General features: G+C 50.9%; 2 protein-coding genes across 8 annotated transcripts in view; one reads left to right on the top strand and one right to left on the bottom strand.

Moving 5' to 3' along the window:
• LOC119091727 (protein kinase C and casein kinase substrate in neurons protein 2) overlaps positions 1-15,330 on the top strand; it is a 15,535-nt gene extending 205 nt beyond the window's left edge. For 2 of the 4 annotated variants that reach the window (XM_037214570.1, XM_037214571.1), the window contains exons 2-12: positions 3,719-3,945; positions 4,221-4,369; positions 5,317-5,343; positions 9,624-9,707; positions 10,036-10,140; positions 10,534-10,760; positions 11,248-11,368; positions 11,757-11,864; positions 12,816-12,940; positions 13,394-13,539; positions 13,918-15,330. In XM_037214570.1, the coding sequence (XP_037070465.1) occupies positions 3,732-3,945; positions 4,221-4,369; positions 5,317-5,343; positions 9,624-9,707; positions 10,036-10,140; positions 10,534-10,760; positions 11,248-11,368; positions 11,757-11,864; positions 12,816-12,940; positions 13,394-13,539; positions 13,918-14,024 (1,413 nt within the window). In that variant the 5' untranslated portion in view covers positions 3,719-3,731 and the 3' untranslated portion in view covers positions 14,025-15,330. The remainder of the gene's footprint in view (positions 1-3,718; positions 3,946-4,220; positions 4,370-5,316; positions 5,344-9,623; positions 9,708-10,035; positions 10,141-10,533; positions 10,761-11,247; positions 11,369-11,756; positions 11,865-12,815; positions 12,941-13,393; positions 13,540-13,917) is intronic. The other 2 variants (XM_037214574.1, XM_037214572.1) reach the window with 2 other exon arrangements.
• A 10,558-nt stretch (positions 15,331-25,888) lies between these two features.
• LOC119091343 (cAMP-dependent protein kinase catalytic subunit 1) lies at positions 25,889-118,961 on the bottom strand. Of its 4 annotated transcripts, none has more exons than XM_037214084.1 (12): positions 118,798-118,961; positions 66,597-66,651; positions 48,621-48,839; positions 44,871-44,932; positions 44,380-44,508; positions 38,164-38,262; positions 35,638-35,720; positions 34,160-34,286; positions 30,169-30,264; positions 29,954-30,076; positions 28,059-28,223; positions 25,889-27,059 (listed from the first exon to the last, which is right to left on the bottom strand). In XM_037214084.1, exons 2-12 carry the CDS (start codon positions 66,640-66,642, stop codon positions 26,934-26,936), a joined length of 1,275 nt encoding a protein of 424 aa, XP_037069979.1. In that variant the 5' UTR covers positions 66,643-66,651; positions 118,798-118,961; the 3' UTR covers positions 25,889-26,933. The 4 variants fall into 4 exon arrangements, with proteins under 4 accessions (XP_037069979.1, XP_037069976.1, XP_037069977.1 ...); XM_037214081.1 differs by lacking the exon at positions 118,798-118,961 and adding an exon at positions 81,123-81,252; XM_037214082.1 differs by lacking the exons at positions 35,638-35,720; positions 118,798-118,961 and adding exons at positions 36,028-36,110; positions 81,123-81,252.
• Positions 118,962-127,560: the final 8,599 nt, after the last annotated feature.

Consider the following 127,560-nt stretch of genomic DNA (forward strand, 5'->3'; position numbering starts at 1 on the left):
GGAAGAACATCCCAAAAAGTGGGAGGGTCAAACCAATACTGTACAAGGTTGGCTATATTCCTCACATTGCCATCTAGGAGTTTGTCAAACACACAACAAAATGGCAAGATTCATAACCAACTGCTCTGCTCATTTCCTACACCTGTGTGAATTTACAAGCACTAATCTTATGGATATGACAAGGCCATGTAGACACAAACCACTTACAAACATACAACTCTCTTAAATGCATGATTCACCAGTCTGAGGCATTCTAAGGCATTACCTCTACATACATATAAAAGAACACCTGAAATGTCCTTTCATTCAAGTTTCAAGGAAACAAGAAACCTTTTTACAATGAAGACCTGTCATGAGAGTGAGGTAGATGGATAAGTACCCTCCCAAAGGCTGTTTGCTCAGCATAGCAGTTGTTTTTTGCATCATTGCCTAATTACCATATTGTTAAGTGTATTTTATTGAATTTGGACTGCCTGACTTTCAAAACTATCTTCATATAACTAGCAAGTTTACCTCCCCTGCCATGCTAGTTGCCTGATATCTGGTATGGTAGTACTGTCTGCTGACAAATTTAATGGTCAGGGTGTATTTTCCTACCTAATGTTACAAAAGAGTATTGTACATCAATCATTGTTTTTAAGGCAGAACATATCATAATTAATCTAAAACAGGTCATCTGTACTCTTACCTTGGAACTTAACTAATTACAATATCGAACATCTGACTGCCACAAACACATAAATATAGTTCTCAAAATGTATGATTAAGGTGGCAACAAACTAGTAAGGCAGCTCGCATGGCTTGGGCCAAAATTGTAGATAACTGATGGGAGAGTTGTCAGCTATCATCTTGCATATACATGTAAAAAGACAATAGGGCCAAGTTTTTGGAAATCCATACCCTTGAAGAAAATCACTGTTTAGCAAAGCTGTCAGCCTCCTAGGGGAGTTAAATAAGCAGAGGTGTCTCATTGTTCACATCATAATTTTATAACTTTGTATTGCTTGAATATTTACTGCCCAGGCACTTGTCAAGCCAGACAGCTTTGATTGGTAAAATTCATCAGATGCTGTTTATTTATGACCTTCACAGCAGAAGTCACAGTATTGCAAAAGGTATATGGTTAAGTAAATATTTCTCACATTAGGTGGCACCTATGTGCCCACATACATTTTGTGGCTTGTTATTTTAGGCCACAGAGTGTACTTACGACTGGTTCCAGAAAAGATGACATCCATCCCTACTCAGCTGATTACGGGTGCTTCTATGGCTGAGAAGGTTGTTGGGATCGCTAGCATATTGAAGCTGACTTGTTCATCTACATTTTGCAGTTAGTGTTAAACATATATTTGCTCCAGCTGCCAAGAGCTGAGACAATACTTAAAAGTAGCCCTAAATGGCCAGGTCAGTGGTTTGCCTGCATGTGAGCATGACCAGATGCACATGCACAGTGACATGATGTCCAGGTCTTGACCCAGATTTTGACCAGTGCTGTGTGATGTCTTTGCAAGCAGAAAGTTTTGTACTCCCCCATGATGGTATTGGCAGGCAGCATCCTGCTTGAGTTGCCATGCTGCACTGAAATGAAGCCAGTTTTGAACAGCTTGTCTTAACATGCTAACAGATTTATGCCGCACAACTTGGCTTATTTAAGACATTTTCCAAACTTTGATACTGGGACTAGAGCTCATGCCAAGCAGCACTTGTGCAAGACCAAACCCCCACTATTGGATCGTGTTATTCCACGTCAGTGGCTGAATTGGAGGGCAAAAATTTAATGTGCCAAAATGCCCTGGCACAGTCTTGCACGACCTGTTGCTAAGCTTCTGAGGAACCACGCGTCTGACTGGGCTGAGCTAGGCCACTCTGTTCGACATTTTTTTCATATTTCCAGTAAAACTTATTCTGCCTGCTGCCCTGTGTTTGCTAGGCAGGAGGCAGAATAAGTTTTAGGCGGGTCAAGACAACTGGCTGGCCATGGCTGTCTTGACCTGGTGCCTGGTCGGGGGTCTTCCCCTCCCTGGCCTGACACAGGGTTTGAGACCCCTCATCCAACAGAAGATGGCAAGTTAACTTCTCCCCTAGGATCTCCAACTTCCAGATGGCTTATGAGAATAACAAAGATACCACTTTGAAGTTATCACCAAATCATGGAGAATGCACTATACATTTTTTGCCTTAGGTCAAATGTGAGGTCGCCAGAAACCATGAAAGGTCAAAAACAGTCATTCTGACAGATGTAGCTAAAACCCACTTTAACGCGTCTTGTCGAGAGCACGGAAATAAGCATAAATACTTTGATGAGTTCATTGTGTACCATTGTTGTTTCCCACATAGGTCAGGTCAGATAAGGTCACAGTTCAAAATCGATCCAGCAGTAACGCGGAAGAACAATACTTCTATGTGTGGTGCGCTAGTGACTAAGTTTATCTCGTTGGGTGTGGCGTTGGGACAAAACATTCCAGACACAATAATGTTATTTTGTGGTAATGTAGAGGTCATCTGAGGTCAACTTAAGTTAAGTTTATAAATAATCCAAGTGAAAGAATTAAGTGCCAACCAGATCTTTGTGAACATAACAATGCTATTTTGTGGTCAGAAATACTGTATTAAGCATCTGCAGGTGCCCAAGATTGCATAGCTGTTGTCTACATTATACACAGTCGCTTGGATGCTTAGCAATGTATTTGTGACGAGTGGAGTACAGGAATGTTGTTACATAACAAACACCATAATGAGGTGGTTATGCCTGTCACACTCATTCATCTAGCCTCTCCGATACTGGCAACATAGCTCACTGACCTTTTGATGACCTCATATGACCCTGCATGACCTATTGTGACCTCAAAATATGTAATGACTATATCAACACGTTTGAAAATGGAATATTCAAATTCTGCTGCCAAAATTACTTAAAAACTGCGAATTTTGAGCTCAGCATGTGTTCTGCAGAAGGTACCCATAGAGATAGATCATAACCTGGTCCAAGGACATGCGCTCTGTGGTCATTTGTTGGTTTTCCATGTGAATTAATGCGCTTTTCCAAACTGCACAAGACAAAACGACACAAACATGCAACGCCAAAACTACACAAGAAAACATGCAAACTTGTATTATTTACAAAAATAGCAGCAATTGAAGTGACTTAAGTTCAATGACCTCGCATTTTCCGAAACAAAATTCTGACAGATGTGAACTGTAGGTACTTTTAAGCTCAATCACTTAACCAAGTTTGAACCAAGGCAAATCACCCTCAAAAAATTATATGTGGCAATTTTTTAGAGTTTGACCTCTTTACCTGACCTAGGTCGCTGATCTTGGTAGATCCAAACTGCAAATTGGCACAAATTATACCAAATTAATAGATGAACAGGTACCAAAAATTGCATGCCTCGCCGAGCGCTCGTTTTTGACCTGTGATCGAAAAACCGTAGGGGAAGTCAACTCCCCCGGCGGGGCGCAGGTTAAGACTTAAGCTTCATAAAAAGAAAACATGTTCTGGTGCGGTGTGGCTCACTGTCCAAACAGGGACAGCCTATCTACGGTGGTGGTCGTATCAGCAGTCACTGAAGGGGCTTGAAGACTATTTTTTAGCTCGGTGGCCAGGCCGGCCGGCCCGGCCGCCAGGAGGCAGGCCATTTGACGCTCGGCCGGCACCGAGCCCGGCCGGCCCAACGGCCAAGTAGCAGGTGTCGTGACGGCCCGTCTGTGCGCCCAGGGCTTCAACAACCATGTCGCTGCACAGCGATGACAACGCCCTGGTGCCGGGCTCCGACTCGTTCTGGGAGCCGGGCAACTACAAACGCACCACCAAGCGCACTGAGGACGGCTACAAACTGTGCGACGACATGATGAAGCTGGTGCTGGAACGGGGCGAGATCGAGAAGGCCTACGCCAAGAGCCTGCGCGCCTGGAGCAAAAAGTGGAATGAACTCATCGAAAAAGGTGACAGCTTGTTGATCTCAGCCGTGATCTGGTGTGCCCCATGATGGAGGCTGAGTCGGGGGAGGAAGTAGTGAATACTGAGCCAGGCGTTTTTGTGTGGAGGTGGTATGACCTTTGCTGACGCCGTCTTTCGTCGTTGGGAACCAGTAAAAGCAGTCATGTGGTGGTGTCGACAATGTACCAACGTATATCAGGTTTTTGTTTTCTGCTATGGAAGTGACCGAGTGTCATTCGTATTCCACACCCTACCCTAACCCTTGCGTTTGCCACGGCAGGTCCTGAGTATGGTACGGCTGAAGCCGCTTGGAAGGCAGCACTGGTCGAGGCAGATCGTAGATGTGACTTGCACCTCAAGGTCAGGGACAACCTGATGAATGAGGTCCATGTCAAGGTCAAGCAGTGGCAGAAGGAAAACTTCCACAAGGTGAGTACACTACGAACGTGCATTGTCGGTCAAAGTCTTAAGTCATAGTTCCATATGGATTTGTATGATTGTATACTGTGATATTCGCTTGTATCATATACTATTACAGTCATTTATTTTGGAGATTCATCCATGCAGTGGCGTCTATGAATCCAGTCAAGCTACATGCTTCCGCTGGGCTTATGCTTTGTCTTCATCGTATTTGTCTGTGTATGTGTGTGTGAGGCGTGGGGGGACGTATCCAGCCTGCGCGTCCAGACCTCAATGTGCGTGTTTTGCGCTGCATCTCACTCGCAGACCACCACACGACCCCTTTAGACCTTCCTGGTCACGGAGCCGGCCGTCGGGGTGCCGCTATGCGTTTAACGCACGCTGCGCTTACCGGGGCGCAGGATGGGAGGGGCATGCTCCGCGGCGTGGGGCTAGTAAAACAAGCCTCCTCGTTGGTAGTAAACAGAAACTATTTTAAGGCATTCATTTAGGGCTGTTCAGACGTTAGCGTGCGTGCTGTTTTTGACCTTGCATGGGTTCAAGTAAAAAGTGCCGCAGACTTGGAAGCGATTCCTTGTTCCAAAATGTGTAGAACAGAGAACAGCCGCACCGTCGGTTTTGCTAAGACCATACCAGCTGAGTCTTGGTGACTAACTTACCGATACCAGACCACATGGAGCAAGATAAGAACAACACACTGGTTGTATGTGGGTTTAGTACCGTTGCGCAGGCCAGCGGATAAACAAGCTGGGCGTCTAACGGGAGTACGTCACCGAACGGCTCAGCAAAGCATGGCGTTCTGAGGGGGGTTTGACCGCAAAGCGGACGACCGTTCATGCGCTTAGCGGAGCAGTCAAGCGACAACAAGCTGGCCGATGGCATGGGACTGCCACTGGTCCCTTCCGTTCCCCACACCCACGATGCTGCCGTGTACTCACGCTGCGCCGCTTTTCAAGCTGCGTCCATCCTTGATGTTGGTTCCCGTACGTACTAACGCCGGCGTGACGTCTGCCTGCTCGTCAACGCCAGCCTGATGCACGTATTGTCGTGCCGCATGTGATTCGGGTGTGCCAGCCGCTCCGGTGGCTCATATGTGCCTGATGGCGAGACCTCAGCGCGCCGTGCCGGCGTTGGCTCGTAGCGTGGCGAGGACGACGACAGATTCTGCACATGTGCTGCACGCATTTCACGCTTCTGATGTGCACCCACACCCTTTACCTGGTCGTGCCACGTGGCTGTCGCCGCGCTGTTGTGGCGGTGCGTTCACGAGCCCCTTCGACGGGCCAACGCTCCTGCAGCGAATGCGAGGGGGGGGGGGGGGCACTCACCGCCCCTTTGACTGGCGTGGGATCGCAGTTAGGGGTCGGATCGTTATCACGCCAGAGGCGATGGATTCGCCGAGCGCTATGTGACCGGATGCCACGACGGTAGCTTGCTTTGGTGTGCGTACCTAGATAGAGGATGCGCTTTACGATCATGGTAATGGCTCTTGGAAACGTTTTGTCGTGTCGCGACTAGAATGAGCGCTCAACTACTATCCGGCTGTCATTTGTGATGATATTCATTAATTGCACGCCTTGGTTCCTTCCGTGATTTTAAGCGATCTCTAAGTTTTGCGGCCTTCGGCCTGACAGACAGACCTACCAGCTGATCAGCATCTCAATAGTTGATGACAGAGGCCAGCCGTTTGCCGTAAAACCATTCGCTTGTCTCCGTTGTCGCCCCATGTGAAAAGCCCTGGGCGAGCCGGTCTGGTCGCCACTCCTCTGCCGATCGTGTGTCTCTGCGGTGCCGCTGTGCTGTCTGTGGTGCCGCTGTGCTGTCTGTAGTGCCGCTGTTCTGTCTGTAGTGTTGCTGTGCTGTCTGATGCCGCTGCGCCATTGGCGGTGTGGGTGCGGCTCCCCGCTGACTGTCACTTACGCAGGTCCGCTCCTCCGCCAGTCTCGCGACTCAGTTGCGCCGCTCCGCCGCCGATGGCGCCTGACTGTCTGTTAGGTCGCCCGCTGTCGGTCCCGTACGTGGGCACTGGGCTGGGGATCTCCAGACGCCGTCCGCGTCTTTTTGTCCGGCCACCGGCCTTACCACGCTGCTGGCTCGGGTGGACCTCGGCCGTGCTGGGCCCGGCGGGCGGGCCGCCATGCCGCGGACAGGGCGGATAGTGGACACTGCGGGGCTGCCGTGACGTGGGATCTCCAGACGCCGTCCGCGTCTTTTGTTTTTGTTCGGCCACCGGCCTTACCACGCTGCTGGCTCGGGTGGACCTCAGCCGTGCTGGACCCGGCGGGCGGGCCGCCACGCCACGGTCAGGGTGGATAGTGGACACTGCGGGGCTGCCGTGACGTGTACCCAGAGGGTCGGTGCCGTGCCGCCGGGTTCCACCATGTGCTCGGGCGCCGCGGCGTGACCGCGATGGCGCCCAAGCCGGCCACGTGAGCCGTGTTCGTTTGGCCCGCACGCACGTGGACGAGCTCCGCACCATCTCGATCTGTCCGACTCGGACTTGCCTGATCTGTCTGGGGCACTGCGTCAAAATCCCCGGAGCCAAAGGTGCCGTAGAGACCAACCAGCCTTCGCTAAAGTTTCAAAAGAGACCGAAATCAACGGAAAATTCAGTCGAGTCGTGAATGGGTGATTCACATGACGAAAATAGTTCAAAACTTAAGCCCAAAAGTTGTCTTTTAAAAGTATCATTTGCCATCCAGAACCTTGCGCTTTGACGCGCTGAGGGGCGTTTAGGTCTACATCCGCCGGTCAGCGATTAGAGCCACCAACCGTAAGCTTGATACGCAGTGCCTGACCGCACCATCGTCACCACTGCCGCCGTGCCGATCCGTTCGTACTGCCTACGCGAATCACCGCTGGCTGGCGATAGCGACCGGTGCATCGCCTCCATGTTCGCTGCGCTGGCAGTGAACATTGATGCCAGACGGGTTATTAACTTTGCTTCAAAGCTGTCTGCTCTCCGCACTCTTCGGAGACGCTAGGCACTGCGCTGTCGCGGAGAACTTTGCTCGGCTGGACCGCCGTTATCGCGTGGACTAAAAGCGATGCCCGTATCAGTTGTGTATTTGTGGAATGAGCCGTGCCCACGCCTCGGAGTCGGTTGGCGTCACTTGCGCTGAGTTGTTTTCCTTTTGACGTAGGCGTTCGTCTTGCGAGCAAATAAGGCTCTGGCTCAATAATCAAAGGACCATGGGAATAGGGTCAGTGGTGATGCATTCGCTTACAATGTGCATGGTGTTAAGCGTGACCAACAATCTTACGTTTGATAATGGAAACTACTGATTTCAGTAGCAAAAATACCAGTTTCAAAGCGTTGTGCTGCACTTTTTCATTGCACTTGTAATGTCTTGAATCAGACGTTGATAAGTGATCGCTCTCCACATTGTCTTTTCTTTTTTGTCGCGTTGCATTGTGGCCAAGCAATGGAACTTGAAAGTCATGTCGGGTTATGGACTGCTTTTGCTATATATACCCTGGTACGCCATTCGTGGACGGCGGGGACGTAGTTTAAGCAAGTCTAGCCCGTCCGAGGTGTCGATTACCGAGTCATAATCACAAGCCGTGCAATGTGACGGAACCACGTGCACTGACAAGGGTTGATTGTGTTACGACCTGCCGGCAAGTCGTTGCATGCGGCGGTGGCCGTGTCTGTCGGTCGTTGGAGGCGCCGCTGCAGCGGGCGGGCCGCCCCGTCAGACCTGTGCCCGGCGGCCCGTTCCAGGCGGGTGCGGCGGCGGTTTCGGCATCCGTGCGGCCCTGCCGGCCCGCCGCGGAGCTCCCCGGTGCACACGTGACTCAGCGGCGCTCCCCTCCCCGGCCCCTGCCCCGTCGTCCGCCCTGAGTCAGCCGGCCCAAGGCGGCTCGTCTTTCACGGCTGATGCCTGCGCTCGCCGCGCCGGGGCGGGCCGGCCCGGCGCGCGGCCTCGGACGGCCTCGCCGCGTCTCGGCCGCCGCAGACTGATCGCTGATCACTGGCCGGGCCGAGCCGGCTGGCGAGGCGCCGACCGGCCGGGCCAGATCAGCGTGCGTCGCGCCCGTCCGGGAGAACAGCCGGCCCCTGTTGAGCGCTGGAGTGATCCTAGTGTTATTGTTTGGCACCGGCTGGTTGGCCGCGGCCGCGCTCCAGGCCTCCTCCGGCTCTCGATCTCTCGCATTCACGCCCGCACTCGCACCCGCTTTCACACGCGCACTCACTCGCACTCACACTCAGTGACTATCACTCCCGCCGCGCCCCTACTCCCTGCCTTCCCCCTCCCTCAAACCTGGTGATGCATTTCTCACGTGCCCTTTCCTCCTCGTCTTTCATGTTTCTTCCAATGTCTCGTCTTCTTCTTGTCTTGCTCGCGTTCCCGGTCCACACAGACTAATCGATATGTGTCGTCGAATAAGCCAGTTACTGTACCCTGAGTCTGGATTGGTCCTCTGTGGTGTGCCCCCGGGCGTCGCGTTCCTAGCGTCAACTGTTGATGCGTACTTGGAAATCTCTGATGCACGCTGAGAGACCTGAATGCCTCGTTTTCTAACATCACTCCATGGCCTAACCAGGAATGCATGCTCGTTGTGGAAGTCGTGAGAATCAAGCCCGGGAGATATTTGCTTTACGGAAGTCAGTCTACCTAATTTTCATATATTTTTATAATCGCTCCGCACGTGTTTTCCACATTCCCCTGGAAAGTTTGGCATCTTAAATGACTGACCCGAAAAACATATAATGCGCGGTCCGGAGGCGAGGATATAGTTTCGCAGCAAACCCTGTGAAACAAGCAGAAACCGCTTCGCTCAAATACCGCGCACGAGCGATGTTGTTTCGCACAAATTACAATTGTTTTGCGGAATTGTTGTCTTATTTTTTTCTGTTCCCTTGTGCATCACAGATCTTTTATCATTTTGTACAAACTTGAACCGCCATCTGAGGCATGCCACAAACTAGTTCTTTGGTTACGTTTAGTACTACTTACTTCGGTACCTGAGCGCATTCTTGAATATTTGGGCGATAATTTCACAGTCCACCAAACCGCAGTCCCATTTCATACATGCTACCATTTTGCACCTTATTTAGTACCAAATACATCACGAACGCGTCTGGAAATATTCCACCGTGTCACGGGACGGTGTCATCTGTTAAGTTCTTAGCGCTGCGTGCGTGATAAGCAATGAAACCAAACCATCGTATGCATTTGTTTTGTGGCGTGGTAGGTGGCTGCCTCGCGCGGGCCTTGGTGATTCGCGCTCACGAGAATTCCTGTGTTGTGTCCGGCAGTCTATGATGCACTTTAAGGAGAAGAAGGATCTCGACGATGCTTTCCGGAAAGCCCAGAAGCCGTGGGCCAAACTACTGGACAAGGTACGTTGTGTTTGGCATCGCTTGGAGTAAGATACTTTTTGGTCCGACCACAGGGTCCCAGCCCAGCTATTGCTTTCTTCACCTCGGCCTGTTGAATGCAATCGCCGCTTTGTAATGTGGAATTTGCGTGTTTGGCCGTCAAATATGACTGATATTAGACCGCGCTTAACTTCACCTCGAAAAAGCGTCGTATGAGTGGCGCCGGTGGCCGCCCATCGTGGTCGCCTCACGCACAGCACCGCTGTTTGTTTGCAACGCACTCCCGTGTGTCGAAAGACACCGAGCTGCTGAACCTGTAAGCATTGCACGTATGCCCTGGTCGTTGTAGGTGAACAAGGCGAAGGCGGACTACCACTCGGCCTGCAAGGCGGAGCGGACGGCACAGAACCAGGAGCGCAACGCCTCCTCCGACGCCAGCCTGTCGGCCGACGCGGTGCGTGGAGAGGCTGCCTCTTGAGGGGCCGCGGTGCGGCTCCGGCGTCTGGCGGCGCACGGACGCGAGCGCCATCAGCCTCTGCGCTCGCTCTGTCATTGCATGCAGACTCCGGTCCAGGCGGAGACCCGTGTGATCTCACGCTCGATGGTGTGATTTGATTTGCGCGCGATGTTCGGCTCTGTCACTGTTTGCCGCGAAGTGGGGAGCCGGCCGAGTAATGAGCGCCACCATCGGGCTGCTCTTGGTGATCCTCGGCTGCCCGCGTCACCGCGTGTGCGCGCATGTCGTGCCGGCCGCTGGTGGCAGCTTGTTGCAGTCCGCGTGCTCGTTGGCTCCGTGCGTAAGCCAGGAGCCGGCATTAACCATTGTCCCTTGGTGCGTCCTGGTCAGGTGAAAAAGCAGGCGGACCGGCTGCAGAAGGCCAAGGAGGAGGTGGCCAAGACCAAGGACCGCTACGAGATAGCGCTGCGTGACATCTCCGAGCAGAACAGCAAGTACATCGAGGACATGACGTACGTCTTCAACAAGTGTCAGGACCGCGAGGCGGAGCGGCTCGTCTTCTTCAAGGACACCATGTTCAGCGTGCACAAGTGTCTCGACATCGCCAACGACGCCACGTGAGTGGGCCGGCTGCCAGATGACAGCAGAGGGTAACCGCGATCTGAGGTGCCACGTGGTTGCGGTCGTGGTCGCGCCACCCTGGTGACGGCCACACTCCATCTGTGGTGGTTGTGAGCACGCGGTTTGCAGCTTTCGTTGTCGGGGCGATTGCGATATTGAGCCAGGTGGAATGACTCAATGTTTCGTTAGTCGTACCTCCTGTACTGCAAACTATGGACGGTGTACCATTCGACACCAGGTTTAAGCGGGAGATCTGTGATGATATCTTTAGATCCCTCTGTATTGTGACAGCCCACGTCGCCAACCACAAGTTCGCGAGCCCGTTAACTCGAATGAATATCATTAAACCTTCAACTGAAGAGACTGATCAATAGCACGCGAAATGCCTGGCAAAGTTAGTGCAGGTTGGCCTCAGGACAGCCGTGAACGCTCTCGTCTGTGGAACGGCTGGCCGACGCATGCGCACACCGCCACCTGCCGCAGCCTGCCGCAGATCTACCGCGAGTTCGAGCACACCGTCGCCAACGCCGACAAGGAGAAGGACCTGCGCTGGTGGAGCAACAACCACGGCGTCAACATGCCGATGAACTGGCCGGCTTTCGAGGTGGGCGGCTCGGCGCGCGCCGAGCGAGCGCTCCCGGCCGCCGCCGCCGCCGCCGCCGGCCACCCCGCTGGCGTTCGCTCGATTGCTGTCGACTGCGCTTGTTAGGTTTACGGCCGTTTGTTTGCCTGTTTGCGGCAGTTTGTACGCTTGTTTGCGGCGCGCCAGCGCCTGACCAGCCAGCATGCGGTCGAGTTGTGCTTGCGCGTGCCGTGCAGTAGACCGTGCCGTCTGGTGGGGCTGTGAGAGCGCATGCGGCTCGTGCCCGTGTGGGCCGTGTTTTCCGTGGTGGCGTGAATGGGGAGCGGACGGGACCCGGCGGGAGCTGCTCGGCGGGAGCGAGGATGTGGGCTGGCAGTCCGCCCGTAGGGTGACGGCGCGGGTGTTGCAGGAGTACGCGGAGGAATTCCGCGATATCAGCGGCCGCAGCAGGAAGCCCCAGACGGGCGACGGCAGCATCACGCTCATCAACCAGCGGCCCGTCAGCGACGACCTACCTGTACGCGCTGTGCACCTCTCACCGCCGCAGTACAGGCCACACGCCGCAGACGTCGGCCCCCGTCAAGTAGCGACCTGCTTCTAGCAGTGACCCGTCATTGCACAACAACCACGGCACCGCTCAATGGTCCTGACCCCAAACCAGCGCGCTGAACCCTGGACCACAAACCAGGTTGAACCGAACACCACAGGGAGCATTAGCACGACAGGGCGACCATGCACCCTGCCGTGACCGAGAACCGAAACTTACGTCACGACACAGTAAAACGGAGAGGGACTGTGTGCGATCGTTTTCCGACCCGGCGCGCCCGGTCTGTCCGGTGTGAAACGCTGATCGACTAATCGGTTATTGCGAGCTGATGAACACGTGCAGCTCAAAGCACAGTCTGTCCGGTCTCGCGATCGACTTCAGCGCTGGATCGCGTCGCAAAAGTAAAAAGCATCGCCCTTTACGCGGAACACATTTTTGTCACCAAACTGGTGCATGCGGGTAAGTGCCGTCCTCATATGTGCATGCTTGTCCCGTTGCAATGTTTGGAAGCAGCTTGGCTGCACTTTTGATCGGCCGGCTATGATTGCTTTCCTTTTGCACCGCGCTAGGCTACCATGGACGTGGCAGCCCCGACCAGGTAAGTTTGCGCTAGTCCAGCGGGCGGGGGAGGGGGGGGGGGGGGCTGCGTTCTGTTCAAGCAGCATTCAGAGCGGCGCGCGGTGTTGTCGAGGCCTAGCGCACCCTCCAATGGTCGGTTCGGTGAGCAGTGCTACTGTCCGTACCACGCCACCGAGCCTGCGGCCAGTAGCAGGGTACTTCTTATCTCCCGTGTGGGCATGACGAGGGCGGGTCGAATGCCCCTCCCCCTCCCCGAGGCGTTACGTGGGTCGTGGCGGGTGAACTCTGACACGTCTGTGATGCGGGGCGGACCTGTGAGACCGCTGCCGGCTGTCGTGGCAGGAATACAACGCGGCGGCCAAGGGCAACGCGAAGAAGCGTGCGGCGGCGCAGCCCGGAGGCGCAGCTTCCGCGGACGGTCGCCAGGCGGCGGATGACGTCACGTCCCGCCGGACCTCGCAGCACAGGTCAGCGGAGATGGCGGCTCATGTAACGTGTCTTGCTCAATTCAGCTTGGCATAGTTCGCATATCATGCAGCGTGACGGTCCTAGCTCGTCTTGGAACCAAAGAAGTCGACCAACGTAGCATGCTTTGTTTTACTCGTCCATGGACTGTGAAGTGTGCACCTCAGCTGTTTGGTGCCTCATCTCCAGGCTCATATTTGCAGAGAACCGATAGCCTCAAGGGTTTGGTGGTGTGGGAAGGGTGAGTGGGGGGGGGGGGGGGGGGGGGGAGGAGACAGGGGATCTGCTCGGTGACGGATGGTCGTCAGCCACGAGCCTCTCAGCTGCCCCGTGCTCCGCCCGTGGTGACACGACCGCCAGGGCGCGGGAATGCTGTGACCGTACCCGTGCCGCCTCGGCAGCGGCCGGCGCCGTGCTGGCCCGTGTGACTGTGTTTTGACCCCCCCCCCCCGCAGTAACGGCCACGGGTACGAGGACGGCGGTCCGGAGGAGTGGGACGAGTACGCCACCGAGCTGGTGGACCATGGCGAGCCGGGCGTGCCCGTGCGCGCCATCTACGACTACGACGGCGTCGAGGCCGACGAGCTGAGCTTCAAGGCCGGTACGGCACGGCCCGGCGGCGGCGCCGCGAGCCCACTCCGGCCCGTGCACTCTAGTGGGATGCAGAAGAATCTAGCGGGGATGGACCGTCTATGATGCTTTTGATTGATTGTGATTTGGCTAAGCTCCGAGTGCATGTTGAGCGTTTGTCCGCACCGTGGCTTGAACGCGAACTTTTGCGTGTCGATTGATGATTGCCAGTCTAAAACAGTGAAATCATTGGATTTGTCTTCTTCGCCGCCCCAATGGCTCAGTCCGAGTTACGGTTCAACCGACGATTATCGTTAAATGTATCGTTTGCGTTCACTTCCAAACCCTCCGTCATGTTTTGTGTCGAGCGTCCCCATGCTCCTGACCCGCCCGCTTGTCGGCGCCGCAGGCGACACGCTGGACAAGCTGGAAGACGAGGACGAGCAGGGCTGGTGCAAGGGACGCAAGGACGGCCGCGTCGGCCTCTACCCGGCTAACTACGTGCAGCCCGTCTAGGGGCTACGCGCTGTCGGGCCGCCGGCCGTCTGGAGCCGTCCCTGGCGTCCGTCAGCTGGACGCCGGCCGAACCAGGCGGCGGAGGTGGGAGCGCTGGGGCGCTACCGCGCTCTTCGGTGATCTGCTGCCGACCGGTGCGCGCGCGGCGCGGCCGGCGGCAGGAGCGGGCGGAACGTGGCCCAGACTCGCGGCGGCCCCCTTGATGTCGGTCTTCCTGACGGTGACTGCGGCGCTGGCAGGCCAGGACGGCTGGACAACCCCATGCGGGCGGGTGCGAGGCTGGGTGCGGGCCTCGCACTGGACGGGCTCGGAGCGGGAGTCGCTGTCGACTGACGCCACGCCTCTCTGGACAGCCGACCGCACCTGGCCGGCGCGGCCAACTGCTCATCTATGCAAATGTACAGCGAAGCCGCCAGGCGCCTCGCAGGACAGTGTCGTTACGTGCAAGCTGCGTGAACCGTGTTTACTAGGTCGTATCCAAAGCGTGGACTGGCGCCGGAGCGCCTCGCTGGCGCCGCGTCACGCCGGGGCGACCTGGCGTGACGTCTGGGCGGATCCGGCACTGGCGCCGGGCCAGGTAGCTTATCGTGTCGTGGCTGCAGAGGGATCCGGCTCCCTGTTATCGCAAGTAACTGCGCAAACGCTGCGGTTTGAGGCGCGGAGGCACAGCTTGTTTGTATGGACGGGAAATGGTTGAGGACGCTCGTGCCGCGCGTTTGCTTCGACTTCCAGCGGAATGATGTGATTGGAACAGACGCGTCAAACTAACGTTACGGAATGAGGTGACGCCTGAACGTGCATTTCAGTTGCCCGGATGGCATCTTGCCTAACCAGTGTCATATCTGTGATCTGCCCTGTTCGCTCACTTGTAATTGGCTTTGGACGTGCGCCCGTACGCCGTTGCCCAGTCATCCCGTTGTTGTGGATGCGGGCTGGGCGTCAGCCGTCGCAGACTGGTTTCGTTGCGGGCCGGCCCGTGTGTCCCGCTCGTGCGTTGCGTGTCCTTTTCAGTGTCCACACGCGGCCGAGCTCGACGCGCGCGGGTGATACTCTGCTTCATCACCGGAGCTGTGCGGGGTGGAGGCCAGAATGCTCGTGGCCACTCAGTGTCAAATGATTGGTGCGAAGTGGACTCCGGACTGGAAAACCGGGAGGGCTTTGCCGCCCGAGATGTGTGGGCTTTTGATGGAGACACACAGCTTACTTGCCGGCTCTATCCAATCTGTGCGTTTTCTGCTGGTTATTCGTCGTGACCACGGGTGAGTGAGGCGGTGAAAGAGCATAATACAATGCGCATAGATCTGCAGTCTGAATTCTGCCGACTATGATTGGAACAGGCCACAACTGGAAAGGCCCTCGCATTGGAATCGTTTCGTGCATCGGTGGGTGCGAGCTGCCGTCGGTGCGATGGTGGGCAGCTGCCCACAATCATCCATCATCAACTAAAATTATCTGGGCGAGCTGAGAGTCGGTCTATTTCGGCCGGCGTTTGCGGCGGAAGGTGCCGAGCGAAAGCGCCCGCCCCGCGCCACTCGATCGATGACAGCCTGCTTGGAATCCTCGGATCTTGACGGTGCGCGAGCCAGTCTTCGCCAACCCGGTGCGAGGTTTGCCGAACGAAAACAGCAGCCTCAAGACTCAACCAGTACTAGATCGACATCGATAAGCGCTGCGCCGCCGATCGGTGTCAACAATCGAGGCCATCACTGAGGACCGACCGAGCTGCCCTCCAGGCACAGCGATCGAGCATAACAGCCAGCTAGGTTCAAACAGCTGGCAAACACACGAGGCTTACCCCGCGAGACGCGACGCAACCCTACGGCAGGTCCGGTCATGCTGGCGTCTCCCGGACTCGCGGCGCGCTCGCACGCGAGCCCTCCGCCACAGGAAGCTCGTCCAAACGCGAGCGCACCAAGCGCACAGGTGGCAGCGCCGTCGCGCGACAGTCGCACGTGGTGCAGCCGACGAAGTCGAACGAACCGAGCTTGGCGCTGCAGCCGTCAGCCGGGCAGGTGAGACGACCGCGCGTCCAGCCGCCCTGCTCCAGCTGGCCGCGCAGCCAGCCCGGCAGCTGCTGCTCGGCCAGCCCGCGCAGCTCCTGCGCACCGCGGCAGCAGGAGGGCGCCACCAGTGCGCCCGTCTCGGCAGAGGTGAACAGCACGCGCCGACATGCCCGGCATCGGAACAGCACCTCGCGCTCCATAGCCACTGTCAACCAGCGTGGAAATGTAATACTATATGTTCTGTTTGAGACATGTTCAGCTTTATAGACTACATGCAGTGCAACTCCTTGGTGAAACAATTACAATGACCTTGAAAGCCAAGCCTGTTGCTAGACTGCATGACTTGAATGCTGACATGTCCAAACACCAACAGATAGCTTATAAATTATGGCTTCATTTAGAATAGCTTAATCAAAATTTGCAGAGATTTTGTAAACTCACAAAGCCATCCAAAGACAAATAAAAAACATTCTGAGACAGACAATGAGACAAAACAGCACACTGACACAAGGCAAGACAGATAAGAAAAAGACATTTAGCTGTTCAAGGACAACAAGGCTATGCACTACTTTTAGGAAATAGGATGATTAATATCATTCAGTGCAGCTCGAAGAAATGCATTTATGACATAGATTTAAAGAAATAGACAAAATATATGCTCACAAGCTGTCACTTTATTTTCAACCATATGGGCAGCCCTAACTTCATGAAACCCAAAATGCTTAGAATGAAGCAGGGAATCACTTCAATAATTTACCTCAAGATGATTACACCTTTAGCTGGGCACAAAATGAGCCTAGCCATCAGTGCATCCCTAGCCCCAATCTACTACTCACATAAGACAGCACTGTAAGCCTTATCCCTTGTAGAAGAAGGAAAAAGGACAACAAAGGCATTCATATTTTCACTGCATGCCTGTTTCCAAAACAAATTTCAGTAGCAAATTTTGAACTGCCTGCACTTGCCAGCCCCACACAATTATTGTTTTTTTCTAACAGCAAACCATAGTTTTTACAAATCACCATCATTCCTAAGATTAAATGATGAGCAATTACCAGCTACTGAAATCACTTGCAGGTACAAATGATGTAATGTGTGATGCCTGTTTGCTTGAAGTTGTCCATCCACACTTTTTCAATCCTTAGTTGAATATGTCCAGGGTCCAGCTGGCAACTGCTCCTTGTGTAATCCCCTTAATGTTGGTGACTTATTACTGGGGGGCTCACTGCTAAACAACGAAAATTGTGTGCAATTAACAGGCAATATCACATGTACTGCAGTGATTGGTTTTGATAAAGGTAGGTCGCCTAAATATCAATACATCTATCTCCCCTTTTTCCTAGTTATTCTACAAATAATATTGCTAAGGAACTGTATCCTGTATGTGTATCATATGCCTCGCAAATGCACTTAACAGCTTACCCAATCTACTTCCGAATTACTATGGGGTATCCACCTGCACCAAGCCCATAGAACAGGACCTACACTAACCTTATCTTTTTGCCTGTGGACAACACGCGGCCTAACACTTCATACCAATGTTGTTGTTGTTGTTGTTGGTTAAGGGCGCATAGCCTCTTGGGCTCAGGCGTCCATCGTTGAAGTGTTGTCTTGCAAGTTTGGTAGCACAGGTGGTAACTAAGCGCGACAGAGGATAGAAGGAATGTGTCGCGCTGGTCAGGAATTTTCGTGCAGGATAGTGGTGTAGCAAGGAGGTGCAGTAAACGGTGTTAGTTTCTAGAAAACTCGGTGTTAAATGTTCAGATACATAAACTGATTAGTGAACTAAAACAAGAGAACAAAAAGTCCGGTTTTTTTTTTGCCAGGCTCTTTTTTATCATTTTCTTTTAACCGCAGCTTCCCCACATGATAGACGTTGCAGGTTAGTCATCAGTCAGTCGGCAGTCACAACATTGTCGTTTAACAAAGCATTTACCAGATGGAAATTTCACATATCTGCCATGCCGTGTACTCTAACGCATGCACGCACATTCATCTGTCTTCACCATGCTCGTTCAAACCTCATTCATGTTATCTCCTCTGCTTACGCACACACCCACGTATCACACATATACACATATTTGCTACACATAATTCCTATACCACTTCCTTGCTTATCACATTTCTCAAGCATCCAGTCAGACATCGTACGCAGATATGCACGCAAGCTTAAATTATACATAGAATAAACAACTCATTTCAAACAATTACAATATAGTATAAACAGCATGGCAGCAATCAATGACAGCAAAGCAAAAATTGCACTTGTCCCGCACGCAAAGGCAGCACTTCACAATTGTTTCAGTAGGTCGCAGTGTCGCAAATATTTCATCACTCCATCAATGATGTCCGGGAATTGATTTCCTACCAGCGACCTCACACAAAATTGTGTTCCGGACCGTTGACATAGTGTTACCAATGATCGTCTTTCGTGAAAATATACGGGACATTCAAGAAGAATGTGATACACTGTTAATGGACACTGACATCGTTCACATTCAGGTTGGAGGTTTCTATCTATCATGTATGCGTGGGTATAGCGAGTATGCCCAAGTCTCAGCCGGCACAGCACTATCTCTTCGCGTCGGACTGCTCGCTTACAGGAGACCCAGTCTCCTACCTCTTCTTTGATGCGTTTTAAATTAGTCCTAGGGTTGTAATCTGTCCAATATTTGTTGAATAATTCACGAATACTTCGACGCACTTTAGGAAAATAATCTTTAGGACCCATTTGAAAATTACACACGTCATTCAATCTTATAGCCATCTTTGCTTGTGCATCCGCTGTCTCGTTTCCACGTATATTACTATGGCTTGGGATCCAGAGGACAATGATTATACTGCCCATTTCAATAAGCTGACTGACCGTCTCTAGTAAATGGATCACGATCGGGTTTTCAGAAGTCGGATTTCCCAGGGCTGTTATAATGGACAAGGAGTCTGTGCATATAACACATTTGAGGATGCGATTTGTATGTGTATAATTCAGAGCCTGTAATACTGCGAATCCTTCAGCTATAAATATCGAACAAAGTTCAGGAAGTTTAAATTTTTGACGTCTTTCACCGTGGACAAAAGCACATCCAACTCCGTCTGCACTTTTTGCTCCATCGGTAAATATGAACTCGTATTCTGTATACCTGCTTCTCAAATCATTAAACTCACATTGAATTTGCACTTCATCTAGCGTTCTCTTGCTCCTGTTAGTCAACTTTATCAACGTACATTTACGTAATCTCCATGGCGGAACGACGCTGCGTTTTAAGGTCACCTCTTCTGGGAAATCGAATCCTGTTTCATGGCACATATCAAGTATTCTCTCATATAGCGGGAAACCAGAAATCCTTTTCATATATCCAGTCTCTACCTCATGTAACGCAGCCTCATTGGCCATAAGTTTTCTGCATGGATGATCCTCTCGACTTAGTATCTTCAGGGAATAACGGAGAGACAAGTCGCATCTCCTCAGTCTCAAGGGAAGTATGTCTGCTTCAACCATCAATGGTAAAATGGGCGAAGTTCTAAAGGCTCCAGTAGCAATTCTAATGCATTCATTTTGAATAACATCAATCATTTCCACTGCCTTGTTACGGGGACCATCAAAAACTTGGCATGCGTACTCTAATATCGGTCTTATCATGGCTTTGTATATTCTCAATAGTGTAGAACGATCTGCGCCACAGCCTTTTCCAGATAAACATTTTAATATTGATATCCTTTTGACAGCTTTTGTTTTAATGTACTGCATCATCGTGTTTAAGTTCAGCCTAGAGTCCAGCATCACTCCCAAAAACTTGACGGTGTCGGTGTATGTTAACGGCTGGTTATATATATGTAAGTTAGGTATGTTCGTCATCTCTCTTGCCTTCATATACCTTCGAAATACAATTGCGTTGCATTTGTGAGGTGAGAAAAGGAAACCCCACCGATCAGCCCATGCACTCACATGGTTCAACGCCCCCTGCATTTTATTAACTAGATGAAAAATTCTCCTTCCCTGCACCCATAGAGAGCAATCGTCAGCGTACAGCGCTCGGGACACTTCACTCGGGACATTTCCACACACGTCATCAATCATGATGTTAAACAATATCGGGGATATAACTCCTCCTTGGACTAAGCCGTTTTCCTGTTCGAACGTATCCGATAATGTTCCATTGCGCACCTGGAAGGTTCTGTTATCAAGGTACGATCTAACGAAATACATAAGGCGTCCTCTAAAACCCATATTAAACATTTTTGTGAGCAAAGCAACTTTAGACGTGAGATTATATGCATTTTTAAGGTCCAAAAAACAGCCAAGGTATATTTGTTGTAGAAAAAACCTTTTCTAATCTCGGACTCCAGCCTGACTACATGGTCTGTGGTACTTCTTCCATTCCTAAATGCACACTGATATTTAGACAACATATTGTTCCGCTCAAGAAACCAGGATAACCGTCTGGCGACCATTCGTTCCATTATTTTGCTAAAACATGAAGTTAGCTGAATTGGTCTATATGACTCAGGGTTTTCCCTAGGTTTGCCTGGTTTCAAAATAGGAACAATAATCGAGTGTCTCCATTCATCAGGGATATCACCTCCACACCATATGCAGTTCATCATTTCCAAAATTGAATGCAATTGTTCATCAGGTAGGTGTCTAAAAAACGCGTAATGTATCTCATCCGGTCCAATGGATGTATTGCCGCATTTAGCAATAGACATTTGTAGCTCAGTCATCGTGAATACATCATTATAAACCTCCTCATTGTCAGAAATAAATGACGGCATTTGATCCATCATCTGCCATTCCAGCTCTCTAAAAGTGGCTCGGTAGTTCCGAGAGGACGACATGTCAGAAAACAACCGTCCGAAGATATTTCCAACTTCAGTTGGGTCGTCAATTATGTTACCAGCCACCTTCAGAACAGGTAAGGGTCTCGCAAATCGCTCCTTTCTGGTAAATTTCCTAATGATGTCCCATAAGTGTTGTATCGGCGTATTCACATTGAACATATGCAATAGTTTTTCCCACGAATCTTTCTTTGCCGTACGAATTATCCTTCTGGCTTTCGCCTTCGCCTCCTTATAAGCCAATAAATGCAGATGTGTGTGCGAACGTCGGAATCGATTGAGCGCCCGTTTCCTTGCCCGAATTGCCTCCTTGCACTCGTCAGTCCACCAGGGGCAGCTATATTTGGTGTTTCTGATTTTCCGAGGAATACTTTCTTTTGCTGCTCCCAGCATAACCTTCGTAATGTTTTGGTAGTTTTGCATACCGTCCCTTTCACTGAATCGCAAACAACATCTGTCAGTAAATTCAGACCAGTTCGCCTTGTTAATATTCCAACCAGTAAATTCGTCACGTCGTGGTGGAATATCTCCATACCTATCATATGTAATATAAACTGGGAGATGATCACTGGAGTGTAAGTCAGTGTCCGTTTGCCAATGCATGAATTGTCCCACACTGCTTGACGTCACAGTCAGGTCGATATGTGACCATAATCCTGTGTACTCGTCCATTCTGGTTGGGGAACCATCGTTCATCACTTTTAAGGCATGTTGCCGTATTATCATTTCCCACACCTTTCCACGAGAATCGCACCGGTCTGCACCCCATAAGAAATGCCGACTATTGGCGTCCGTGTTTATGATATACGGCTGCGGTAGCTGTGTAACCAAGTCGTTCAGTTCAAGGTACGTCAAATTCTCGTTTGGTGGTAAGTATAAAGAACAAACACAAATACGAGAATGCCCCATTGTCACCGAACATGCCACCGCCTGAAAATTAGTATTTAGTGTGACCTGAAAATGAGGTAGGTCGTTGCTGACGTAGATTGATGCTCCGCCTCGTCTAATATGTGCGTCAGAATAAGCGTTATAAAGAGTATATCCGGGAATTCTGAAATCATATTGGTCAGTAGGGAGGAAGTGTGTCTCTTGGAGACATACGGCACTATGTGGTCTTGCCAGCAGCAGTGGTTTTATCTCCGCCCACTTTGAAATCACACCTCTACAGTTCCACTGCATAATGCTGAAAGTCATTTTATTGTTGCCTTAGACTGCAGACTCCGTCCAGTCAAGCACACACGCCGACAACAGTTCGACATTTATTGAACTTTTAAACTTGAACATCAGAAAATCACGCGAGTAGCCTGTACCGCGTACCATATCCCCACACACAAACATACAACCAATGCGCAGCCCGAACGCCGAAATCCAACAAAGGACCGCCACCAAAAACATGAAAAAATCAGATAAATAAATTAATAAATATGCCAAACATCGGTATGTACTACTTGTCCTGTAACTGCGAACAAAACATCTCAGTACATACACATTTCCCTTTCCCTTATTCCCCTCCCCAGCCAGCCCCAACCCCGCGGTCGGAACCAGGCGCGCTCCGGCCGGTCGAGTGGAAATAGCGCCTGTACCATTGCCCCCGGCAAGGATCACCCCGCACCCTCCGAAGGGTGACCTCCACGAGACAAACAACCTCAGCTCGTCCACCCCCTGACCCGAATTAGGTATCGCACCTGGATGTTTAACCTTACCTCCGAGAACCAAGTGGGCTGGGACTAGCCCAACCGGGCGACCTCTGCTCAAACCGAAAACGCAGCTGCCTCCGGAAAACACCATGAACTCGTTATTTAAGTCTCCCTCAACTTTGCAAACCATTTCGCATAACAATCCCGGCATTAAGGGTCCTAAAATAACTATGAAAACAAACACCACCGACCTCTGCATGCCCTCCGCACGAGAACAGTTACGTGGAGAACGTCTGAATTTGCTGGCCTATTCATTCAAATATTCAACATACCTGTCAACCAATCACCAACAAACTATTCAGCTATTAACAAAGAAGAAAGAAACGTGGTTCACTCCATTTCAATACTAGTTAGTCTTCCTTCCATGACCTCCTTTGGCTGGAGTTTCTCTTCGGCCTCTCCGTAGATCTCCCTGCTCGGCTAATCATTGGTGATGGGGTAGTGTCATTAGGTACCTCAGATATGTTACATTGTTGTTTGTCCTTTTTCTTTGCCCTACATGCTCTCTGCCAACCCTCCATCTCCTCATTATGCTCCACAGTCATATGATTCATCTCCCTGTCCACTCTTTCACTTTCTACATCATCTCTCTGCATCACTTGAACCTCTCCATCATTCCTCCTCTCATAGGTTTCCTGCTCATCTTTTTGAGTGTCCTTCTGTCCCTCTGCTATAACATCCACCTCAACTTCCTCATCCTGTCTACCTACAGGTCTGGTACTGTCATCCCTCCCCCTGGTATTCCCCTGGGCACCTTGTTTCATCAGCAGTTGCTGAAGCAGAGCAATCATCTCACCCACCTTTTCTTCCAGTTTTCCTACTTTTTCCCTGAGGTCATCATGCTGCTTGTTAGTGGGAGCCACACTTGGGTGCCGGACAGTTGCAGCATATGACTTCAGGACAGGGGGGTCATGCTCTTTTTCATATTGCCTTCTAGCCTGAGGGTATGAGAGTTCTTGTTCAGTTTTAATCTTACATATCTCCTTTTCTTTTTTCCATATTTCACACTCTCTGGCCATACATGAGTGTCCTGACTGTTTGCAGTTCACACACCAGCGCTCACATTCCCCTTCATGCTTTCCTTTCCCACAACGAAGGCATAGAGGATCACCAGGGCATCTTGTTTCAGTGTGGCCAAATCTGCCACAACCAAAACATATCAGTGGGTTGGGGATATATTGGTGGACATGGTATGTGATGTAATCTAGCTCCATTTTGGCTGGGCATGAGGACCTGTCAAATGTCAAAAGTATGGTTGGGGTATTCTCCGTCTTTCCATCCACCCTCTTGGTGAATCTCCGAGCACCCACTACCCCAAATTCACCCAGCCATCCCACAATCTCGGTCTCGGACAAATCTACAAGGTCATATGCAATGATGGTTCCCCTGGATGTGTTCATTCTTTGTTCCCGAACAACCTCACACTCCTCATTCCCAAACTTTTTGTTTTTCATGAACTTTTCAGTCTGTCCATGATTTTTGGTTTTTATCAGAAGGCTGCCTGCAGCCAGAAGATTCGCCTTTTCAACCTTCTCAGAGCCTCCCAGAACTCCTCTCACGCACATCTGGATCCATGGCCAACCTTTGGACTTGAATGATTTCCCTGAGTTGAGTGTTATTTTCAGGTATGAGCCTGAGGATTCCCCCCCTACCTGAGAAAAGAAAAGTTCATCTGTACGCACTCGCTTACCGGGTCGGCTCGGCCCAGTCATCTTCACTTCACTCCATCACCACCAAGAAGAAAGAACATTACACTGAGATTCACCCGAAGTCTTGAAACAGGAAGAAATTCAGAAGTAAATTAAATGTGACCCCACAGAACTCGCTTCCACCGTTCGTATGGCCTGTCAAAAATGCTCTACACTTATCCAGACACCAACACGCGCCACCCCAGACGGCCGGAACGTGTTGGCTTCAGCAGTACTCGAACGCGAATGACTTCATACCAAGGCCTCCATACTAGCGGCGAGAACGTCAGAAATGCGCCAGAGATGTACCAGCCAACCTGCAAGAAGTCTGAAAAAGGCACTTTGCTCGTGTTGGGAATGGGACCGTGTCACAAATAATTCGCACGGTCCTCCAACTAATTTTCAAGGAGAAAACAATAGATAGCAAAGGCATGGGTGGCTTACATAAATCGCTCTTTTACAATTCACCATCTCCATTCTTAGTTTCAGTTCACTACATGGGCAAGCGCGCAGTCATCGCAGCATTAAACCCGCATTTCCCAAGTCTCCTACATACGACATAGGAAACGTCTGCCAATTTTGTTTCGGATTTAAACATTTGCAATCCCTCCTGATTACGCATTAGTTACATTGCGCTACTCCTGCCCCTCGGCAACTGCTCAGCAACGAGTCACAGCTTTGAAAATGAAATGGTTCAGATTCAGAGAAAATGCATTTATTAACGTATTTTGTGATGGATTTGCCACTTCTCGCAACTCAGCTCTCCCCCACAAATTGTGTTAAGAGGCTATACCCATAGGTTTATTGCTGGTGCAACCGTTCCGTGAACACACTTGATGCTATTTTTCATTCAGCTCGCGACGCTTCCGGTTCATGATTGAGGAGTAGTGAATACCAAGGCAGAGAACATCGACTAATTGCGAGACTGCTAGGGGCGTTCGCAACATGGCGGCGCTCCCTCGACCCGATCGGTCGTGCCATGGTCGGGACAGAGAACGTAAGCCAGTCAGAGTCAGAGCGCAGCGTATAGTTGTTTCACCTAGACGTCTGGCAAAGGGATCCAGTCATCCAGGCACATTTACACTCCGAGCTAGCGCATTGAAACAATGGCTTCCTGGCTTCGCCCCGCAACCAGAGCCGCAACCAAGGATGGGCCGGGAGACGACCCCCCTCCCTCCCCTATTTCGGGTGTCTCGCATAAGTGAGACACCCGAGATGCCATTTTGCCATGTCAAATGACACACTCACATGCAATTCTGAATCCAAATCAGGGCATAAGAACATCGACGGTACCGCCCTCCCCCGCTTAACATTCCGGCTGCGCGCTTCCTTCCGTCACTATTCATCTGGTAAAGCCCGCCCCTTCACAAGACCACCGGATATTGGGGACCACGCGGCACCGATACCCGAGACTGAGGATGGATTGTCAGTAACACGGCTTGGTGTCGATAAAAGCTCGTGCGGTACATCGTGGAAATTGCTGAAGAGCCGCGCTACCGTGTGGAAGAACATGACTGCTACTTTCGACGATATCGAAGCGGCAGCGCCACTGCCGCATATCATATCTTGACCTTTGTTCATGATCAAAGCATCCGCGAACAGTCCGGTGCAAATAAGGGACACGTTATCTGGATAGCGATTATCGATATACCTGAATGTATTAATGAAAATCTCCAACTACAAATCACAAAATATGAACGCAGCCTGTAACTACAAACAATTAACACTGACGAACAAACACACACACTTCCATATGTCCGCAAGGGCACAGACAGACAATGCATCAGCGGTCGGTAGCTGGGCGGCTGGGGTGGCGCCACCGGCAGGCGCGCACGCGCGTGTCCGCCCGCCGCGATATGGTACCCGCTCATCGAGAACACACAGCCATCGAGAGAGGGGGATGAGCGGGCACGGCGGACGCCACGGTGGCGTCACGCGGACCGACACGCGCCGCGCTCCTCGCCCAGTCACGCAGAGGGCCACGCGCCATTCGAGTCGGCCACGGCCGGGGCGCCACACCCGCAGCCAAACGCGGCCCTACACCGGCCGCGTTGCCCCTACGTACGCCTCGCAAACACGGGTGCGCGGCAGCGGTCATAGCCCGCCAGCGGAGGGAGGTAACTGAGCGCGGTCTAGCTTCACGGCGCTCGGCTGTCGGCGCGGCGCGTCCGGCGGTCGGCGGCGTTAGCAGCGCGCGGCACCAGCGGCCGGTGGTGGGAACCACCGCCAGTGAGGAGATCTGGCGGGCACCTAACAGTGCATGTGGGGTTAAAACGACGGGCGGCATATGGCAGCGTCAACACGTGCTCCTGTTATCACATGGAAATAATCTGATGAGTCGAGGGTCAGCTGCTGGGTTTGTACAACGTTTCTGTGGCATCGCCGGCAGCGCTGGCGCCACCTGCCCGCGGCGACACCACCGCACGCACCACGGCGTCTTCTCCGGCGGGGCGCACTCACGTCCGCTTGGCCCGCCCCGGGCAGGTCCGTCGCGCGCCCACTGATATAAAACCCGGTAATTATACATAAAATAGCATAGCACTCGGTGAGCGGCGCGGCCGGCGGCTCGGGTCGGGTCGGGGCGTCCGGCGCCGGGCGCGTGCCACCGCTGACTGACTGAGCGCTTCTGGCGGCGCGCGCGCATCCGGCCAACATGCGGCACTTGGCTTCGGCTGCGCGGCACCGCTAGAAGTCGGCGAACTCCTTGGCACATTTTTCCGTGGACGACACGTGCAACCTCTCCTCCTCGTAGTCGTCGAAGTTGCTGGTGTCGCCTCCGCCCTTGCACTTGGGCACGAACGGCGCCTCGATCTGCGGAGCCGGCGAGACCACCGTCACGTGTGGTTGCAGAAGCCTCGCCAAGTCGCGACACAGCACCACTACACACAATGTTGGCTTAAGTTGCACTACAAATGTCACGGTAATGTTTCCATTCAGTTACCGGTTACTAAAAACAACTTGGGTACTGAACACAGAGTGGTAGCACCGGTGGCAATGGAACAGTGGAACTCATTGTACGCGTACAAAGCTTAAGCACAGGTCGCGAGGAAGGAGAAAAAAAGAGAAAGGATGTCGTCACTGCCAGCAGATGCACAGAACCAGACAGCGAGAGGAAATCAGCAGCGGACAGGGACGAGCAAGCCATAAATTTCTTCTGCGATTTGTGTCAGTTGCAACTGGAAGCAGTTCACGCCGGCACTTTGGGCTAGGAGCCCAAAGTGGTATAGCAGCAAACTGCACATTCCATTCCTGCATGCAACATAATTGGAGCAATCCCGATCTTTTCAAGCAGCAAATATGTGGGTTCCACCCCTCGATTGTCACATGTACTGCGCAATAATTTTGCTCCCATCATTCTTCAATGCATTTCAATTCTTTCATTTCCAGTTGATCTCAATCCGATTTACTTTATGCCACTCATTTCATTTCAACACTTGCTTTCATTTCATTTTAATTTCCAGCGACGCCGCACGGGAGATACCTCTGAAGACGGAGTTTTACCCGTGACACATCCCTTGCCGCGGGTTGCAATTTCACGTCCATATTATTCGGACACGTAGTTTGGGCATATCACGCGTCACTAGCGCCTGTCACCCTGTCGCCAGAGGTTCACGTATTCCAAAAGGACGGCAACGCGCAGACACATACCAAGCAACAGCAACCACTAATGTTACAAATCACACATGACGTGCCTGCATTCTTCGAAACCTGCGGTCGACCGCGGGAACATTCTGACAATGAGGTGCCGATTACAAGCTGGGTAACGACTCCCAGCGCAATCACGACTCAGTGCACGGCGGGACACGTCACCTTCTTCTGGTAGACGGCGATCCAGTCGGTGGAGTGGAACCACTTGTGGCCCTTGATGTCGTTGACGCCGTTCTTGAGGTTGCCGTAGCGCTTGGTGAGGTCGACCTGCAGGAGGTTTCGCAGCAGGTCCTTCAGGTCCGAGCTGAAGTGAGACGGGTACCGCACCTGTGGACAGCCGGCTGCTGTGTGAAGTCGCACCGATCGAGCACAGCAAGCACGCTCACTGCTCACCTCATGCGCATACTGATCGGTACCGCTTGACGCCCGGCTAAGAATAGCCGCGTTGTGTGTGTATGGTGCAGAGCGGTAAAATAAACAAACGCCCTCATGTTCTCGGGACAGGCGCCACAGGCGATGCTGTCCTCTGCACGGCAGCTGCTAGCACTGCCTGCCAACAACTGGAGACTACCCCGCCACCGATGGTTGCGCATGGTGCGGCGTGAACGAGCGGCGGCTCGCGCCAGAGCGGCCTCTGCTCCCGTGCAGCCCCACGGGCGGACGCCGGCCGGTGGTCCCGGACTCCACCGCTCCGCCCCGCCGGACACCAGGCGCTGTCACAGCCACAGGCGGACTCAGAAGCCACGCTGCAGCAGCTGCACGTCGCGCCCCCGTCGCACCCGCTGACGAAAGCACCGGGCGCTGACGGGCTAATATCCGGCCGTGCCTCGCGTGCGGCGGACCCCTCTCCGCCATCTGTTTGAGCGTGCGGCGGGCTCCTGTCCGGCACCTGACCGAGACCATGGCGGCCGGCCCGCCCGCCTCCGGAGGGGTCAACGGCCGCCAGCACCGCGGCCGGAGTGCGCCGCAAAGTCAACAAACAGGCCGGCCTGTGCGCCCGCGCGCGCGCGGGCCAGCCGGCGGCCGGCCACCGCTGAGCGCTGCTCACGGCCGGCGCGTGATCCGTGACGACTGGCGCGTGATCCGCGACGGCCGGCACGCCCGGCGAGTCGGCGAGGCCTCTCCGGATCCCGATACTGAGCCGCCACCAGCGGCCGACCGGCTCTCACCACACATGCTGTCTACGGTGCCGGCCACAGCGCAGGCCAGATCCGCCTCAACGCATCACGCTGGCGCAGAAGGCAGCATCGCTGGACTGTTTACATACAGCACCACTGGAATCCTAAACAGCACGTCGCCACTCCACTTAGCGACACGCGCAAAAAGCGCCGTTGGTGGTCTAGAAACCTTGACACCCGCCCGCTCAGCCGGCCTATTACACACGTCCATCACTGGAATGTTCTCCCGTCGTTGCCACTTACTCAACACTTAAAATACAGCGTGCCTAAAAAGGAATCATAAATCTTGGCAACGTCACCAAGTGGGCGAGACAACAACTAAACGCGCCAACACCCCACTGCAAAGCCCGTTCAAATAAAGAGAGAAAGGCGTTAAGCCCCCCGTTTTAGGCATTACGAGTTCACATGCTGGAAACGTGGGATATTTCATAACACGACCCAATGATTGCCTGATATCATCGCTGAGCCAGCGCCTCCTCTTATCCTGTGGTCCATGCTAAGAACTCATGATCCAATCACGCCGCCAAGACCCAACACGCAGCCCGAACCACGGTGCCGTCCGCCCTAGCAGCGCTGCAAAGTGGGGGACACCCCGCCCCGTCAGCAGCGGGTGTGAGAAGATCAGCCGTCCCGCATCGTGGTGTCACTTCACGACCTTACTGTTGTGTTTGGCTCGCAGCAGTGTCCTAGCTGACGCCCGATGACCGCGGCGAGAGACGAGACGCCCGTGACAGCAGCTACACCAGTCGATAGTTGACACCAGCCAGAGCCCACGCCACGTGACCACGGCCGCAGCCACGACCCCAACCCCCCTCCAAGGGTTGGGGCGATGCCGCCGTTCCGCCGCATCGCCCACGTGCGGCGCGGCAGGCGGCTTACCTTGCCGGAGACGATCCTCTCGTAGATCTGGATCGGCTGGTCGGCGAAGAACGGCGGATATCCGGCCGCCATCTCGTAGATGAGCACCCCCATCGCCCACCAGTCGACCGCCTTGTTGTAGCCCTGCGAACATCACGACAGCGGTCAACTGCCGCCGACCGTCACAGCCGCGGCGGCCACCTCCCCCTGTCGCAGGGCGCGGGCGCCGGTCGTACCTTGCTCAGGATGATCTCGGGCGCCAGGTACTCGGGCGTGCCGCACAGCGTCCATGTCCGGCCCTTCACCCGCTTGGCGAACCCGAAGTCGGTCACCTGCGGCAGCGGGCGGCCGCCGATCAGCCGGCGGCGTCGAGCACGACGGCGGCGGGGGACGCCGAGCGTGGCCTGGACCGCGGCCGGCGAGGCGGTCCAGACGGCCCGCGGCACTAAGACCCACATGGCCACGTATGAACGCCATCCGCATGTAACTGAGCACACAGGAAAAAACGCAACACTGTGTTAGACCCACAAAACAGGTATAACATTGCACTTTGGGGTTCGTTTGAACACACTTTTATCTCATCCTTGACCAAAAAGCGCCAGAAATGCTCGATATATCACATTTTTAGGGCTTAGTAGATAACATTAAAATGGCAAAAATAGCTGCCCAATGCATGCCATTTTTTATTTCTCATTTTCCATGTATTTTCATTTCCCAAAAGGATTTCATGAGGAGGGGTAAATGACTCTTTCAGGGCTGATCTTCGCAGCTTCGGCTCCATCACGTTGCGTTTGAAAAGAAGACACCAAACGAGCCAGCCGCGATTTATGGATGGAGTCCGACCGCAGCCGGACAGCACCGAACACTTTTCTACATGGGCTGCGCGACAATATCGGCAGGCCAGCCAGCGCGGGATAGCTGGTCACCGCTGGGTCGGGTCTCAGGTCGCCCCCCTCCCCTCCCAGCCTCGCTATGACATACTATGCGTCGCCATAACCTCCAGCTAAGCCTTGTCGAAAGATTACACTGCAGTCTATGGATAAAATGCCTGTCAGATATCCGATTTGGAACAGATTTTTTAAATCTCGGCGGACTCGGCGTGGCTAACTTTAACAAATGTGCCTGAGACGAGACTTCGAAAATTGTGCACCAACGGACAGGACAAGGCACTGGACGCTGACAGCAATCTTCCGTTACCTGTCCTCATAAATAAGCGCAATCCACGCCGGGTAAACACGGAAAGTATTGCAAGGCTGACAGGGCCACCGCCGAATGCCGGCGAGGACGCATTCCGCCCGGTACCGGCCGCCGCCTCCAATCGCCGCCGATTTCCCGGAACGGCCTGAACAATGCCCGGACCGTGCCGATCGGCGCCGTAGCGAGCCGTCAGCACCGCCGGGCAGCAGATGCACGGCCGGCTCAGACGTGACTGGCAATACGGCGGCCGCTGTGACTCGCCGATTGTGACCGGCCCGTGGCTGGCGGCCGGCGTGAATCGCTGCTGATGCGCGCGTCCTGTTTTTCTCCTGACGAGGGATGGAACGCGGGTTCCTCTGGCCGAGCTTGCACAGCTGTTTTTGGCGACCGCTTGCTGACTGGCCGGCGCTATCTCAGAGAAAAACACTGACGTTCGAGGGCAATCGGGAGCTCAGATCATCACGACGAACAGTTCCAGACGCGTCGCCAGCGTTAGCACGACACCATCTACGGCGATCAGATTATCGATCCCTGCGCAGCCGGTCCCACGCCCCACGACACAGACTCTGCAACACGCCCTGGAAGGCGGCCGGTACACAGCGGGATAGCCTCTCCCATCGCCGGAGGCGCCCACACAGGGCGCTGAGCCGTGACCGGTGCAGGGCAGGGGTAGCCTCTCCCACCACCGGAGGCGCCCGCAGAGGGCGCTGAGCCTTGGTCGGTGCAAGGTAGGGCACCCTTCGCCATCGCCCCAGGCGTTGGCAGAGGACGTTGAGTCGTAGTCGGTGCAAGGCAGGGCAGCCTTCGCCAGCGCCCCAGACGTTGGCAGAGGACGTTGGGCCGCGGCCGGTACCAAAACAGGGGCAGCATTCGCCACCGCCCCAGGCGTTGGCAGAGAACGTTGAGCCGCGGCCGGTACAAGAACGGGGGCAGCCTTCGCCACCGCCCCAGACGTTGGCAGAGGACGCCGGGCGCCTTTTGTTTACAGTCTGCACACCGGCGGCGGCGCGCTGCCGGCTCGACCCGAGTCGAGGTGAAAGTACCGGCTCCACGTGGCGCGCGAGCAGGGCGCGGACGCGATGTGGCTGCACATGATCTGGGTCCATCGGCGTTCGATGGCGCGGCCACGAGTCGCCGCCGCCGCCAGATGAAAACAAACGGCGTATGACAGGGCCGGCCCGGAGGAGGCCGCGTGCCGGCACGACCCGCCTGGGGCGGGGGCCGGCCCGGCCACTCGCCGTCATGAGGTGAAATGACGCTCCGGACGAGCTGCGATCACGAATGAGCACGCTGGACGGGGTGTCTGCGGACCGGCTGGCCTTGGAAAGGCAAGGTGTGGAGGACACCGTTTTTGCCTTGGTAACAGTTTTGAGACCCTGACGACATATCTGTAGTCGTCAGCTATTTCACCAATGTCGCCGCGAGAAAATAATGTTTTGTGGTTCCGAGACAGCGGAGGAAACTGGTCTCCGCGAGGCACGTTTTGAAAACGTCGTTCCTAAAATGTCATCATCGGGCTCTCAGCGCTTGCCATGGGTACATCCTGTGAGGTTGCGCCATAAACCACGTGGTGAATTTGTACTTTCAGTAGCAGTCATGAAACTTGCGATATAGCACGATCCTGCCGCGTTAACGCATCGCAAACAAAAAACGTATGTAAACACAGACTGTAGCCGCTGGGCCTGACGACCACCGCCAGCTAAGCTCGACACACAGACCAGGGAGTTGGCGCAGCGGACAGCAAACCAAGGCGTTGGGGCAAGTCAGTCAAGCCGCTTACTGTCGGATTGTACGGAGTCCTAAATATGCGGTTTGGACTAAAACAGCCGACTACATTAAACTCCTTTACGTCCGATATGCGTCATCGAAATTTAAGGCATTTCCCACTTTTTGCATTCCCCAAGTAGCTTGCCTTCCACCAGGGCAATCCACCACGAGCTACGGGCATGCATCATGTGACCAGAAGCGGCGTGGGAGCTGCAAGACCGCGAATGTTACGTGGGCATTCTTTTTGATGAGTATCAGCGTGCCGGCCTAGCACGCCAAGGTGACGCCTGCCTTTTAAAGTCGGCACCCGGAGCCATGTGTGCACCAGGCGCCGAGCCGCCGCGCACACCGGCCGCGCGCCTCTCAGATAGCGCCGCCCGCGATAACGGACTGCGTCACGCAGCCAAACAGCCGTCCCGGTCGGGTGTGAAATCCCAGATAAAGCGCTTCAATGCCCGGCCCGGATGGCATTACACGGCGCCGTGCACATTAAAGCGGCCCGGGAGCTGACGCGGCCGGTAGCCGATGGAACAGCGCTCCAGACGGCAGCTCCCCGCAATCTGAGGCGGTCCGGGCGGCGGACGCCAACAGTGGAGAGGCTCCGGCGACGTAACCGACCGCCGGTGAAGCCGTCGCCGCAGACGGCGACGACAGGAGGCGCGGAACCTTCCGCCGTCGCCGTCCGCGGACTGTGGACGGCGCTATAGGAAGCTGTCGAGGCTCCGGCTTCACGCGCACGCAGCGTTTTAATCGCCGCCCGCGCCATATACGGGCTGCCAGATGCTGGCCGATAGGACAACCTGTTAGACAGCATTGGTCGGATGTCTGGCCGGCTCGGCAAACGAGGCCAGGCCGCCGGCGGCCCGCTGGCCGGCTCCATGGCCGCATCCAGAGCTGGGAGGACGCCGACAAAACCAGATCTGTGGCGCCGACCACGCCAGGACGGAAGCTCCGCTACAGTGGACAATGCAATCAGACGCCTTGCTTCTGGAAGCTTGTTACGAAGAAGCTTGCCCATTCGGTACGGGGAAGCGGTACGTGGTTCCGTAAACCACGCTTCGAAACGCGCTAACTTCAAGAACAGGCAATCTTGGTACGGAGGTGCGGCCACCATACTTCCTCATACCCATTAGAGGCCGGTACCCGTCCATGAGCAATACACCAACACAGCCTTCAGCCAGTACCCGAATGAGATTCTGAATGAGCTGTTGCTCCACCCTGACCGACAATGCCGTCCAGCCTAGCAGGCGGTCCTCCCCATACCTTGATGTAGCCCTGGTTGTCAATGAGCAGGTTCTCGGGCTTCAGGTCGCGGTAGATCAGGTCCAGGTAGTGCAGGTACTCGAAGGACAGCACGATCTGCGCCGCGTAGAACCTCGAGTGCGGCTCGCTGTCGGCCACACAGTGCCGTCAGTCAGTCAGCAAGTCAGTCAGTCAGTCAGCCAGCCAGCCAGCCAGCCAGCCAGCCAGCCAGCCAGCCAGCCAGCCAGCCAGCCAGCCAGCCAGCCAGCCAGCCAGCCAGCCAGCCAGCCAGCCAGCCAGCCAGCCAGCCGGCCAGCCGACCGCGGCGCGACCGCACCGGCGCCGACAGAGCGAGCATATCGGGCCGGGATTACCGGCGCCTCGCGGCGCCCGGCCGGCACGGGTGCGCGCCGGCCGATCGGTAGCCAGTTCCAAGACAGCCGCGCCGCGCCGGACCGTTCCGGTCAGGCCGGCCGCCGCCCATTAGCATTCCGGCCGCGGTGCGGCAATGAGCGCGCGCCTCGCCGGAGCGGGCCGGCGCCGGGCGGCGGCAACAGACACGGCCGCCAGCGGGGCGGGCGGCCGAAAGAAGCGCGGCGCCAGCCAGCCGGCCGGAAGGTGGCGGGGCCCACTACAGCGGCGCCGGGCAGGGCACTGCACAGCGGCAGCGGCGGCGGTGGCGGCGGTGGCGGCGGTGGCGCCGACCAGCACCGCCGCACACGGCCCCCGCGGACCAGGCCGGACGGCGGGTTACAAGCTGGAGCGGCCCCTCATGAGAACGACACGCGACCTGCTGATTGCGCAATATGGTGCTAAGTGACGCCGCAAGTCCCTGCCGTTTACCAGCCGCAGGTGACATGACGCGTAAAAATACCGTCCAGTTTCGGCACCGTCAACATACACCGCGTAAGTGGCATGCATGCAGCGTGGCGTGACAGTGCATATCTTACTGTGCATCGGGCCGGGCGTCCTGGCATAAAGAACCCGCCACCGTGCCGTGAACACAAGGTGCTAACGCGTACAAACACACCCAACTACGCAACTATGAACATGACACAAGCCCAGAGGATTCAATTGCGAAAACGCTCGCGGAATTACATGGGAGACGCACGACTGGCATCTAAAACGGGCACAAGATACGAACTCATGCAGGTCTACACCCCAGCCCAATGGAAGAACCGACGACGACACATCATATGCCGGACAGCAGAGGAACGGGGTCAACGACAGCTGCAAACCAGATCAGCACCTGATGCGCGCCCGTGCCTGAGCCCATTTCAGGACTGGCCTGCGCCTGCCGGACAGCCGGGGCGCGGGGCCTCACCGGTCGCGGCGTCGGAGCATGCAGCGATGTGACGGAGCACCAGGCGACCGCCACCGGACCCACCGCACATGCGTCACCGCCACCAGCAGCTGCATGCAACAGGCGGCCCGGCCGACCGGCCGCTACCGGGACGACGTGCGCCACCACCAACGAGCATCCTGCGCACGACTCTTACCTAAACCGGCCACTTTTCCGCAGGTGCGAGAACATCTCGCCCCCGGGCACATATTCTAAAACCATGTACAAATTCGAGTTATCCTGCAACAGACGAGACACGGGTCAGCGGAGCGACGGAGGCGGCGGCCGCGGGCGGAGCGAACGAGGGCGGCAGCTCGGCCGGGCGCTTACGTGAAGCCGCGCCGCACCGCCGCGAACCGCCGCCGGAGCGGGCCGAACATGTCGCCGCCGCGCACCAACCCCATGACGATGTACAGGTTCGAGCAGTCCTGCGAACAGCGGGCACGGCGGCGTTCACGCGGCGGCGGCGGCGGCGGCGGCGGCCCGCGAGCGACTACTGGCCTGGCGGCTAGCTACTGCTACAGCGGCGGCGGCAGCGCCACGTTACCTAAACCGTCCCATGCGTCGCAGGTGCGAGAACATCTCGCCGCCGTTTATGTAATCCAGGTTCAGGAAAAGGCTGCAGTTGTCCTAGAACGGCCGGTTGGCGGGTGAGGAGAGGGTGGGAGGGCGGCGTCGGCTGCGAGATGGGCACGATTGCGCCACGCAGGCACTGCCGAACGACAGCTGGAAGGCTGGTATTGCACTGCTACATTTGTTCTACACTTGGTATTAAACACGCGCCCGGGTGGTCGGTTGGATACCCTTCGCTCGGGTGGGGGGCATTTTGCCCCCCCCCCCCAAGATCTCAGGAACTAAGAGAGCTAGACACCAAATTCACAGGGTGTGTTGAGCTGTATGTGAACTCACTTAGGTCAAAGTTTGAGGTTTCTTGGTCATGGACTTCAGGTCAAATAAGGTCAAATTCCAGATTTGGGTCTAAAAAGCCCCTAGAACCTACACAACTGCTCTAAGCATGGGCGCCAGGAACTAGCCCATAGAGCAAGTCCTAGGGTAATAACACAGGTTGACTTTGACCTTGGTCTGACCTTCACACCTGACCCTAGGTCAACGTTATTTGTCCATTCAATTGCTATGTCGCCTAAGAAAGCATCTCCGATATGTATGGCTTCCTCTAACACCCCGTTGTTGGATCAGATTGAACGATTCCCTAGAAATTGTCTTTGCTGAAACCATGGCCTCACTTTGACCTATCCTAGGTCAGCGACGTTATAAGGCGCATCTAAATTTTTATGTCAGACGATCCACTATCTAATTGTCTACAACTGACAAAACTTGGCGCGGCTACGCCGCGCCGTTTGGAAGCAATCCCGGAAAACCCTCGGAGGGATTCAATTTGACCCCCCCACCCGAGCGCGTGTGAAAACGTATCAAAGATTTGCTGAGAAATGTGGGGCTTGGGGAAAAGATCCCCGTGCACCCTTGTGGTTTTATCAGGCTGTAGCGTCCTTGCCAGCCGCAAGCCCCTGGTGGGGAGGGGCGGCGGCTGGGGGGTAGCGGGCCATTACATTTTGAAATGGGTGCTTGAGGAATCCAGCCAGAAAGAGGGATTCACAACTTACTGTTTTTCGTTGATAGCTTACGATGAACCGCGTCAGGGATGCATGATGTTGACTTTGCCCCCCCCCCCCTTCTCAGTGTTTTAACGCAGCAATATGATGATGGATGTGAAAACATGTTAGTACTGAAGCCAGTTACCCGATGGCAAGTCCGCGCAGAAGTAATTACCTGGGAAAATGTGTGTCACACAATTCATTCACAATCAATCACCCAATACAATTTGGGGTGTTTCCGAGGCCGATGAAGTCAGCAACGACCCTAAACAAAGCGGAACCGGCACATTGCTACCAAATATGTTCCAGGGGTCGGAACGCAGACGGCCTAAGCATGCAATGCATGGGTGGGCCGCACGTCCCAGCATGGCAGGGGTGAGCAACGGCTACGTCCGAGAGGAGCGCTGGCCCATGCCCAAATATGACCGCATGTACGGAACAGGGAGCGTGGAGCGGCGCGGGCGACCTGCCATGGCCTGCCGACGGCCCGCATCGTCACTGCTGGTGCCCCCACCCAAGCACGCGCGGCTAACAACAGCCTCGAGCGGTCACTGTCCATGTCATGCGGCCGGCTGATCGCCCTCTCACTCCCCCACTGGAGCGCGCGGCGTGTGAACGACACCGGGGATAGTGAAGGATGCGCGCCACCCTCCCATGTGGCGACAGCGGCCGTCCATATCGAGGGTTTACTCGTGCACACACTCGATGATCAAGGAAACCGGCAACACATTATACTGCTGATACGGCCGGCACAAATATACATCAAGGACTTCAACAAACAGTCACGCCCGATAAAACAGTAAACAGTCCTGATTCGCACGGCCAGTTCAGCGTGGAGAACGCCGGTCCGTTACAGGTCCAGAGAACGGCTGCGTTCGTGAACTTCTGCAGGCCGTTCGTGGCTGTACCGACGGACGCCCAAATGTCGGCGGAGTACAGCCATGAGTCAGGGGCGTTCGGCGCACCTGAGTCAGCTATGCCGACCTATATCGTACTAAACGCGGCTTGATTTAACCACAGCGCACCGGACGCGAGCTGTTGAACAGCGACCGGCATGGCAACCAGCTCACCTTAAAATGGTACTGCAGACTAACAAGGAACGGGAAGTTGATGGCCTGGAGGATCCTCTTCTCGTTGAGAGTATGCTCCACTTGTTTCAACCGCACCACCTGCAATCAGCGGCGTCGCGTTAGCGGCGAGTGCGAGCGCGGGCGGCGCCGGGTCACGGCCGCCGGCGGCCGGGTCGCTGGAGCTGTGAAGGGCGGCGGGCGGCGACACGGCCCGGGCGCCTCCCTAATCCTCCCGGCGCCACGGTCCAAGGTCATGGGAACACGCCGACTGCGGCGAGACGGCGCGACAAACCCGCACGGCCGGGTCCGCGGCCGCAGATCGCTCCCAACCACACGCCCTCATATGGACGGAACGCGCGGGCCGCCCCGCCCAACTCCCGACAATGTCACATGCTGTCAGTGATTGCCACCGAGAGAGCGGTGCGCGGCTGGGATGAGGCACCGCCGGAGACCGGCCGGGCCCGGACGGGGCTGGCTGACTCCGGGGGCGGCCGTCGAACGGCCTGTCAAGGCCAGCCACCGCCGCCGGACCGGCGGCGCCGCCCCCGCCCCGGCCAGCAGACGCCGCCGGCGCCGCCGCTTCAAATGGATGGGATACCGTAATGGCGGGGTAGCGCGGCGTCTCGCGCCCGCGCCGACCTGTTACGGCCGGCCCCGGAGACGAGCGGCCGCGCCGCTCACCGACACCGACACGCCACAGCTGTGAGCGGGCTCTCCCGGCGTCACGGCCCAGCTGGCGACCACGGCACACGGCCGCACAGCGCGCTGCCACCGACACGGCACGCCTCCGAGGCAACCAAAAACTTAAAAAACTTCGAACCCACAACACATGAACGCAAGCTACCTGGGCAGTCGACGATGCAAGGGTGAGCAAGCCAGGTTTCATTGAAATCTGACGGAGCCATCCCTGCCCTTTGTGCATTCCACAGCTTCCACAGACCTTGCGTACCCCTTCGTGCTACCCAGACGTTGTGTAACCACATCCTAGCGAGATAAAGTGGCGATGGTCATATGGTCTGGCGTCCTTGGACTACTAAGTGCCGGACCTGTGTGTGCAGAACGCAATTTTCCCCATTCGGCATCTGGTGACACTGGGCGACCCATCCGATCATCCAGTTACCGGCCAGTCGGCCGACCCAGCCTAAGTCAGTGCGCATATCCCCCCCACCCCCGGCACGATCGTCAGCCGGGGCTGGTCACGGCGCCTCCTCCGCCCACCAGCGCTCATGGCCAATATTTGCCACGGACCGGATGGCTATTTTTAACGGGGCGGCGACCATCTGGCAGACAGGTGATGATTGGATAACATCATCGGCACACATGAGCGCATCAACACGCCGGCGCACGGTGAGCTCAGTCATAACACGCGGCATCTGGAAACGCTGGCCCATATAGATCAGATAAAACCTCGCGTTATTCCACTTACACGGGCGGCCGCTATTTAAAACGCGCGGAAGCACGTTTAAGAGTAAACAGCAGCATGATGATTCTGCACATGCTTAACGGCCGACCAACATATGTTTGCCAGCCGCCGTGGCCGCGTCGGTATCAGCTCCCCGCGTTATTCACGCACGAGTCCTTCCTCAACGGAGGCTGGCGCCGCCCAAAGACACCGCCCGCCGCACCGGGCGGCGCCAGTCGGCGCAGCGCCGAGAAAAAGCGGCCAGATTGTGTGCCGCTCGGGACGAGGTCCGCTCGAAAACGGCCCAGATTGGCATCCACCTACAGGGGCGCAGAGCGGTCAGGCATGTCCGACCGCCGCCGGCCCGCCCCGAGAGCACGCCACCTGGCCTGGCCTGGCCTGGCCTGGCCTGGCGGACCGGACCGGACCGGGTCGGGACCGAACGTAAGGAAACGTAACCAACGTCACTTTAGTTTATGTCCAAGGTGTGGTATGCCACGAGTTGCTCGCAAGCGTGGAGTAATCAACCACTCAGCTCTAAGTGAAAACTTCCGTACGGGTAGACGGCAGCACCGCATCAAGTGCTGAAGTATAGTGCACGGCTTATCATAGGTTTGGCCAAGACTGAGCATAGCATAGCATATGCGTTTCTTCAACAAAAACAATTTTTGGACACTAAAACATTGGTGATAACTTTCGCAACAAATTATTAGAGACGACGAGGGTCTGAAACGTGCGCTGGGAAATAAATAAATAAGGCAACTTCTGTACACATGCTCAACGAAGCATAAACCGCAAAAGGACAACGAAATGCGTCCATTTCCGCAGACCTATCCTCCGTTGCCGGGGAACTGGGTCAGCCGGTCTGTTTTTGCTCTCGGCCTGAAGTCGGCCGCTCGGCTGCCGTCTCCGGCGGCCTCGAGTGCCGCCGGCTCGGGGCGAGCGCCGAGCCAGCCGGGACGCCGCGGTAAACGGAGCGGCCCACCGCCGGCGCACGCTCCCGGATGCCGGGTCGACACCGGAGCCGGTATTGGCCGGCGGCCCGTCGCCGGCGTATCGATTGGGCCGTGACGGCTGTCTCCAGGCGGCAGCGCCCGATGACGCCCGGTGGCTCGTGCGCGGCCAGTGGCCCGGCTCCGCCACGCCCATCCCCCCCCCTCGCTTTTCACTGCACGGCGGGCTGGTCGGAGCTGCGGGCTGCGGAGCGGCAGGCGACACCCCGCCGCCACGGAGTGCGGTCGGGGGCAACAAGTCGCCGCCCGCCGATCGTCTGGCGGCTGCCCAGCTCGGTCTGGGATCCCGGCCGCTCCCGAGTCCGATGGGCTGGTTGGCGGCTCCGTTTCGTTCACACCCGGCCGGTGGCGGGCGGGCGAGCTCGCGGCGACGCCGGCCGAGCCGCGTGCTCTCGGGCTTCCCCGAATTGAACGGACGGCGCGCCCGTGTATTGATCCGGCTGGTCCGGCGTCGGCAACACCGGAGTCGGCACCGGCCGTGATGGCCACCAGCACCGACCGTGGGGGCGGCTCCCCTGCACGGCGCCGCGCCCGCTACCCTGTATCGGAGGCAGCGGCGACCGCCACACCCCCGCCAGACACCCGTCGGTCAGAGTGGCCGGTAGACGGCCGGCCCCACCCACAAAACTCCCCCGCCGCCCACCAAATGAGGCCGGGGCCAGGGTGGATGGCCGCCACCACGTCGTTTCGCACCCGGCATTGCGGCTCACTCGACACCCTCCATAATTTGCGTCCAGAGCACCACGTGGGGAGCACCCAAACTCCGATTGCAACTGATAACTGCGCAGCGTCCAAATCGCTGGCGCATGTAGCAGACGGTCGGCATTTCGCCCACGGGTTGGCTCGCGCCGGCTTCAAAAGACCACCAGCAGTCAGCAGAGGAGGGGAACTTTGCATTACTGTGCAGTGGCAGGCGGGCCGGAGCGGGTGGGGGTGGGGGTGGGCCCATTAGCCTTTTCAATGACGGTAAAAATAGCATTATTGTCCTACCGGGTGGGGAAGTCCCTTGGCTTCTCCAATGACGGCAAAAAATAACATTATTTTCCTAGCTGTGCCATACGATGGAGAAACAAATTCAGCTTCGACCTGCCACGATTGGATGGTAAATTTGCCCCTGTTGACACGCCGTATGTTCGTTAGACTAACATCAATGTTTTTCTTACAGCACACAGCGCAAAGCCCAAATATGATAGGTTTGGTTAAACACGAGCAACAATGCGTGTCGTCCAATGGCATGGCATGATCCCCAATGCAATGGACATGTAATTGCACAGCGGCGTGAAAGAATACTTAACTTGATATTCACGGTGGATAACGGAAGATTATCACCTTTAACGGCGAAATTTCGCTCTGCAAGAATGTACACAACTAGACAAGGTGTGTCACCTCTGGAACGCAAGGCTAATTTTCTACAGCTCCGCCTTATCAACCCAGCTATTCCCATTCTAAACCATTTCATGGAATTATTTCATCGGACTACGCCAGCCATTAGAAAAAAAACATTGATTTCCAGCATAACTGTGTCTGTTCAACCAACGGTGTCCTGAACATTTGTTTAACAGACCTTGCCAATGTGTCTCTTCATACGGCAAACTCTAAGTATACATTAACTAAGTATACGATGATCAATACACACGATACAAATATTGATTATTGTATACTTGTACACTATAATTACAATAACACAAAGTATACAATAGTAAAAATGCATCACTTCGATAAGAACACATTGTTTAAAATGCAAATTCAGCAGAAACCTAGCCACTTAGGTTTTTGCGCATAATATAAAGTTATTTGGTCATCAAAAGCAGGACAGCTGCGCCCAACCCACGACCGGACTTCGCACGACGGCTCCAAGTGGCTGGCCAACCGCAAGTAGCCTGATGATCGCTGAGTGTCACATAGCGCGATGGTCAAGCGTATTCATTGCACAGTGATCTGTATGCCTCCCAAGGGTGGTACTCTTGACACAGCGTTGACTTAACCCAGCATTTCATTGCTTCAAATAGCATTAAACCAATACCTATGCATTTCGCTACCCGGTCAATTGCCCTGTTCGTGACCTCAATGCCACCGACGCCACCACAGGTCAGCCCAAGCTAAAAGAATCGTCAAATCGGCAACCAATTATTTGTGATGATTAATCATTTGTGGCCGTTCAAGGGCACGACTCGAGGAATAATTTTAGAGTTTGACGCGTGTGTTGGTACACATTTCATTGCATTTGACATGAATCGTGGAAAAATGTTTTCCCCGTATTGCACGCAGACATGTTTGGATAATTTGCATTGCAACTATGCACTTGTTCGTGTGCACAAATCACCAACGCTTTAAAAGCTGTGAACATACCTACTTTCTCGAGCGCCCAGGTCATCGGGAGAACTGACCTCAGGTCATTTGCACCCAGAGACTGGGAAGATGTCACACCATACTGCAGCCCAAGCTAGACCTCTGATGGTTGAAACTTGACCACAATGTCACCAATCACAACACCGACAGCTTTTGAACTGTTTGGTCATGTCATGACTCATGTAAGTCAGGTCGCCAGTGGAGGTCATAAAAGGTCACGTGACACTTCCAGACACTGCTTCACCATCGTATCTATGCGGCACGTAACGCCAGCAGCTCACTCGTAAGCGTAACCATGTGATTCTGAGCTGTGATGACCTGTAGTACCACTGCATACATGAACTGAATCGTGGATCTGCATGTGAGGCATGGAGCCTCTCGCTGCTCGCGCTGCCATACAAAAGTGTTGTCATCTTGACACCATACTGCGTGCACAGGAAAGCACACAGTACACGAGGGATGACCTGACGTACCAGGTCCGTGCTTGCGCCTATGGTATATCCCGGGGCGATGAGCGTAGCCATCGACCCTCTGCGAAGAAATCCCCTTAATCGCATTTCGGTGCCGCATTACGAAGCAAGCCAAGAGCGTCACTGACCTCTGATCGCCTACTATGACAAAGACGGCCTTCACTGACGTCACGCAATATTTCTGGACGAAGTCAGGAGCAAGTACCCATATATCAGGCGTCACCAGCAAACCAACAAGACGGTAAGTCCCCGGACGGTGGTACTAATGTTTGACACGAGATAGCTCTGGTGTTCCTCTGGGTACCGTAAGCTTCCAGGCGCTAGTGTGATTGCTCGATGCTCAGACGTTATGCCAGCGAAACCACAAGAAGCAAAATATGGTCTCCAATGCTTGTGTGCTACATCTGTCCCGCGCCGTGATCAGGAGCATTCTGTAACTACGCATCATTAAGTGATAGCCATTTACCAAAGTGTAAAATGACACCTACATTGGTTGCCAGTAAATGGACAGGCACCTTTACGAACATCTGACTACGCAAATATAATCACGCAGTCTCACGAGCGTTTCGTAGAATTTGTAGTTCGTCAGCTGCTCTAATCTGACAGATATTATCGACAACACTTCACTGAAACTAACAACCAAACACGAACCCTACAGCCCAGATTCACGAGGATTCGAAGCGCTCCGCTCACTGGGCATTCTACGCGTGCAAGCGCTGTGGCTGGCGTGATCCTGGTGATTGGAAGTCAGGTACTGCTTAGTTATTGTAAAACTCCCGCCAATTTCACAACCCTTGGAAACATACGATCACGCCATGCCGCACTAGGTGTAACATCCCACAAGGAGAAAAATGCACAGCAATTTGCATCTGAATTCAGGCACAACCCAACTCAACATTCTGTTCTCAAGTGCACTAAAGTGTCTGCAGCTGATGCGCTGCATCTTGTACATGAAGACATCCAGCTTTAATGCCAGGCTCACCTTTTGTTTGTCTAGGATCTTCATGGCGTAGTACTCCTTGGTGCCTTTGTGCTGCACGAGCATCACACGCCCAAAGGACCCAGTACCTAACGTCTTCAGCAGTTCGAAGTCTTCCAAGGCCGCCGTATTCTGGAAAAGCAAGCCAGCACTGTACACCACATTACAATGCATGCAGCCAAAACATAGTAGTTTCACAAGCTACAACCTCCAGTCCAACACACTCATCTTCATTCTTACAATGGGCATTAGCATTGATACATTGTGAGGCCTTTGATGTGAGCAGGACTACAGCCACTTACCCTCATGACTGTGATACTTGGATCACAGCTAACACAAGGCAAGTTTGCACACCAATGTCTGGGAAGCAAACTCTATCAGAGCTGATACAAATCAGGTTAGACACAAAGGAGCTGAAAAGAATAGCACATCCTAAAAACAGCAAAACACATAACAAACAGCCATGCTCCCTGAATTAATTTGCTGCCTTGTACCTTTGATGGGTTCTTCCATTTCTCTTCAAAATCTTCTTTGGCCTTCTCCAGAAATTCTTTGACTGAAAGACAAAACATTGGTGAGGACAGGCAAGGTCATCCAGTTGTGCCACAGATACATACACAATTTATTATGAATAAGCTAACAACATCAAAATATACACACAACCACTGACAGAAATGACAGATCTGGTTCATGACATTACAAACACCTGCTCAATCTGCTTTAGCATGTCACAAAATTTGTCCATGCTGGGCAACTGAAGTGCATGCCTAACCTGCAAAAAGCACAGTTGAGTTGGAGTCTAAATGGTATGGTAAAGGCAATACAAGTGTCTGACACATGTCAAGCACTGGCCCATACAACCCAAGTAGTACCAGGCTAAATGGTCAGCAATCCATGCTTCACTCTATTCCACTTCAAGACTGATTCTGAGACCAAACAACATGCTGCATTGTGGTTGTCACACTAATAAATTTGGCATGAACTTCATTCCCTGACTTAGTCATGATTTGCAGTGTGCAATCAATAATTCAGTGACATCAAAATAAGTATGTGCCTATATAAAAAGCTTCAGATGGTAACAAAACATTCTGTGCATAATGACCTCATGGCATAATGCCAAACCACCACAGCTGTGCTTTTATACAATAGATCATCCAATGAAACCACAACCACAATCATTTGAAATTGCTTGAAAATCAAGGTTATAGCTTGACACATGTCAATGCATTATGCCCCATACTGAGTAAAATATACAGTAGTACAACATAAAAGTTGTTACAGAAAGATAAGCCATGAGCTCCAATCTTGAGAGAAAATGACTAAGTTTCTGCAGCCAAATATATAATATACACTACAAAGATAAACAACTTATTGCCCAATGCTATTTTCTTATATGCTACCACAGAACAGGTGACCAGGAGCCAGACTGCAAAAGAGCATGCTGGTTTGTAGAATTTCCAAGGCATCCAGAGAGCAACCATTTCAACATACATATTTTCTGTAAATCCAAACAGTGCTCAAGAGTTTGATTTGGGGCACATTTGCTGCCAATTACAGAGGCCACCACCAGTTTTGGAGCATTTACCACATTTTTCAAAGAATTCAGATCTTGGAAAGGCAAGTTGAGGAAAATATACTCTGTAAACCCTTTTCACATACAATTAATCCAAAAATTCAGGGCAGCTTGGCCTGGCTAAAACTTTGGGGCACAAGTGCAAAGTTCAGCATGCACATAACACACTGCACCAGTAGTCTTGTCACAACTACTTCTTCTTGAACATCACTGCCTATTGCTCACTACTGAAAACCATAAGTAATGAAAAATTGCTATGTTATTTGAGGGAGATGGTTTACAAGCATACCAAATGTTTTGCACAACTTCAAAAATGGCAATGATAGGTTCTTAAGTTATCAAGCCGATATCAAGCAGAGAGTTGCTGTGGTATCAGGAATCCAGGCATAGGAGATTTGCAAATATGCTTGAATGCACAGGGACAAAAGCCCTATTTTTCAGTCATTTTCCAATGCCTCTTTATAAGGCTCTCAGTTCACCTTCATAAAAGCGGGAGACTGTGGTCCCCTCCATCTGCTCACACATATATGTTGAATGTGCAGGCACACCTATCATATGCATACTGACATTAACTGTGAACACCACAAAAGGTAGGTAACCATGGGCTATATGGGCTAATGGGCTATGTTTGATTCAAAACCAACAGCATCCCAATCAAATTCTCCAGATGCCACCTTTTAAGGCTCTTTATCATACAAACACAAAACTGAAATGAAAATGATGCAAATCAAGTTCCTAATTTAAGAAGGGGGCATCACATTTATCGCACTTGCATGGCATGCTGCATCCATGGGTGGTACAATGGTGGTTGGGTTGCTTGATTCGACCTTTTGATCCTGGCCTCAAGCCCCTGCCACGTCTCTACCGTGTGCCACATAATACCTGATGAAGGCATTCATCTAGAAACAGCTCTGGTAGTTCGCGAGATGCAATGGCCCAATAATAATAATGAATCCAAGACTGAGGTTATGTCACATGCGCATCCTTTGATACAAAGCTGGCCCTGGCTTGAACTATTAATGATTATTGGGTTATTTCCGTCTTACTTCAGCCGAGCACGTATCTGACAGGCACACAGCGGCTTATATCAAATAAGGAAGTAATCCCGTTTTCATACCGTTCTCCGATGAGTCTCCCTTTTTAGACGTAGCTGTGTTTCCCATTCTGATTACGATTCGAAGACACTAGTTAACGAAAGTCCTTCTACCGTTCCAGGAGATTCAGCCGACACACACCGCCATAGCACGGAATTCCACTCAAAACAAAAAATATCCACTTTCACGACAGGCGGGCCCCACACGCAACCAGCCACACCGCGATCAGAACTGGCGATTCCTGCACACCAACAACTTCCCACAACTTCTGCTGTCTGCTGGTGCGCGGATGACTACCGTTATGACCTCAACATATTATTTGACTTTTCTTTCCGAGAAAACTATATGAATTTCACACCAAAAATTTAAATTACACAATCCTAGTTATTCTTAGGGAATATTTTAGCACTCTTTTATATCATAATAGTCCAGTTACTGATACGTATAAATTCAGATGTTCGGGGGCCCAAGATGGTGGCCTTGAACTGGACGCTTGCTGTTGTTTAATTGAATGCATGTGCTTGGGTATGATAAAAACATTTCAATAAAATACTATATAACCTGAAGTTTTATGACGCAATATAAAACTAATGCTTTAATTGCCCAAAAATACAACTCCTAAGGCAAACAGAGATACTCTTAGTTTAAACTTCCTCCCCTAGGTGGCGGAGGCTGTGCATGAGCCGCTGCCAGATTCGGCATGAAATCGCTAACTTGACGACTTTCTTCCACAAATGGGGATAAATAACGCCAAGTCGTGAATGGCGACAAACATGTCTATCTAAAAAAAGAACCAATTGGTTAACATTTGAAATACTGAGACTCGGCAACAAGGGGACACTTCTCTACAGTTCCCGAGATGAGAAGGATGGCTACTCATCAAAGAAAGTCAGGCATGCGTGCATCCCATTGCTCATATCGAGACGAGCCGGGAAACGAGAAGCGGCCGTTATCTGTAAACCAAATCGCGGCACTAAATTCAGCAGCGATGGACACTAGACGTTTAACAGAAGTACTCTTCAACGTACAGACAAGCTCGCAAGGGACTGATGCATATCAGTTGACTGCTGGACGAATGCAGTCATAAACCTAATTCCACCATACAATGCCCACGAACCACCAACGACTGTTTAAACTAGCATGCCATGAAGAGTATCCACATCATGAGCAGACGCCGGGCTTAGATTTCCATAGTCGGGTCACAGTGGCACGGATAACCAAAATTTGAGTGAGAAAAACCGGCCACTGGTCTGGCACAAATATGCACCACTGGGTCATCAGATCACAAACGCGCTTTGTGCAAACAAACAAAACCCACGGTTTTTTGCGGCTTTGCATCCGATCTGAACTTAAGCTTGCTCTAGTAAACAATACAATACGTGTGTCCCAATAATATGCACGGAGTTCGCGTTGCTGTTAACAGTCACATAGCATTTGTCCATTCAAAATGCAAATGTGGGTATAAATTAGTACAACATAACAGCGATATCGCATTTATTGCGTACCTCTCACATCCATTCGTTTCCGTGATGGTCATCGGCGCAAAGCGTTTATTCGCAGCCCATGCAGGTACTCACAGTCGAAGCTGGATGGCTTGCTGGATCCTGTGAAGGGCATGGCCGCTGGACCGCCTGCGTCGCTGCTGACCTCTGTCTTCTCCCTCTTCGAGGCCTCCTCTTTCTTAGGAGTATCGGGTCGGGCGCCCTTGGGGTCCACCCGCTGCGGGCTAGTTGGCGACTTGGGTTCACTGCTCACATCGCCGTTGATTGATTTGTACAGGCCCTGCGGTGTTTTACCTGCAACAGGCAAGCAAAAGCAATCAGGCTCGATTGTTCTGCAGGCGACGGGTCCACGGCTCCCTGAAGTGTATCTGGCACACTGAACGAGAACAAACACGGATGTCCCGAGTGAAGTGAAGATTCCTGCAGTGCTGGGGGATTGCCGGGAACGTTATGGCTTGCCGGAAACATCGCAGGCGTAGCGGTGTGCCACCCGACGACGGCATTGCCGACAGTCGGGTTCGCTTCTCGTGCCTAAAGTGACAACATCCAGGGGCGGGAACAAGGGCGGACAATCTCCCCCACTTTCCGTCAAGGGACTAACTGCAGACGCCAGTAAAGCCAAGCACATGAGCAACTTATCTTAGTATGGGCACGTTATCACACACAACTTATCCCAAGTACGTCATCATATCCAGATATCCGTAAAGGGTGATGCGGCTGACTTTCTGAAGCGCAGGAATATTCACCATGCACATTGAAATACGACACGACTCAGTCTAGAAGTGTCGTTCAACAACAGTGAGGCCGCCAGCCCGGATCTGTAAAGAAAACGAGCGCCGGTCGCTGCCACGCGCACGCGTAGTGCCGTGCCTTTTGTGCGTACGACAGCGCAAAGTCCGAGTGGGTCGGAGCGTGGGCTTATCTGGCGGTCAGGCACAACTGGTACCAACCGGCCACCAGCAGCTTATCAGATCGGATGCAAGATCCGGGAACCCAGGGTCGTCGTTTGTAAGACATTCTCAATAGCCAGCGGGGAGCAGGACACTATGCAACTCTAAACTGTTTGGACACGCATTGAAGAAAGAAAAGGCTGAGCATCAAAACTGCTGCCTGGACTGAGCCCTCGCCATGTTCTTCGGGTTCACCCACCCGGCAGCGTAGCGGTCACTCGCCGGCTCTAACGGCGCTGGCCTGAGGCGGAAACTCAGAAACGAAAGCGCTACGTGGCCTGAACCACGTTGGGATATACTACTTTTAGTTCCATTTGATTTTACTGATATTTCTTATAGCCAGGGGCGAATGCAGGATTTGGTAATGAGGGATGGGGGCTTACAACACAAGTCTGTTACTGAAAACTCAGTATATCGCGCCGCAAGCGCGTCAAAATCGTGTCACGGCACAAAACCACATCGCACGTTCTCGATCTTCTTGTTCTCACTCTTCTTCCCCGAAATCTTCAGTGTCAACATTAATTCGCGCGCGTATTAATGCATACCGTTGGTTTGATAAAACTGAGGGAAGCGCGCCCCCAGAAACCACTTTATGCATACACCTGGTAGTAGTTGAGCTACCAAACCGGACAAGGCAATTTCAAATTACATTCTTCGCGGCATTTGCATAGTTGTTCAATGTCTGCAAAGTTAAGCCAGTTCAAGTCAAAGCGGGTCAGCATTTAACTGCTTTTGAGTGGTAGTGGGGATTACCTGAGTGAATTCCATGGCCTTCGATGACCCTGAACGTGGATTACATTGGCCTTGAAATCGTCGAGTAAGACAATGCTATTTTTGCGCCCTAAAGAAATTCCAAAATTATCCTGAAAACCTTCTAAGACTTTACCCCTAACAACTTCATCACCAATGGGAATAACTTCAACAAACCATTAAGCATGACCATGTGCAATAATGGGACGTTTTGCAGGTGATTATGATGCTGTACTCAAAAATGTAGTTTGTGCTTCAATGACTTCAAAAAATTGTTACGGAGACCATAGGGTGCCATCCATTAGGTTGCCACTACTCCACACTCTCCAAAACCGATAGACTACACAGTCTGATGCACAGAGCCTAGAGACCTGGGTTTTTTGAAACTGTCGCCGTGCAGACCTTTGAGCACGGGTGACATGCCAGTGACTTGACATGACGCGAAGTTGTAGCGCGCAGATCACAGGCTCGTAACATGGAAGCAAGCTCAAAACTCATCAGACCACAATTCCTTTACAATGCGCTGACCAGTTCGGAAACATCTTTCAGCAGCTGGAATGGCCATCACACAACAGTCCTTGACGAGAATACTCGTCAGCGATCCAATGGGGTGCGGGCCTCGCCGTTAACTGCCGGCGTCGAAAACCGGGGCTGGGGTACTCATCTCAAAGTTTCTTCTGCTTATTACTTGTACCATTATTCGTGAAGTAAAAAGGATAGTTTACATGGCAATCGTCGCATTGTTTGCCTGTACGATAAAACAAGCCAAACTACGCACAAGCTCTCTGTCACGGGACGTGATGAAGTTCACAACACAAGCCAATGCCGAACTAGACAATGGTCTGAAGCTGAAGGTTTGTGCGCTGTATTTCCTTTATTTTACAGAGGATGTCACGCCAATCAATACAGTCCATGGCATCTTTAAGACTAGTATTTAGTTCAGAATAAGCATGGACCACATCAGCCACCCAACGGGGTTAAAAACTATTATGAAGATGGATAAACGGACCGTCATGTTTATGAAACATCTACATGGGGATAATTACGTGTGTTACTACCTCGTACGTCCTAATGCCGCAAAAACGTATTACTGGTTAGTAAGCACGGACTGATTGGCTTCATGTGAATAGACCAGCTGAAAATACGTCGGTTCCCTAAATTCCCTCCGATCTCGCTCATTCATCCTGGCGGTCCGATCTGTAATTCACTTTCAGCATTTGCACGGACTGACCGCACCTGAGCCGGCAGCGAGCATTCAGTGCAGCCCCAGCGACGAAATAATGTCGATGAGAGGTGCTGTTTCCAGGAAGTTTTTGTCCAGGGCACAATCCGAAGTAAAACAAGATCAGCTATCCGTCCAAAAGTGTACAAAAAACAGGTTGTTCACGAATTCCAAGTTAACAAAATTAATTTTTGTCACAAAAACGGCAGCCGTAAAACGGGGATTCAAAACTGGTGCGAACTGCGAATGTTGGCAAAGTGGGTGATCACGTTCCCATCCCAATTCATAATTCCCATAGTGCAAGGAAAATGTTGTAGTGTAAGCGATGAAGGTTTCAATTTCATCTTTAAAAAGTAGCATGTTCCAGTGAGCTCTATCAAAAACTTGCTTAGGCTTCAGATTCCAACCATTTTGAACACGAGCAGCATTTAATATGCTGAGATGTGTATCAATTTGCGAAACGACAGAATGATGTCACCCGTCGCCTGCCTTACCTGAAGTACAATCCGTAGTCCAAAAAAGACCAGCAACAAGACCAACGACAAAAATTTAACAGATGTTTGCCCTTGTCCATCCAATTTCCTAACTGGACTTTGACATTTTTTTTAGAGTCCCAAATGTTGGCACCAAATCGGCACCTCTAATGTCGACTGAGAGCGTGAGCCAGAGTACGCACCGTCCCATCTCAGTGATTATTGAGTGCTGGAGCACATGTTCCACAGCATTGTCCGTAGTGCGCGCTGCACTGACGTGCGGGAGACCCTGATGTGAGGGACAAACCACCCGTTGTGAGGAGAGCGACTGAAGATTTGCTGAGACCGGGGCCGATCTCAGGGACTGCATGACAAAACGCCAAATGCTTAACAAGCTAGGTGGAGACGCGGGACAACATACAAGTCCAAATGATTTTGGTATTTGAATCGCATGGAAAACATGCCGTAACCACACCACTTCCAAGCTTTTTAGCATATCATGCGAAGTTATGCCATAATGCCAACCATCGAAACTCGTCCGTGCAGCCTGTAAACTCACGTAATAGATCTGAAATCTAAATTCGAAAAGAAAAACCACCAACAGGAAGTCCAACGCTGTGAACAAAAGTCACACATGCGTGGCGTCAGCAACCTGCGACCCAGTGTTGCCCCGCTGAAGTGAAGTGGTGAAGGATGCCCTTCCGGCTTCGCGACTGCATTTGACTTAACCTGTCAATGCGTCTTGATTTGACGAAGCCACGGAATAGCAAGCTTACACGCTTTGACATCATTGCAACTTTCGATGACATCGCGGAATAAGAAACTAGCGTAGCGGACGATGAAAAGAGCACCATTGATTGAAACATGGGTTCAATACGAGATGACGCGAAATTGCTGCGAGCATCCCTTTCACAAATGTCGCGAAGGCGTATTTTTCTGTACAAATAGTGGAAGCTTTAAACCGGCGGCTCCCTTCAACTGGCCATTATTGTGTGTGTGCAAACAGCATGGGCTATAAGCTCCCACCAGTCACTGGCAGGTTTAACTCCTTCAATATGGCGAAATGAGCATTACATTTTCCATGTTGATCGCTTTACAGCACGGATGTTGGCTGCCATATAGGAGCACCTTTTTAGACTGTCATTCGGGAGCCCGATCTTAACGGTCGAGCGCAAAGGGCAAAATTGGCAATACTCTCGATGCCTGAGATATATCTGACTTGAAAAAGTGTGCCTAGAAATCAGAATTACTTCGCGTTCCAGGGTAAAATAAATAAGGCAACTGTTTTCAGAAAGTCTAAGGCCTAAAAATGGATTCAGCTGTTATTAAGTACGAGAGGTTCTTGTTTGTTACAAGCACGTGCTTCTTTACTACAACCGGGACCGCAGGCCGAGCGACTCTTGCTTAAACGGTAAAAAACATTGAAACGTGAGCGGCCTGGCCCCACCCGGCCTTCGCGTTCTCCAGAAAACAATACATTTGCAAACACTCGTCGCAAATATATCAGTGATGGCAGCCTCATGCATCTTCAGCGGGAAAATGTGCACTTTTTCATTTGAGAGGCATTTTAACGCAGGTTTATCTACCAGGTATGACTTTCCCGCAGCATTGCAACGACAGTGGAATGCCATCTTCCCCATTCGATTAGCATGGGAAATAAGGCTTACTGATGCGTAAAGCCGGTTCACTTCCACGACTGGCAGCCGGATCCGGACTCAACGACCTGACGCCGCGGGACACGCACCCCATCACCCTTCGAGCGAGGAGAAAATGGCTGATTATAAATGATCAACCAGTTGGGTCGATGCGTGTGCCCGGTTGCATGCGTTCGATAGTGGCCATGTCCAGGGAACCGGCCGTTTTTGAACCATCTTGTCCATTGATGCGATGTCACGGCAATCAAAGCAGACAAAGACGTGCAAACGACAGCAAGGTGCACACACCGCTGATACTTATCAAAACTGTTTGAACTCAAGTATGTGGGTAATTGACCAGAAATCATTTATTTGTAACCTCATGAATGTATCTCTTAATACCATATGTATCCCTTAATACCTAATACCAAGTAATCATGTTTTTCAAAAAGATTTCCAATGCCACTGTGTTTTAACCGAAGCAGATTGGGTCGGACAATCCACACAGGCATGCCCTTATATAGTCCCTTTCCACATTCAACAGTGTACCCAAAAGCCACGCATGGCGTCGAATGATTTTAGCCGCCCTGGTCAGAACAATCCCAGCAAATTCTAGACAGAAACCAATGTAACTTAGCGCGCAGACACTTAATCAGTGAACGGCTGCCTGCCAAACTCTCATGCCGGACGGGACATCAAATGCGTCGGTCACACCCATTTGTAGCAGCTTGCCAAAGGTCTGGCTACGTCTGTTCAGGTTTTTGAACCCTTCACATGATATGGTGAGGAACAACTCTCGGGTCTGTATCACCTGGCCCGTCCCTCGCTGCGCAAAGCGTCTTCCTGGCGTGAAAAAGGCTGTCACCCGCCTCACCTCACTGTCACACCGGCTAGAACATCCCACGCTGTTTTTCAGCCGTATGTAAGTTATAGCGTAGCGGGATTACTGACCTGTCTAAGACTGGGGTATCTCTAGCTGGGTCAAATCTGCCTGTCGATGCAAGCAGCCCGCTCATCAGCACACGAATCAGCACACGGCCGTCAGACCGGGTCAGGTCAGGCGGCGCTGGAGTCGGCCTGCCGTGGTGGTAGATCCGCCGTCCCACCGGCCTGGCGCGGCCCAATGCACTGTGAGGCCGACGGCGAGCCGCGCCAGGTCCGCTCGGCACCGTCCGCACCTGTGGCCCCTGCCCGGCAGTGCTGACACCTGTGGCCCCTGCCCACTGCTGACAACACCTGCAGCCCCTGCCCGACACCGACGATACCGCCAGCCCTGCCGATGCCGAGGGCCCGCCCGGCGCTACAGACACCTGCGGCCCCTGCCCGATAACGAGCGCTCACTGCAGCCCCTGCCCAGCTCTGCCGACACTGGCGGCACTTCCGGTACCAGCGACACCTGCAGCGCTCGTCCGATGCTGACTCCAAGTACTGTTCGGCCCGGTGCTGTTCACACCTTCGCTCTCAGCCAGGTACTGATGAAGCTAGTGGCCCCTCCCGAGCGCTGAGCGCATCTGAACAGCCGAGACTCCGCTTACTGTCTAGGACGCCTACAGTCCATGCCCGGCTTTGTCAACATCGGGGGGCCATCTGTCTGCTGTCGTCATCTGTAATCACTGAGCTGTACTGGACATACCGGTACATCCTTTCCTGTAGCCATCACGCGGCTTTCTAAAAATGAGCGGAGGCATTCATGTCATGTTTAAAATAGATTGGACACGGCCACAACGCACTAACGACTTCAGGAAGCTTGCACTAGTCGTTCTTTGGCTATAAACACAGATGGTGAATGCTCTGGGTGACCGCCAGCGTCCTTCTCCTGTTGTTGCAGCGGTTAACCTTTGTCTGCAACTACAACCCTCGGTTGAGAAGGCAAACCATCTGGTGATTTTTGCCTTTCCTTGATATCGGTTCGTTGTTAGGGATCGTCAATAGTCAGAGGCAGCTGGTACCGAAGGAACGCTTGCGATACCAGCGACACCTATCGGCAGAAGCGTGCACTGCGAGTTGCTAGGACGACCATCCAGGCCACGGTCGCTCGCGTTCCCCAGTACAGTAATGCGGCGTCACGCTGAGCGGGGAACGCTGTGAGAGAAAAGAGCCAATAACGCACAGCATCCGGAGAATAATGGCGAGGATAGCATGTAGAAATAAATGACTTGTGATGCTGCGCTCAGGCCGTGGGAACCCGCGTCTCCCGGAGGCCGCGAGCGTCCACGTCTCCCGATGGATCTGCACCCGCAGAAAACGTGATGCCAATGGCCATTGTCACCTGAATCACGCCTTCGTGAAACGGAACTCAATGGCGGACGAAGCAATGACAGATAAACTCCTTCACGAGGGGAAAGGCCCAGGCGGTAAGTATAAGTGGCGTGGTCAAGGGAAGGCTCACGGGGCCTCAGCTCCGTCCGGGTGAAGCGCATTTTTGTTTTGCCTTACGACACTGCTGAATATAATTCGGCATTCTGGTGATCAGAAAGTTGTTTTAGCTTTAAACATCGTGAACTTGCATGGGCAGTGGCATACCGTGTCCAACAGACGCATTTCAGTGGCAAGGTCAGCGGACAGCCGTGTGAATATGTGAGATACGCGGCTGAGACAATTGTTCAGGGCAACCGGGCAAGCCAACATAGTTAGCTCTTTGACACCCCGGGTAGTGCATTTATAAGCGTTTGTGATCTATGTTAGAATGTTAATCTGCAGTCTACGCAAGACGTAGGCAGAGTCAATGGGGCGTGACTCACTCTTAAAAATTAGCCCTCCCCGTCGCAAACCATGGTATTCTGTCGCATATTCTCGCTGCGCCGCTGGTAGGTATATGGACTCATTTCTATTCATGCCTCACTCTAGGTGTGATGTTAAGCCTTCCCTACATCGGGGGTTTAAAATGTCAAGCCCATGCCCCTCCAAAAGTCTCCGCTCCACTGGAACAAGGACGACACCGACACAGCCAAGATCGCAAGCCAGCTGAAGACCCCGGAGACGGTCACCAGCCGACGATGGCCTCCGATGTCGGGAGATGCCTTCAGCCCACACTTGCCCCTCTTGCGCCCTGTAGTGGCCGGGTCTCCCCGCGCCTTTTCCCCCACAAACGGCGCGACTTGACCGTCGGGCAGCGCCACTGTACCCCAAGTGGCGCCCCTCAACCATCGGGCAGCGCCGCTATACCCAAAACGGCGCGGCTTGACCATCGGGCAGCGCCGCTATACCCCAGACGGCGTGACTTGACCATCGGGCAGCGCCGCTCTACCCCAGACGGCGCGGCTTGACCATCGGGCAGCGCCGCTATACCCCGGACGGCGTGACTTGACCATCGAGCAGCGCCGCTCTACCCCAGACGGCGCCGCTTGACCATCGGGCAGCGCCGCTATACCCCGAACGGCGCGGCTTGACCATCGGGCAGCGCCGCTATGCTCAAAGCGGCGCGGCTTGGCCGTCGGGCAGCGCCGCTATACCCAAAGAGCCGCGGCTTGACCATCGGGCAGCGCCGCTATACCCCGAACGGCGCGGCTTGACCATCGGGCAGCGCCGCTATACCCAAAAAGCCGCGGCTTGACCATCGGGCAGCGCCGCTATACCCCAAACAGCTGTCGGTGTGACGTCACTGGGAAGCCTTCCGTTCGCCGCCGAAGCCTTGGAACGCCGGACGAAGTCTCGCAGCGGCCGCCGGCTGAACGAAGCGAGCGCGTCTGCCGACGTGCTCACGGTCGCTGCGTGCAGCCAATCGACCGTCCTATCCGAATAGGCCGCCGGTGCAGCGGCAAGCCCGGGTGAAATTAAATCAACGTGTTCAACAAGGTGCCGGATGCCTCCGCGTTATTTTCACGTCGGAAATCACGCAAACCCGGATTGATGCGGCCCCTGAAAGCCCCCACCGGTGACGACAGATCGATATCCAATCAAACAAGTTGACAGTGCTGTGAACGAGGCTTACCCGTCGGGTCCAAAAAGCGCTTGGCTCAGAAAGGAATCGAGGGATGAAATGAACCTTACCATCCAAACACGCAACAGCGTCGGCACATAGGCTGTAGCGAGCGTGAAAAGCGTTTGGTTGCTGGGACAGAAATTACCTAAACGAACGAACGAACATATCACACCAGGATGTGACCGAGCCCAGCTGCCGGCACCAGATAGAGCTCCGGGGGCGGTATATCATACAACGCAGGGACGTGTCCGACAAGGGCTGCTCTCTGAGTTTGTGCGAAATCTCGGCACGCGATGCTGGCTGTCCTGTCTTGCACGTGATCAAAGGGCACTGTTGTGGCCTAGCACAGTTTTCAGGGCAGCGAATTCCCAGCAGAACCTCAGGACAGCAAACAACAGGCATCTGACGACTAAAATCTGGAGCGAGAAATGAAGATCGGTCATTCTGTAAAAAAATAAAATAAAACAAATATCTTCACTCGAGTGGCGCGTCATTGATGTGAAACGCCTTGGTTAGTTTCTCTGTTTCGTCTCAGTTCAGCTAGATTATGAAGCGACTTCCGCATGGAGTATCTCCAAAGCTCGTCAATGAATGTCCAACCCAGCCACCCTACCAGGCACTATACATGATCAAACTGAGGACGACCGAAGATGACACGGCCGTTAAAGTAAAGCATGCCTTATGTCCAGCTCAAATACCAAATAAAATTGAAATACGCAACGTCGTGTTTTGATCTATATGCATGTATTGAAATACAATATAGAACGTTATAGGGAATCAAGCCGGCTACAAGCGTTAGAATGATGCAGTCAGGAATGTGACGTGCCATCTGAGCGAGTCTGATCAGTAGTATTAGCCTTGGTCTTCGGAGGAAAACTAGGAGAATGGTGATACAGTTGGGTTGATATTTCGGCAACACGCCGTTATCGAAACAATAGCAGAAGTATTTTCCAAAAAGGCGTACTGCCGAAATATCAACCCCAACTATATCTCCATTCTCCTGGTTTTTCTCCGAGGAATAAGACTAATACTACTGTCTTATCTATGTGAGGAACGTTCCTCGCTAGTGCATTGAACAACTTGCGTGAGTCTGGTCAGTATACGAAAACACAGCGTGAAACACTTGATAAGCGAGTGGCCCAATGTGACGCCGCAGCTTTTCACACCTCCTTGTACACTTAAGTTGTTCGCATTTGTGCGTTGTCGGTTGCAATATTCCACAAATTTTGACGGCTGTTAGCGATGGTCTAACTTTTCTCTGAGCTGATCTTCGAAGGGGTCGTCAGATAGCACACGCTTGAAGGGGGGGGGGGGGTGACTTACGGGGGGTGACTTGCGCGGGATATGCCCGAGTGCATATCCCGCGCAAGCCAGCACAGCATGCTTCCTGCTGAGCACAGCCGTCAATCATCGCTGTGTATAGTGAAAGCGCTTGGGTTCCGGAGCAATAAAGCTGAGATGTTTCACGAAAGCAGGGAAGAGCAGCGGTCCCAGGGCGAGCCGTACAGAACTTCGGTGCTGTTTGTGAGGTCATAGAGCATGCAGCTGTCTAGGGTGGTCGCAAAATCTGACTGTTTGCATGAAGACGAAAACAGCAGCAATACTTGCAGATTTCGTGCCTGAACGCTAGTAGAAAATGGAATAACCGATCACGTCAATGATTTTGCTCAAGTCGACCCAGGAAAAAGGTATAAATTTCCACCCCAATTTTGCTGCCGTCACTCGGCGACTAATTGATCCGTCACGATATCAGCAGAAGGGCAACCAAACATTTTCTAAGGGGGGGGGGGGGGGGGGCGGAGCTCCGTGATAACTCACCACGGCCATTTTTCACTCTCTCTCTCATGGGCCTTCCATGGTGTACACAGAAAAAAAATACAGGCGGATGGGGGCGGGCGCCGGACACCATTCGGCCACGCCTTTGGCGATCAGCGCAGTTTCCGCAGAATGCGCTGGACGGAAATCGTAATCATTATCATAAATCATCCATAATGATGTAGCAAAGAAGCTCTGTCAAATCGCATCACGAAGATTTTGATGAGATCGAGAAATTCCGTGCAGCTACATCCATTCCAAATTTAAGTGGGTCAAGGCTTCTGCAGCTGTGGGTCAGGTGGCGGTGGAAGGGCAGGCCACCCCTGTTTGCCGGGTGGGTTGGCAGCGCGCTGGGGAGGGCTGGGCGTGGGCGTGCCCAGCTGAGCCGCCGCCGCTGCTGTTTGTCGCCGCCTGTCAATATTGACGTGCCGTCACTGGTTCTCAGGCGAAGCTGCGCCTCTGTTGACCTTGTGTTCAGTGTCGTGCCGACGGCTGGCACCGTCGCCGCGCCGCGGCGGCGGCAGCGGCGGCGGCGGCCAGGTCAGCGGCGAGGCAGCCAATGGCGCGGAGCGAGCCGACACTCACTGCCGCCGCTGCTGTGCAGGCCAGCGTCTGGCGAAGTCAGAGAAGTCAGAGGGTGGGCGACGTCTCCCGTCTTAGTTCAGCTCAGGTCTCCGTCCGACGCTCGTTGAGTGGCAATGTACGGGCTGTCGCATTGGAGAGGAGAGGACGACAATCGGCTGCCATGGCTTTTGCAGCGCACCGTGCACTGTGATGCACATCTCGTTCACCCGGCACCGCCCGGAGTTTTGCGAAATTATTGAGACGAGGTTCTACTTAAAGACGTATGTCATGAGTATCATGGATATAATAATTGTTGGGACTATGGTCTTTGTCTGTTGTGATGCCACTTACGCAACGTTTCGGTCACTTGAGTCTCCAGCCCTCGTTAAGTGTTATGAAATCCTAAGAAGTATTGGATAATGTCTAGCTTTCAGCCTAGAGTGTGTCACAACCCAAATTCTCTACTTGAAATTGCTAAGATCCGAGCCAGAGTCTTCTTGATTGCGAGTCAAGTGCTCTACCAACTGAGCTAGTTCTGCACCATTCCCGGTCAGCTCAGTTGGCAGAACACTGAATACGCAATCAGGAAGACACTAGTTCGAACACGAGCAATTCCAAGGAGAGAATTCAGACTGTGCCGCAGACATGGCGATGCCAAGCATATTCCAATTCTGCTTAGAATGTCATAATACCTGACAACGGCCGGACAGATAACTGGCCGTAACATTGTGTACATACGAACACGCCAGGCCGGGACAGCAGTCCGGCCATTCATTCCACCCGCGCCCACCTCGAGTATTCCGCCACCAGCGACTATTTAGTGGGCATAAAAGCACACACCGCTAAACGCCGGTCCACAGCCACGGTCAAACTTTCCGAGGAATGATCCAACCGACATCTATCGCGTGACCGAACACGTCACAGGTCACGCGACATAACTTAACACGCGCCCGGGCGGCTGGTTGAATACGCCTCGCCCGGATGGGGGTCAATTTGACCGCTCTTGGATAAAAAACTATGGTAGCTTTAGACACAGAATTTACATGGTAGGTTTGCCCGTATGCAAAATCACTTGCATAAAACATTAAATTCCTAGGTCAAGACCTTGAGGCCAAACAAAGTCAAACAAGATCAAACTCCAAACTGGTATTTCAAGTGCCCCCAGACCTCCCTATACAACCGCCGTAAAACTCAATACCTGTTTAAAGCCAAATATAAATGGTTTTCAACAAGGACCAGTGACCTAGTTTGACCTTTATAAGGTCAAGGTGGCCATATCTACGAGATTGCTTCGTTTTTCATTCAGATAAGCGTCAAGAATCACGCTGGGCAGTGTGTTCCTAAAAACGACCTGGGTCATTTTAGGTCAGTGACCTGCTCTGACCACTAAACAGTCCATGGAGCATGTCTGTTGCAGTCCCCGTCAATAGTAAATTCTAAATGAACACCAGAGACTACCCCTTCAACCAAGCCCTGGAGCAAAAAAGCAGGCTAGTTTTGGCCTCGGTCTGGCCTTTTGCCCGACCATAGACCAACGAAATTTGTAATTCTAAATTCAATTGGTTTATTAATTGACTAAGAAACCATCTCGGATATGTATGGCTACGTCAAACATTCTGCTGTTGCACTACATTGAATACTTTTCTAGAAATGCCTTCCGCTGACAGTCACGACCTGACTTTGGCCTGACAAAGGTGAGTGTCTTTAAAACGTACATCAAAATTCTTATATCAAAAGATCTGCTATTCGATTCTCTACAGTTTTGCAAAGTTTGGCGCGATTTCGCCGCGCCATCCGGAAATCATTCTGGAAAAACCTTCGGGGGGGGGGGGCAAATTGACCCGCTACCAAGCGCGTGCTAACACCACAAGATCTTTGAACGGATTCAGGGCCCTCTAGCTTGTTACAATGGATGCAATGGACCGGCACTGAACGAAAGACCATGTTCTTCCACTGCAGAACCATACCATGTTGTTAACAAAGGTCAAGGTTCGAGTTTGAGTGGCATTAAAATCATGTGAGGTGAAGGCCAGGTCACGCCGTTTGGTACAATTTTCTGCTCTTCCACTCAAAATGACTGATGAAAGTCATTTGTTGGGAAAGGTTGCAGCCGTGTCGTTATCACAAATGGTCGCAACAAATATTTCCTCATCGATCCTTACAGTTGCGCTCACATGTTCTCTGATGTTGACCTGCAGTAACCTTGTGTGATAGACGCGACTGGACCTGGCTGATGGACAGTCAAAACTGTCAAACCATTACCTAAAACATAATAAGACAAACCAGAAGACTACGAGTTACTATATGTAGAGGCAAATATTGGATTGCAAGCCGACACCGCTGACGTCATAACTCGACGACCCGACGACAGCAAATCGTTCAGTATGAATCCGATTGGCCACTCGTCAGACACTGAAACCTTGGTTGACCTGCCTTTCGTCATCCACAGGTTATTTCCGAAACTCTAACGAGGGTAGGTTGCTTTTATTCCCTCCTTTTTAGAGGTCGTGGGTGACCAGTGACCCAACAGGCGAGCAGCCGCTGGTCGCACGTTTCGTTACCTTACAACATGTACAACTGCTCGAGAAGTAGATTTTACACTTTGCTTAGATATCTCGATTGAAGACTCACTGCGTCTGCAGTTTTATTGATCGCTTTATTGATGCAGTTTTGCTAGCTTTAGGAACCTCATTGGTACGCCAGGCCATGCTACTACACAACAAATAACCAATATCTATTGAGCCACAATCAGAGGTTCTTCCACCGAGACCTGCTTTCCACTTGTTTCAAACAAACACTCTCTCATCCCCACATAATGATCCGGCCCGGTCCGATGCGAGCGGCCGTCGCATCGACCCGGTGGCACCCTTCGAGCTGCGGACGGGGCCGGGGGTGGCGCGCCGACCGCGCCGCGCGTCTCCTTGGGCGGTGATCCGCCACCCGTCAGCCGCTCTGCCGACCCGCACCGCGCCCATCGATCCGACGCATGCCAAAATAAAAACGCACCCGACAGACGTCGTCGTCTTCGGCGCAACGACGGTTACGTCCTGTTTTGGCCCCGCGCCACCGCCGACGGAGGAGTATCGGACGCCTGATGACGGGGCAGGGGCGCAGGCAGGCACCTGATTGGGGGGGGGGGGGAGGCGAGGACCACGGCATAGGCGAGGACGGGTGCCCGGCAGCGGCAGCGCAGGGATGGAGAGAGGGTTTCGACAGGGGCGGGACAGGGCGGCAAAAGGAACGTGATAGGGGGGGGGGGGGAGTGCGGGATGGGGATGGGGCAGAAATGGAAGGATGGAGACCAGAGGCTTGGTAGCAGAAGCAAATGCCAATAAATGAGCTCAGGAAGGAGGTTCGAATGGGGTCACAACCTTGAACACACAGAGCGACTGTCACGATGAAAGATAACCAGAGGACAGCAGCGAGAATGAAAGCAAGATGCGCGTTACGGGCGAGGATGATTTAGATTTGGTTTAGTTTTGCCATCGGGATATTCAGCATGACAATATGTCGTCAGCCCATCGGTTTCATTATGCACTGAGGTTCGTCTATCGCCACCACATCCCAGGGTGTCGTTCGGCCATTTCCCATCTCGATCTGTAGTTTTGCTGAAAACTATTTGGTCCATATCCCGCGTTGAAAGAACTGTTGGCCTTGATCTGTAACCGCGGCGATCTTTGTCCTGCTGATATTGTGCCACGCGATCGTCGTCATCTTCCATCTTCCCACCTTCACTCCCGCCGAAGTTTAAGTCATCAAATATTTGCATTCAACGCGTTCGGCGCAGAGTCGCACAAGAGGAAGGGAATCCACAAGAACATGACAACAAATAATGTCAGATGTGATCAGTTTTAAAACGTTGTCCTAACCGATACCGATTAGCGAATGAGCATTGTGTGTCAATGAGGCCGATTTGGTTCAAAGCACAAAGAATGGCCGATATCTTAATTGGTTCATAGTACTTAACCTATTATATTTTGTTCATCTATGTAAGTCTTTTTTTCTTTCTTTAATGAAGATAAATTTTGTTCCTGAGGTGCCAAAATGCAATAGGCAGGATCCATTAAACTACCACCTCAGTGAATGTGCGATAGAAATTACTTCAAACCCTTATTCTAACACAGAACATCAACGAAGGGTCATTTGTTAGTGTTTGATCATTTTGATCCATGGCGTAACTCCCAGTTTTTGTTCTGTGTGATTGGAATGCTCGGCGATGATCATTTGCCTAGAATTAATAATTTGATTGGGTGATATGCAGTGTTTTGGGCTTCATTTATTGTTCATTTGGTGATAAGCATGCCCATACGTGGTGCGTCTTACAAACTTACATTCTTGTTTATGCACATGCCAACAGCTGAGCTCTGACTATAATTTGTGGAGATGAGCCAAGCCGCCCTGCTTCATTTTTTGTGGGTCTCGTGAACTGTCAGTCGTTTGTTTAGAACATGCATTCAAGTGTTAACGGCACTTTCTTAACAATATCAGCGTATCTTATATAAGTGTATGTTATAACAATAAATACATAAGTTATGTACGTATACACGAATACGTGTATATGTACATATATATATATATATATATATATATATATATATATATATATATATATATATATGTAGGTATATCCATGTAAGTATCAAAATATAGAGATGAACAAACCAACGTTTTTTTTTTGTTCAATATCAGGTTATCTCGTAGTAGTATTGATGCCGTAACCTAGTTCTCGAGGTCCTATCCTCCAAAAGTATTGTGTTGGCGAGGTTGTTGGTCGATCGATACAGGCATTGTGATGCTATCAATACACGCTAATGCTTCTAAGCAGCCTTCACTATCTCGTTGGCCGAACTTTTATAATATGTCATCAGCTTTCTCGTCGTCTTGAATTAGCCGCCAGCGTGAAAGATTACTTACTCAGATTTTTCAAGACAAAAGCAAAACAAAATTGGGCTGGGTATTAGACGTGTTTAGTTTAAGCGGCCTTTTCATATTCGGCAGCTCTAAATTTGAGCATGTGTCGTAACAGAGCTGGCTTGGCCTACTCCATGACCTCGCTGAGCCGAGACGAACCAGAGGACCCAGCCAGGGCGTTTCACACTAGCGGTGCACTACACAAGTGGAGGTACTGATTTCTGTTTCGCAGGATGACTGGTTTTCATTTCTCCCGCCCGGTTTCAGGCGTCGGTGCCGACTGCCGTTTTAGCTGCACTGGAGTCCTGCATTGCTCTCATTCCTTTTACAATTTCGTCAGCTCACTGCGGTGCCCTCTGATAACGGACATCTTTCCAAAAATACCCTCAACCCAGCCAGCACACCTCCGCGTCCATTAAGCCGGGCGCACCCGATGAACACCAAACAGGCTCCTGAGGCCGTTCGGCGGCAATCGGCCGCTGAGGACCACCACCCTGGCAGACGAGCTGGTCCCGGGGTGGTGACCCTTGTCGCGTCACGTGACCCGCACAGCCGGCCAGCTCCTGTCGCTGTGGTCTCATCTCGCCCCGGCTAAACGGATAGGCCGGGGGGATTGCTCTTATCCTGGGAACGTAGTGCGGATGTGACGAGGGGTTCTGGTACGTGCCAGCTGCTCGTTGACACCTGTACTCTCACCGAAACCCAGCGGCATGACACGAAATTAAAGGGGATGCTCCACATTTGAAAATATTGAAGCAGGCATCAGATATGATGAACGAAGCTTAATTTTAATTATTGGTATACTTCTGAGTAAAAAAGAGCACTCTAGAAGTCACAGTTCCTCTGTTTAGTAAATATGCCCCCCCCCCCCCCCCATACATCCTTGTTTGATCACGCCATGGAGTCTTGCACGACGTTGAGAGCCAGTTGACGGCCATTATATAAGGAAATCGTGCTCACGAGCGCCAGATATGAACGAAGGGCAATTACATTTGCCTTTGCCTTGATCGCCGCATGATCGCCTGAGTAGCAGGATTTGAATGATGCTATTACGGGGTCTTAGACTCCTGGGTGATCTTAAAATAGTCTCCACGAAATAGTCTACACATCTTCGCGAGCGTGTGACTCGGTAACTAGAGAGGTTTAATTTTTAAGCGGGGCAGGGCCGTGAACTGCACAGAATGATCTTCAACACGACTATTTCAGTTCAAAACCTCCTAAAAATATGGAACGCTCCCTTTAGGAGCTCTGTGAACGGACCGAAACGCACCAGCATGCCTTCTTATCAGGGATGCAGTTTCTTATTCAGTTGAAGAGGGCAACTTGGGCTCCAGTCCCAACTTTGAGCAGAAAGTGGTTGAAATCCTGGGAGAAACCCGATGGTTGGATAGTTTGGAGTAGGTTGATTCATCTTCTCGTTGTCCAACCTCCCCCAACTCATCTTACGAAACGACGCCCCTGATACCTTTACAGTAAATAACCCACGCAAGTGTTCTACGGCGGGTTTTCTGGGGCGGGCCTGAGGACTGCGGTAGGCCTGGAGAACTGCGGCAGCAGTCATTTAGCAGCTCGGTGTGGATGGGTTAGACACCGAATTTCTGTAAACTGCATTCCAGCAGCGATGCACTGTTCGGCTATAACACCGTCCGGATCGGCATAACAGATCGGCGCAACACCGATCGGCATCACAGCCGCTGCCGCTTCAGTTCACGGTTTACAGCACACACACACTGATCACTGATCACAAGTTCGCACACCGTCTCAGCGGATGGGCGCGAGGGCACGCACACACGACAGCGCGGGTACTCACCCGACTCCGTCTCCTTTTTCTTCTTTTTCCCGAACAGGAAGCTCATGACGCCTGCCTGCAACAGCCAGGGCGGACCTCAGTGAGCGCGCTCTCCCGAACGGAGGCGCCCCGCCGCGCGTGTGGCTCGAGACGGAGCCAACCCAGCACCAGCCCGCCACCGACTGCCGCCGCCGCCAAAAAATCCATAGCCGAAGGCGCGCGGGCGGGGAGGGGAGGGCGCGGGATGGCCACTGATTGCTAGCGTGGACCGACACCTCGCGCGCGCGGCGTCGCGGCGGCCGCCGGCGGCGGGCCGGGGACGGCAGCGTGATACAGGGTGGGGAGGGGGGGGAGGGGGGGGGGGTGGGTGGGTGGGAGAGACCGGGGCGCAACACTGTGTGCCGGCATGTTTAGCCGGACGCAGCCTGCAGCAACGCAGCTGGCGGAACAACGCGCTGCGCACTTCGTTGAACACAGTAGGTACCTGCTACCGAATCATGACAAAACTGTCGGAAGGGGGGAAAATTCCAAGCATCGCTGAATAAGCGGATGATAAGGCATGGCCACTGCTCCCTCTGAGCAATTGCGTGCTGCGGCATGCTGCCACGGAGCATCTGTGTAGTTTCCTATTCAGATGGGGATTTGGAGCTGGAAAAGCACGTAATGGGGCAGCAGGGCAGCGCTGCGGTGGCGGGCTCTGATGCAGGGCCGCGCCGCACGCTCGCGGTTGAGTACGCCGAGGGTGAGTGTGAGCAGGCGAACTTTAAGTAGGGAGCATGCTCCCCTCGACGGTGCGCAGATTGCTCTGTGCACATAGCCTTGGCGGTATGTTGACATGCGATGCACTTTGGTTCGTAAGTGCATAGATAAAATCGGTGAGGCACCTACTTCGTCGGAAGAACGACGGGTCGCAGACGTGATAGTGGTTATTACATAGAAACAAAGGCTTTTGGTGTCAAAAGCCTTCAACAATAGACAAGATTGAGGCCGATTAATGCATTGAAAATTCCGCCTGTCATGTCGATCTAGCAGGCGGAGGTTGGCTAATGCAGCATGTGTAGGTTCCAGGGCCCTATACCTCAGATGTGGCCCAGTGTGCTGTAATGGAGACTGGCTTTAGAAAATGAGACATCGACCGCTTCCCTCTCGCCTGCTGGCATACCTACCGATTGGGCAGTGTCAATATCGCTCAGCCATTTATGGATGGTTCATCAGCCTTTATCGCAGAGTTAGTTTCAGATCTATATCTGCTCTGGTTACCATAATCTGGATAAACCTTGAACGGTGCACATGAAGGGCGGTTCCCTTGTCTGCCCACGAGCGCACGTGACCCAGCCAGCGATTCGCACTCTCGCCAGTGTGACCTTCCATCCTCTCCTCCGTCAAACGATGCTGCCTTCGTGCTCTGTGACGCCAGGCCAGCGAGGTCTGAGCCCCAGCTACCATGTCCGCGTAGGTAGTCCAGACCCCAGTTCACAGTTCTCATTGCTTCTTGTGTATGCATCAAGCCCTGGTTCGATGCATAAGCAAGATTGGCCAGAGCCCATGTGGGAAGTACGTACATGCAACAAAAAACACGAAGGTTTTTCGAAGCTTTATCGTCATAGATTACAGGAATGGTGAACCTCTCCGGGATACAAATTTGCAATACGTTCTTGTCCGTTATGGAACGGTGAGTGGGGCGGCGAGTGAACTCCATTCGCTGGCGGCATCATGAACACCTCGTGGCCGCCGCCGCAGCAGGGGGCCAAAATGTCGTCAGGCCACATCACTGCCGCAGACATTTTTTAACCCATTTGCAGCACAGATACTGAAAAGCTGAAATGCTGAAAATATGTTCATTACTTATTTAACCTGTTTTGAGCACTTCTTGCGATGGAAGCTTTAAATAAGGCAGAACTGTTAGCCTTATTGCTCGCAGAATAACCGGGAGAAAGGAGACGTAGATGCATTGATATTTCGACAACATGCCTGTATGATTAAAATTTTAGTAGATGAGACGTTCTTTATTAAGGATGCTCGATAGTAGACCAGACACGGAGTCGATTTACCTGAGCAGTCAGATTTGGTTTTTACAACAATAAGCCGACAACAATAAATGCACGAAACATTTAGTTGCTCCCTTGCGTGTTTCAAACATGAAAGAAACCAGACTGTGCTTCCATGATGGAGCTACTCGATACCCAAAAATGGGATAATTTATTTTATGGTCAGTCTCGGTGGATTAGCTGACAAGATAAAGTAATCGCAATTGTTATCGCTCTTTTTATGTGCAAAGGCACGGTTTTGATGTCTCATTTTTCCAGAGTCCTTGTTCTCAGCGCCCTTGCTCCCACGCTTTCGCCGTCCCTGCTCGTGACTGTCCGCGAATGAAAGATGTACGATGAATGCGTTGACGGTCGAAAAGTGCTGTCTTTGTCTTCGAGAGCACCAGTACAAAGGATGCGTGCATCTGGTATCCAGCGCTTGTCACCATCACGATCACGATCAGGATCACGATCACGATCGAGAAAATTTGAGCTGACGGGTACCACGACCGTAAGCACTACAGATCACTTCCGGTGAAGGGCGTGATGAATACGCCAACGGTTTTGAGAAAAGGTTTTTTTTGGTCTATTTCGGGGAGACAAGATTTTATTCAGATGCCAGGCGATAACGCCATGGGAAATCTGTCTCAATAAATCCCAAAAATTTATGTCATGACTCGCAGCACTTCCCAATGTAGAGGCACTCTTGACCACAACGTATTTCGGCTTCAGAGTTCGCTGATCAAGAGCTCTTGTTATTGTTAAGCGCTAAGTCTAGATTGTGCAATGACGAAAATCTAGTACTTTTTTTGCTACGTTATAGCCATAACCGGCTTTACTTCTATGAAAAGACATCCTTGTTGGGCACGAAGGTAAGCGAATGGCTTTATCGCCTCACATGATTTATATGCGTATTTTTGCATTAATGGCACTCTGGTGCTGCAGGAATTTTAAGCCTGTTAATGCGTATCTTCATTGATCATCGTTACCGCGTTGCGTTGTCTCAATTAAATGCCACGTGCATGCGTTGTGGAGTAAGCCTTATTGTTTCACTAGAGTGAAAAGGTGCCTTTTTCTGTTACCAACGAAATTTGGGACCGTTTAAATGATCACCTAAAGCCAAATATGTCACGACCGTTGCGTTATAACTCAAAATCAAGTAAAGGCACACTTAACATAGCCAGCCTACAGGCGTGTAGTTTCCTATTCAGTTTGGGGAGGGGGGAGGGGGCGGCGGATTGTGCCTACTAACCAGCGACACAGTTTCCAATTTTTATTTATCATTTGTTATCCATTACTTTTCATTAATCATAATTTTTAGGGTTCAGTCCCCAATAAATATTATGAGCCTACACCCCTCCTGCTAACTCTGGACAAAAGGTGCGTCAAATCTGTGGAGAAAACAGATTTAAGTGCATTTCGGAGGCAGGTCCAGATACTTCTTTCTGCACCCCTCCCCCTCTCGCATTTTGCAAAAGTGCATTCCTGTAGCCGTGCGCGTACCGATAGCATGGATCTACAGGCACCTGGAATCAATCCCTTTTGGTTTTGTGACGTCATCGTTTATCAGCTGGAAGCACTGGCGACTTTCACCGTATTCAAATCATTACCGGCGCATAGCTTGCACTTCTTAACGTGATCCCAGTCAATTAGTCCGAAACCCAAGCAATATTAGTATTAACGGATGCAAACCACATTTTTAACCCCTCTAGCACCTTCATCTAGCCATATATCTAACATGATGACAACTAAAGCGTTTTATCTTACAGCTGTCCACCAGTCATAGCGCTACGTCTGAGGTGCGACGAGCATTTTGAGAGGCCTTCACCAGCGATGGCCGGCATCTTATCTCAAAGCCGATGTTCCTCTCAAATAGGCCCAGCGGTGGATGGCACAGCCGAGAGAGGCCTCTCACGGCTTCACTGAAGGGGCTGAGTAGTCAACCGAGGTCATTTGAGTGATTCCCATGATGAATGGCGCGGTCTCTCGGCTTTGTTTTGATTATGCTCCCTTTTCTAAAGGGAGATGCTTCTCGTACGCTGTGTACAAACACCGGCCATGCTATCCAGGAAAAGAAACTCCCCGGCCCCGTCACTCTAAATGCCTTCGAAGGTATTCTAAGATTTGTCGCTTCGTCCTACTCGAATTAGCATGATTGTGAGGAGACCAGTCAACCCAATGATCCCTTTCAGACCGTTCCTGCTACTGTGGACAAGTTGGACGGCTCCGCGGCCGCAGAAGTAACCAGAGCATTAGTATATTTCAGATGCAAGGCACCCGCTAATATTCTCCACCATTCCACTGAATGAGATCGTTCCTCGCAGTTCCAAGGCAGTCTTCCATATATACTTTAAGTCTGTCTTAATATTCTATTAAGTTTGTGAGGCTATTTGGACCGGTCTCAGATCCTCCATTCAGCTCACAGTCGCCGCCTATTCGCGAGCGTTCCTTGATTCAAAGGTCGCTTTGTGACGATTCAAGATCCACATATCGGTGCACTGAAATGGTCCCGTGTTGACTTTTCTGCATGTTTGGACGGCGTAAAGGGCACCATATCCCGTCGAGAAGCAGCCGCGACCCCGCCACGCCCGGCCTCAAGGAATCCTTGTCGTGCTAGCCGGTGCCCTTGAGAGCCGGCTGCTTGACAGCAGGGGTCGTCCGCGCGGCTGACGGCAGCGTTGGCGACGCCTCCCGGCCGGCGTCAACAGGCCCAGGTCATGCTCGCCTGCCAGCCCACTTCAGCGGGGCGCCTCTGAACCGAGCGCATCAACGGGATAGCCGGCGCCGATGCTGCCAGCGCGGCCGAGGCCAGGGCTATATTGGGCCGGCGGGCCGAGGCTGCGACGGAGAGTGGGATTAGCTATAAACTGGTTTCTGTCGGTTGGTATGTTCATTGTCGCTTCTGGAGACAAAGATTTCATCGGTCATGACATGGGTGCATGACTTTTTCAATGCGGAGACTAAAATATAGGATGCCGTCTTTGTTTCGCTAAGCAACGAGTGTCCTTTAATCACAGGGAGTACCATACCCTGGGGCATATTTCAAAAACATTATCTGATGAAACCTCAGGACTAATAAGTATGATAATAGCACTGGGTAGTGCCGCTGTAGCGCCGTCAATATACAATAAGAACATCAATCGTCGATGTATAATAAGAACATCAATTTTAATTATTTTCTTACCTAAATTACGCTGTTAACGCTTTGTAACAGCACTACGCCTCTTCCCTGCGGTTGTGACCGCCGTGGTCATGACAGTTACCGTGCGCACCCCACTGTTGCGAATAAAAAAAAGCTTGTGATCGGCTTAGCGGGCGAGGGCGTGTTGCCGAGGAGCGCATTGGTTGAAGTTTCAACCAATGCGTCACCATGGACCATGCGGTTCTCTTATTCCTAAAGCCAAATTATATATTTATGCATATATGTATATATATATATATATATATATATATATATATATATATGCATTCTGAACTCGTGCCATAGCCGACATGAAGTCATAAGAGGTAGGTATATACGCTGAGGTATACATTCTGGGCTCATGCGCTAGCCGTTGCCATCTGAATTCTCAGTAGGCATTTGCGTTGCAAATGTTATGAAAATGTCATCATACGCTGATGGAGACGTGAGATGCCGTATTCATGGGAAAACATCGTAGCTCAGTGAGCCAAATCTTCCACTTCATAATTACCCACCGCAACTTAACTCAGTTATTAGTGGCGCTGTAGGCAAGGTGAAATAATCTGGGATGCAATGTGTTATTGGAAATCGTAAGCTTGCTAGTGGATCTCAGTGAAAATTCATGAAATAAAAGCTGCCAACATTAGGAAGCATGTCCATTTCACCAAAAGTATCGGCGCTCCCTGAATACGAGCAGCGTGCTTCACCTAGCTCCTGTTGTGTAGCAATCTGATAAAGTTGAATGTTTGTAGGCAATTGTGATTACCCTCCTTATTGTTTTGGCCAAGGGTAAGGCAAGGCGGAGGATAATACATCAAATCGCTTGTTGGGAATGCACAGGAAACAAGCGCGATGTGTGAAGGGACATTGCCGTTGAAAAACACGCCGTCAGCAGACCCCGCCGGTCGCTCTTCCGACGCAGACTTTGGCCTGGAGCTATGAGCGAGCGTTAAACGCCAGCACGCGCCCCCTCCCCACAAAAAACAACAAAAACACGTCCGTTCGCCCATTTACTCCATTTGCTCCACACGCCCATTACCTGCAGCATGCAAATTCTTCGTTAAAGAACTCTTAAATTCCTACCAGCGATCGCTGTTTCAGGCCAGGAGACTCATTTTAAAGCTGTTTGGTTGCAGTATCTTTTTTTGTGTATCCGCTGTGTGATAAAACTGGCCATTGGAATATCTGCCGTGGCCTCACTCATCTCACTCCGCACAATACGTTTCGACCTACCTACCTGTTGTCTAAAATTTACTGGTTGTGGCAGCAGGTCTTTCTGCATCGTGCTTGCTTTAACATTTTTTATGGCATTATATTATTTTTGTTGCCCCACGTGTTTCTCAGTGATCAGTGAATGTCTGGCATGGGAAGGTATGGAAAGATGACCCTTCACCGCTTTCGCGAACCCTCTCAGAGCAGTGCGTCTTCAGCGTCGTTTCATGTGGAATGTGCGTATCGCCACGGTGGAGGCAATGCGCACTAAGAGGGGGGGGGGGGATATTATCGTGTTTTGACTGGCACCTAAACGATCAAGTAAACCCAGCGTTGGACCGGTCCCCAAATTATTGCTAGTTCGAAGCAAAAGAAAACAAAGGGAAGATAACCCGATAGATACGCGGAATGATAAGACCGGCCGTGAAACGTCAAGATCGGAGTGGCGGTTAGTCACTTGCGATTACGGCGATTGCAGGCGACCGAGCGTGGAGAAACACACGAACGCCACTAAATGCAGACAAAGATGCATTACATAAATCATCACAAAATACGCGGCGGCTTCTGTGAACAATAAGGCTGCACCTTTCGCAAGTGCATTTGGATCATAGCCACACAATGCGACACGACGTGGAGTGGTCAGGCATGCAGTGGCGGTCGCGCGGTCGCAGACCGGCCCGGCGCCGCAGACGAACCCGCGGCGTTTGCTAGTGAGTTGGAGCTTATTGCAAGAGATGAAAGCGGTATAAACGTAACAAATTCATTGGTACAGCTTCACGTCACAAGCGCCAGCACAAGCGGATAGGGTTGGGTTAGTTGTCCGACGCATCCAAGCAAACATGACGTACAATGGTAAGCTTGCTGATCGCAGCGACGAAGCTGGTGAATACCATCAGTTGACAACAGTGGCTCCGAACGGATGGGAGCTGCTTTCACTGGATTGCAGAGAGGCGGGGGTATGGGGGCGGGGGACGTCAAACACCATTTCTGCTTCAGACCAGTTGCTAAGATGATTATGACCTACGTCCAGATGCAATTTATTGTTTTGCTGTCTTTCACGATTGTCTTTTTGATTGATGTTGTGGGTCCTGCATGCGTTTATATCATAATGCATCAAAATAATCGCGCAACGGCGTTAACTCGTCCAACAATTGTGTAATTCTTCAAAAGTTAAAGCGATCCGAAGGTTTAACCATAGGCTCTGTTTCAATTAAATGAGATGCAACTTGCACTTGAAGCTCCATTTGTAGGCGAGGTTTCGGACGAAAGTCCAAGGTGCATATCGTAATTGATGGGCTCTTTCATTTGGGATGTTGGCATCCGCGGCTATGAACTAATATTATTTGTGCTATTAACAAGTTTTCAACGAGAAGCAAGTCACGTTTGCGGTCTCTGCTATGTCAACATACGTGGGCGCCGTTGGCAGTGCCGGTTTGTGGACTGGGTACCTGCATGCAATTTCGCTCGAAGCGACCGGAATGTCTGGCGATCCACCCGCTCCTAATCATACATCGTTTACCAGTGTAGGAATCTACGTCCGGAAATTCCAGGAAATGTGCAATGCATTGAAGGCATATAATTGAACGCATCCAGTAATATTCAAGCACCCGGGAGTGCCGGGGAAATCTAAGACGCGTCGGCACGACTGAGGGCTCAGTGCATGCCTCTGAAGGAGGCGTCCGCGCCGCCGGGGCCTGCTGCAGAAGTGTCCTCCAGCGGGAGGGCGCTGTTGACTTTGGTCGTAGCCCTCGGCCGCCGGTCGCCTGACATTGGCTCCGAACGAGCCTGACGGCGCCAGCTCATCGACGAGAGCTGGCACGCGCCGAGCAGCCCGGCGCGGCGGCGGCGACCCTGTTCGGCGCCTCTCACCGGCCGGCGGGCGACGGACGGCGCGCGCGCGCTCGCTCGTAATGGACACCGGGACCGAGCTCTCACGCCTGACAGCCGACCACCGCCGCAGCTGACGGCTGAGCACGAGCGCCGTTCAGGTTCAGCGGCCAGAGTGCCATCCGGGCTTTTAAGTCTGAGAGAGAAGTGTGAAGGGATCTTGTTTGTACAGAGTGACGCCACGCCACGGCTGGGCGCGCCCGTTGGCCATCAGAGACCAGTTACCAGCCGACAATTCCATCTCGGTCGGACCACCATCACAGACCAGTTACCAGCCGACAATTCCATCTCGATCGGACCACCATCACAGACCAGTTACCAGCCGACAGTTCCATATCGGTCGGACCACCATCACAGACCAGTTACCAGCCGACAGTTCCATCTCGGTCTGACCACCATCACAGACCAGTTACCAGCCGACAGGTCCATCTCGGTCGGACCAAACAGCTTAACCGTGCGCAACTTCGAAAAACGGGGTCAGCATCTTGTCTTCAGACTGCGAAGGCTAATGCTTATGGGCAAAGAACGCATATTAATGCCGTTTTCCAATCCATCATCGTGATTTCGCATCTTCACCGTGATCTCTTTCGCTTCGCTTCATCGTGGAATGTTCTATAACTGTAGCTCAGTAGCTTGGGGCGTCATTCTTCCTTTTGAACACGCTGTGTTGAAGTGGATCAAGTCGCTTTAGACGCTCAATGTTTTCCCGTAAGCGGATTGGCTTAAGGCGGTGGCAGTGGCCGTGCTAAAGACCAAATGACGTCAGAGACGGAGACCGAACCTACCACACGTCAATATTTCACCACAAACTTGTGTCATTGGCTAGGAAGTTTATCATCGGATGGTGCGTTCAAGGCCCTAGGCACTCGCGATAAGCGCTGCAACGCGTGGACGCGGACCCCAGAAATCCACCCACCCTAAAGATTGAGACTGTCTTTTTAATACTATTTCAATCCTTCAAACAGGTGACCGTCGCGGTGTGCCACATTTCGTCAGCTGGGCGGGATGAGAGAGAAAGAAAATGAAAGATTCTGCTGCGCTGCCCAACGCTCGCAATCACTGCAAGCAGATAAGCCAGAAATTGCCTCGGATAGCCCCGAAGGGCACGCCAGTCAGGAAGTGCTCAGTTTTAACTGCGTGACCCTGCGTCCGTGTTACTGTTCGCTCAGCGCAGGCAGAGCGGTCCACAAATAAACTCACGCCGTTTGGTATAGTGCAGACAATGTGGTTCGGCACGACGTCATGCTGCAAGCCGCGGGTTAGCTTTAACCACAGTGCAGAGGTGGCGCATGCAAATGTCATCATATGCAAACCAAGCCTAACCTTCTGGCTTGTGCTAGACCCAGGAAAGGAGCTGAGTGCAGATTCGTGGCCGTTGGGGTCCAGACCGAATTGAAACGATTCGCCGAGCACTCACCAGCATGTATGATTCAGGGTTAAAAGTAACGATTCTTTAAAACCGTGAACTCATACTCAAGTTCAAACATAAAATAACCTGATTGGGTATGGACTTAACCATTCTGAAATCTGTGTTTTTGGCTGATAACCGGGCTCAACCGGAATTAATCAAAACCCAATGCAGACTCAAAATAACCTAAACAAAGTGAGAAGGGAATCAGTTCCATCCCTTTATAATACACCCGACCCATTAATGTCTACATCATCTTCCCACCTTCATGCACATGCTTTGAATGTTTTGGCATGACCGATGACCCACTGCAAAAACATCCTTTCATATCGAAGCTGTCTTTCGTTGCATTACGTGGTCACCAACTGCATGTTTTCTTTGTCTGCGGTTAGTGACCTTGACCAGTCAATATGGCTGCGGCGCCGGACGGCTGTTAGACGCCGGACGGGCCGGCGCCGACAGCTGCCTGTATCTGTGGTCGTGACCGTGGCCGTCAGCTGGCAGCATCTGTGGCCGTAGCCGAGCCGCCAGCTGGTTGTATCTGTGGCCGTGATCGCGGCCGTCAGCTGCCTGCATCTGTGGTCGTGACCGCGGTCGTCAGCTGGCTGTATCAACAGTCGTGAACGCGGTCGTCAGCTGGCTGTATCTGCAGTCGTGACCGCGGTCGTCAGCCATCAGTATCTGTGGTCGTGACCGCGGTCGCCAGCTGCCTGTATCTGTGGTCGTGACCGCGGTCATCAGCTGGCTGTATCTGTGGCCGTAACCACGACCGTCAGCTGCCTGTATGTGTGGCCGTAACCGTGGTCGTCAGCTGATTGTATGTGCAGTCGTGACCGTGGTCGTCAGCCATCTGTATCTAAAGGCGTGGTTTTGGTCGTCAGCTGGCTGTATCTGTGGTCGTGACTGCGGTCGTCAGCTGCCTGTATCTGTGGCCGTGACCGCGGTCGTCAGCTGTCTGCATCTGTGGCCGTGACCGCGGTCGTCAGCTGCCTGCATCTGTGGCGGTGGTCGTTAGCTGGGCGTATGCGTGACCGTGGCCGCGGTCGTCGACGGTCAGCTCTAGCCGCCTATGTCAGCCGCCGGCGCCGCTGACCCCGCTGCCCCGCCGAGCCACGTTCCTGAATGTAATATCCGCTCCGCGCGAATGAAAGCAAGGTATTTCCACTTGACTGTGATTACCGTGCCGAGCTGCTTTGTGGGAGCGCCAATGTCCATACGAGCAGTAACGTTAGTGGGACGTTCCTCCGCGGTATAATGGGATCCGCGCATCAGCCGCCGCCGATATCTGCACGTCACGGCACCGCTGCCAGCGATGTCCGTTTCCGGCGGGTATCGTCACGCTAAGACAGATAGAGATGGTCTTCCAATTCGCGCGGCACCGATAAACTGATTTCGGCACCGATAGCGGCACATGCGTTGACATAGCGCGCGTTTGCGGCCGTAAGACCACGAGCTGGGCGAACAGTGCTCGACAGATATTGTGGCAGGCAAGAGCTGTCTTGAAATAATGACGGAGACATTTGAAATGAAATAGTAAAAGTATGCGTCTGATGCACATCGGATGCTTGGGACAGAGTTTCTGTGTTTAACATTGAACTCGTTAATAATGTACAAATGGTTCAAATATCTCCTGTCTTCAGCAGCAAAGGGCATCCCTTACCCAATGCATGGCCTGTGCCGTGGCATGCGAGCCAGTAACTAGCTAGCGACCGGCGTGAGCTCCTCATGATTCCCACGTCCCGGACTGACCTAACTGGAATTCGTTCCGACAATCCTATTTATTTTTCGCGACACCAACTCCCTCGCCACTAATGGCATCGCGTCCGCAAAGCCTGCTATCCGAGAGGCCGGCCGCAAGCGTCGCAGGCGGCGCTCGCAAGGTGGGGCCAAAGGTCAGCAGAAGGTCGCCGCCTCGGCCCGCGGGAGCTGGCGCGATCCGGTCGCCGGAACCGCCCTGACCTTCCGCGCTCGTCCGTTAGGCGGTTGACAAAGGATCAGGTACCCTGACCGGTTCTTAGCATGAATACGGAAGCCGGCGCTGCTGCACGAAGCCTGATCGGCTCCAGCCAAGAGTGAGGAAACCCGGTGAACAACACACGCTCTGCCAGGTATGAAACGGAGCCCCATTGTTTGTGTGTTGATAACGGAGATCGCGGCGCAGTTCTGAACACAATATCTCTTCCCTCATTTCGGTACAAGCGGAATCGATGTCTCAGGGAGACTTTCGATCAGCTCTAGTTCCAGGAGAGCCGAACTGAGTTCAGTCGTTCCTTGTATGGGATGAGCGATGCTCTGGTCCCGGTCTTCACCAAACTGATGTGAAGCTAATGCCCCCAGCAGTTTCGCGCATCGATGACTAATCCATCAATTAGAATTGTTAATCTGCGATAACAGCTTGGTCGCTACAGTTCCGAAGGTCAATGGGTCATTCACAGCGCAGCACTTCCAAAAAAGAACCTGCCTCAGGTGAATGACTCGGATTAGACGTCCGAAAGCGGCCACCACCGCCGCCCCGTGGTATGAGCTGGCGCCAGAGCTCGTGGCAACAGGTGCAAGGGAGGTCACAGCTGCACTGTGTCCCGGATGTGCGAGGGGTATGTGCGGATGCGCATTGCGCACGCGTATTGTGGGGACGTGACGGCGGGCGACACAGCACGTGAGCCGCATATGGAGCGATCCTTCATCAGACAGATACCCCAGTCCTGACGCGTCGCTGTTTAAGAACCTTGGGTCGTACAAAAATTATGGTCGAAGAGAACGGACAGTGCTGTCTAAATCATTGCAAGATTGCGTCGTCCGGTCACATATTTCCAAGGACCGCCAGACTGGCTTCGCTGCCACTTGAAACGCATACACGTACCGCCCTAACCGGTTCGACGGCTAACCGGACACTTCAGCTGCCATCTTCGGCGCGGCGAGCAGGACCGGCGCCCGGGGCCCGGCCCGGCCGACCTCGCGGTCAGGACCGACAGCCGAGTCCCGGCCAGGCCGACCCGGCGGCCAGGGCCAACAGTCGAGGCCAGGCCCGGCCCGACGGCCAGGAACGGCGCCCGGGACCCGGCCCGGCGACCCGGCGGTCAGGACCGGTGGCCGAGGCCCGGCCCGGCGCCTCGGGAGGGCCGTGTGTTGGCGGGCGGCGCCGTCAGATGGCTGGTGGGCGCGTGCTGCCCCGGCCTCCGCCACCGACCTCGCCGCCGGCGGCGCATGGCCCTGGCGCCCGGTCTGCGACGCTGTTCCAGTTCGGCGCCGGTCCGCCACCGTCATGTGCCGCCTGACTAGGTCGGCCAGACGCCGAGACCGACCGTAGACACCGCAGCGCGCAAGGTCGCGCCGCCGGACGCCGAAAAACGCACGTGCATGGGACGGCGTCTCGTTTCATAAAGCAAAACTATGAACTTACACTTTCCTAACTAGCTTCGTGTAAACAAATGAATCGGAAACATTTTGTTTTACTTGATTGCTCAACAACTAGATAATTGATAAAAATAATGCATCAGTCCAGCTGAGCTACCTTTCGTGTACAGACCAAAATAACAGCCCGTATGAGTCCATACGACGTAAATCGTATGTGCGTAGTAGATTCGTACTTTCGTGTCATGAAACCAGGCCCAGTCATCCGCGCATGTTTTCACGCTTGAGGTTGTCATCCAACCACTTCAGTGATGAGCCCGGCACGCTCATGAGCGCAACCAACAATGCGTGATATATTGCCAGTGAATAGACCATCAACAGGTCCCACGTGGAAATATGGGATGGAAATGACGTGGAAATGGTGCGCCTGCTTTGAACATGTTCAATGCCATCTGAGGTGAAGGGTGGTGATCGTTAAGCTATCGTTACATGTTTCGTGTCACGGCTACATCCCTGTTCAATCGGGCACAAAGTACGTCAGCGACGGCGGAGTCCTGCCAATAGGAGTAAATACAGGATGGACGAGTTTTTCATCGCTCCTGTTGACACAACGTTGCCGATCACGGGTGCGTCTCAAGTTCAACATTTCGGGATGTTTTGACCAGCGTTTCTCACTTACAACTAACCGATAAGGTATGTCGGGAATGAGCAAAAAACGATCTTCATCTCTACATAACAACTTTCACTTCCAAAACTGAACATTCTACATACAACCGCCCACAGAACGTTCCCACAACCACCCACAACAAAGGAACGATGTCATTGATAGGACATGCCGAAGGTCATGGCACGTGCGGGACCGAAGACAAGAGACCTCGATGAGCCCGTTGGCTTACGGACCAGAGGGACATGATTAATCAAGCACGAGCGACACGAAATGGCATGATAATGAACACACGCGTGGAAGATTAGTCATCTTACTGGTTCTCGCACAAAACTTGCTAAAAAGCGAAAGAGACCAAGAGTCGTCAAGCCACTATTTACCCAGATTGGAATGGCCCGCAGCTGCTAGCGCGGCCGCAATTAAGGCCAGGTGACGTCAGTGGGTAGGATGGATCGCGCGGAAAACTATGGCGCGTCAAACTTTCGCCACAAAAATGTTGCAGTTGACCTGGGATTTCAGATCGGATGGCGGAATCAGACCAAACGCAGCAATCGCTGCTTAGCGTGAGATCTGATCACAGAACTTCATCCAATGAAAGTGTTTGTGCTCAGTCTGGAAAACCAAAGTTGTTTGAACTTGCTCATTAAAATTGCACACGATTATGTAAACCTGACGTTGCAATTCACTGTTGGGCCACGTCTGCTCTCGTTCACAAAAAGGGTCGCCACAACTTGACAATGGTTTCATAAAAAGTGCGGTACATTCATCCCGATTATCGTGATACTCTCTAGCGAGCCGATTTCCCACCTATACTTGCCTCGTCTGACGCGGGTCACGGAGCAGGGATCCAATGCGGTCGCGCGGCGGTTCGCACGCCCACCCTCAGCCGCTTTCACACACACTGTGGCCTCCCGTTTCGCCGGTGCGGATCGGTCGCGGCGCCAGCCTCCCTCTCGCCACGCGTCAACCGCCGCCAGGCCGAGAAAATCTCAGACGGTCGCGGGGACCCAATCGGCGCGCACTAGCCGCCCAGCGGCAACAATTAAAAGCTCTGTTTCTCTCTTTAGTCGCCAGGTCTAACTTAATTATTTCGAGGTAAACAAGGCTGAACGATCCGCAGGCATGTTTTTTTTCGCGAAGACTTGTGGGCTAAGCGTGGCTCAATTATATTCCAGTCCGGCTCCCCATTACGCTTATTCCGAGCCAGAGGGCAGGTTGTGTCCTTCCCCATGAAATATCGGGAACTACTAAATCGATTCAGAAAAAGGCTACCGATAGCTTTTCTCTCGACGAGTCCTGGATATATACGCAAAGATATAGTGTGACTCAACGGAAAAGACGTGATCCGACATTTTTAAGGAAGTGTCCACTTTAGGGGCACATTAAGAAATACTCTAACGAAGCTTCAGCACCAGTAGGGCAAGGGCCCGTTACCGAGAAGCGCACTAGTTAAAATTTGAACAAGTGCGTCACAATGGACCATGTGATACTCCCATTGCTAAAGCCTAAGTGTGCCTCGAAAAGAACCACCGTTGTTAATACCAGGGGGAGAGATCAAAGCCACAGCACAGCGTTGCGTTGAATTCGCGGGACAATAGCTTCATGTTCACGCGTCTTTTCTTCTTACCAAAGAATTTCAAACTTTCGTAGAACTTATTGCACAAACATTTAGACACATTGTTGTGTTGCAAACATTACAGAGAACGTATGTTGGAAAAAGCAAGGCAAATGAAATGCACTGCTTTCAACGTCCGTCTACGTAGCATTTATGGACAGTCGTCATAGGTGGGGCCCAGTTTTCCAGAGCAGGAAGGTAGCGACACTTGATGGAGCGCAGTGCATTGCCTCGGCCACCAGCTGACGCGCCCTGATGTTCCAGGTGACATCAGCCTGACACCAGGTGACTTCCTCCCATCCCTGAAATCACTTCTGCGAAAAACTGTCTCTTGTCATTTCTGCAGCTTCAGTTGTGCAGATGCTTTCCTGCGTTATCCATTCATAGTTTTGTAACACTGCCACAGGGTTGAGGCTACGCTCCCTTGAAATCCATTTCGCAAAACCCAAAAATGTCGTTGTCACCGTATATATCAATTATTTGTGATACTAGTGTGCGTAGTGCAAGGTTTGCATGCAGACATAGAAAAGTATCATTCATATACACTACATGCAATGTCAACCCGTTATGTCTTTTACTCTGCAAGAAAAGTTCCGTTGCCACATCCTGGAATTTCCTCATCAAAGATAATCTGAATGGCAGCAGCCACACCAATTTTGCATATCTCTTCTACACCGCGCGGAAGCAGAGCATGCCTGTGCAAACTCAAGGCGACGCGTGTGATTCGCGGAGATCAATATCTTATCACGATCCTCTAATTTCACTGGAAAGCTCTCCCCAATGCTGCGCCCTGCTCATCCCACGTGCCTATAATTCTGACTCAATTTCTAAAGACGAGTAGAAAGTTGAAAAAGTTACTTCGACTCATTCCGAGCCATTTCAGAGATACCAGGGAAAACGGGAGGAAAAATGCGCCACCACCGGTTAAGGATTACGCAAGGACCTATCAAAGTTCCAGCAGCTTGTGACTGGATCATGCAGGAGGCTTAAGTTGTGTCAGTCATGAACGATACACGCTTTGCGTCGGCCAACGGTGTGACACTTAGACTCTGGCCACCACATCGCATTTCATAAATTAAGCATCCACGTTTTTAGCAAGACAAAGCTTTCCAGATTATCGAACTGGCCTTTGGGGGTGGCAAGACAGCAGACGTTAGCATGTGGCCCGCGCTGCCAAACTGGCCCGCTGTCTAATGCAAACGCTCCATGAGTGTGTGGGACTCTTTGGTTCTCGCTCATTCTAGCCGTTTCCGTTTTGCGAGCACCATACTATGGCTTAATCAGTCGCTGGGCCGAAGAAAACCCTCAAAATTCGCAATCCTGAAATTAAAAAGTTACTGTTTGAGGCTGGAGTGTTCTGCTCCTTCCAATTTCTGTAAAGACAGCAGGAGTCTGGTATTGATATCAAACCGTGCGTCTGCACGAGCAGGTGAGCACATCCAGTCCTTCCATTCATCATATTCGTACAAACAATGGAAATGAAATGGTATTTAAGGTGCAAAACAAGAATGGTTCGAAATGATCGAGTCGGGTCAGTGCCAAGTTACTTATATATAAGACACCTGCCACGATGTGTTGCAACTCGTTTGGCGCGACCCAGTGCACTAGACCCGAGATGATTCCGTGTGACCTATAGCTTAAGGAGTTATTGAAATGCCCCGAAAACAACTACATTTCCGGGTTTCCGACCACGTTGTTGAAAACAGCAAAAACACCATTGGATCATGGGGTTGTTTGCAGATGAATACTCGTGACACGAGTTTTAAGGGTCAGTTAATTTTGCTCAAATTTACATCAGTGCCCCTTGACACCACGTTTGAACCAGTGTCGGTGTTTTGTTGGGAGCTGTATCATTTGACCCACACAACTCAGAGAAGTGACCTAGCTGGGCACTTCCAGGACTACTTGCTTTTTAGAGTGGCGTGTGCTAGGTAAAGCATGCGCGTTTTTGCTCATGTATTCCAGGTAAGTATGAGGCCTTGTAAACATTTACACAAATTCAGTTCTCCCAGCAACAATATTTGTACAATCCATTGACATCAAATGACATGAAGTGGTGACCCAGCCCAGGCCCTCTGGCTGACCTGTCCACCATAAGAGCAGTTCCCGAAACACATCACGGTGCTCGTCTAGTTTGACTTCCTTGCATGCAGCTCTCTGATGCGTGCGCTTCCTTGTCTGCAGACGCCGAACCAATCAAACAAACGAAGGCCCAGTCTTCTTCTGTGTCGTTGACCGCGTCGACCAGATTCCATCCGGGCGGTATCCGTTTACAAAGTGAGTCCTTCCTCTCGGTGACGTCAGTGAATGGCTACAGGCATCCATGTCTATTTTCCGTTCAGTTTTACAGCAGCACGTGCCATCACTAGCTCACGTGCTATACGATGTCAACGTCTGCAACAGAATGACCGGCAGGCTGGCCACCGGACGGCAGGGCCGAAGTCACGTGACCCTGGTCGTGACAATAGGCTCTTCATATGCAGGACAGAGCTACGCCGAAGACCACCAGATCTCTCCAGCTGCCTTCGGAGGCCGACCACTGCAGAACGCTGCCGCACAGGCTCCTCGATGAAGCTGCGGTACTTGTGCTGACATCTGGGAGTAGTCTGGTGCGACACCAGGCGGACGATGTTTGAACTACTCTAATGCTGACAGATGCAGTAATTGTTCGGACCATCGCACTCGTATGGCGCTTTAGCTTTTACGGAACGCTTCGGCTCGTTAGTTCTCCACTCATCGTCAGGCGCTACGGACTCCTGAAACAGACTGGATGGTTTTTAGCTTTCAGCCACGCATTCAATATTTTGTCGCGGCTGAGAAAAACGCTGCATTGATTTCGATAACAAGCTGGATCACCCATCATATCCCAAAATAATGCACCAATTACGCCGTAAAGAGGCCCGCGAACACAGGGGCGTGACCTTTATCGAACAGCTACTCACCCTGTGACTGTCAGAATCAGGTAGTAAATCGTTTATTTCGGCTTCGTCTGGTGACGTCACCCGAGCCGGCCACTTCTCTGAAGGGCGTGCCTTCCTCCAAAGCGTTTGGTGATGGCGTCATGCCTATGAAAGAAGCGATGATGGCGATAATCGCTGCATGCTCTAGATGTCATTTACTGCTATAAGGTCGCAATGTTAAACTGATGAACACCTCGATAGCAGCAGGAGTCCTCCCAGCCGAGTGGATGATTGCACCAGCTGCTCCGTTTCACAGGTAAAATGCCGGTGGGTTTAATAGCATGCACTGCAGGCTCCGGTAATTCCCAACCGATCTCCATCATATTTACGGCCGTCACCCATGTGAAGTGAGCCGAATGCACTCAGCCTTTGAAGCAATGTAGTGGGCCATAACATTTCCAGGGACGAGCGCACCGTCTGGACGGTCCTTGGAGTCGGCCTGCAGACGCTCACAACTCTCCGACCACATCACGGACAACGGTCCAGTTGGCTTGCTCGCGACAGTGCACGCGTCAAAAGCATCGGACGGCACCTGAAGGGCCTCCTAATGGGCAAGCTTGATGGGATCGATGCTCATTAGTTCGTCGAATAGCTGAGCTAGAAGCTCGAGGAAGCACTTCATCCATGCCAGACCCTCATGACGTGCGAGGGGCTGAAATCTCGGACCAATGCTATTTTTACACTGTGCTAATGACCTTACGCCGCACGTACGTGACACCATGACCTTGTTATCTGCAGAAGACGTACAGTTCCCCCGCTGCACAATGGCCCTACGACCTGGCAGGCTCCCAAGCGCAGTCAGAGAACTCTCATCGACAGACGTTAGACCCAGCAGACCCCAAGTAGCTTGAAGGTTAACTGGGCCGAGACGGATACGGTTGCTGTGGCACCGTCTCGCTGGGAGCTCGCCATTGGCCTCGCCGCGGTCGCTTCCAGATAACACCGTTTCGTTTTTTCACGTGTGCTGAGATTTCCCTGGGTTGCCCTGGAAGAGTTCATAACTGGGAACCCTACGCCACTCGGAATTAATAGCGTTATGCTACATGGACCAGTCTCCCCAGTTTTTTAATTGCGGAGAAGGTAAGTTCACAGGTGCGGACGTGTTTTTCACGTATTTTGTACCGTATTATTAATTGAACGGGTCGCACGGTAACACCAGTCGCAGGGTAAGCATTTCGGAAAAACGTAAGTCACAGTGCCGCCGCTAGGATCGCGAATGCTGTCGTCATGTTGGTCATGTTACACCAATCAAAAGACTACAACGTTGGCTCTGCGCTGGTCAGCTTGTTGTGAAAAAGCATAAATAGTTCGCATGTAGCAGTCCGTGAATACATTGTACATAACGCACACACATTTCACATAGAACAAGCCTGGGGCGAAAGCTGTCCGGCTGCAGCTGCCTCACGATCGGGTGGGACATGCCGACGATTTGGGCCGTTGTTTTCGCGCCGCTGCGAAATGGAGGCTGAGTTCGACTGAAATCAGAGACCAGCACACGGTGCTTGCGCCGGGGACGGTCAGGTAATGGCACGTGCAATACCAGAGCTTGTGAGTCGCGAAATAGAGCTGTGGTTTACTGAACGCCGACTGTGTACGTTAGTTGTGTGCACTGTGTACTGTGTACGCGTGCGTACACACCGTTCTGACGGTGCACACTGACCAAACAAATTGTCAGAAAAGTTGCCCAGCGAAGGTCATGCGAAGCAAATGGTGATGCTGACGATCAAATGACTTCTGTGGTATAACGTGATATCAACTGATTGAATATCTAAGAGAGGTAGGCATGTGACACATTTGAAAACTTTACACCGTCGCGAACTTTGTCATTGTCAATTTCCCTAGAGCCCACCGGTTAGGCGGGTATGACTGGCCTCACGACAAAAGCCAACACAATGCCGAGGCGCCTTCTGGCAGATGAGGACTCCTCCACTCAACAAAAGCAGGTCAGGGAGCTAAGCTGTTCACTTGTTTATGCTCCTGATCGTACAACCTCAAACGCATAACACTACATACCATAGCACTTACAATATAACGAGGAACATTCCTATTTATGTTTCACGTCGCCATGATACATGGTCTACGAATTTTACCGTGGGAAGTTTTAATTCCACGTCGGGGCCCCTGATGTCCCTGGCCCCTTACTCAACGATATGTGGTCCGTGGGTCTCGTGAGATATTTGCTTTCTTCAGATTTTTACAGCATGAGAAGCTCATCCCTGCTATGAAATATGCGACTAAATTCACGTGAGCAAATTAGGATCATTATGAAACATTGTAAGATTTTACGCTTAGAATAAACGCCCTTGAATAATGCAATTAAGAAACGTGTTAGTGACCTAGTATGTATGATTGTGTATGCGCGAGAGAGAGAGAGAGGGAGAGAAGAGAGAGAGGGAGAGAGAGAGAGAGGAGAAGAGAGCGAGAGAGAGAGAGAGAGAGAGAGAGAAAGATAGCGATGAAGAATAAGATGCGATATAGAGACGAAGAGGACTAGAAAGGAGAGGAGAGGATAGAGGCTAGCGACGAGAGAGCATCTCTCCTCTCGCTCGCTCTCTGCTACTCTCGCTTCTCTCGCTTAGCCTTCTCCTCGCTTCTCTCCTCTCTCTCTCTCGCGGATCTCTCGTCTCCTCCCTATGCGTCGCTCCCGCGCTACTCTCTCGTCTTTACCTCGCTCGCTCGTCCTCTCTCTCTCGAGAGAGAGAGAGAGAGAGAGACCGTATAATGGTCGCTTGGGCGCGCTTCATGCTAACATTCTGCTCGCAGCTGCTCGGCTGCCGAAATGACGCAGTGTGACTGGTCGGAAGGACCTTCCCATAGACAAGCAGCTAAGATGTGTTTTGTCTGCCGTCATGGTGCCGCTTCGATAGCGTGTCATTACTGGCCGGCGGTAGGTGGTTTGGGTCATGTCCTCACTCGCCATGCGACCGCCGTAGCCTCGTTTCATCCACATCCATATCACGGCGCTGCCATTTTCACCTCACAGCCAACCGCGGAAGAGGTCCAGGATCGGTATGAGGGATTCGCCGCTGTCAGCGAGGGAGAGGTGAACTTTGGACGACCATATGACCTTTTCACGGTTACATAAGGCAGGGCTATTCCATCCCGTCGGCCCGAGCCGGGAGGCCGAGGCTGCACGTACAACTGAACTGCACGCATGCCTCCCAGAGAAGCCATATGCACTCTACAACGGTATAAGTATCCTATCCTCACGGCATTTTTTCTATCAGTGTAATTTTCAACAATACGCTTCACCACGATGCTTCGCCCAATCATAACTGTAGCGGTATACGCGTGAAAACACACTTGGCGCACAGATTACCTTGGCAAAATGTCTTAAAACACCGCCATCCTGAGAGAGACGCGGGTGGCTGTCCGTCGCCCGCGTGCTTGATGATGACGTGTTTCATCTTGCACGCATAATGTCTGAATGAAGTGATGAACTGCATCTTTAACATGATGAATGTTTTTTTTTTGCTCATAGCGTCAGTGAATGCAGAAAGTGAATTACAAAATCTCGGCTTAACTGAGGTCGCTAGTGTTCCATCGGTTAACACGCGCACGGGCGGAGATCGGTTAGATCCGCAAGATTTTGTTAAAATGATTTCAGAACGGCGCGGCTTTGCCGGGCCAAACTTTGCGTAACTGTAAGTAATTGAATGGCAGATCTTTTCATTAAAAAAATAGATGTATCTTCTAAGGTCGCTGACCTATGTCAGGTCAAAGACAAGCCGTGAATGGCAACGAAGGCCATTTCTGGGGATTCGTTCAATACAGTGCGACAGCGGAGTGTTTGACGAAGCCACAGCCTCTTAGATAATTTCGTAGACAACGAATGAATTTATAATTACAGCAAATATTACTGATTTAGGGCCAGGTATGAAGGCAAGACCGAGGTCAAGACTAACCTGCTTTTTTCTCTAGAGCTTGTTTTATTGGGTAGCTTTTGGCGATGATTTCGATTATATCCGCAACAGAGACCGCTGCTTCATTGGTTTCACAAAAGGTCAGAGTAGGTCGATGACTTAAAATGCTCCCGATAAATATATTTTTTAGGAACAGCCACCACCTAATGTAATCCCTGACACTTATTTAAATCACAAAATAGAAACAATCTCTTCGGTCTTTGGTCATCAAAAACCTTGCAGACCTTGACTTTGTAAAGGTCAAAAAGGTCACTGACTAAACCAAAACCAGTGATCTCTTGCTTAGAGCAGGTTTCTAGGTTTAAGGTATTTGCTTGGGGTGGGGGGGGGGGGTCTGGGACACTTTGGTCACTTATCTGGAGTTTGACATTTTTTGACCTCATTGGACCCAGAAGTAAGGACCCAAGAATGTCAGATTTTGTCATAATTAATTTCCCACACAGGCCAAACTAACCTGTGAATTTGAAGTTTCTAGCTCTCTTCATTTTTAATATCTCAGGGAGGTCAAATTGCCCCCCCCCCCCAAGCGAAGGGTATTCCACCGGCCGCCCGTGCGCGTGTTTATGCAGCGGGCTGAGAACGAAAGTTATTTTGTAGGACATTATAAGAGCAGAAATGAATTTCGGAGCATGTCGGAGTTAAATCTGGCGTAACTGACTAAATAATAAGAACCAGTTCAATGGGAGGATAATGCTTGCCTCATGGACCACGAAGGCCATGTATCATGCGGGCATTCCGATTTGGAATTCATGCATTTGGGTAACAGGGGCAAGAGTTCGATTTTAGCCGTTTTTTTTCTTCTGGGGTGACCAAGACAGAAAGACATTTGTGACCGTAACTGAGGTGAGACAACACTCATTTTATTTCAATGACTGCTATGCAGATCAGGCTGCTGGGATGATCCTTGCGCTTACGGATGCTCCAAATTGCGGGGACAACGAGGGATGGGCGGGGGGGGGGGGGGAGGAAGAGTTGGCAGACTCCTCCAGCTCCAATGCTTGAAGAAAAATTGCGGTACCGCCTTAACACTCTTTAGGCAGGAAGAGAGCATTATTTATGAGTTATGTGTGAGCCCATGCCCTCAGGATCTGCCAGCTCTCAGAATGTGTAGTATTTAAAGAACATTACGATAGCATGTACATACCACTGTTGTCGGAGTTTTAAAAAATGTCATGGTATAGAAATTATCACTGATGCCTTTGAGTGGTCAGCTGTTGTTAACTTGGAAATTCTGAACTAGAGAGCATTGCTGTCTGTTTTTTGGTGTTCATCCACTTCATACAGGCATCGGTTGTCCCGTTTCCCACGCCTTAACCGTTACTGAGAATTAAGTGTCTTAAAAATACATGTAATATTCATAGTGACCGGTTTTTACCAAATCTAGAGGTGCGTGCACCGTAAAAGTCAAGAATCGCTGCTTTCAACAATTCTTAAGGCTCAGAACATAGACGTTGGATCTTCTCCGTGTTACCGTTCATATTTTCTACGTTAGTTTGGGACATACGCTGACTTCGTGTGACTAACCTCACGTTAACTCCAATAATTTTCAGTGGCAACATGGTTATTTGATTTGGGTTATTTTTCACAGGTCACAGGCGTTACTGACCCTCATTGTCGGGCCATTTGTCATCAGCTGGCACTCACTGTACAGATCTTTGACACAATCTGGCACCATTCGTAAAGAAACAGGGACTTCTGCATGTGGTGCCGAAAGCGCATCATATATGTATAATTTTACCTTTTTTTGGAGGTGCTGGCTTTTGACGACGCAGTTACGCTCAGTGACCAGCCATGGCCAGGAAGCCGAGGCTCATGTGTTCAAGAAAGTTCACGAAGTTCGATCCAGTGTATGCCAAATTTTGCATAATCTCGGGATTATTTTGTCGGGATCGTTTCGGAAAAAGCCTTCAAAAATAGCTTGCACTCCTAACCTTACGTTGGCATCACAAAAGCAGCTTCAAGGTAGAAAGCAGCTTTTATGATAACCTTAGGGATACCATAGGTTTGGGGAGCGCTTTGACCCCGAAGTACTCTGCAAAACATTCGGATAAATTTCGTTCAAAGTCTTCCCGAATGTTGCTATTTGGCAGCTACGAGGACTTCAAGCCGTTGTTCTGCAGGGAAGTCTGTTATGCTCTATCCGAGAACCTACTGCTCATCCTTCTCTATAGAGCCCATCGTCGGTGCCCAGCGACGGTGCACATCCCCTGTTTTGCCACCAGATGCGGGCACGAATTATCTGCGCCATTTTTCAGTGGGCGTCGCCTCTACGAGGTGGCCTAATGAAGGCGCCCTGATAAATTGGGCAGAAGTGCGGACCGGAGCTGTAAAATGCGCGTCATTACCGGCTCCCGGAATTGATGACGCCACTCCGACCAAGCCAGCGCGGGGAGTGTCTCAAAACGCCCTTCGGCGGCGACACGCGGACGCGGCGCCTCCGCTGCAGCATTCGCCGCGCTGCGCCACAGCTTAACGGCATTTCCGTCGCAGGAGAAACACGCAAATGACGTCGTAAAGCCGGTGCCGCTGGAAATGGGATTATTAAAGTTTATTGCTGATATGACTGGAAATAACGGGTTTATTGATCACCAGGCGACAAAAGGGTGTTCCATGTCAGAGCGAGACAAGGAAGTGTGAAGTCAACGCTGCTGCGTTTAGTATTCGCTGAAAACGTATAACAAAATTTGCTAGAAACTAGTGGCCTAATGGGCCTCTAAGCTACTATACCTACATAGAAGTCAGAGCTAGCCACATATTACCTACTAACAAATCCTCACTTTTCTCCTAAGGAATGTTTTGTCAAAAATAGCATACTTGGTTTGGTGCATTTAGTGTGTTCAAAACACGTTTTTTTAACTTAGGGTCATGGGAAATCGTAGTATCTAAATGATACTATATTGTTATTTGTCACCTCTTCTTCTTATAATTGCGGTGTGATAACTAGAAATGTCGTACGAAAAACAACCCGCAACCGCCGTCGAAGCTGGCTCTTAAGGGTTTAAATGCTCATGACTTTCAGACTTCTGATCGGGACACCATTTTCATGTACTGGAAATCTGAACTCTGCCGCACTGAGACCAAATCGCCATGGCTACCGTACTCGCCAAACGGGGGTCATCCGTCAACAACCTGCCACTGGAGGCGGTCACCAGAAGGCATCAGTCATGTGGGCGTGGCGGGCGAGTTACGCACCGTCACACGGCGACACTCTACAGCCTTGGCAGGCGAGTTACACACCGTCACACGGCGGCTCTCTGTAGCTTTGGCGGGCGAGTAACACACCGTCACAAGAGCAACACATGCCCGGTTTAAAGTTCCTTGCTCTCAGTACATCGCCAATGAATGGCGAGCCAGCCCAAATACCGGCAAGATCATCAAATGATTCCTTTTCTCGGAACGTCCAAAGATCGGGTGATAACATCGCGCAAAAAGGGCAGCATCGACCGCGCTCTCCACTGCATGAAAGCCACTTAATCCGAACGACGGACAGCTCATATCTCTTTAATCACAGTGAAGTTATTGGGTCCTAAACTCGACGGCCATACTGGTCTGGGGGGCGCCCGACAGCGCAGAGTGGATGGTCCGAACACGCTGGACTAGTTTTATCACTTCATTGGACACGGGGCGATTTGGGCGGATAACACCGAATTGTGGAGCAAAATCACTCCACGTTTAATGCCTGGTTGATTTAACTGAAATCGAAATTCGGGTACATTATTAAACTGAGTTTCCAGGAAGACGTGTTCTAAATGCAGCGACGTTTGTTGGGGGATGGCTTAAACCAACCCTTTGATCATATTGACTGATCAATATATTCAAGGTTCCAAATTCGACTTATGCATAGCCAGGCTAGTGTTTCGTGCCAAAAGGCTGATTCGATCTAATTCATTTGTTTCAGTCATCGTGTGGGGCGTGTGTGGAACGAGGGTGGGTTGGGTTGGAGTAGGGCTTGGGGTTGGGGTTGGGGCTGGGTTTGGGGTTGGGTGTGTGGGCGAGGGTGAGGGTGAGATGGGAGGCAATTCGTCCCTGTGATCTAAAAAAGCTAAGAAAGCCAGAAACACCAAATTTATTTGGCCGACAGGGCTCTATGCGATTTCATGTGCGCCACGTTTTAATGTCCATAGGTTGTGGTCTTTTGGTCACATATGGTCAAACAAGATCAAAATGATGATCGGTGTTCGAAATGCCAGCAGACCTTCTCATGCAACCAGCCTTAACCCTTATACCTTTTCTAGGAGAAAAACATTTGTACCAATATGAGGTCAGTGACCTCGTCTGACCTTAGGAAGGTCAAAATGACAAAAACCTTTGAGATTATTTTGATGCTTGAGTTTGCTGTTGTATTCCTGAAAGATGTATGACATTGAAATTCCAACATCCCGTTGTCGCATCACCTTGAAAGACGCCTTACGAATTATCCTCTCTCACAGGCTTGGCCTGACTTTGACCTATTACAGCCCGCGACCTGACTGAGGCATGCTTCTTTTGTATATTGAAAGATCGGCTATCGGCTAAACTGGTAGACTGTGTTAACATTGCCACACGTACTTGACACACGCACTTGGTACGTCTGTCTTCCAAACGTTTTCAGCTTTGTGACATTTTAAGATCGCAGGAAATTAATTTCGCTATAACTGCTATGCACCCAATTTTGTAATGCAATAATTTAGCCAGAAATGCAATTCTGAACTCGGCCTCTTCACTGTGCCGACGCCAGCGCAGATGCACTGGTACTAGGTTATGGAGCCGGCAAGGTTCATTGTTTCCTCTGCTGGTTCCGGCATCATCCAATGTCCAAGGTCATACGTCGTCCAATGGATCTAATGTAGACAGACATTCCTGGGTACCAGCGAAATACTGTCATAGCATCGCCCGGGATTGCAAGCCCACTCTGAACGATCCGGTTCCGGCTGTCAGCATCACGCTGCAAACCTATCGCATCAGCTGCATCTCTGATATTAAGTACTAGACTATGGAATGTCACATAAACTGTTGCAAAATTGTTTCTGGAATGTAACAGCATGCTAGCCGTTTTATAACGCGCCACATTTTAACCCGGAACGGTAGGTGACCAGAGGTGACCGCCTGTCAGGACTGCTCAAGATAGCGGCAGCGGACATCGCCACACGTCTGGCCGCGCCGGCTCCATTTCGGACAGGCCAGTGGGATGTCTCCCCGAACGGTCGTAGGTCCACTGCCAATTTATTTTGAGCTGGGCCCGGGCGGCCATGCCGGAGCGGCCGCGCGCCCTCCGCAACCCCCCGAACACTTTGCGGCGGGATCCGTTCACACAATGTTCACTGTTCTCACAATGATAGAGATGCCGGGAGGACAATCTGCGTGGGGCCTTGTACGGCCAATACCACGGCAGTGTCTTCGTCACACTCTTCGGAACAGCAGGCATAACGGGTTGCCCGGTAGATTACACGAGAAATGGAGCCCCTGTTCCACCGCATTTCCAACTCTCATAGTGACATTATATGTACAAATTGACAAGAAAGCGCAGTTCAGTACACCAGAAGTCAGCTAAACATCAAACACGAAGAAAAATGCATTTTAAGGTATGCTTTCCTTCATCTGGGATGGCACCATTTTCTCATGGCATTCGGCAGATTGGTTCTGGTTGCACCCTCATGCTCTCGTAATTGATGTAGGGAATCCTTTATCCAGGCCGGCTGCTAACCATAGAAGACGAAAGGTTTCTTCAACCACCGAGAGTCGGAGCGAGATAGGGGGTATCGTTCGGACCGGAGAGCACCAGCGCAGTGGTCCATGGCGTAAGCAGTAGCGGGCGTAGTGTAACTGTATACCTACAAAGCAATGGCCGTCTTTAAGTGGACACAGACATTCCTCGAAATTGCTTGCGAATTCTCAAGGTTACCATAAACACACTGTTGAGAAAGGCAACCGAATTGGTTCTTTTACAGCAGGGCACACATTCACGTAGGTTTCGAAAATTAAGAGAAGTCGAGAAGTACTTGGTTGATGAATATATTGCTATCTCCACTCAATTTTATAATTTCGATGGCCACTGCCATATATTCGCTTTTTCTTTCCGGCTAAAATATCTTGGGCTCTCCCTGTTTTTTTTCTTGTTGCCGACAGCTGCAGCTGATTTTTTTGCACCTGCCAGAGTTCATGACCTCCCCATGGCCGCACGAAACAGGTAAGATCGTCATACCCCAAACCACAGTGCTCCCGAATGTCTTATGGTCACGAGTCAGTGTTCCTGCTCACCCTGACCATAAGCATTTGCATGCTTCACTTCGCCTTATTTACTATCTTCTATAACCCAGCACCTCCTGGTGTAGCGCAGGCTGGTCATCATCACCCTCGAAACCTAAGTTGCGATAAGCTTTGTTCAACAAGACGAACAGATCGCGTGAATGTGCCACACCCGAGGTGTTCCTCTTCTCCGCCTGTCCTACTTCAAAACAAGTGGCATTAAGGGAGTGACAAAATATTTGCCCTCGCTCTACGGACCCGCTCTGTTGCATAAAGAGCGATTACCGAGAAGCCCTGGTTATTGCGCCATATGTTTCGAGGGGCGATTTATGCGCACGCCAAAGGCCGAATATCCGGCGATGGATTAAGCGGTGCTGGTGCACCCGGCCGGGCTCACTGCCGAGCTCACCGCCCGGGGCTCGTCCACATGTGGACACCCCGTCCACGCGTGACCTGAAGTCGCTAAGGTCTGGGCCTCTAAGATCCCTCGACCGGCGAGGTAGCTGCGCTTCCTCACTAAATGTTAAGTCGGCCAGACTCGAGTCTATAGTGGCAGAAGGAAGAACGACCACATATCCTACATTATCCAGGGGCTTAACCAGGTTCACGACTTCCCGGGTCTGGCGAGGCGCCGCCGAATATGCATGGACTGGAACCAATCGCCTCAAGTCGTCGGCCAACCACGGCACCACATGCATACGACAAGACGTGATCGATGCAGAAGATGGCGGTGGCTGTGTCGGTGGGTTTAGTAGCAGCACATTTGGTCACAGTGAACCAAGCCTCGGACATAACGATCCAATTCAGGAGGCGGCCAGCTTTTGAGCCTCAATTTTCCCGCCCGCTCACTGGAAGTTCAGCTTTGTGGCTACGTCGGACCACTCGGTTCCGGATGCCACAACCACGACACGTGGCAGCCTAATCAGAGATCACAGAGATCGCAGCACGAGTGTAGTGGCTTGCGTAACTCGGCCATTGATTTCCGTCTGTGATGTGCAGAGGACTGCATCACCCGCTTCCCCGACGGCCAGCCGGGCGTGCTTGCTCGCAGGTCACGGCTCCGAGCGACAGACGCGCCACGGTCCGGCGCAGGTCAAAACGCTGCCACGTGCCGCCGCCTGACCAGGCGCACGACGCGGCTGGTGCGGGCGGCTTGCGGCGGGCGACTGGCGGTAGGCCGGACGTCGGCGCCGATGGCACGTCTGTGGGCTGACAACGGGTCAAGTCCGGTGGGGCGTGAGGCGCCGCCGTTGCCGCCTCACTCCGGTCGCAGTAGCCGCGGCGCCGGCTGGCCCGCGGCCGCCCGTATTCAAAGCCAATCTGCTAAAACGCCGCGGCATCGGTGGTCGTTCATCCCGCCTCGCCGCTCCGCCATCCGTCTCAATTAGCGGTGCCAATCTCACGGACGATAAATAAGGGGGCTAAGTGAAACTGCGATCGGCGGGCCGACTTGGACCGGGCAGGCGCCCGGTACCTGGTCCGAGCGGGAAGCCAATGGAAGCTTACGATCGACACAGGCTGAGAACCGTGGCGGCTCCGACCTAGAACTCACGCTAACGACTTGGTTGATCATTGAAGTGAACCCAAACTCAGAGCAAGCTCATTTGAATGCGACGTGCTTCTGAGAACGTGCTCCTGCCGATGTGATGTGCTCTCGAATTCCGTTCGCTGTTGGCGATCTCCCCTCACTCACTTGAGCAGCCCGCGTATCGTCTGCATCCGTGTGATGCGAATAGAAGGTGCCCGCAGCTGGTTCATTCACGGACGATATCTGAAATTCACTGCAAAATACAAACGTTCGCTAACTTGCGTGTCTGACACCCCATAAAAGTAGGATGCTTTGCTACAGTTCGCTGTGAGCTGTTGAAGCCCGGCCTATCGCTGACCGCTGCAGACCTGGTCCCCCGGTTTCCATTAGCCTCCCGGCGTCCCCAGGGCCCAGGCATTCTTGTGTGGCGTGTTTGCCTTTCAGGTTAGAAGCAATGGTAATGAGCTAGGGCGTTAAGGGACGTATGCTTGGCGACTATGTGCTGTATGTAGGAGGCAGCCTATAGTTTGTTCTGTTGTAGTCTCTCCAAAACTAGCTTAACAAAATTTTCCCAACGGACCTGATTAGACTTGATCTAATGTGGCCTGGTCTGGTCAGTCTAATCTGACGTCATCTGGTCTGCATTGATCGGGTCTGCTCTGGTATGGACTCGTCTAGCATGATCCACTTGAAACTGGTCCGAACTGCTCAGGGCTAGCCAGGTCTAGTTCGGTCTGGTTCGATTAGGTGCAGTTTGGTCTGGTCTGGCATAGTCCAATAAGGTGTGGTCTTATCTGGCCTGGCCTAGCCTCTTATCCGGTCCGGTGTGGTCCACCTCTGATCCGCTCCGGTGTGGTCCACCTCTGATCTGGTCCGGTGTGGTCCACCTCTGATCTGGTCCGGTGTGGTCCACCTCTGATCTGGTCCGGTGTGGTCACCCCTGATCTGGTCCGGTGTGGTCTACGCCTGGTCTGGTCCGGTGTGGTCTACCTCTGGTCCACTCCGGTGTGGTCCACCCCTAATCTGATCCGGTGTGGTCCACGCCTGATCTGGTCCGGTGTGGTCTACGCCTGGTCTGGTCTGGCCGGACTCAGTCTGATCTACTGCGCAGCCTATACTAAGCCGCGAACTGGTGTTTTCGACGTCATCAGCTACTCAACATCCACGGACAAACAGGCTGGAGTGTTCCGCAACAGTGACGGTAGCTAGGAGGGCCCTCAAATGCCCAACGGCCCATAACAGGTTTAATGAGTTCATTTACAGCTTGCATAACCATCAACGGCAAGTGTCTGCATTTAATGATCGAAGTCGATATTGGGGACAGAGTCTTGAGTTATATGAAGCAGTACAGCCAAAGGCGGCACAGACACCTCAGTACGTCGGGGCTTGGAGGAAGGTAGGAACATCTTTTAATCTATATTGGTCGCACGACGTTATAGGGCAAATTATACGCCTTACAAAGGTGAACGGATGGAAGTGCTGCTCAGGCGCCTGCTCCCCCCCCCCCCCCCCACTTCCACGCCCTTGCCCGCTTAGAGCAAGAAGATAGACAGGGTCCATGCAAGGGCATGGTGCCCCATGACCATGTCTGTCTGTGCTACAGGAGGTAGCTGTCTATTATCGCAGGGAAACCCGCTTTAAAAAAACTTACTTTTATCACTTATCAAAAACACTTCATCAGTCCGTTCGCATTCCGTACATAGTTTCTTACCAACTCGCCAACGAGAGCTGCAGCGCAGATACATGGGGACGGTGGTAAGATCCCTTAGTTTCTGAACATGTGAGCGCGTTTGTGTCGCGTTGAGTTTGTTCCCTAGTCCGCGATATGCGCATTGTAATAGCCCGAAACCGCATTTGCTCCTATGGCCGTCGATAGACAGACAGACGCGGAGTAATGTTAATATAGGAAGCATTTGGTCATTGTAATGCAGATGTGCTCAGTGGTCAAACATGCTAAGCCTCCGGGCCACAGCTCGGTACGTTAGTGCCGATGATCGAGGTCTGCCCCCCCCCCCCGCTCTTCCCCCGACAAGAGTGCAGCGAAAGCCTGTAGAAAGGTAACACTCAAATCCTCTCCCCCTCAAGGAACGTAGCCACTGACATCTCTTTGACGGCCTCGACGCTCCACGCACACTGAGGGTGGTGGGCACGATCACACCGGGGGTGGCCGGTAACAGAAGCCCCTGCCCAGCACCTGGGCCTCAGCATTGTAAAAATACGGACCCGTCGCAACGTCACATCCTTTTAGCTTGCAAAAACTCAGGTAAGGAGACCCGGGGGAAATCAGATGCGCCCGTGCCACGTATTGGTGGCGGTGGGGAAGGGGGAGGGAGGAAGGAAAGGAGAGGAGAGGAGAGGGTAGGTACCAGACAGCGGTGTGTAACACGCTCTGAGAGAAGGTGGGTTACATATGCTGCCGCCTTTCCCGCACCCAATGCTCATACTTGGGCACAGAGAACATGTATCCGATCCGCAATATTCCTTCAATAGCAATTCATTCGCTAGTATGCATGCATCGTCCTCATATATATATATATATATATATATATATATATATATATATATATCCTTCGTCATTCTACGTTTCGGATGCATCGTTTTCCATCGTCAGAAGCATTTCACAGCTCGTTGGTTCATGTCGACAATTGGCACACTTGAAATTATAACATAAATGACGAGCATATGAACAGCAATATATTTTTCGTAGATTAATGCTCACCACGAATATGTCTTGGTACAAATAACACTACAGCCATGCGGAATTGGCACAGATCATGCTACAGCCATGGGGAATTGGTACAGCTCACGTTACAGCCATGCAGGAGTTGGTAAAGATCATGCTACAGCCATGCGGATTTGACAAAGATCACGTTACAGCCATGCAGGGTTGGTTCAGATCACGTTACGGCCATACGGAATACATAATTTACACCAAACGCTGCGACCAATGCCATCTTATATAACAAACCACACAACTCCATTTCACTAGCTCAGGCGCATTCCCGGGCGGCTGTCAGTGTAATGCTCCTTGTTGGTGTAATTTGCTTGAGGTACTGCTCTAAGTGCATAGTTCAGAAGGGTCAATTCGTTTGTATGTTAAGTATTGGTGTGTGGTCGTGAATAAGTAACACTCCTGGAAGTGCTCCAAGTCGTTGAGCTTTCTTTTGCCATGTGCTGATGTAAACGTTCGGCATTTTTTGTAAGCATTTGGTGGCTGAAACGTGTACCATGATCGCGTTGATGGCTTTCTATGGCGGCTTGGCGTTTACACGGTCGCGATCACTCACATACCACTTAGGCATGTGCCATAAAAGACATATGCCACAAAAGAGTGTGGGGTTTTCAGCTCTGGACAGCTTCCGTTTAAGCTCTTCAATCTTTCGTATGCTGCGTTTAACATCGTCTGTTGGGATAAAGGTAATTCGTCAGGACATGTATCGCTCTTACATATATTCTTCGCTATTTGGCGTTTCGGATGCATCGTTATTCATTCTCGAGAGCAATGTACAACAACACTTCAGTTCATGTCTGCAATTGACGCACCTGAAATCTGAACATGCAATTCGGGCATGCGAGCCACAATATACATTGAAAAAATATATAGCTCATTGAATAATACTCATAACAAATATGTCTTGGAACAAATTATGCCACGACCATACGCAATACACCATTTAAGCGGGCTTCACGCCCCTGCGCGGTTACAGTATAACGCATGTGGATACGCATCCTCCAGCCATAGTGTTGGGTGTTAGTATTGTGATTTTATATGGTTGAGTTACCGGCACCCGGCGCTGTCCTGTCCCGCGAGTTAGCCCCGGCGCGACCGGAGTGGGCCTCTGATTGGCTGGAGCTCACCCGTCACGCGAATACGTGCAGCGTGATGATTGGTGGAGCCGGGTGAGCTTAGCGCGGCGTGACCTGTGGCAAGGTCGGCCCGCGCGAGGAACGGGGTCGGAAGAATGCGTCAGGTCATGAGGCGGATATGGGGTTTTTGGTTGATAAAGTGACGTGTGAGCTTCGAGTATTTGTGGACACAGCATGTGATGTGAGTTGAGGCTTGCGAAATTAGGGACACAGATTACCTCAAATTTTCCTAAACGCATCCGCATGCTTCGCAGGTTGAAAGTTGCCAGCTGCCGGCTTTGCCATGTGGTAGCTGTAAACGAGCTTGTTGGTATATGATGTGAGCCGATGTAGACAGCCTGAACCAAGCATTGTCGTGCGTGTTTGCGCTTTGTGGGAGATCATCTGAGGTCTTCATCCCTCGCCTGCTCCTGAAAGACTACTTAATAAGATGCATCCATCGAAATCTATGGATGAAAATGATCTTCTCAACATTTCATTAGCGTTCCAGCACTTCGACTTTTCAAATATATTCATTCTTGCTGATAAGAGCATGGGGACATTGCCACTATCCTGTGATTTGTGCCATATTTCTAGGTGGCAACTGACCGCCTGTGTTTCAAATCTGATGCTTAACGATTGACTTTCTGCCGCCACAATTTGACAAGTGCAGATCCTTTAAAGTGTTATCCATGTAGACGCCATCATCCGGCCTTCCTTACTGCGGTTCCACACATAAACACTTGTAATGTTGCTGACGCATCTTTTCATTCTGGGTTCCAATTCGTGACAAAATATGATCCTGCCTATCAGGCAAAGAGCCCTACGGGCTGAGTAGACTTGATATTCTAGATAAATAGGCAAACATTGAAATGCTAAAATTCCTGCCAGTAGTGGGTTCTACGCTGTATACCCATGTTAACTAACGACTGCACGCGAAACCTGATCACACCAGTGCTCTGAAATTGCCGCGCCGCCTTTTCATTTTCCACGTCGCGTTCGCCGCGCGGGCATACTTGTCCTTTCAAAACGTGCCTTGACGCGTCAAAGGAAGAACCGTGTCCAGATTTGCTGAACGCGTGCGTACGCGTTCTGTAAACGCACGCGGATGCGAACTAATGCCAAAATATTCATTCACCCCGAAAACGGGTGGTAGCGCATCATCTTTACGCGCCTCCAGGCGTATTTCAGACGCGCCCGCATGAGTTTGCTGCAACCGTGTCCGGCGTGAAACCCGCTTTATACCACACGCGACGACCTATAATATCCATTATATCAAATCTCTCAACTACATTTCATTTCCTCCGACCGATCCCTCTGGCATTCACACCGTAATCTTCCTTGTCGTTGTAAATTGTATGAAGTGCTGCTCCAAAGAGATAAATCAAATGTGCTATTCATTTGTTTAGCAGTGGTGTGTGGTCGTGAGCAGGTACCACGTACAGGATGTTCAGTTTTCTTTTGTCGTATATTGATATTAAAATCTTAGTATTCTGTGTGAGCATTTGGTGGGTGAGTACGAACCATGGTCGCATTGTATATGATCTTTTCATACCTTTTGTGAAATTCATTATGTACGTATATATATATATATATATATATATATATATATATATATATATATATATATATGTGTGTGTGTGTGTGTGTGTGTGTGTGTGTGTGTGTGTGTGTGTGTGTATGTGTGTGTGCGTGTTTTGCAGTATTCCGTAAACTAACTTCACGACAGCTTTGCAATTTAGTTGATCTGACCTCGCCTTGAATGACGTGAAAAATGACCTCGAGCAGTATGAGTCACCGCAGTACATGTTAGATAATTCAAAGAGCAAAGGAAATGGAACGGCTGTGGTAGCACACGACTAGGACCATTTTTCAAAAGATGTAAGTTGTGAGGCAGAGCAGAAAGAAATGTGTAAGCCTTCTCTCAAAATGCTAGGGGAAAAGCTGAGTCTGCTCAGATTTCATCGTTTTTTTTTTTAAGTTCGGGGACTGAAGCTCCCTTAAAATGGGTAGAAAACTATATCCCTAGCTGAGGTAAAAATTCCCATATTATTTGGTGCAGACGTTTTGAAATTAAACAGCTCCTAGTGAGCCATCACAGTGTGAACTGGAGGACTGAGGAGAAGGTTTGCGTGTAGAAAGAGGCTTAGGGAGGCATAGCACTAGTGCTGTGTTCAGTTTGCCGTAGATGAGAGTTGTGATGAGAATGCGTGAGTGTACTGCCCGTAAAAGCTGCTGTCTGGAACGACATACCAAGATGTACGCGCTAGCAAGTCGATGAAGCCTGGTCTGTCCGTTTCATAGTCTGACGATTTTGGGAAAAAGTTCAATTTCAATCTGCGAGGGCATTGAGGCAGCAGTTTCGCAACAGTCTCAAAACTTCTCGATAAGATATTCTCCACCCTAATTGGACACGCCAAAGCCCGCTCCATTTCTGAGAGCGGAGGTTGGTGAGCCATAAAACATCTTGGCTGGAGCGATCGAAGCGTGAGTGAGTTAGATATTTTCTAACTTACCGCGCAGAATGTATGACCTTCTTAAACCACGAGTCCTGAGCGCGCAATGCCGCACGATATAGGTGCCCGTCTTACATCCCATAATGTTAGAGCCACGTATGGCCTGACACTTGGCTTACGCGGTACCTCACATAAACGTGCTAACCGAGCTCTTGTCGACCGTACAGCTCCGTGCTCGGGTTAGAGCACGCCTCGGACCTGGCGGGCGCTGCCCGGAGCGGCGCGCCGCGAGCCCGCTGCCCCGGGCTGCGGCCGGCCGCCACTAGTGGAGACAGATGGTGACGGTAATTTGTCGCGGCAGTGGCTCTTTACGGGCCTGTCAGGTCGGCGAATTACCGCACCCCTCCTCTCCTGTTGGGCCATCTATTCCGGTGGCCAGAGCACCTCCGAAGGAGGAACACGGTCCACCAGCGTTCTATCTGCGTGGGTACGAATGCCGCGCAAATGGCGCGGAACAGACAGACAACCTGTCGTGTAAAATATGAAAGGGACTGGATTGCTCCATGCTGTTCATCAAGCGGTCATTTCTCAGTCCGGGTCCTGCGGAAAATGAGACTGACATACGGACAGATATCATACGGACGGTGAGATTGAGAACCGAACAACAAAGCGTCGTAACGAAGACTACGAATGCAAGTAAAATACTTGACATCGCGGAAAAATATGCAAGAGCACCACGAGAAAGAACAAAACATATGCGCATGCCTCTAATAACATAAACCTATTCACCTTGATCACTAACGCCATCTTGCGGCATTTGAGGTACCACAAGTGAGTCACTGTCCCCTACAGAGGCGTCCAATTTGGCAGGGACTCTGACGTCATAAAAGCGTCCCATGACGTAACCAGCCGATGACGTATTTAGAAGCAAGTTTACGAAGAAGTGAAATTTCGGAGTTTGAAGCCATATTTTGTACCTAAAGTGATACCAATAGCAACAAGCGAGCTTTTGTCATCATGTCTGGTGCGTGCTTTGGTATCTTCAGATGTGAAACACTCGCTTCCCTTCTCTTCCCTTCCCTTCGTGCACCACCTAAACGTGCATTAATTTTGGCAACCACTGAGCTCGCCTTGAACCGGAGAAACAGGCAAACCCTTAGCAACCATACTTCTAAAAAACAGCATCATTTTTGAAACATTGCTTAACATAGACCTAGTTTTGACATATTTTAGAAAGATTTTGCAAAAACAATGTTAAATAATGCACTGTTCCCATGCTAAATAAGCAAAACATGCTGCATGTTTTAATTACAAAATGGGCGGCGCACCAGCTGCGTCATGTTGGTGCTTGGAGCTCTTCTCAGTCTACACGGGTGTAATTTTCAGTAGCCTTTCTAGCGCGGTCCACAAAGTGCGGGATCCAATCAGTCCGCGATTCACTTTTTCGAAGCCTCTTGAATCCAGTTTAACTAATTTTTTATTCCATGTCTTTTGCTCGATTTTAGCCATTTAATCTGCTCACACATGTATGCAAAAATAAAAGATAAATAACTTGATGTCGATCTTTATTGAAGGAACATTTCACGTCATGGGTTTATCAGCCTTTCAATTTGTAGGACCCACCAAGAGTTTCACAGATAAGTTCTCGATTTTATCCATTCGGCTCGAGACGTAGAGACTTGAATGAAGAAGTCAACAAAAAAATAGGAAGTCGCCAAAAAGTCATTGGGGTTTACAAAGTACTAGGCACGTTTTTGGCATCCTTCAAGTCCCCTACGTTCAATAGGTCAATGTGACTATTTGACTTTGATAATTGTACGACCATGAGCTCTCATTCCATGTGTACACTCTACATTGGTGCAAGCCAAGGATGCTAGGATATACTGCATTACAGCGAAACCAATTGTGTTCGCATGCTGTAAATCCTAGACTGTGCTCTTGAGACTTAGCGCGTGTTTTTAATTTTTCTTGAATCTCACCAGGCTCATAAATATTGAAATCTCTGAGAGTATTTCAGTTTATCTGGACCCGTGGAACTTACAAATTGGACAGTACTTCGTAGTTCTACCCTGCGATTTTGGCAGTTTCCAACACTGACCCAATTAAAGATGTAGATAAATCTGCAATTTGTGGATTTGTGCAATCTTTGCGGGGCTCAAGTGATATTGCACCACCTAAACTCACTTCGAGTCCGAGTTCTTACCAAAGTTGTGCAGTGGGAAAGATGCAGCTGCATAGCGCACGTCTTCGTGGTGTCGTATCTGCTTACACAATAGATAATGAAGTTGAATTGTGCGTCTTCCCTCATTGCATCCTACTGCCTTGTGCGAACGCTTCCTTGGAATGCTCGCCACTAGAGAAACGCTCTGACGCAATGCCAGAAATTGCTCAAAATTCTGGACTTTGGGGCGCAACTGCCATATAGCACCTACATATCACGAGTCGTTCATTGAGATTACACATGGGGGGGGAGGGTGATTTGATAGAGTGAAACAGGAGAGTAACGAGGGGGGATAGCGTGATGCTGCGTTCAGGGTTTACAAATCAAGCTGGCGTATTCTAAAAAGTACATTTTAACAACCGGCACAACGTTGATTAATGTAGATAATACATAATGCATGTAATGGGTTTTGGACTAGCATAATAGGTGAGTAATCAGTGGAGGGGAAAGAAGGGGGAGGGGGAGTTGAACAATGGCCAAATACGTGACATGATTTACGGACGACCTGAACGAGCTCGCCGCATGCGGCCTGAACGAGCATGCCGGTCGGCCGCCATCAACACCTAGAAAGACAAATGATCGCGCCTGGGGGGCATAACACGCAGGACGCCCACTTACAACCACCTGAGATACAGGTTCGCACTGATCTTATCTGGTGCGAAAGACCAGCCCCGCAGCTTGCGTCCTTCGCACTCCGACAGACCATCAGAATGCACCGGGCAACAAACATGCATACGCACGAACGGGAAAGTTGATACTAATGCGGTAGTTTTGCACAGCAGCAGCTGGATTGCATTGGATTTCACACCAGCCCAATATTCTGCAGCACTGCTACATCTGGCCTGCGAAAAGATATCACTTCTTACACCGAACAATGTGCAGTCAAATATATTCGAGTTATTCAGGCTGTAATACATGCACCAGTTTTAAAGCCTTCGTCTGACCGAGCGAGTCGAAAATCGCCCAAACAGCCTGATTTAGAGGTGCATTAGGGCACTTGCCAGAAGCTATCCATCTCCTCAGGAGCCAGCTGGAAGCAAATCAGTCGATAAATTAATCGCTTAAAACGTGGCTTTGTTTGCGTATGGGCCGCAGAGACGGTAATGTGTCTACCCTGACAGCGCGGTCGCAGGGTGGCCGCCGCAGCCGCTGGTCGCTAACCGCCGCCTCTTGACAGAAAGTGTCGTCCAACAGGCGCAATAGCAATCAGGCGCGCGTGCCTGGAGCACCTCCTGTCAAACTCTCGCCCCAGTGCCTGCCGCGCCGTCAGCGCTGGACCTGCCGTGACAGTTACCCCGCGCTCGCCATCCAACCGGCGGTGCATACATTGCGGGCCGGAGTTGGGCGTCAGCGTTAGGAGGAGCGATGAATTTCAGTGCGTGTTTCGACATTTTACACATCGCGGAAGGAGTCAGGGAGTCTATAGGGGACATCCTCAGACAGGTAAAGCATAACCGTGGCCGTGGTTTGTATGCGTTAATGCGACATAGTCAAAAGCCAATATTGACCATAAGCACAGATTCGAAACGTCGAAAATAGACAACGTACCAGGTGTTTGCCTGATAACATCATTTAACCAGTACCTCCCAGCATGTTGAACATTGGTAACTCTCAGCACAGGAACTCTGAGCACGTAATGCGGAAAAAAAACTCAGTGCATTTCTTGCGTTCTTGTTTATACCAATCACAATTGCTGTACCAATTGCTAGAGGAAAATATAAGCTTCCCAGCGAAGCTGTTATTCACACAACACAACACAAAATGCACGCCGGATTGTGTCATGCCAGTGTTAATGGTTCAATCAGCTTGGCTGCGAATTTGAGAAACACAAGGGATCATCTAGAATTAAATGTACTGTGACAACTAAATTACGTGACAGCCAAAAATCTTAGCGGCGGAGATGACGTACAAGTCAATCCGAAACAAGATCCATGACCGCCAAAGCGTGCCAAAGCGTTAAGAATCTCGACGATGGTCTGGGTGGTATAAACGCTAAAACGTCTCTTTCAGATGGCGAAAGGCCCAAGACTTGCGAAGCCTCCAAGACATGTGAACCCGCTAGGGACTCCTACAAGCATATCATACAGAGCATGGGAGACCGTGGGGATATCATGCGCTGGCTGGGTAAAGGTTATGTCTATATTTCAGGGATTGTTTGGCCGATCCATTAATTCACGACTAGCAGAGTCATGGTGCCACTTTACACGTTGTAAAACACGTTATAAACACGTTATACGTTAACGTTAACGTTAACAAACACGTTACACGTTAATAAACACGTTATAAAACACGACATCATGCATCATAGAACTGTGACACTAGACCATATTGTTGATCAACGTACTACACATCACTTGGACGATGCTGCTTTCGAGCTTCGTCAAATTCTTCCAATTCTAGAAGATAGTGCTATATTAAACAATCGGTCAAGGTGTCATCATTCTAGAAACATCAGATATCCTCGCCAAGAGAATCTGTCAGATTTAAAGCCATAGTTCACAGTTTACGGCAATATAGATTGACCTGTCAAAACTCTTTACAGAGAGCGATTGACCCTGACCGACCCATCTGGCATGCCACGCTGTACTTGCTCGGCGAGATCTGGCAACACTCCAACGGGGCTGCCACCCAAGGAGATTCTCAATTTTCGCCCTGGTTTTTGATAGGCATGCTACCACCTGGAATGGGAAATAACCTGTGCAGTGGTGCTCTTGCCTATCCATGCCCTCGCGATGCCAGCCGAGTAGCGTACAGGACAGCTATAAAACGGTATTCCCGGCATCGTGTTGTGGTCGGACACGGACAGACGTCAAACAGCCTATTTCTATCTCTCAGACCTCTTGTCCCACAGTTTTCTGGGAAAATAAAGAAAGCATTGGGGTAAGTTCAATGAGCATGGTAAGACAATGGAAGTTATCAAGTGTCCTTCAAATCACATTTCATTATTTGTGAACTGTACAGTTTAAGCATTTAAGACCTGGTAGCACTGGAAGAAGTCGCCGCTCACAGTAAATCGGTAAACGTATTTTGTGCGTCACCGTAAAATTGGTGCATAACCCTTACGTTCGCATGGTGGTCATTTTATAATTAAATATAAACACTTCCTTCTTAAAGGCACATTGCTCCTTACGCTGTAAACTGAGTCTTAGATGCACTCGCAACAAATGTCTGTACTCTCTGGAATTGTGCAATCAAGCGACCCGAGTTGTCATAAACTTGCGACTTATCGTATTTCATCCGGATTTGAGACCAAATTCAACAGCGTATCATGTGGTATCAGTTATACGCTCGTTTCAGGCAAGGATCGTGAGATCATTCATCAGAGCTGCTTGTACAGATTCGCACAACACGCCGGCCCCCTGGTTCTAATGAGCGCCGATATCCTACCGACACGACAAAGCGCCAAACCCTGACGGCGCTCAACAAACCGCGGGCGAGCCGGAGTTGGGCGCGCGCCGGGAGCCCTCCCAACTCGGTGACGGCCGTCACCCGGTCCAACTGGTCCTCGTTATCGGGCCGTTCGGCGACGCCAAGCACTGGTGCCCGGCCGGGGCGGTGCGCGGCGGCCGGGCGCCGCGGCCGGACGGCGGGGCCGCCGCCCGCCAATCTGCCAAATGGAGGGCAATCGGCCGGGCAGGGCCATCGGCCACCCTCCTCCGCCGTACCGAGCCGGGCTTAAGGCCGGCGTCAGAGGCCGACGACCCTCCCCGCTCGGGCCGAGATCACTGCTTCGGCGGCCGGCGGTGTGCGAGTAACGCGGCTCCGGACGGGCGCGGTCTGGGATCTGTGCCACTCGCAGGGCCCTTCCCAGATATCGCCGAAATGGGACTGTTATTGGGTGCGGGGGCGGGGAGGCAGAGCGCACGAAGTAAAGAACACGGCCTGAACGATCACGGCCGCCCGAACTAAAGGACGCAAGTTTTCCAAAATAGTCGCGAGAAGCTCTCCCCGCCCTGGCCAGCGTGGGATCTAAGCACGCAAAATACCAGCGAGCTCCCATTCTGACCCAGTATCCAACCCACCTGTATGAATTGCAAGGCAATGCGTTTTTCAATTTTCAATTTTTTTCTTCCCACAACCTCCTTAGATTTTGGCCTGTAGATAAAGAACGCCATCTGACGCACACAAAAGTATTTTCACCATTTGTGGGATGAGTGGCAATAATCATGTCATGCTGCAAACAGTATGACGCCCACGTCATATCGGATCTTATAAGGACGAGGAAGCAACTAGAGCTGGATACGTCCCTAATCAACCAGAAACACTCGTCATTTCAGCATCACATTCCATAACATAGCAGACTGTAGTCTTCTGCAATTGAATTTGTATGGATCGAGAACGATTGAATATCAAAATGCGTGCAACAGTTGCACACGTAATGTTGCGCAGGCACAGCAGCAAATCACTCCAGAGATAAAAGACAGTTCTATATATGTTTTTTGATGCTAGAACGCGGTTTGATTCGAGGCCAACTGTGGCTTAACTGGCGTCGCCTGCGCTGCAATAGCAGCTTGGAGCCGGATTTTTGCACATGAAGAACGCATCTCAGCATGTCGTCTCAGTATGGGCAAATGCGGGGAAATAACTGCTTGATTGAAGGCTGGATATTCCAAAGAAATTCATCGTTTTTGTCATGTGATGCTTTAAAGTGGTTACATAATGTAACAGCACGTTTAAAATTCCGTGTTAGAGGTTGGCTATGGTCGAGTTAAGATTGGCGCATCCCAGTACGAGCCCCATTGCTTGATATCGTGCTCTCAGTGCCATGAGAGGATGAGACTTATGCATTTATTATGCACTACTTATGCACTTTTATTTTACGCTTGGTTCACAACTTTGCTTAGCATCCTCGGTGGACAAACCAATAACAAACACCAACAACCTTGCTTCATTCGGCACCAAGGGAAACAAAGAGGAGACAGGGCATCGATCATCCTGCAGGTGGACCAACAATTCCTCCCTCCTCATCATGACGGCGCGCCGGGAGGCCAGGAGGCGGTGTCCACCCAGTCATGGCTATCCATGTGCTTCGCCTGCTGACGAGTTCCCTTCGACCCCCACATGCCATTCGTCGCACCACCGTTTGCGCGCCGTATTCGCATAGCCACCTGAATGCTGTTTATATTGCCGTCCGACGCAATTTATTCGGTCGTATTTTCTTTGTGTCTTCTCCCGCGAGCCACCGACGAGAGTAAATGTAATAACTAGGGCGGATACGGGCGTGTTATCTGATGTATTCCAGCGATGGGCGCGACGCTCCCCCAGGAGGCCGGGCAGAACGGCAGAAAAATATACTCCAACGCCATCGGGCATATTTTCCTAGCGCCGGCCGCTGGGACGGCCAGCCACGCCACGGCGGCGACCGGCCCATAACAGGTGGGAGGACTCCTGCGTCTCTCACGGCCCGGTGCTGACACAAGCGGCTGGGGAGAAACACGCAAAGAAAAAATGTGGCCTTGGGTAAACAGGAGCCGTCCGAAGTGCGGACTGAGGGGACCATCGCGGTCAGTTTGCGCGGAATGACTGTACCAGACGTCCGATTCTGTTCGAGCTCAGCAGATGTGGGTTGAGTACGTCGCAAGCGAACGCACTGGCGATATTTGCAAGCGAAGCTACAACCCTTCGGTGAAATGCTGTTTAATGTCCCACCTTTTTACATTTCCACGTATGATTAGATCGCACGGGTCCGATTTGATCGGTAATGCTAGTTTTCTCGAAATCGTTCTAAAATGCTCAGAGATCTGATTTGAAGTACCCGCTTCCATGGGAGAAATCTCATAAGGTTCCCTCCTCACCACTGTAAAAGCAAAACTTCCTATTTGTTTGACTTTTTCCAACGTGTGGGCTATGAGATATCCTCAGCACACCAATTCGCCCAAATCCTTAAGCATTGAATGGCATGAGAGCTTGTAACTCTCTATTGTGGAAAAAAGATGCACAAATATGAGGCCATTCTCACGCGAATTCCAAGAAGCGTTGCACTGTGGGTTTGATTTCCCCCTACGGCCTTCAACATAGTGACTCTATTCGAAGGGTGCTTTGGCTTTGGGTATCATCATTTACTTGGACGCTTGTTTCATCACAGCATGGTTTATATATGTGCTGCGTTTGTGAGGCAGGTATACACCAGCGCCATATCAGCTAGGTTAGTGACGCACCTGTCTCATCAACGCACTACTCGCCAAATGCTTACGCCGCGCGCTGTGATAATTACAAACGTGCATGTCTACTGACAACATTCATACCTAACCAACACGCAAATATAACATACGCCCACCACCGCAGGTCATGCTGGATATCATGCAATCTAAGTGAGTATCAAGTAACATGCAATCTAAATGAAGATAGTTGACTTCCCTTTGCCGCAATTTTTTTTCCATCCTGAGCATATCAGATTACCTGACTTGAACTCACTCACTACCCACTTTAACCATCGGGTTCATCACATCATTAACTGCCTCTTGCACTCACGGTAAAGCTAAAATATGTTTATTGTATCAAATAAATAGCTTTCATTGCTACTCTGTTTATCTCGCTTTGCCAGTATGTAATGACATTATGCCTCAATTCCTAAATGATTGTGCTGGACGATTATCTGCAATTGGGTTACATTGGTGCCCGCACATAAAAAATCAGTACCTGCAATTAGGGTCATATGTGTGGAGACTGCAAATTGTTTAAATGTTTAGCAACATGTTCACGACATTCCATTCAACTTACGACGGCTGGGTCTTTCAAAATATGATGTGAGTTACAGAAGAACATCAGCGCCTCACGTTGAAAAGGCTGGCCAAAGCCATCAGTCAAATGTTTCCACGCAACATCAACATCAAGCATGAATGACCTACAATTAGTGATAAGCACAATGCTCTGTTTTTTATTCCTTATGCATTCTTGGTGCAATGGAAATGTTTAACGATATTTGTGCCCTGTATTTCTAAAAATTATGCATGTGCAAAGCTAGAGATGTTCAGCTAAAACAATTTGGAACAGCAAACATTTTGCAACTTGAGTGTAGGAATGCGAAGCATCATTATGCTTTACTCTGATCATCATCGCACACCTCAAAAGGTTTGCTGTATTGAGTAAATGTGCTCACTTTTCTTTTTTTTTGTCCATTCCCATTTACGAGTACAGAGTGTTGTACGGCTCGCAGCAAAAATTGTGCTGGATGATTATCAGCGCGCTTCCAGGGGGCGTTCCATATTCGTATGGGCTTCTAAACTGAAATGGCCACCTGGAAGACCACTTGATGCAGCTCACAGCTCCGCTCTCCTTAAGAACTGAGCCCATCTAGTTTCTGAGTTACATGCCCGCGAAGATTTGCGCAATATTTCAGGGAGGCCATTTCAAGGTCACCCGGGCATTCATGACGCCATAAGACGCCATTAAAATCCTGCCATTCCATTGGCCATGCGATGATCAAGGCCGAGAAAGGTACAATGGTCGAGTCGTTTATATTTAGCGTTCGTGAGCACGATTTCCAGATATAACGGCCACCAATGTTGTGCTGGAAGCAATGACGTAATCAAACAATGACGTATAAGTAGACCGTTAGTTATAAGTGAGCATATTTCATCATATCTGATGCTTGCTTCAATATCTTCAAGTGTGGAACATTTCCTTTAATCCACAAGTCTGGGGCGATGGAAATAATGCAGAACGTTTTTCATCATGTTGAAAGTGTGCCCTTGCAAATGCCATGTCTGGTCCTCCAAAAACATTGCAGAATAATTGTAGGGTTGGTTCTCCAGGAATGCTTTCTGATTGAAGTGTGGTGTGTTGATCAATTTGATGCTTCAGTTTTTGTCACCAAAACGGTAGTGTTGTTTTGCAATCAGTGCCCAATATTTCGGGAAAACCGGCCATGACATCCTAAGGAAGAACATTGTGAATGCTTACACAATTTCCATCCCTCATACTTGTGGCTCACTTGATAGCTACTCTGTACAATTTTTGTTGGCTGTAGAAGCATACTGTACTGGTACAGCAAAATGAACAAAATAAGAAAATGAGCACATCCCCCAATTCCGTCGATCAATTTTTAGGTTGTGATGATGGCAAGAGGATAACATAATGATATTTTGAATCCCTAAACTCATGCTGCAGAATGTTTGTTATTAGCGATTTCAGATGAACCTACCCAGTTTGTGAAATGGATGGTTGAAAAAGATAACACAGGGAGGAAGGATCATTTTCTATTTTGCTCGCTTTAATAAGCCTTGTGACTTTTTAAAGAAAACATTATGTTTATTTATTGCTTGGATGTCATCAATGGTTGATGTTGATGTTGATGCTGATGTTGACTGACAACTCATGGCTGCTGTCTTTGACGAACTGTTTCAACGTAAGGTGCGTACGTTGCTCTACAAATATATGAAATATTTCTGGGGGAAATCTTCAAACACCTGTTGAGTGGATCATTTTGAACATCATGGTAAACGTCCTATATACGGTACTTAGTCCCTACCTTTTGCTCAAGTGAATTGCCAATCAGACTGCACATTTCTTTGTGGTGCATTAAGCCATATTCGTCCGCTGTTCGCAAAATAAATGAAACAGCAACAATAGCGCGCAGAACTCAATCCAACAGACCGTTTTTGGTTTACTGTGATGGCCAGAGCATGACATGAATATATTTTTGAATTCCTTAACTCAAAATTTACAATCTAAGCCGTCCATGACTTCAGCCACACAGCTCCAGTTTTTCACTTGCATAATTTTACAAACACAGTATAGAAGAAGGCGTTGCTCATTTTATTTATGCAGAGGAGACATGAAAGTTGCAAAACAACACATGTTAGCTGATCACTGTTACATGCCACCAATTACGTATATTGATAAGCAATCACATAGTCTGCTTGTTGTTTTTGAGCAGTGAGCTGCAGTACGGACGTGGGTGCCGTTCTACGATAATATCTATGCAACATTCTGGGAACTGCAAACTATAACATGTTGAGCAGGGATTGAACAGTTTTAGCATCTTGAAAGCCTTTATTAGTTATTTGCATAAGGCGTCCAAATAAAAAAGCCGCTAACTTCACGGTGGTAAACGCCGCTTTGCGTGCGCTAAAATCGTCCAAGGTGCATATATACGATAATGTATATATATATATATATATATATATATATATATATATATATATATATATTATCAAAGGAACGCGTACCGTCCATGCACAGCATGACATATGGGATACTACAAGAAAAAGAAGGACAAATAGCTGATCTGAAATATTGACCTCACACTTAAGAACAGGAAATAGATAAATTAATGTGCGCATAATATCTTGTTGGTGTTGCAGTTCCGTTTTCCAGTGCCATGTATACTAATGACAGGTTCTGAGAAGCCAACAGATCATGTTTTTGAAACATGCTGGAAAGTTTGGACTCTCCCTTTATATATTCAAGTTGTGCGACTCGACTTGGCTAGCCGATCACGTTTTTTGGCCTGTATATCTCGGTGTCTTTCCTTTTCAAGATGGAGCAGTTTCCACCGAGCTTAAAGTGAATGCTTGCATTTAAAGGCGTTGAAGCCAGCATCCGATACGATGAAATAAGCTCACTTGTAACTTTTGATATACACTTAAGTGAGTAAGTCTGCCCTAGACAACACAATTTCTCTGTTTAGTAAATATGCTCCTCTTTACGTCATTGTTTGATTACGTCACCGTCCGTTGCACAACATTGATTGAGAAGCCGTTGACGGTCGCTATATCTGGAGATCGTTCTCACGAACGCCATATACGAGCGACTCGACAATAGTATCTATACTGGCCTTGAGCACCGCATAGCCAATCGACTGGCAGGATTTGAATGAAGGTAAGACGTCATGGATGCCTGAGTGACCTTGAAATAGTCTCCACCTAAAAAAGGTTGCATATCTTCGCGGGTGTGTAGCTCAGAAACCAGTATGTTTTAGATCTTAACACGCGCCCAAGTGACCAGTTAAATGTCCTTTGGTCGGGTGTGGGAGGGAGGGGCGGGTGGGGGGTGGGGGAGAGGGGCATTTGATCCTTCTCTGAGATTTCAAAAAACTAAGATAGCAAGAGGCATCAAATTTGCAGGATGGCTTGCCCTGGACGTAAGCTCACTAATATCAGAATTGCATGCTCCTTGGTCATGATCTTGTAGTCAAAACATGTCAAATAAGGTAAAACTCAGGGTTGGTGTCTCAAGTGCCCCTAGACCTCCTCATGAAACCGCCGCGAGACTAGATACCTGTTTTAAGAAACAGGTCCATGGTGCCCAGTAAAGGTTAGTGACCTGGTCCGAACTTAATGGGGCCATGGTGACCAAATGCCTACGGGATTGCTCCTATTTCGCCACTCAAATAAGCGTCAGCGACAACGCTAGGCGGTATGTCCCTAAAACCAAAATGTTGACCTCAGTCGTTGTAGGTCAGCGGTCTGTTTTGACCTTAAAAAGTTCATGAAACATGTCTACTGCGGTCATCGTCATTTATAAATTCGAGATGGGCACCAGAAACTACCCCTAAACCGTGGTCTGGTGTAAAAGAGCAGGCTAGTTTTGATCCATATCTGACCTTCATATCTGGTCTTATATTACTATGAGTAATAATATATTCAATTTATTTGTTGCCTTTGAAAATATCTCAGGTATGCGTAGCTTCGTCTAACACTCCGTCGTTGTATCACATTGAACGATTCCCTAGAAATGCCTTTCGCTGACAGTCCTGGTCTGACTTTGACCTGCCATACGTCAACGACCTTACAAGGTGGATCTAATTTTTACATCAAAAGATCCGCTATTCAATTATCTACAGCTGTGCAAATTTTGGCGTGGCTACGCCGTGTCGTTCGGAAATTATCCTGAAAAAACTATCGGGTGTCGGGGGTCAATTTGCTCCCTCCACGCCCACCCGAGCGCGCGTTAAGAAGGGCAGGGCTGTGAACTACACTGAATGATCTGCAAGATGGTTATTTCATTTCGAAATCCCATGCAAATGTGGAGCACTCTCTTCGAATGCTTACGGATGACAGCTTCTTTGAAAGCCGCATGCACTACGAATTGTTCCGTGACTAATAATCATCTTTATGCGCGTTCCTCGTGCTGAAAGCATGTGCCACTGTGCACATACCCGCAATGGAACATCGCTGTACAATTATCGAGCCTGCCAGTGGTCCGGGGCTGCTTTGTCCGGCGCAGTGCGGCGCAGTGGTGACGTCAGAGCCGAACGCCGCTCTGCAAGGAGCTGCACGTCAATGGAAGCTGGACGAAGAGCCCGCTCGTGCGGTATGCGAGCCTCTCAATGAAAGGCCCGGACTCCCAGCCAATTGACAGGAGATTTAATCAGGAGGCGAGGGAACTCCTAACGCGCTGAACATCAAAGAACTGCAGCTTTGAATGCATGCATGGGGACAGGTTCGAAGCCTGGCTTCTCGTGAAAGGCGAGTTGGCCTGGCGACCGAAAATTAACGATGCCACTGTTGAAACGTTTGCTCGGCAAATTAAAAAAGTTGAGCGAAAGTTTGGCGGTTCGACCCGTCGCATTGAAAACGAGTATGGAGATTAACGAGGCCACACAACGCTGTGTTGTATTGTGGCTCGCAGGAACTGGTAGCGTTGGGACCTGGCCTCTGGACATGTTTTGTTCGGACAAAATGCAGTGGTCTATGATAGACTACACGTAATGGCAGATATTTAACGCCCATACATGACGCATAGATATCTTGTCACCGATAACGCTAAAATTGATGTATGCCAAGGCTAATCATTACATTTTAACGGAAATGAGGAATGTGGACGAATCTTGTATTATCCAACGAGAGTAAGTCCATTAATCAGAGATTAGTTTTCGTTAACCATGCATATTCAACACTCAATAATATATTGCAAAACATTTACGCCGAAATGGGTCCACTGGTTGGCAGGAAGGCAAATATATGCACATCCTGTGGTTTATCGTCTGTAATATGCACAGTATACAATGTAAATGAACATAGGAGATGCAGTAAAATTGAAAGCTGTGGCACGTCTTACAGCAATCACCCGGCTTGTCAGAGATGGAATTTATAACATGCTCAACGTGACACATAATTTCTTTACATGTAGTGTGTGGGGCTACTGCTCACTGCTAAGCAGTATGCAAATTAAAGTATAACGTAATGAGCTGGGATACCTCGTCCTGACAGAAAACGACCTTTGATATTCCAGGAGGCACCGGTTAAGAAACATGATTCAGACGTCAACCATTGGCTATATTGGCGAAACTCAATGTTTCCAGTTGTGTAATGGATATTGCTTACTGTCAAGATGAAATCTCTCAAATCAGAATGGTGAAAAACCAGGGACTCGATGTCTTCCTTGCCTGAATTAAAGGGAATGTTCCACATTTAAGGATATTGGAGCAAGTATCAAATATGATGCAATGGGCTCACGTAACCATTGGCATACTTAAAAGTGCGAAAGACTGCTCTGGACAAGACATTTTCTCTGTTTAGTAAATGTGCTTCTCAATATGTCCTTGTTTCGTCGCGTCATCGTACCTTCCGCAACATTGATTCCGAGCCATTTGACGGTTGTTTTATCTGGAAATCGTGCTCACGAACGCCAGATGCGAGTGACTCAACAATGCTATTTTTCTTGGCCTTCATCGCCGCATGGCTAAAGGAATGGTGGAATTTTAATGACGTTTGTATGGCGTCATTAATGCGTGGGCAACCTTCAACTTGTTTGCTCAAAATAGTCTGCACATCTTCGCGCGCGTGTAGCTCAGGAACTAGCGGGGTTAGGTCTCAAGAATGACGCTGCTGTGAACTGTACCAAATGATCTTATGATGTTCAAAATGGCCTTTTCAGCCCAATATTCCACACAAATGAGGGGCATCCCTTTAAGCAAAAGCAAAGCTTGTAATTTTTGGAATCATCCTCTGTCAGTTCTAAGTCTCTCTCTCTCTCTCTCTCTCTCTCTCTCTCTCTCTCTCTCTCTCTCTCTCTCTCTCTCTCTCTCTCTCTCTCTCTCTCTCTCTCTCTCTCTCTCTCTCTCTCTCTCTCTCTCTCTCTCTCTCTCTCTCTCTCTCTCTCTCTCTCTCTCTCTCTCTCTCTCTCTCTCTCTCTCTCTCTCTCTCTCTCTCTCTCTCTCTCCTCTCTCTCTCTCTCTCTCTCTCTCTCTCTCCTCTCTCTCTCTCTCTCTCTCTCTCTCTCTCTCTCTCTCTCTCTCCTCTCTCTCTCTCTCTCTCTCTCTCTCCTCTCTCTCTCTCTCTCCTCTCTCTCTCTCTCTCTCTCTCTCTCTCTCTCTCCTCTCTCTCTCTCTCTCTCTCTCTCTCTCTTCTCTCTCTCTCTCTCTCTCTCTCTCTCTCTCTCTCTCTCTCTCTCTCTCTCTCTCTCTCTCTCGCTCTCTCTCTCTCTCTCCTCTCTCTCTCTCTCTCTCTCTCTCTCTCCTCTCTCTCTCTCTCTCTCTCTCTCTCTCTCTCTCTCTCTCTCCTTCCCTCGCCTGGTTTTGGAAAATAAACAGAAGAAAACAATCCACTCAAAATGATCCAGATCAAACTTAAGAGACAGTCATAGCTCAGCAATGACCGCATGTAAGTACATGTCAGCAAGTAAACACATCTGACCACCTAGATGCCTGAGATATGGCCAGATTCATCACAAACGGTACTGAAATCGGAGCAAAGCCTGAGAGGTTCCAGTCCGCGGGAGGTATGAGACAAATCCACCATCAGCAAAAGAGGAGCATGCATATCCCAACGTACCGTTGCTATCGGCGGCAGTCTGCACGGGCCGGGCGCGGTCAGCGGCGGTCGACTGCCATCTCTGTCCGAGTAATTAGAAGTGATGGGCTGATGGAGAAGCCGCCGTGCCCCGGGGACCACTAGCGACCTCGGCCGATCCGCCGCGGCCGTCCAGCACCCGCGCCACTTTATGGCGGATAGTCAAAGTGGCCTCCTTCCGATCTAGTCGGGAGATAAATCGGTCCTGGGGGAGCGCGCGGCGTCGGCTCGAGTCCGCGATAAGCGCCGCGGCCGGCCGGGTCCCTCTCCTTGGAACGGGCGCCCACCGGCCGGCCGCGCCCGCCCCGGCGTTATCGCGCCGCGCTCGCGGGCGCCGCCTGTGACGTGACGTCCACAAGCGGCGTCGGGAAGACTTCCGTCCGTGTGCCGGGGCGATGGAGCCGCGTTTTACGAGGATGACAGGGGGGCAGCTGGGCGATCCGGCCGCTGTAAGATCGGGCACGCGCAGACACAGCGGTAATGGTGAGGTGGGTGTGAGGCACTCCATCCGGCCGCCGCCACGGTCCAGTGAAGTGGGGCTCGGGGCAGCTGGGCCATATTGCCTGCAGCACCGGGGATTTATTTTCTTCGCGAACATGGTGTTGAAACGGAATAATAATTCAGGTGCAATATCCTACAGGCCTCAAAAAAGTCGATAGCGAAATATATATTGCATTGCAATAAACAAAACTCTCATCGGAAGGACCTGCGCAAAATAAACGCAAGGCGACAGATGTAAATTGCAATCGCCAGTTACAAGGAATTAACTGTCTTAATACAAACAGAGTAACAGTAGCATGGCCGTTCTGCGGTTATTTATGACGAGCTTAACTTAAAGGGTAGCGCTGGTCAGGAGCCGACCAACACTCGTTCTGATCTTTCTACATGAGATAAAGACATGGCGATCTTTTACTACCAATGGGTGAGTCTCGCTGACCCTTTCTCCGAGAGAAGAAAGCTCCACAGCAGCACGATTTCTGTGAGACCGAATTCGGTCAGCACGTGCCCAAAGCCAGGACCCAGTCGCTGGGGGCGGAGCCACGCGCCCGCCCCCACGGAATATAGACAGACTGCTGGGCACGCGACCGACCGCACGCATCGATTATGGATGGCCAGTTACGGAGGCCGCCACGGCCGACCGGAGCTGGTTACAGACGTGGGCACACTGGTTCTGAGGCTGGATACAGACGTGGTCACATTGGTTCTGGGGCTGGATACAGACGTAGTCGCACTGGTTCTGAGGCTGGATACATCAGAGCTGGGTGGGGAGGTGTCACCCCAGCGACAAAGCTATTTACGTAGGGTCTGCAATGGGACCAGAACTCGTTACGGATTTGTCGCCTAGGGGCGGAGCCGGTTTTGACGCAGGCGGTGGAGCCGCAATTGACACCAGCCATTTTCGTGTTAATAAAATGAGACGGGGTCTTATTTGGTACCAAGCTGAAATATACGAAACATAGTTTATGCATACGTAGGAAAGCGTGGAACTCATGGTTGGTCGTCAGGGCTTTCGAAATAGTCGAAAATCTTTATTCCGGAGGTTTAGTCTTCGTTTTATAATGATGCATCCACGCATTATTTCAGTGTACGGTGCTACATGATTTGGTCCCCTGGGACCAAATCATAATGAACGGTAGGTGTTGCGGATTCAAGACCAAGTCTGTAACACTAGCGAATTGGGGACCAAATACACAACGGTAAAATTATCAGTTGGTACATAACGACGAAACTAAATCGCTAACAGAGTGAAGCTTCCAACTATTTTGTTAGATCTGACGGGAGGCGATGATTTTTGCTCTTGCTTATCCATTTGTTTGCGCACTTGAGATTTGGTACCAAATAGGATCCCTGTCTGACAATACTTGTTTGAAGATGACTACTAGTGGCACCAGTGCTAGTTACAGAGTGGTCACACTGCGGCCAGAGCTTGCTTCAGAGCGGATTACACCGACACCAGAGCTGATTATGAAACCTGGACCAGAGCTGGCTGCAGACGACATGAGTAGGGACTCCGGCTCGTTATAGAGTGATGACATAGGGCCGGAGGGGGCGCCTGAAATGTTACGTTTGAACCAGAGCTGGCTACAGAGTGATAGGACAGGTCCGGAGATGGCAGCTGATATACTTCAATGGAACAGTGGAGGCTGCACAGTGGAAAATGACCCATCCTATCCCCAAAATACGCCAACAAACGGGTTTCCACCTATGTTTAGCCCGCTTCTTCCCAAACTGCAGGGAAAAGAGGCTGAAGGCCCTTCTCAACTGGAAAGGAAACTGCACCTCTACATCACACCGACTTTTTACTTTCTGACGGCAGCCATCGGTATGGTGAAAACGAAAAATTTGAGTTTAAGGAGAGGGCATCAGATCCTCAGAACTCTCCCTTGGCTGCGCCCCTGCTCCAACATCTGGATTAAAGGGGAAAATCATTATCGATCACAGTTCTACATACAGTGTCGCAAAGTTCGGTCCTGGGTACCGTGGTGCCTGAATGGACTGCCCCCCCCCCCCACACTTTAGTTAGAACTCACATTGAAAGCATCTTGGATTCAGCGAAATGGTGCCTCTTTGCGTTGCTTTGCTTGCTGGGGACGGGTTGCTGAGTTCCTGTCCTTATGGCTTTGTATGTTCCTTAACCACATCTGCTAATGTATTGATTCGACTCCAATGGCTGCAGCTTGGCCCCGAAGCATGGGCAGCAGATTAGGGAGACAAGGGGAAGGCAGCTGCCCCCTCCCCCAACTCCAGGCAACATTTAACATTGCCTTACGAGGGTGCATGGAAAGTTTCGAGATAAAAATCGTGCTAGCTCCCCCCCCCCCAAACACACACCACCACCACCAACACCGTTGTAACTCCACAGTGACTTCAAGGTGACTGTTGCGCTGTAAACATTTCCCTACATTGAGCTCAACTTTCCAGTTTTCATTGGTTGATATTGCGATAGGCTAGTGATGAGTAGTGGGCCTGGCTGTTGCATTGGCTCTTGTGAGGCCAGCTGCTGCGCTGCATCGAATGGGACCAGTGACTGCGCTGTCTCCGATGAAGCCAAGGAATGAGCTGGCTGCGGTGGTACCTACCGACATACTAGTGCCGATAAGACCAGGTGTTGCCCGGGATCGTCTGGCCTGTTCGAAGCTCGGGTTGACATTCTGCTGTGGTCCTGCTTTGTGTTGCCAGAGCAAATGCAGACGTCAATAAGACGAGAACCGCATACTGCGGCATGCGACATTATTCACACTGCGACAACACATTGTAATGCAAAAACATGTCTTTTAGACTACGAAGTTCATGCTTGCGATGACACAGAGAGTACTGTGCACGCCACCTCAAATTCCTTCCGGCTCGTTGTGGTCTGAGTTGTCGCTTTTCTAAATTAATTAGGTACCTCTTTGAGGCAGGGTTATTCCCTACAAATGGCCATAAATCAAATAATCTCGCAGTGCGAAATAGAACACAAGCGCGCGTGGATCGAACCTGGACATCGTCCAAAAGTGGCCTCATCGAGCGCCTACACAAGCGGAACGCATAGCGTAGTAAATTTAGTTTTGAGCACTCAGCGTGAGCGCTTCTAGGTTGTTTTTCAGTGTCCACTTCCATCACTTTTATCAGATGTGTAGCTCTATTGTTCGTTTTGTTTTATGGCGTTGCTGTTATCTGAAACGCTCGCGTTCATCAGCCGAAATCAGCACTTCTTTCTTTGCAACGTCGATGCTATCACTAAACCATACCTTGACCATATATACATGTGAGTTTAGTTGAAGGCGATGTACAATGGTCCTCTTTGCCGAGCACACTCTGAGCATAGCCTTTTTCGATATAGTGGTATTATATATCAATTCATTTTACTTGTCAGTCGCAGGCAAATGATGTTAGCGCACTGCATGCGCCCTTGACAACAGCGCACGCAGTGCGCTAACGATTCCGTACATTTCCAATGCAATTTTCGCTGGATTCTACCATGTCACACGGGAACTGTCACCGCTCATGCCAGTTTAGCATTTGCATATTTATTGCACATTTTCGTATCGATACAATGGCGGCACGTGCTGCATGTCGAAACATCACATGTCATGTCATGCCTTGTCATGTCATGACACCAAAACAACGCCACGCACAAGTGGCGTGAAAAACTGACGTCATCCGAAGAACGCTAAGTCGACCGGTATAACACATGACCCCCAACTCACTGCTTTTTGTTTGCTCTAGCCCAATCATCTTCAATTTGTGTACACGCACGCTATCGGTACCCCCGATTCTGTATTCGAAAGTTATTATTGGTCGTTATAGAAATGAAGATACCGCCCCCCCCCTTACCTTTCCTTTTCTCAAGTTTGCCTCAGAATCTAACGTTTTCCCCTTCTATCACAAATTGCAATAACCGGTGTCTAGAACCCTCTTCAAAATACACGAATGGCTGATATCCGCGTTTCCCATCGCTATCTGGTATTCATCTCTCCTGTTCTCTTAGCTTCTACATAGCTCTCCCATCTAAAGCCTGCCACAGGTGTCAGCACTTTACAATAGTTGCTGGTTCTGCGATGGCAATTTAGGATTAGTGGCCATACAAGTGCATTTTCATATTTGGCTTTATGGTTGCGCCGCAGTGAAGTCATGGTGAAGCTCCACAGCATTGCCTATGGCACCGAACGATGGGTACCATCGGTGAACTTGTGTTTTTGATATCAGAGATGGTCCCACTTCCGAGCTCATCGGCGGGCGTGTGCCCAGGCAGACTTAGGCGGTGCTCTGCATTCATCAATGGGCTAACCCACTCCGTGAACAGGCCTGATGGCCTGGCTCGATACGGTGCACTGCCGGCCCGTATCAACGTGTCACATTGTAACAACAGCTTGAAACGACTTCAAATGGCCAAAACTGTTGTTTATCCGTGGCAAGCCGGGTGATTGCTGTAAGACTGTAGTTACGTGCCACTGCTGTCAGTTTCGCTGCATACCTATCACACGTTCACTCATATTGTATACTGTGCAAGTCACCGATGCTTTCAATAATTCACAGAATGTCCATGTCTTTCCCTCGCTGCCAACCCGTCCACCGATTTCGGCCTGGCTGCTGGCCGTGGATACGGAGCTCGTTCGGTGTATTCGGTCTAGTTAGAGTCGCGTTGAAGAAGGTGTCTTCACACGTATGTGGAGACACCTGTCTCCACCCATGTATCCTTCAAAGAATGGCCCTTTCGAAGCTGTAGCATCGAATGATGTAGGCTCCGCGATTGGGTTAGAATACGAAAGCTCCAGGCTCGTCATTTTGGGATGTATCTGTAGAACATGGAAGCGTGCTGCAGAATAAGAGAGTCTGAGAGTCTGGTAGACGTTAAACAGCTGCCACAAACTCAGCCGCTGGACCGGGAGCCACTTGGGGTCTTTGCCGGGCTAGTCACCAAGACCCGAGCTGAAAAAGGAAGCCGACGATCAGCGTGCTACTGTAAACATTGTGTCTGTTAAATAAACTGTTAAAAACGGGTTAACAACGCACAGCAGATGCCTGAGCAGATGTCTGTCCGGACACCAGGCTTGATGACAAACTCGAAAGCAAGGGAGAAACTGTGATGCGTGGACTGCCCAATATGCGCCAATGTCATGCTTCAGCTCATGTCACCTGCAGTTTTGAAATACAAATACACCAATAACGGTATACATTCTTTCGCAGCCCCACTCATTTTGGACACTCAGCTGATAAAACATAATTGCATGACTTATCCTGCGAACCGTATATGCACATATTCCACTTCTGGCCTCCAGATGACGCCGTTATCGAATGCAGAATTATCTGAACGCCTGACGCAGGATGGAAGGGTATATTCAATTGCTGCTTCTCTACTCGACTAGCTGAAATAATAGCAATGGGATCTGCAAGAGATGACACAATTGTTTGTCCCTGAATTGGTCTTCCAGTTTTATATTGAAAAGAAGTTGGGATTAGGTGCAACGTTCCAATGTTTGTAGAAGAACTCAATTGCGTTTGCTATTCAGAAGGCAAGAGCGAAGGCAATGCATTTTCCAGGCCTGAGCTTTCAGAAAGTAGTCTTCAGCCGCTTCCACCATGGCTACAACTACTCAAAACTTCTGTCGTGTGATTACACGAAGTCGATTCGTCTACGCTTTGGGTTGGGTAGTGTACTCTGCTTCACGGTCAAAATACTTTCCCATTTTGTTTTAGGATACCGGCTGGGTCACCGTGTTTTCGGCCTTTTCCCCTCAGCCGAACAGTCTACTTGACTTGCAATCAGTTCGAAAGTCGACTCGACGTAGTTGCGTGCAACATGACTGGATCCAAAGCTGCCAACTTTGGCACAATTCGGAAAAGAACGAACAAACGTTCTGTAAGGTGGGTGTCGGCGGACCGTGGGAGGCCGCGGGTGTCCACGGTTCCACGGCGTCAGGGATGCTTATATTCACACACAAGTGTTTTTTTAGGATAATTTCGGTCTTGGCCTTCAAGGTGCCTGTGTCGATTTCGTCACCACTATCAACACAACGGCGCACTACCTATCAGTGACTGATTTAGCGCTAGGCTGCTATCACGGCATTTGAGATTTTGAAGCACAGCAGTTGCAGTCCATCTTTTAAAGCAGACTTTTGACACGTTATACGGAATATATTACCCTGTCATTATGTATCAGCGTTCCTTATGGCCCATGCAGCTCAATAACAAAAAGCTGCGTAAATGTTACGTGGGACTGTAAGTCGCCACAGCTTTGGCTGTCAGGGCGTCATCACCACCACTGATATATTCTTCGGTCACCTGATGCAGGATGAGTGTTTATTCTTCTCTTAAATTCTTTTGCGTGCCCTGTTTAAACACACCATAACACCATAGCGTTGCAGACGCAGACTCATCAAGCCTTTGGAAAGCAACAAACCTTTCAGCGACGCAGCGTACTGTTCATCGAACTAACATGAAGTCAGTAAGCTTGTCAACGTGCAGACTATTTCCTAAAAGGGCGCTCTCATTTCATCAATGCCTTCCATCCACTGCAAACGTCTTCGCAAGCTAGTTTGCATTGATCCAATTTCAAAGATTGGTTTAGGTCCTTTCATCCTCAGATCCGCGGGAAGGGATATGTTCCGCTTGCGATGCTGTGCGTCGCTGCTTCATGCGCCCTAGTGTAAATTAACAATGCCACCTGTCAAGCGGCAACGCATTACATCCATCGTGTTTTCCATTCGCATGCACTCTTCGGCCAAGGTTTAATTTTCGTTTACGACTTGTCCATGTTCGAAGTGGAGGGAATTGGGCCATGAAATACTGGTTGGTCGGCCTCCATTAGAGCCAGCCCGCTCGCCGACGGCGAATCGACCTCGTGCTGACCCCGACGGGCGGCGCAGCTCTCCGGTACTGCGTCAGCCGTCACAGGTCGATGCGATCAGGCGGGATGCAATGCGCTAAAATGTCCGGGCAGGAGTGGATTTGGTACTAAATTTGTGAGAGTCGATATTTTTAGGCGACGCCGCGCGCCCGGATCGGTGAATTTCTTTGAAGCGTTTCTGTACACCGCGCGTCTGCGGCGAGTCATGACAGCGGCGTTGTAGTTGTTGGATTAGACGAAACGCCGCTAACGCGAGGACGCTGCACTCAGACAAAGCGCTCCAAGGTAAATTGCATCGTTTACAACCGCTTTGATGTCCCTGGTTCATTGTATTACGGTATGCTTTCTAATTTGTTCTAATGGGATGGGGGACAGTTGGACAGTCATGCACTAAAATACGATTACTGTGGTTCCAGGGTGTCGATAATGGTATCATATGTATACTTTCCGCAGCAAGGCCGTTAAAGAGTACGCCATCGAAACCGATGTGCGTGAATCAATGCGTTTTTGTGCTGTTCTAGTGCATGCACGTAGCCACAATTTTCCTCAGGGGATGTAAAATTGTATCCTGACTTCTGCGAAATGGGACAGAACGCCTGCGAAATCACTATGTATCGACTTGAATCCTTTTGGTCTAGGGAGGGGGCGGCATGTCCCTTAGAACCCCCCCCCTTGACTACCTCCCTGGACTGGCGACCTTTTATGAAGGATGTCAATTCCGAGGTTTGATTTAAGAGATAGAGGATACAAAGTTTGATAACCTTATTGGCCACAGTAGACATTTTGAAACACCTTGTTCTTGCGCACCAAGGGTGGTTACGTATAGCTGATTCTCGGGTCGATGGCTAGGCTACACGGAGCCGGCGGCTAGCTGGCTAGTTCAGCAGCCGGTTTTATGATCAGCTGATGGCTATTAAATACAGCAGGTCCAGAATTGGTTTGGCTTGTGGGTGTATAATGGAAATTTATGTCCCACATTTTTAGCATAATGAAATATATTTAGATTTAGGTTAAATCCCAGTAAAAAACCTAATTTTTCCAAAAACCTGATAAATGTTTTCAAGGTCTGCTAGGTCGTGGAATTGTCCAAGGTGTCATCAAATGTCTGGTAGGTTAACATGTTCCTAACCTGTCGAATTGATCAGTTAGGGTAACCTGATTATCGGGAATTGTGACAATCACAACCGCTCCTTTAGATAAGAATAAGAAATCAGTTACCTTATTTTCTTTTTTACAAAGCTGTCTTTGCATCAATCTAAAGGCATTTCTCCGGTTCACACCAAGCAGTCTTCCTTTATTCTATAACAGCCTGAAAAGAAACGCAACGGACGTTGTTGCGCATCTGTTCATGGAGCGCCAGACACTGAGAAAATCCAATTAGCGTCTAGGTGTCATGGCACTTTATTTCAGTCGCT

Source organism: Pollicipes pollicipes, unplaced genomic scaffold (genome assembly GCF_011947565.3).
Source record: "Pollicipes pollicipes isolate AB1234 unplaced genomic scaffold, Ppol_2.1 Scaffold_3447;HRSCAF=4054_pilon_pilon_pilon, whole genome shotgun sequence".
Classification (NCBI taxonomy): domain Eukaryota; kingdom Metazoa; phylum Arthropoda; class Thecostraca; order Pollicipedomorpha; family Pollicipedidae; genus Pollicipes; species Pollicipes pollicipes.

Coding starts and splice junctions, on each gene's coding strand:
- LOC119091343 (XM_037214084.1), bottom strand. CDS start 66,642: ATGAGCTTCCTGTTCGGGAAAAAGAAGAAAAAGGAGACGGAGTCGG. Junction 44,509..44,870: donor AATGGAAGAACCCATCAAAG/GTACAAGGCAGC, acceptor TTGCTTTTCCAG/AATACGGCGGCCTTGGAAGA. Junction 30,077..30,168: donor CCGAGATCATCCTGAGCAAG/GTACGACCGGCG, acceptor TGATGTTCGCAG/GGCTACAACAAGGCGGTCGA.